Raw genomic sequence first — 144,179 nt, forward strand, 5'->3', positions numbered from 1 at the left:
ATAATGCATTTGGATAGACAAAAATGAGAGAAATAACACTTAAGGTTTATTAATATATTATAAGTTCTAATATATTAATAGTATTATTTAAATAGTATTGATCAAGAATTAATTTGGAATTAATTAAGTGATCAAAAGAAGACTAATTAAATATATGGGTTGATTGTGTAAATCACTCATACTTGTATAGTGGGCTAAAGCTCCATGGATTATCAAGTTGGGCTAAAACACATAGGATGCTCCATGGTGATTATATAACCCATGGGTAATGGAAATGAAAGGTCATGACAATTAGGGTTTACATGGTGTAACCCTAATTGTAACACACTATATAAGCTTCATGTTACACACCAAAATCGGCACCTAAGAGAACAAAGGAGGGCAAGTCGATTTCTAAAGTGTTCTACATATCTCTCAAGTTTATTCCAAGTGCATTTGGTGTTGTATGAGAAATTTGAGGCATCACACTTGGGGTGTTAGGGTCACAAGGTTTCAAGGAATCCAATTCACTTCAAGGTATGTAATTCTAGCAAACTTTTATGATTAAAGTTCCCCATTATGCTAGATAGGATTATGAACCTTGGAAATCAAATTTTGCATGTATTTTAGACAAACATAGATCGAAAGTTTCTAGGGTTGCGTGTACACCTTAGGAGTGTTAGAATGCTCAAAACCCTACAAGAGAGAGAGAGACCTCTTTTATTTTTTAATCATTAAAATAAATAAATATTAATTTTTTTCTTTTAAAAAAGGGGGATATATTTTTTCAGGTGCAAAAATGGTCCCTTATAAGTGAAAAGACAAATATACCCTCATGTGGGAGGCCCATGAGGGGTTAACAACAATAACTTAACGGAAGTTAAGTCGGGGGACTAATTCTACGTACAAACTAAGCCAGAAGGACCATGGATCCAAAAAGTCGAGGTTTGGACTGAAACCCCAAAAAAATGCATACCATAGGGACCATTTTTGCAATTTTGTCATAAAATAATTTAAATCAATGCTAATTTTTTATCATTATCTTTATTTTATTTTAAAAACATACACAACTCTAGGTTAAATCCAATCACTATATATCAACATAGACCATTTATCTTATTTATGTTGAATAATATTCATTAGAAACTTTTAAAACTTTCCAACTTATCATACCTAATTGTTTAGTTAATTGAAATATTATGCATATATAAGAACATTATTTATATGTTTTTGTCATCCATACTTTCTTTCTTTTTTTTCTCTTTTCGTTATTGTTATCAAGAGTTCATGAAAATGAAAATGAATTTTTATACAAAAATACATGTTCAGTAGAGAAGATATAAGGAGAATAAGAAGACATACATTGTGACAACCCGAAATTTCCATTTGTACGAACATTATCTATTCAATAGAAGCTAGTCCAGTTTCAGTGATTTTCAGACTTTTCTCAATACATCATTAGTAAGTTACCATCGGGGTAACACAGGAACATATACAACTATACTAGAAACATGAACATATACAACTATACTAGAAGGAGAACATATACAACTATACTAGAAACATGAACATATACAACTATACTAGAAACATGAACATACACAACTATACTAGAAGGAGAACATATACAACTATACTAGAACGAGAAACATTACATTACATGAACACGTTAACAATTGTGATCCACTGTGTCGGAGCATGCCTTAAATGTCATGGCCCGAGTTGTAGCCAGAATTCTCTTGGAGGGAGAGCGTGAGTTTGTGTATAGATCTATACTGGATTGACTATCCTACACCTTGCTGCTAGCTACAATCGGACCTGCAGGTCTGCGGGTGCCAAACGTCATTCCGTTATTACGACCATTCATTATGTCGTTGTTACCAGTCGATAGCATGGTGCAATTTATCACATTATACCTTAATATAAATCCGGTTTAAGGTAGTTATTACAGCAGTAGTTCCTATTATACAAAACTACAGTACTACAATGATTTACCCATTACATATTTTAGTGATAACCTCACTTAAGCATTAATGTACAAACTATATTTTATTAAATGATAGTTACACTTGGGAAATTACACACTCTTACAAAAAACGAGCATACAAAACAGTTAAGCCTTGGTAGAAGGTTACTTTAATAGAAAATATAGTTTTTTTTCTGAGAAATTCAAACTTTTACAAACACTTTCAAACACTTACTTACATTTTTACAAACTTATACATTGAGACAGGTTCAAACGTTTTTGACAACAAACATTGACACTAAAATACTTATGAACTCACCAGCTTAATGCTGATAAACTCTTTCAAAATAACTTGTATTCTCAGGTCATCAGTAGACAGGTACCGAGGCCAGCTTTTGAGAAGATGGAGCATATTCAAGACTCATCTTAATATTTTGATTTACATTATTTTGGTGTCTATAACTGTACAGAACACGCTTGTATTAAAATTATATATTTAATGCAATGGATGATGTTGTTTGCTTATTTACATTTACTGTGTTGTGATACTATACATGACGTCCTCCGCCCCAGAACGTTTCCGCCGTTCTTGGTTTTGGGGTGTGACAGATTGGTATCAGAGCATTGTTTATAGTGAATCAAGTATATCAACCCATAAAAGATATACTAAACTATAAACCCAATAGGGATTAAAGCACTCTGACCAAGAGTCTATACTTTAAATATTAAAATATTTAATTAAGTATACTAGTCTACATTCATACTAAAATCAGTGTCACAACGACAAGAACAAAAGTATTACGATTGTTAGATATCATAAGTGAGCTCGGGGATGTATGGTCAGTCCTGGGAATGGCATAGCCTGATCAACTATGCTGGTCCCAGGAGTGATTAGCATATGCCCTAGAACGGTTGTGATGTGTTAAAAAGTCTAAAAACTTACCAACAATACCACAAGAAGATCAGTAGAACTTAAACTTAAAATACTATAGGTGTATTTTGTACTACTAGTTACATGTATACTATATCCTTATACCTCTCTTCTCGCGTAGATCTAAATGGTTGGATTCCATCATGGCGACCCGTACTTTCCAAATGAAGGCAATGTCGGGTGGATCGAAGAAGAGCCCGAAGATGACCATCCAATCCCTTTGGATGATCACCTCGCAGAAGGCTTTTCTGATGGATCTGACTCTGAGCCTGAAGTCAACAACCTACCGCTAGTAGGTCAAGCCCCGAACAACAATCCCCGACCAGCTTTTCCAGGTCCTACTCCCTTGTGGGCAACCAACTTGAATCGCTGGAGTGATGAACAGGGTCAACCCTTACCATACTTTGAGGACCGAACCTTTTATAACGTCAGCGATGGTGGCTCTACTGACCGAGCTCTGCCTGTCATTATCCGCAGAATAGCTCGAAATGTCGAGCAAGGTCGAGCAGCCATCGACCGGGTCATGGAGATTGATGCCAACTCGGGTGTCAACACAGTCCGCATCCGCCGTCTTGAAGAAGACATGGAACGGACCCGGAGAACCAACGAAACCCTACAGCAACAGCTGACTGCCTCCCGAGCTGAGGTCATAGAACTTCGAGCCCGTCAGAGAGCTCAGGATCGACACCTTCAAGAGGTGTTTCGTCAAGTGTCAGACCTCAGGGCTCGCCCTAGGAATTCCCATCGCCGTTAGATGATGTCTAGTACATCTCTGTCTTTTGATTAAGGAATAGCCTTGAACATCTATGCTCTAAGTGGCACTTGTCCGTAAAATATTCCTAACTTTCAGTACTCTAATTAGGAATCTAAGAACTGTCAAACTTTTTGTATGGTATGATGTAAGACCTACTGTTAGGTCGATTTTCCCTGAACTTATTACATCAGTAATACCAGTATGATTGACATCTATCTATCTGTGGGAAAAATCTGTACACTTGTGTTTTCCTACTAATATTCCTTGTTGTGATTTCAAAAACTCATTCAACTGTTGGGCTAAGGTTGGTTAGTCCATGTGACACTCTCACGTTTCTTACAAATTGATTCTTACCAATTTTTCTTATCTTTATAAACTTATAGCTGAAAGATGCCTCCTCGCAAATCTCCCAGGAATAACCCTACACCTCCACCACCTCCACCGCCTCCGGTCATCGATACTGCAACCCTGAATGTTGTCGTAGCTGCAGCAGTGGCAACTGCCATGGCTCAGTATCACTCATCCGATGCCAGCAGAGGTGGAACCCCTGTTGAATCTATTCTGGTCGAAATCCCTGTGCGCTCGAGAGAGTGCTCCTACAAGGATTTCACAAATTGTAAGTCGAAGCCTTTCTATGGCACCGGCGGAGTCATTGCCCTCTCGCAATGGTTTGAGAAGACTGAATCAATCTTCGAAATCTGTTCATGCCCTGCTGCGTGCAAAGTTAAATATGCCGCATGAACCTTTGAGGGAAAAGCCCTAACGTGGTGGAACGACCACGTTAAAGCCCTAAGACTCGTCATGGCTAACAACATGGGCTGGGAAACGATGAAGGACCTCATGACTGAGGAATACTGCCCGAGGGGCGAAGTCTAGAAGTTGGAACAGGAACTCTGGAACCTGACCATGAAGGGCACCAATGTGATCGCTTACACTGCCCGTTTTAGCGAACTGGTGGCCCTCTGCCCCAATATGGCTCCCACAGAAGGGAAAAAGATCGAACGGTACATATGGGGGCTAGTTCCTCCGTATCAGGGGAATGTCCTAGCATCAAACCCCGCTACCTTCGACAGTGCCAAGCGATTAGCACAGCGACTCATTGACCATGGAGTCAAAACCTCTGCAACCGCAACCACCCTAGCCATCTCGGAACCCTCCAAACCCGCTGACACTAAGCGGAAGTTCTGGGATGACAAAAAGAAGCAACGAGCTGCCAAGAAACAGCAAATCGTGGCAGTGCATGCTGCGGTAACCCCTACTGCTGTTACTGCTCCGGGGAAGCAGTATGCTGGAAGTTTGCCGAAGTGAAACAAATGCAACTTCCACCACAACGGCTCCTGCCGTGAAATGCAGTGTTCTAACTGCAACAGGAAAGGACACACCGTCCGTTTCTGTAAATTCCTGGCACAACCGATCTCCCAAGTCCCTGGCTCAGGCGCGAGCCCAACTTGTTATGGATGTGGCGAAACAGGCCACTTTAAAAGGGACTTCCCCAAAGCGAGAAATGGTGGAGGAGCAGGGAGGGTACTAGCTATAGGCCACGGGGAAGCAATTGTTGACCCGACCGTGGTGACTGGTACGTTCCTCCTTGATAACTCCTATGTATGCATTCTGTTCGATAGTGGAGCGGAGCGAAGCTTCGTAAACCATAAATTTGCTCGCATGCTTAAGCAACCACCGCACGCACTCAAAGAACTATTCATAGTAGAAATGGCCAATGGGAAAACTGAAAGTACTAATAGCATATACTTAGGTTGTACCCTAACTCTAGATAACCATTCATTCCCAATCGACCTTATGTCAGTCTCAATAAAAAGCTTCGACGTTATTATCGGCATGGATTGGTTAAGTCTTCATCACGCTGACATCATGTGCTACGAGAAAGCAGTCTGACTAAGCCTCCCGTCTAACGAAACTCTTATAGTCTACGAAGACAAACCTGGTGCGAGTCTTCGCATAATATCAAGTATTCAAGCACAGAAATATCTGCGCAAAGAATACCACGCATTCCTTGCTCACGTCGTCGACACGAACCTAGAAACGAAAGAACTAAAGAACATCCCAGTAGTGAGCGACTTCCCCGACATTTTCCCAGAAGAACTACCTGGGTTACCTCCGCAACGACAGGTCGAGTTCAGAATCGACTTAGTCCTAGGAGCTACCCCAGTAGCCAAGTCGCCCTACCGTTTAGCACCAGCTGAGATGCAGGAACTCTCTGGTCAACTTAACGAACTGCTCAACAAGGGCTTTATAAGACCAAGTTTCTCACCTTGGGGAGCACCGGTCTTGTTCGTTAAGAAGAAAGACGGATCATTTCGTATGTGTATCGACTACAGAGAACTCAACAAACTGACGGTCAAAAATCGTTACCCTCTACCTCGCATAGATGATCTATTCGACCAACTGCAAGGGGCGAACTATTTTTCTAAGATTGATCTGAGATCCGGATATCACCATTTACGAGTGCTAGAAGAGGATGTGCCAAAGACAGCCTTCTGAACTCGTTACGGACACTATGAATTCGTGGTGATGCCATTCGGATTGACCAATGCGCCCGCAGTCTTCATGGATCTAATGAATAGAGTATGCCGACCTTACTTGGATCAGTTCGTCATCGTTTTCATTGACGACATCCTGATCTACTCTCGAAGTAAGAAAGGGCATGGCGATCATCTGCGACAAGTTCTAGGGACTTTACGAAAGGAGAAACTTTATGCGAAGTTCTCGAAATGTGAATTTTGGATCCGAAGAGTCGAATTCTTAGGACACGTGGTAAGCGAAGAGGGAATCCACGTGGACCCATCCAAAATTAAAGCCATTGAGAACTGGTCAGCACCCAAGACGCCTACAGAAATTCGTCAATTTCTAGGTCTCGCTGGCTACTACCGCAGGTTCATTCAGAACTTCTCCCGAATAGCGAAACCTCTTACGACCCTGACCCAGAAAGGCGTGGCCTTTGACTGGGAAGAGAAACAAGAGAGAGCGTTCCAAACGCTCAAGAGAGCCTTGTGCACCGCGCCAATACTATCCCTTCTCGAAGGAATAGAAGACTTCGTAGTCTATTGCGATGCATCCAATCAAGGGCTCGGGTGTGTTCTGATGCAGCGAGGTAAGGTCATCGCCTACGCCTCGAGACAGTTGAAAACACACGAGGTTAACTACACAACACACGATCTCGAATTAGGAGCAGTGGTGTTTGCTCTGAAGATCTGGAGACATTACTTGTATGGAACGAAGAGCACTATCTTTACCGACCACAAGAGTTTACAACATATTTTCGATCAGAAGGAGCTCAACATGAGACAACGACGGTGGGTTGAGCTACTCAGTGATTACGAATGCGATATTCGTTATCATCCGGGTAAAGCCAACGTAGTAGCAGACGCCCTAAGTCGGAAGGAATATTCTGGTCGCAAAGTCAAGTCATTATCAATCACCATCCATTCACACTTGTCTAAGCAAATTCAGACAGCTCAACTTGAGGCCATGAAACCTGAAAATGTGACGAGTGAATCCCTTAGGGGAATGGACAAGAATTTAGAAGCCAAGGGTGACAGAGCATTATATGTAACGACCCAAAATTTTTTTTTTCTTTTTTTTTTTTTGATATTACTTTAGGAAAACATTAATAAATAAAACATTGTCTAAATAAAAAGAAACATTGTTTGTTCACACCATAACACATTGCAACCATGTTCTCAAAAGCCAAACCGTACATCCCATCAAAATATCAGAGTACAATCCCAGTAAATCTCATAAATGCGGAAACCGAAGAGTGTGTGTATGACGTGCCGCTACCGCGTCGGCTCCTTCCCCTTCGATGCAGAGGTACCTGAAAACAAAACTGACAACGTAAGCACAAAGCTTAGTGAGTTCCCCCAACGTACCGCATACCATACAAACACATAACATATATACTGCCAGGCTATTCTGGGGTGCCTGACTACCCGGTACGGCCATTCTGGGGTGCCGACCTACCCATACGGCCATTCTGGGGTGCCGTCTTACCCGTGTCAAGCCATTCTGGGGTGCTGACCTACCCATACGGCCATTCTGGGGTGCCGTCTTACCCGTGTCAAGCCATTCTGGGGTGCTGACTACCCATCGGTCCTAACAACCGATCCTCGGGGACTATTTCACCCCTACTACTACGATCACATATAACATAACAAGCCAGCATGCATACATATCGTCACATACTGTCAGACGTATCTGGGGTGTCTGACTACCCTTCGGCCCGAACAACCAGGCTCTACTACTATCACATACAGCATATCATGCTAGCATATAACATGTCAGGTACTAGCGAACTTAGATGATATCACAAAGACAATCATCTATCATACAACTCCTACTGGTGGGTCGGCATTGTGGCCTTAGACCCACCACTACTGGAAGGTAACTCACCTCGAAGTAGTTGCTGAACTGATCGGGGACTAACTGACTGCTGCTGCTCCGGGAGTCCTCCGGCTGCAATTTCCACGACATACTCAATCAAACACTGCTAACTGTCCTTTAGGTAAAATGACCATTTTACCCCTGGATTAACTCTAAGCCAAAGCTGGAGTCAACTTTCAGTTGACCCGACTCGCCGAGTGGATCTCCACTCGCCGAGTCCCTAGCAAACCAATGTCCTGGGTCCCTGGTTCTACTCGTCGAGTCGGGCTATGACTCGACGAGTTCACCTTCTAACTGCCATTCAACACCTTCATCCTACTCGCCGAGTTGTATGAACAACTCGTCGAGTTCATCTTCATCCGATGAACACTTTATGCTAAGACTCGCCGAGTTGTATGAACAACTCGCCGAGTCTGTTCTTGAGCTATGAAGATTGCCTTGGACTCGCCGAGTCAGGGCATTGACTCGCCGAGTCCTAACATGGGTGAGTTCAGCTCCCAACTCACCGAGTCACCCCCTGTGACTCAAGGCTCAACTCGACACATGAAGAAGGGACCAATTCGGTGACTCGCGACCAGACTCGCCGAGTCACCTATGCGACTCGCCGAGTCGTCGCCATGCACTCCTTAAATATACCGATTTGCTCGGTTCTAGACCATGCCATTCGTAGATCTGGACTTCTAGGACACGAATCACACGTAAAGTTTCCAACTTTACGTGTGGATATTCACCAATATGGATTATAAGGCTCAAAATGTCTCAAAATGGTAGATCTAGGGCTAACAAGCCTCATGAGGCCAAAAAGCTAACAGATCTGAGCTCCTGGAGCTCAATCTTACATAGATCCAAAGGCCAAACGCCTTATTACAACATATAATGATCATGCAAACTTGGGGAATTGACCAAGAAGGACCCAAATGAAGTTTTAAGCATAGAATCAAGGGGAAAACGGGTTATACCTCAAAGGAAAAGTTGAAATGACACAGGGATGGCTGATCTCCTTCTCCTCTTCTTGATCTACTCCTCTTACTCTTCAAAACCTTCAAGAACACACCAAGAATACCTCAAACTCTCAAGGAAACAAGGGAAAACGATGTAGGGGGAGTTCTGGGGGTGAATGGGGACGAGTTGGGGCGGAATGAGAGTTTAAATAGGGTGCAAACCCTTGAAACTTAGGGTTTCATCTCGCAGCGGTGACTCGCCGAGTCCAGGATATGGACTCGTCGAGTCGCCTACTTAAAACGCGTCCTGAGTCTCGTCCCTACTCGGCGAGTCGGACCCTATGACTCGCCGAGTCTAAGGCTAAATTAGGGCAATGCTCAAATAAAATTCACATACCGGAAACCAGGTGCTACAAATCTCCCCCACTTATTTTAGACTTCGTCCTCGAAGTCTGCCGCCTGATCCTGAAACAGCTCGGGGTAGTGCTCCATCATCTCGTCTACCGGCTCCCAAGTCCACTCTGAACCCTTGCGGTGCTGCCATTGCACCTTCACTAGCTCCACCCTCTTGTTCCTTAAATCCTTCGACTTCCTGTCGAGGATTGCGACTGGGCGCTCGATGTAGTTCAGGCTGTCATCAACCTGAATATCCTCCAAAGGTACTACTGCAGAATCGTCCACTAGGCACTTCCGCAACTGCGAAACATGGAAAGTGCTGTGGATCTGGCTAAGCTCGGCTGGCAGATCCAGCCTATATGCTACCTTGCCCACCCGGGCTAAGACCCTGAACGGTCCGATGAATCGCGGGCCCAACTTGCCCCGCTTCCTGAATCGGATGACGCCTTTCCACGGTGACACCTTCAGAAGGACCATATCCCCGACCTGGAACTCTAAATCGGATCGACGCTTGTCGGCATAACTTTTCTGTCGACTCTGAGCAGTCTGAAGCCTGCTCCGGACCTGCTGTATCCTCTCAGTCGTCTTGAGCACCACTTCGGTGCTTCCCATAACTCTTTGGCCAACCTCACCCCAGCATATCGGGGTCCTACACCTCCGTCCGTACAACATCTCGAAGGGAGGGCGGTCGATACTCGCGTGATAGCTGTTGTTGTAGGAGAACTCAGCCAAAGGAAGATAGGTATCCCAGCTACCACCGAAATCCAGAACACACGCCCGCAACATGTCCTCCAAAGTCTGGATGGTCCGCTCACTTTGTCCATCTGTCTGCGGGTGAAAGGCGGTGCTGAAATGCAGACGAGTGCCCAACTCGTCATGGAATCTCTTCCAAAACCTGGAAGTAAAACGCACATCCCTGTCCGAGATCACCGATACTGGCACCCCATGCCGTGCCACAATCTCCCTGATATAGATGTCGGCCAATTTCTCGGCCGATATGCTCTCCGGAATCGGAATAAAGTGAGCACTCTTGGTCAATCTATCCACGATGACCCAAATCGAATCCACTCCACGCGCGGTCCTGGGAAGCTTCGTGATAAAATCCATCGTGATATCTTCCCACTTCCACAGTGGAATGTCCAACGGCTGCATCTTGCCATGCGGCCTCTGATGTTCGGCCTTGACCTTCCTGCAGGTCAAGCACCGCTCGACGTACCATGCCACATCCCGCTTCATGCAGGGCCACCAATAGTCTAGACGAAGATCCCTATACATCTTCGTCGCCCCGGGATGAATAGAGAATCGGGACTTGTGCGCCTCCTCCATCAAAATCTGGCGCACGCCCCCATGATACGGCACCCACACCCTACGGTGTAGTGTCAATAACCCTCGGCTATCATAATCGAAGGAGGAAACCCGACCTACTACGCGCTCGTTCTTCCGATGCTCCTCCTTGATAGCCTCCTGTTGAGCTTCCCGAATCTGCTCCAACAGGGGAGTCACCACAGTCATCCTCATACAGGCGTCCCTGATCGGCGCCGCCTTGCGGCTAAGCGCATCGGCCACCACATTGGCCTTTCCCGGGTGGTAAAGGATCTCGCAATCATAATCCTTCACCACATCCAACCACCGACGCTGCCTCATGTTCAGATTCGGCTGGTCCATGAGGTACCTCAAGCTCTTGTGGTCCGTGTAGATGGTACACCGAACCCCATAGAGGTAATGTCGCCAAATCTTGAGGGCAAATACCACCGCCCCCAACTCCAAATCGTGCGTCGGGTAGTTCGCCTCGTGAGGCTTGAGCTGCCTCGAAGCGTAAGCAATGACATGCCCCCTTTGCATCAGCACCGCGCCCAACCCAGAAATGGACGCATCGCAATAAACCACGAAATCCTCTACGCCCTCCGGCAGGGCTAAGATCGGCGCCTCACACAATCTCTGTCTCAGCGTCTCAAATGCAGCCTGCTGCTCGGGTCCCCACCGAAAGACCACGGCTTTCTTCGTCAGCCGCGTCAGGGGCACGGCTATCTTGGAGAAATCCTGGATAAATCTCCGATAGTAGCCTGCCAATCCTAGGAAGCTCCGAATCTCAGATGGGGACTTCGGAACCTCCCATCTCATCACGGCCTCAACCTTGGCTGGATCGACCAGAATCCCGTTCTGGTTGACGAGGTGCCCCAGAAATTGCACCTCGCGCAACCAAAACTCACACTTGGAGAACTTGGCATACAAGCTCTCCCTCCTCAGGGTCTCTAACACCTCTCTCAAATGCTCCTCATGTTCCTCCCGGGTCTTGGAGTAAACCAAGATATCATCGATAAAGACTATCACAGACCGGTCCAGCATCGGTCTGCATACACGGTTCATGAGGTCCATGAACGCGGCAGGAGCATTGGTGAGCCCAAACGGCATCACCACAAACTCGAAATGGCCATAGCGCGTCCGAAATGCGGTCTTCTGCATATCCTCCTCCCTGACCCTCATCTGATGATAACCCGAACGCAAATCAATCTTGGAGAACCAAGATGCACCCTGAAGCTGGTCAAAGAGGTCATCAATCCTCGGGAGCGGGTAACGGTTCTTCACCGTTACCTTGTTCAGCTCCCGATAATCTATACACATCCGATGCGACCCATCCTTCTTCTTCACAAACAGAATCGGGGCTCCCCAGGGCGAACTGCTCGGCCGAATAAATCCCTTGTCCAACAGCTCCTGCAGCTGCGTAGACAACTCCTGCATCTCGGGAGGAGCCAACCGATACGGTGCTTTGGCTATCGGAGCCGCACCGGGAACGAGGTCAATCCTGAACTCCACCTGTCGCTCCGGAGGTATCCCAGGTAGTTCCTCCGGAAAAACATCAGCAAAATCTCGAACCACCGGGACCTCGCTCACGGTTGCCTTACCCGCCTCCCGGGTGTCCATCACGTACGCGACATAACCCGCGCATCCCTGCTGAAGGTAGCGCCTAGCCCTCGCTGCTGAACATACAGTGGGTCCACACTGCGGCCGCTCTCCATGAATCACCAACTCTCCCCCGCTTGGGGTCTTGACTCGCACTAGCTGCTGTGCGCAATCTATCACTGCCCCATTAGGGCTCAACCAATCCATACCAATAATCACCTTGTTCCCGCGCAATGGAATGGGAACCAAGTCTACCAGGTAACACTCCTCAAACAGTCGCAGGACACAATCTCGAAACACCATCGATGCCCGCACCGATCGATCATCGGCAATCTCTACCTCTAACGGGCAATCTAACTCGCCTGAAGTCTCATGAAATCTCTTGCTGAGAGCAAGAGAAACGAACGATCGGGACGCACCCGAGTCGAACAATACCTGAACCGGGATGCCGTTCACATGGAACGATCCTAATACACATGTATACACACGGAGCACATATCAATATCATAACAACGTAAAATAAAAGATAGAAGGAAGGAATCATACCCGTCACCACATCGGGCGCGGCGCGTGCCTCCTCGGCAGTCAACTGAAATGCCCGACTCCTCACCACTGGAGCCTCTGCCTTGCCCTGACGGCCATCCGTGATCCGCAGGGTCGCTGGAGCTGGCGCCTTCACTGGCGCTGAAGCTGTCAACATGGGGCAATTGGCCTTCTTGTGGCCCCTCTGGTTGCAGTGGAAACACAGCAACTCCGATGTCTGAATAACAGTCGCAGGAGCAGTGCAATCCCTGCTGATATGCCCAAACTTGCCGCACTTGTAGCAGCCTGACGATCCCATCCTGCACGCCCCCTCGTGCGGCCTGCCGCACCTCCCGCAGCGGCTCGGTCCCGACTGGCCTTTCGGCCTCCCATCTGATCCCTTGGGCTTCTTCCCCGAAGCCCCCGATGACTGACCATTCTCAAGTTTCCGTTTCCGGATGTGCTCCAAATCTATCTCCCTCTCCCTAGCCCTGGCAATCATGGAATCCAGGGTAGGGCAAGCCGAAAAACTAACATGCTCCCGAATGTCAGCTCGTAGCATATCATGGTAACGAGTCCTCCTCATATCCTCGTCACCTGCATACTGGGGCACCAACAAAGCCCTCTCTCGAAACTTGGCGGTGATCTCCGCCACGGTCTCTGTCGTCTGCCTCATGTCTAAGAACTCCCTGGCCAGCTGCTGAAGCTCGACCGCTGGCGCAAACTCTGCCCTGAACCTAGCCACAAAGTCCGACCAGGTCATTGCCTCGATAGCCGAGGCTCCCATCGAGTCACCCACTGACTCCCACCAATCTCGGGCCCGGTCCCGTAAACATCCTGCTGCGTACCTCACCTTCGACCCCTCGGGGCAGAAGCTGATCAACTGGGCAGACTCGATATCCGCAATCCACCGCCTGGCGACAATGGGGTCCTTCACCCCATGGAAATCCGGCGCACCACTGCTCCTGAAGTCCTTGAAGGACAGTGTGCGAGATCCTGACTGGCTAGAGGCCAAGTCGCTCCTGAATGCCCGTAGGCGATCTTCCATCATCTCCACGATCCCTTCCTTGATCGACCCGAAGATGATGGGGGTCGACTCAAGGATGCCCCTAGTGATCTCCGACGTGATGAACTCACGTAGCCTCTCCTCAATCGGCTCGGTGCCAGATCCCGAACCTGACCCCTCTCCTGACCCGCCATCTGTCGGTCTCGGTCGAAGTACCACCATTCTGTAAAACATCGATAATAATCATTAGTGGTACTGCTACTTTCTGAGGGATCTCAACTACTTACAGGTTCCTTGGTCTCGTCTTGGCCTTCCTCGGCTCGGGTACGGATCCTCTGCTTTCAGTAGTACGGGCCCATACTACCTTCCACATCTATCCGTACCTTCTCCGAGAAATTCCTCGACTCCACCAACTCCCCTCTACTACTGCTACTCTCCGATATTCTCACCCTAGACTTGCCCTAGGGAGAACTCAAGTTCAACACAACTGGTCCTCAGCTGCTGTAGGTCTCCTCATAATGCCAGTTAGCCACCACCTAAACACCACCACCTGTGATGAGGATTAGATCATCCTTCAAGTAAAAGGCCCGTCCCTACAACGGTTGGACTCAAACAAGAGCTGCGCAATAGGGCCAGTTCCAACACTTTGGGATTATTCAACCCCGATTACATGTGGTGTGACGTGTTTACCTAGTGGCTCACTCCCATTACTCAGAATCCCACCGAGCACGAAGCAAGTAGCATTCGGATAAGGAAAACAGACTCAAGCCAAAACTGTTCTTAAAACAAGAAACGACACTTAACATAGGATGCTAAGCTCATACTATCAGGCATAACCTAAACAGGCTACCCTACTGCTGTCTACTCGATTCTAGCATGCAATATTCAATAAGCTGCAACAAATAAACAGGCACATAAGGCATCACTCCTAGATCCTTAGCCTATTCTAGCATGCAATATTCATAAAGCTGATAAACATAACATAAACTTGTATGGGTACTATGGGGAATACTTACTTGAGCTCGGCCGGTTGCGCACGTCACACACTTTACTCTTTCTCGTGACTCTTTTCCGGGTTTTAAAGAATAATTTCTTTTGGAAAAATCTTTCAATCCCTCGGTTTGAGTCCAACACTCCCGAAGGCGTGTCCGAATCCCTCAAACCAGGGCTCTGATACCAACTTGTAACGACCCAAAAAAATTTTTTTCTTTTTTTTTTTTGATATTACTTTAGGAAAACATTAATAAATAAAACATTGTCTAAATAAAAAGAAACATTGTTTGTTCACACCATAACACATTGCAACCATGTTCTCAAAAGCCAAACCGTACATCCCATCAAAATATCAGAGTACAATCCCAGTAAATCTCATAAATGCGGAAACCGAAGAGTGTGTGTATGACGTGCCGCTACCGCGTCGGCTCCTTCCCCTTCGATGCAGAGGTACCTAAAAACAAAACTGACAACGTAAGCACAAAGCTTAGTGAGTTCCCCCAACGTACCGCATACCATACAAACACATAACATATATACTGCCAGGCTATTCTGGGGTGCCTGACTACCCGGTACGGCCATTCTGGGGTGCCGACCTACCCATACGGCCATTCTGGGGTGCCGTCTTACCCGTGTCAAGCCATTCTGGGGTGCTGACCTACCCATACGGCCATTCTGGGGTGCCGTCTTACCCGTGTCAAGCCATTCTGGGGTGCTGACTACCCATCGGTCCTAACAACCGATCCTCGGGGACTATTTCACCCCTACTACTACGATCACATATAACATAACAAGCCAGCATGCATACATATCGTCACATACTGTCAGACGTATCTGGGGTGTCTGACTACCCTTCGGCCCGAACAACCAGGCTCTACTACTATCACATACAGCATATCATGCTAGCATATAACATGTCAGGTACTAGCGAACTTAGATGATATCACAAAGACAATCATCTATCATACAACTCCTACTGGTGGGTCGGCATTGTGGCCTTAGACCCACCGCTACTGGAAGGTAACTCACCTCGAAGTAGCTGCTGAACTGATCGGGGACTAACTGACTGCTGCTGCTCCGGGAGTCCTCCGGCTGCAATTTCCACGACATACTCAATCAAACACTGCTAACTGTCCTTTAGGTAAAATGACCATTTTACCCCTGGATTAACTCTAAGCCAAAGCTGGAGTCAACTTTCAGTTGATCCGACTCGCCGAGTGGATCTCCACTCGCCGAGTCCCTAGCAAACCAATGTCCTGGGTCCCTGGTTCTACTCGTCGAGTCGGGCTATGACTCGACGAGTTCACCTTCTAACTGCCATTCAACACCTTCATCCTACTCGCCGAGTTGTATGAACAACTCGTCGAGTTCATCTTCATCCGATGAACACTTTATGCTAAGACTCGCCGAGTTGTATGAACAACTCGCCGAGTCTGTTCTTGAGCTATGAAGATTGCCTTGGACTCGCCGAGTCAGGGCATTGACTCGCCGAGTCCTAACATGGGTGAGTTCAGCTCCCAACTCACCGAGTCACCCCCTGTGACTCAAGGCTCAACTCGACACATGAAGAAGGGACCAATTCGGTGACTCGCGACCAGACTCGCCGAGTCACCTATGCGACTCGCCGAGTCGTCGCCATGCACTCCTTAAATATACCGATTTGCTCGGTTCCAGACCATGCCATTCGTAGATCTGGACTTCTAGGACACGAATCACACGTAAAGTTTCCAACTTTACGTGTGGATATTCACCAATATGGATTATAAGGCTCAAAATGTCTCAAAATGGTAGATCTAGGGCTAACAAGCCTCATGAGGCCAAAAAGCTAACAGATCTGAGCTCCTGGAGCTCAATCTTACATAGATCCAAAGGCCAAACACCTTATTACAACATATAATGATCATGCAAACTTGGGGAATTGACCAAGAAGGACCCAAATGAAGTTTTAAGCATAGAATCAAGGGGAAAACGGGTTATACCTCAAAGGAAAAGTTGAAATGACACAGGGATGGCTGATCTCCTTCTCCTCTTCTTGATCTACTCCTCTTACTCTTCAAAACCTTCAAGAACACACCAAGAATACCTCAAACTCTCAAGGAAACAAGGGAAAACGATGTAGGGGGAGTTCTGGGGGTGAATGGGGACGAGTTGGGGCGGAATGAGAGTTTAAATAGGGTGCAAACCCTTGAAACTTAGGGTTTCATCTCGCAGCGGTGACTCGCCGAGTCCAGGATATGGACTCGTCGAGTCGCCTACTTAAAACGCGTCCTGAGTCTCGTCCCTACTCGGCGAGTCGGACCCTATGACTCGCCGAGTCTAAGGCTAAATTAGGGCAATGCTCAAATAAAATTCACATACCGGAAACCAGGTGCTACATTATATTTCATGAACCGGATCTGGACACCGAAACACGGTGGTTTCCGAGACTTGGTCATGACCGAGGCGCACAACACTCGGTATTCCGTCCACCCAGGTTCAGATAAGATGTATATGGATCTTAAAAAGCTATATTGGTGGCCTAATATGAAATCAGAGATTGTTACCTTCGTTAGTAAATGCCTTACTTGCGCAAAGGTTAAGGTCGAGTACCAGAAGCCCTCTGGCTTACTGCAACAACCAGAGATTCCAGAATGGAAGTGGGAGCGGATCACTATGGATTTCATAACCAAGTTACCCAAGACAACGGGTGGACTTGATACCATATGGGTCATCGTCGATAGATTGACCAAGTCTGCACACTTCCTGCCTATCAAAGAAACCGACAAGATGGAGAAACTTACGAGAACATACATTAGGGAAATCGTATGACTGCATGGTGTACCTATGTCCATTATCTCCGATAAAGATAGTAGGTTTACCTCAAGATTCTGGCAGTCACTACAACATTCCCTAGGAACAAGGCTGGACATGAGCACAGCCTACCATCCACAGACCGACGGACAGAGTGAGAGGACCATCCAAACACTGGAAGATATGTTGCGAGCCTGTGTGATTGATTTTGGGAAAGCATGGGATACTCATTTACCCCTTGTCAAATTTTCCTATAATAACAGTTATCACACGAGCATCAAGGCTGCTCCATTCGAAACTCTCTACGGCCGAAAGTGCAGATCCCCTCTGTGCTGGGCTGAGGTGGGTGATACCTAATTAGCAAGGGGGCAAGCTTCCGACAGTACTCTCACCGATCCGAAAATCATTCGGGAAACGACACAGAAAATCGTTCAGATTCGTGAACGATTGAAAGCCTCTAGAGACCGACAGAAGAGCTACGCTGATAAACGAAGAAAACCTTTGGAATTTCAGGTGGGAGACCGAGTCCTTCTCAAAGTCTCACCCTGGAAAGGCTTGATACGCTTCGGCAAGCGTGGGAAGCTTAATCCGAGGTACATAGGGCCTTTCGGGATTCTTGCAAGAGTCGGCCCCGTAGCTTACAAACTCGACCTACCCGACACACTTCGTAACGTACATTCTACATTCCACGTATCTAACTTGAAAAAGTGTCTGTCTGACGAGACTCTTGTAATCCCACTCGACGAGATCGAGATCAACGAGAGCCTCAACTTCGTAGAAGAACCAATAGAGATCATGGACCGTGAGGTCAAGCAGACGAAGCAAATCCGTATCCCTATCGTGAAGGTTCGCTGGAACGCCAAACGAGGACCGGAATTCACTTGGGAACGCGAGGATCAGATGAAGCTGAAATACCCTCATCTCTTTGCTTAATTGTTGTAACTTCATATTTGCTTAAATTCTAATTTCGGGACGAAATTCCTTCTAGCGGGGGGATGATGTGACAACCCGAAATTTCCATTTGTACGAACATTATCTATTCAATAGAAGCTAGTCCAGTTTCAGTGATTTTCAGACTTTTTCGAATAAGTTTGTGTACATTAGGGTTTACGTTTAAGGAGATATCAGGAGAGTGGATGCTCCTGGGTTTGTGAAATTTGTACATTCCAAGTTTCATAATGCTATAGTCCAATATCCGGAATAAAAATATTTTCTGCCAAAATATTTCAGGACTATAAATAGATTTCTGAATTAAATTAATTCATTATTCACAATTCCAAATAGAGAAAAGCCATTTTCTTTCTCACGGATCTTCGGGTTTTCATCCCAGATTGTGAGTCTACTTTCCTAGATGTGTTTTATTACTTGTTTTATGCTTTATAACATAGATTACATGTCTAAAATAGAAGATCTGGGAGCTTACGGCCCAAGAACGTTCTTGGGGTGTAAACTCCAAAACAAGGCCTAAAAGCTACCTAGTCCCAATTCCATGTTAGGCAACTCGTTAAGGACTTAATGTATAAACATTAGAGGCTAGAAATCAATCAAGAACCACTAGCTATAGGAGTTTACGGCCAAGGATATCTCTTGGGCCGTAAACCCCTTTTTCAAGGGCTATAAGTGCCCTAAATCACCCCTAAGGCTTAAGACATTTACCCTCTAATGCTTGTAGCTATTTTGGACACCAAAACACTTCAAAATCATATAGTTTTAGGAGTTTACGGCCAAGGCTATGCTCTTGGGCCGTAAACCCCTTTTTCAAGGGCTAAGAGTGCCCTAAACACCCCTAAGGCTTTAAGACAATTACCCTTTGATACTTGTAACTTGAATGGGGAGTAAATGACATCAAAATCATCCCTTAAAGGGAGTTTACGGCCAAGGAACATCACTTGGGCCGTAAACTCCAAGTGAAGGCACAAATTTGTGCCTAATGTCCCCTTTAGCCTTAAACAAAAACATAGAAGCTATCCTACATGTGCAAGTGACTTAAATGAATTAAAACCAACACCCCATAGGAGTTTACGGCCGTAAACTCTAGGGGATATGGTCCTTAGGCCGTAAACTCCTCTATGGAGCATTCTAGGGCCTTAAACTACTTCAAGAATTATTCCACAAGTGCTAGGCTTATTCTAGGATTAATATAGCACCTTAAAACACCCAAAACCACCAAGTGGGGAGTTCACGGCCGTAAACTCAAGGGTTTACGACCGTAAACTCCAAAGGTGGGGTTTGTTGGGTGGTGAACTCTTATACAAGGCCTTTGGAAGCTTCAAACCCTTTTGCCTTGTCCCGTAGCAACTTAGATGCAACCATTAGGACCTTTAACACTTATGCAAAGTGTTTTACATGTTCCTAAGTGTTCTAACTTATTTTATTAAGTTATTATTTGGCTAATTAGTTATATATATGCTTATTATATGATAACTACGCTCGTGCGTGTAAACAAGTCTCCGTTTGCCACCTAGCACGGTATCCGATACTACAGTCCAATCTACTCACCACAAGTGAGTTCATACCCCTTTAATCAACCTTTGAAATGCTTTTAAATGTTTTAAATACTTTATGGGGGGATACAAGTTAAATACTTACAGTTATTGCATCAATCACATGTGATTGCATTAATCACATGTGATTAATAACTAGAAAAGCAATGATTTATTCACTGTTCAAACTGTTTATCAAATTGTTTCACTTCAAAATGTTTTACAAACTCTTTTACTTATCAAATGCTTTTATTAAACTTTAGTTTATTCCATATAAAATTGCATGCCCATATATGTATAGATATATAAGTAATGTTTAAAGGGCTTAGGAAGGCCATCCGCCCTATTTCCTTTTCGCGCCTGAGATGTGGTCTGGTGGGATTTCAGGTGACCATCCGAAGGTCGTTTCAATATTAGTTATATATCATATATACATGTATAGACATAAAAGTACTTCTATATTCACACTTCTCAGTACATCATTAGTAAGTTACCATCGGGGTAACACAGGAACATATACAACTATACTAGAAACATGAACATATACAACTATACTAGAAGGAGAACATATACAACTATACTAGAAACATGAACATATACAACTATACTAGAAACATGAACATACACAACTATACTAGAAGGAGAACATATACAACTATACTAGAATGAGAAACATTACATTACATGAACACGTTAACAATTGTGATCCACTGTGTCGGAGCATGCCTTAAATGTCATGGCCTGAGTTGTAGCCAGAATTCTCTTAGAGAGAGAGCGTGAGTTTGTGTATAGATCTATACTGGATTGACTATCCTACACCTTGCTGCTAGCTACAGCCGGACCTGCAAGTCTGCGGGTGCCAAACGTCATTCCGTTATTACGACCATTAATTATGTCGTTGTTACCAGTCGATAGCATGGTGCAATTTATCACATTATACCTTAATATAAATCCAGCTTAAGGTAGTTATTACAGCAGTAGTTCCTATTATACAAAACTACAGTACTACAATGATTTACCCATTACATATTTTAGTGATAACCTCACTTAAGCATTAATGTACAAACTATATTTTATTAAATGATAGTTACACTTGGGAAATTACACACTCTTACAACAAACGAGCATACAAAACAGTTAAGCCTTGGTAGAAGGTTACTTTAATAGAAAATATAGTTTTTTTTTCTGAGAAATTCAAACTTTTACAAACACTTTCAAACACTTACTTACATTTTTACAAACTTATACATTGAGACAGGTTCAAACGTTTTTGACAACAAACATTGACACTAAAATACTTATGAACTCACCAGCTTAATGCTGATAAACTCTTTCAAAATAACTTGTATTCTCATGTCATCAGTAGACAGGTACCGAGGCCAGCTTTTGAGAAGATGGAGCGTATTCAAGACTCATCTTAATATTTTGATTTACATTATTTTGGTGTCTATAACTGTACAGAACACGCTTGTATTAAAATTATATATTTAATACAATGGATGATGTTGTTTGCTTATTTACATTTACTGTGTTGTGATACTATACATGACGTCCTCCGCCCCAGAACGTTTCCGTCGTTCTTGGTTTTGGGGTGTGACATACATGTCGGGTAAAGAATATATAGGAAGAATAAAAGAAGGAAATTCGGTGTATGTGTACTTTATTACATATACATTGAGCCATAATCCCAAAAATGTAGGTGAAGAAAAAGTCTATAGTAGTCATACAATCTCTAAAAAGAGAGTTAAATGATAAATATATCGAGTATTAAAGGTTGGCCAAATTAATCTGAATTTCGAAAACCTACATGCTATTTGGGTTCTTTTCTTTGTTTCAATTTATTTCCATTTTTTCCTTTATTTTGATTTCAACAAAAAATTATAGTTGTAAATTTAGAGTTTATCAATCAAACATTCAATATTTGATTTTTTTATTAATAAATTAATTGACTCACAACAACTGAAAAATATGTGTTTGGAGAACGATGAGATTTGTAAACGACTCAAAAATCAAGGGTAAAAATTTCATTTTTAATATGACTAAAACATTGATACCATTTAATTCAAACATCTCAAAGCATAGTCAAGTAAATCCTTTATCAGAGTTTATCTCAAAATCATTCATTGCGGAAATCATAGGTGTGTGCACTACGATCAATCCGAGCCCGTCCTTTCCGAAACGATGATACCTGAAACCATTAACAAACCTGTAAGCACGAAGCTTAGTGAGTTTCCCAGAGCATACCACACACACAAACCACATATCACATATATAGAATGCATACATAAACCTGTAAGGATGCTATGGGCTCCCCCCATGGTCTTACACATTCATGTCGTGGGCTACCCCACATGGTCTTTACCTAGGAATGTCATGGGCTACACCACATGGTCTTTACCTATGAATGTCATAGGCTACCCACATGGTCTTACATCAAATTTCATGGGCTACCCCACATGGTCTTTACCTAGGAATGTCATGGGCTACCCCACATGGTCTTACATCCAATGCCATGGGCTACCCTACATGGTCTTACATCCAATGCCAAGGGCTCCCTCTGGGGTCGTCCATGCAATAACAAACAATCGCGTAGCATATCAAATCACAGAAAGGACTAACACATAAAACATAATCACATAATGGGCCGGCCTTGGTGCCTTAGACCCATTGGTATGGTGAGAAGACTCGCCTCGCACTGCTAAAGTCCTGCGGATGAACTTCCAGTTGCTGGTTGATAGATTCTTGAACTGCCAACATCAAACAGTACCCAATTAATAATTGGGTTCCAATGCGTAACCACAAATCCATACTTGGGGTAAAAGACTGCTTTACCCTAACTCAGCTTTATTCAGTCCAAGGCCCAAAAGTCAAACCATAGACCAAAGCCCAACATATGGCCCAATTTTCCAAATTGTGCCTAACCTTTACATGGTCTCATTCAAAGGCCCAACCATTTAGTCCAGTCCAAACATTTGGCATTTCTGGTGGCCAAATATCTCATAATCATCTAGGCCCAAACTATGGCCCATCTTGATGGGTTTAAGCCATAAGAACTTTCCTATGTGCGCATGATGCTTGGATCTAGGCTTTCTAATAAACATGCTTTGAATCCAAGACTTCTAATGACTTATAAGGTTAAATAAAAACATTGAAACAGATCTAGAACCATACCTTTGAGTTCCTTGTTGATCTTGAGGTCTTGGAGCTTCTAGAGTCACAAATGTCACTCCTCTAATGGCTTACAAACACCAATAGCAAAGAAGATGATTTAGGAGAAAGGAGAGGGGAGGAAATCGGCCAGGGTTCTCTTGCTTTAGGAGAGGTGCCGATTTCCTTATGCCATGGGGTCTATTTATACTTGTAGACTCCTTAAGGGTTACAACCTAAACCCTAATTGGATAATCTTCTCTTAAGGCTATCCAAATCCTTTCCATAGATAAACCTTGGACGAATTAGCTATCCTTTTAGCTTCTAGAATTCGTCCCTTGTATATCTACAAGGATTTACAGTCTAAAGCTTAACTATCAAACAATTGACAGTTTATACCCCTTTATTTAATTAATCTCTTTAAGTCACCAAATTAATTCTAATTAATTCTATGACTTATATTAATCAAATAACAATATATTATTCATTATATTATTCTCATAATATATTAATAATATTTACTCTCTCGTAATAAATCATCCTATCAAGTTGCTATGGTGAAGGCAACCCAAAAGGACCATGCACAACCGGGTCAAATACTTGCCTAATATAGTTGCAGCCTTAGACACTATTCCAACAGTCTCCCACTTGGATAAGTCTAGTAACTATATGCACAAGTACAATTCGGTTTGCAATCGTAGCTCTCAAAGACGCTGTCAAACTCTGATCTAATCAATCTTGTCCTTCAGATAAGGGAACGTACAGTCCTCTGTTAGATATCATGCTGACAATCCTATGGAATGGTTAGTCAAGCATTTAGGTTTCTCGATCTCTGATTCATTTGACATAGAACTTAATCGAACACATCAATTCAGTTCTGACCGGGCCCGACACATAAGTCAAATCAAATCATCGAGCGGCCGAGATATCGCTTTTACCTTCTTAGATAAAATTTACAGATAAACTTCGACTTATATGCATTTACTTACTCATTAACCAACTATACACAACAATACGTTTTATAACACCGAGTTACTGATGCGTTTCGCATTATCAATGTACAATAAACTAACAAATAACAAACCATATATCTAGGTTTTAAGACTATATGATATTATCGTCTTGCGATCACCTTTTATATCATATTCCATAAGGTGATTCCAGCAAGCGTGGGTTTGTTCCAATGCTCAAAACTAGTTCATAAGCACTCAAGAACGTTGCAGCAACCCTTTGCTATGTCTAACACCATTTAGACATTCTACACACCAATTCATGACAATCTTCATTCATATCTACTTCCAACATATGAACCACTGTGGTCAATTTGAACAATTCGATTATTCCTAATAAACTCAATTATTCTGGAAGTCAAAACATGCAAAGTGAAACAATAGTTAAACAATTAACATAAGACAGTAACATTACTCATAAATAAAACTCCTTTATTTAATCATCAAATGTTAATTACATTTACCTATTTCATGTTTCTAATACTATCTAATCTATGCTAATATCATCCTTCAGCCCAATACTCCTAGCATGCTGCAAGTGCTTAACCCTACTCAGTCCCTTCGTAAGCGGATCTGCTGGGTTATCTTCTGATGATATCCTCTTCACTACGAGTTGTCCTTCTTCTACTCGATGTGTGATGAAGTGATATTTTCTGTCGATATGTCTTGATCTACCATGATCCCTCGGTTCCTTGGTCAAGGCAACCGCTCCTTTGTTATCACAAAAAATCTCCATGGGCTCCTTTATGGCAGGTACAACTCCAAGATCACCGATGAAGTTCTTTAGCCATATTGCCTCCTTCGACGCTTCGCTCGCTGCAATGTACTCTGATTCGCACGTTGAATCAACTACGGTCTCCTGTTTGGAACTCTTCCATGTCATTGCTCCTCCATTTAGGGTAAAGACCCAACCTGACTGCGAACGGTAGTTGTCCCTGTCGGTTTGAAAACTGGCGTCACTATACCCTCGCACCTTCAAGTCATCACTCCCTCCGAGGACTAAGAACCATTCCTTCGTCCTCCGAAGGTACTTAAGGATGTTCTTCACCGCAATCCAATGTGCTTTGCCAGGATTCCCTTGATATCTGCTAACCATGCTCAAAGCGAAGGCTATATCAGGGCGAGTACAAGTCATAGCATACATGATTGAGCCAACTGCAGAAGCGTATGGTACTCGGCTCATTTCTGCTATCTCAGCTTCGGTACTCGGACTTTGAGTCTTACTCAACTTGGCATTACTTTGTATCGGTAGTTCTCCCTTCTTTGAGTTTTCCATACTAAAACGTTTTAGTACCTTCTCTAAGTAAGTATTCTGACTAAGTCCAATTAGTCTCTTACTTCTTTCTCTTACTATCCTTATTCCCAAAATGTAAGAAGCCTCTCCGAGGTCCTTCATAGCGAAGCACTTCCCGAGCCAGGACTTAACCTCCTGCAGAGTCGGGATGTCGTTTCCTATGAGTAATATGTCATCGACATATAGAACAAGGAAGCTTACTATACTCCCATTGGCTTTGACATATACACAAGATTCGTCTTCGCTTCGTACAAAACCAAACTCTTTGACTTTCTCATCGAAGCAAAGATTCCATCTGCGAGACGCTTGCTTAAGTCCATAAATGGACTTCTCAAGCTTACACACTCTATTCGGATGCTTCGGACCCACAAACCCCTCTGGCTGAGCCATGTAAACATCATCAGCCAACTTTCCGTTAAGGAAAGCGGTCTTGACATCCATTTGCCAAATCTCATAATCATGAAATGCGGCAACAGCTAGCATCACTCTAATAGATTTAATCTTCGCAACTGGTGAGAAGGTCTCATCATAGTCAACTCCGGGAGTTTGAGTAAAGCCCTTCGCAACCAATCGCGATTTATATGTGTGCACGTTTCCATCCACGTCGGTCTTCTTTTTGAAGATCCATTTGCACCCAACGGTCTTACGTCCGGGCACATAGTCAACCAAATTCCAAACTTGGTTGTCATACATGGATTGGATCTCGCTATCCATTGCCTCTTTCCATTTTGCAGACTCCAGGCCTGCCATGGCTTCCTTATAGCTATTAGGTTGATCAAGATTTACTAGTGTACCATCACTAATATACGTGTCCCCTTCGGTAGTAATATGAAAACCATAAAACTGGGGATGAACTCTAACTCTATCGGAACGTCTAAGAGGTAAGGATTCGTCAATCGGTTCAACCGGAGTTTCCTCCTCGGGTTGAGTGCCAGCGGTAGAGGTTCCTTCATCTATCGATTCTTGAATCTCTTCAAGTTCGATTTGCGTCCCACTGTCTCCTTGGCTTATGAGTTCTCTCTCTCGAAAAACTCCTATCCTCGCAACAAAGACAACATTGTCCTTCGGTCTATAGAAGAGATATCCAAAGGATGTCTGCGGGTAGCCGATGAAAATACATCGCTCACTTCGAGGTTCGAGCTTGTCGTGAGTATCTCGTCTTACGAAAGCCTCGCAACCCCAAACCTTGATATGTGCCAACGAGGGAGCTTTCCCTGTCCACATCTCGTGAGGTGTTTTGGCAACCTTCTTAGTAGGGACTCGGTTAAGGATATGGGCGGCAGTCTCTAAGGCATACCCCCAAAAAGAGATAGGTAGTGAAGCACGACTCATCATAGAGCGAACCATATCCAATAAGGTTCGATTACGCCTTTCTGCCACACCATTCAACTGCGGTGTCCTAGGAGGCGTCAATTGTGAAACTATTCCACACTCCTTGAGATAATCGTGGAATTCAAGACTTAGGTACTCTCCTCCTCGATCGGATCGAAGCATCTTGATTTTCCTGCCCAATTGATTCTCCACTTCATTCTTGAACTCTTTGAACTTTTCAAAGGTTTCTGACTTTTGCTTGATTAAATAGATATACCCATATCTACTATAATCATCGGTAAAAGTCACGTAGAAGCGGTTCCCATCCTTTGTGGTTGATCTAAATGGTCCACATACATCGGTATGTATTAAGTCCAACAGACCCTCACCCCTTGCACATGTACTCGTGAAGGGTGACTTAGTCATCTTTCCAAGTAAACAAGACTCGCATGTGTCATCTTCCCTAAGGTCGAATGACTCCAACACTCCATCCTTTTGGAGTTGGGCTATGCGTTTCTTGTTGACATGTCCAAGACGACAATGCCACAAGGATGCTTTATCCAAACTAGTGGAAGAATCTATATTCAAAACATCATTTCCTAAGTTATCAACAATCATAACGGTTTCATATATTCCATTACATGGTATAGCTTCAAAGTAAAAGACACCATTTAGATAAGCTAAAATAGAACCATTCTCATTATTAAAAGAAAATCTAAATCCTTGTCTATATAAACCATGAAATAAAATGATGTTTCTAGCCATTTCTGGCGAATAGCAACAATTGTTCAAATCTAAAACCAAACTATTCCTAAGCACTAAAGAATACACTCCAATCTTGGTCACAGGCGACGATCTTCTGTTCCCCATGATTAGATTGTTCCTTCCTTGCTCCACATCCCTACTTCTTCTTAGTCCCTGCACATTTGAACAAATGTGATAACCACAACCGGTATCAAGAACCCAAGAAATAGCATGATTAGAATTGTTAGATTTAATTGTGTATATACCTGCGAAAGATGGCTTGATCTTTCCTTCTTTGATTGCTTGCAGGTACTCTGGGCAGCTTCTCTTCCAATGTCCTATCTTGTGGCAATGGTGGCACTCTACCTCCTTCGGGTTAGGACAGGGCTTAGCGGGATCAACTTTGGTGCCACTAGAAGAGGCACCATCTCGGGCTTTGACCTTGCGATAGGTCTTCGATGAAGCCTTCCTCTTCTTTCCCTTTCCTTGACCAATAGCCAAGACAGGAGCAGCAGGCGGATTGGGAGTAGGTGCAACAGACTTATCTTTAAAGTTGCTCTCAGCGACCTTCAAGAGACCTTGGAGTTTGCTTAGGGTGACCTCTTCTTTGTTCATGTGGTAGGTCATCCTAAATTGGTTGTACATTGGAGGCAAAGAGTGAAGCACCATGTCGATCGCCAAGTCTTCACCGAAGTCAACGTTTAACTTGCGAAGGCGGTCGACATACCTTTGCATCTTTTGCAGGTGCACAGTAAGAGATTCTCCATGACCCATCTTTGCGGAAATCATGTTGGTGAAAATCTCATAATGCTCTTGTCTCGCGTTTTGGTGGTATCTCTCCAATAAGTCTTGGTGCATCTCGTACGAGTACATGTCCTCGTAGGACTTTTGGAATTCGGAGTTCATGGTGGCAATCATGATGCAATGTACCTTCGTTGCATCTCACTCATGAGTCTCAAAAGCGGTGATTTCGGCCGGAGTAGCGATTTCGGGGTTGATTTTCTCGAGTTTCTCATCGAGGACATACTCCTTATCCTCATAGCGAGCAATGGTGCGAATGTATCTTATCCATTCGCTAAAGTTCGTTCCATCGAAGGTGACCTTTTGGCAAAGGCTCATCTGTTGGATAAGGTGTCTAAGTCCATAACTATTTCGGGCTTGTACTTGACCCGACCCGGCATGGTCCATTTGGGTTGCATGGCACCATGCAATTGGATAGACTAAATGAGAGAAATAACACTTGGAGACTATTAATATATTATAAGTTCTAATATATTAATAATATTATTTGATTAGTTGATCAAAGAATTAATTTGGAATTAATTAAGTGATCAAAGGATAACTAATTAAATATATGGGTTGATTATGTAAATCATCCATATCTTGTATAGTGGGCTAAGAGGCTCCATGGATTATCAAGTTGGGTTCTACCCATAGGATGCTCCATGGATGCTCCATGGGAGTTACAAACCCATGGGTCATGGAAATGAAGAGTCATGACACATTAGGGTTTACATGGTGTAACCCTAGATGTGTCAACACTATATAAGAAGCATATTCTCCACCAAAAATCGGCACTACTAAGGAACTAGAGGGCTTGGCCGATTTTGAGAAGTGTGTGTTATCTCAAGAGTCTTTCCAAGAGCATTTGGTGTTGTGTGAAGCATTTGAGGCATCACACTTGGGGTGCTAGGCTCACAAGGTTTCAAGGAACACAAGCAACAACAAGGTAAGTTATTCTATCTATGATTCAAGTTAAAATTGTTCCCCATGTATGCTAGATAGGAATATAACCTTGGAATTCAACTTTGCATGATAATTAGACAAACATAGATCCAAGGTTATTAGGGTTGCATGTACACTTAGGAAGTGTTAGAATGCTCAAAACCCATCAGTGGTATCAGAGCCAGGTTTGTTTGTTTGTTATTTGTGCTTAAAAGTTGAAGAAAGTCGAAAATCTTGCTGTCTGACTGATGGACTCGGCGAGTCCATGGGGAGGACTCGACGAGTTCATGTGTATCTTCAACCTACTCGGCGAGTAGGTTTATGCACTCGGCGAGTAGGGTCGACAGAGTGCAGAATTTCGACTTGAGTTGCTGGAAATGGATTAGAATCATTACCCTAAAATGTTTTGGTACTTGAAAACTTATTTTAGAAGGTGTAATGTGTTTTCTAATTCATTTACAACAACTAGTTATCAAAATTACAAAGATTAAATGTGATTTTGATTCTTGAAAGTGTTCATATTCATATTCTTGTTCTTATGATGTTTAGATGATCATAGGAATTATTTGTAACCTATGTGGTAGATTAATTCATGATCATAATGTGTTTTAATGGAGTCCATAACTTGTCCTCAAGTTATGGAAAACCAAAAGTCTCTTGGATTAAAAACCATTAAAAGAACACAAGAGTTAGGAAAAAATGAAAAGTCCTCATTTTATTACTCTATTAAACTCATAAGTTACAAGAAATGAAAAGTTTTGAAAGTTTACAAAACTTGCCCTCAAGTTTTGGAACAAGTAAAGTTAAGTTAAAACTTTAGTTCCAACCCCTAGAATTTTAAAAGTTAAAATTCAACCCTTATACTTATATTATTATGATTTAATAATTATATATATGTATAAGAACAAAGTCGTCTTACCGCTAGTACGCCTCATTCACGAAGCCGGTCTATAAGGTGGGTATAAGGTTGTTGCCTATAAAATGGTGACTTAATGGGTGTCCACTCTCACCCACCGCTTGCTTGATCGGTGGAGGGTCGTTAGCCGAACGGGTAAGACAAGGACTTATTAATTCTCATTCAAAGTATGATGAATATTATAAAGTAACTAAATGTTTTATTAAATTCCCAATCTTAGTTACTTTAGGAAAAATGTGAATAAGGTGCTATTCCATGAAATTACACTTTACACTTTGATTAAGTCGTTGGTGGAGCGTGTGTGGTTAACCGGCACACTAACTTGGACTTAACAAGGTAGGTAAAGGGTGACTTAAGGTTTATTATAGTATCGATGGAGCGTGTGTGGTTAACCGGCACATCGATTGAGTGATAAACTTTAAGGGTACCAAGTGATTTGCATGGTTACTTCACACCTCGTTTTGTGATCCTCGGTATCCCAGTCACAAAACTTGGAGGGCACACTCGAGATTGAAACATGCCTTTGAAAAGTTCATTGAATCTCAAAGAATCTAGGAATTTCTAAGAACCATTCAAAACCTAATACTAAAATATTGCGGTTTTCGTGGTGGAAATTGGTGAATCGTCATTCACCTACCTTTCAAATATGATATAGCTTAGATTACGGCATACCTCTTCTAAGTTATATTATATTGTGATTGGATCCTAGCCTTAATATTACATTTGGGTGTTTTATTAAGGACTCTCTTATATCTAAACTAATCTTGTCCTCTTTCCTTCAGATGTCTTTCAACAATGCTTCTGGCTCTAATCCTAATGGCTCCTTTACCCTTATGAACTTGTGTGGGAAAGTCACCTTTGATGGATCCAACTTCAATGAGTGGATCAGAAACATCAGGATGATAACCCGCTACGAGGACAAAGAATATGTCCTTGACAAGGAGCTTAAGGAGATTAATGAGTCCACTGCAACTCCTCAGGAGATCGCTGAATTTCGGGCACATGAAAGGGATGCTACGAAAGTGGCTTGCATCATGACAGCCACGATGACAGCGGAACTCCAAAAGTCTTATGAAGATTTCTACCCTTATGACATGCACCAAGATTTGATGGAAAGATACCATCAAAGTGCAAGACAAGAGAGGTATGAAATCATCTGCTCCATGATAACAACCATGATGAAGGACGGGGAATCCGTCACGAGCCACATGCAGAAAATGCAAAGGTATGTGGATCGTTTGCTGAAGCTTAATGTGAACTTCCCGGAGGATCTTGCAATAGATATTATTTTGCATTCCTTACCATCGTGCTATGATCAATTCCGCATGACATATCACATGAACAAGGAAGAAGTCACCCTCAGCAAACTTCAGGGACTTCTCAAGACCGCAGAATCAGGTCTTAAGGGGAAGTCGGTTGCTATCACTCCTACTCAAAACTCTACTCCGGTTTTGGCAATCGGGAAGAATCGAGGGAGTAAGAGAAAGAGCTCTTCTAAGGGTACCAAGGCTCGGACCCTTGATGGCTCTTCTTCAAGTCGAACCAAGAAAGGTTTCGTTACTCCTTCTTCTGACCCAAAAGAGGCTGAATGCTTCTATTGCCATGAAAAAGCTCATTGGAAGCGGAACTGCCCAAAATACCAGCAAGATGTGAAGGATGGGAAAGTTAAACCCAACCATGCAGGTATTTACACTATCATTTCTAATAACTCACCCCATTCTAATTCTTGGGTCCTTGATACCGGGTGTGGTATTCACATTTGTTGTGACTTGCAGGGACTAAGAAGAAGTGAGGATGTGGAGCAAGGAAGGATAAACTTGATCATGGGGAATAGGAAAGCTATACCTGTTACCAAGATTGGAGTTTATACTTTATCGCTAAGTAGTGGGTTTAGTTTAGATTTGAATAAGTGTTGTTATTCGCCAGGAATGGCAAGAAATATTATTTCCTTTCATGCTTTGTACAAACAAGGGTTTACCTTTTCATTTAATAATGAAGTTGGTTCTATAGATGTTTTCTATAATAATGTCTTTTATTTTAAAGCATTACCTTGTGATGGTGTGTATGAAGCTGTATCTGTTGTAGATAACTTGGGAAATAATGTTTTGTGTATTGATTCTACTAATAATTACTTGGATAAAGCATCTTTATGGCATTGTCGTCTTGGACATATAAGCAAGAAACGCATAGGCCAACTCCAAAAGGATGGAGTCTTGGAGTCGTTTGACCTAAAGTCAGATGATAGTTGCGAATCATGCTTACTTGGAAAAATGACAAAGTCACCCTTCACAGGTTCGTGTGAGAGGGGTGAAGGTTTGTTGGACCTTATACACACGGATGTGTGTGGACCATTCAAACATGCCACAAGGGATGCTAATCGTTATTATTTGACTTTTACTGATGATTATAGTAGATATGGATATGTCTACTTGATCAAGCATAAGTCAGAGACTTTCGAGAGGTTTAAGGAATTTAAACAGGAAGTCGAGAATCAATTGGGCAGGAATATTAAGATGCTTCGATCCGACGTGGTGGTGAGTATCTTAGTTCAGAGTTCCTCGACTATCTAAGGGAATGTGGGATAGTCTCACAATTGACACCTCCCAGGACACCACAGTTGAATGGTGTGGCTGAGAGGCGTAATCGAACCTTGTTGGATATGGTTCGTTCCATGATGAGTCGAGCTACGCTACCAATCTCATTCTGGGGGTATGCCTTAGAGACTGCCGCCCATATTCTTAATCTAGTCCCTACAAAGAAAGTTGCCAAAACTCCTCACGAGATGTGGACTGGTAAAGTACCTAAACTAGACCACATCAAGATTTGGGGTTGCGAGGCTTTCGTGAGACGCGAGACTCATGATAAGCTCGAACCTCGAAGCGAGAGGTGTATTTTCATCGGTTACCCACAGCGATCCTTTGGTTACCTCTTCTACAGACCTAGTGACAATGTGGTCTTTGTAGCAAGAAGAGGAGTCTTTCGAGAAAGAGAGTTTATAAGCCAAAGAGACAGTGGGAGGCAAATTGATCTTGAAGAAATTCAAGAATCAAGCGGTGAAGGAACTTCAAACTCTAGCCCTCAACTTGAGGAGGAAACTCCTGTTGAGCCAATTGACAAATCTGTACCTCTGAGACGTTCCACGAGAGTTAGGAGTGCACCTGAGCATTACTATGGATTCCATATTACTGCAGAAGGTGAGACACTTATTAGTGATGAAACACTAGTAAGTCAAGATGACCCTAACAGCTACGAGGAAGCCATGGCAGGCCCCGAGTCTGCTAAATGGAAAGAGGCTATGGATAGCGAGATACAATCCATGTATGACAATCAAGTTTGGAACTTGGTTGAGAATGTACCAGGTCGTAAGACAGTAGGGTGCAAATGGGTCTTCAAGAAGAAGACCGACATGGATGGTAAAGTACACACTTATAAGGCTAGACTGGTTGCAAAGGGCTTCTCTCAAATTCCTGGAGTGGACTATGATGAGACCTTTTCTCCGGTAGCCAAGATTAAGTCTATTCGGGTTCTGTTAGCCATAGCTGCATTTCATGATTATGAAATATGGCAGATGGATGTCAAAACCGCTTTCCTTAATGGGAAGTTGGCTGAAGATGTTTACATGAGTCAGCCAGAGGGTTTTGTCAGCAACGAGTACCCTAATAGAGTGTGTAAGCTTGAGAAATCCATTTATGGATTGAAGCAAGCTCCTCGCAGATGGAATCTTTGCTTTGATGAAAAGGTCAAGGAATTTGGCTTTTCTAGGAGTGAAGATGAATCTTGTGTGTATGTCAAGGCTAGTGGGAGTATAGTTAGCTTTTTGGTATTGTATGTGGATGACATACTACTCATAGGAAACGACATTCCAACCCTGCAGGAAGTAAAGTCCTGGCTTGGGAAGTGTTTCGCTATGAAGGACCTTGGTGAAGCTGCCTATATTCTAGGGATAAGAATCTTGAGAGATCGGAGTAAAAGACTAATTGGACTTAGTCAGAGTACCTACTTGGATAAGGTGCTGAAGCGATTCAGCATGCAGGATTCCAAGAAAGGAGAGTTACCCATCCAGAGTAACACCAGATTGAGTAAGACACAAAGCCCTTGCACTGAGGCTGAGATAGCAGAAATGAGTCGAACACCTTATGCTTCGGCTGTAGGATCGATCATGTATGCTATGACGTGTACTCGACCCGATGTAGCTTTTGCCTTGAGCATGGTTAGCAGGTATCAGGCGAACCCTGGCAAGGCACACTGGACTGCGGTAAAGAATATCCTCAAGTACCTACGGAGGACTAAGGACTGGGTCCTTACCCTCGGTGGGAGTGATGACTTGAGAGTTGTAGGGTATAGTGATGCTAGCTTCCAGACTGATAGGGATAATTTCCGCTCTCAGTCGGGCTGGGTCTTTACCCTAAACGGAGGAGCAATTTCTTGGAAGAGTTCCAAGCAAGAGACAGTGGCAGATTCTACTTGTGAATCAGAGTATATTGCAGCTAGCGAAGCAGCAAAGGAAGCGATATGGCTGAAGAACTTCATTGGAGACCTTGGAGTTGTACCAGCTATTAAAGAGCCAATGGAAATTTTCTGTGATAGTGAAAGTGCTGTTGCCTTAGCTAAGGAACCAAGGGATCACGGAAGATCCAGACACATCGACAGAAAATACCATTTCATCAGACATCGGATCGAAGAAGGACTCCTCGTGGCAAAGAGGGTATCATCGGATGAGAACCCAGCAGATCCCCTCACGAAGGGACTGAGTAGGGTTAAGCATCTTCAGCATGCTCGAAGCATAGGGCTGAAGGATGATATAAGTTTTAGTAGTTAGATAACCCAGAAATTTGTAAAGTGTAATTGACATTTGATGATGAATAAAAGGAGTTTTATTTATGAGTAAAGTGTTGCTATCTCTTGTCGATCGTTTACTATATTTCTTTTGCATGTTTTGACTTCCAGAATAATTTTTGTTTGGTATAACATATTATTCAAACCTCCACAGTCGGTCATATGTCGGAAGTAGGTATGAATCAAGACTGTCATGATGGGTTGTAGAGGTCTAAGGTGTTGGACAAGGCTACAACAATCATGAGTGCTCATAAGTTCTGAGCATTGGACTCAACCCACGCTCACTGGAATCACTTCATGGAATTCTATCTCGAGTGATCGTGAGACAGTAATATCATATAAGTCTTCAAACCTAGAGATATGATTTGTTACTTACGAGTTGGTTATGCATTGACTGTACGAAACCGCATTGGTAACTCGATGTTATAAAACGTACTTTTGTGTGTAATTCAATAAGTGGTAGAACAAACATATGAGTCGAAGTTTATCTGTTCCTTCTTGGATTAGAAGCTGATATCTGGGCCCCTCGATGATTTTGTTTTGACCCATGTACCGGGCCCGGTCAGAACTAAGTTGATGTGTTCAATTAAGTTCTATGTCAAACAAATCGGAAATCGAGAAACAAATGCTGGACAAGAAGTAAGACAATGTTCCATGTATTTGTCCGGCTGATATCTAGAACGGAGGATTATATGATCACTTATCTTAAATGGCGTACCATCATCTTCTCAGTTTCGAGAGACCTTGAAAGAGCTACGATTGCCGATCGGTTCCTGAAGTACTAGAGATATAGTTATTAGACTTATCCAAGTGGGAGACTGTTGGATAAGGTGTCTAAGTCCATAACTATTTCGGGCTTGTACTTGACCCGACCCGGCATGGTCCATTTGGGTTGCATGGCACCATGCAATTGGATAGACTAAATGAGAGAAATAACACTTGGAGACTATTAATATATTATAAGTTCTAATATATTAATAATATTATTTGATTAGCTGATCAAAGAATTAATTTGGAATTAATTAAGTGATCAAAGGATAACTAATTAAATATATGGGTTGATTATGTAAATCATCCATATCTTGTATAGTGGGCTAAGAGGCTCCATGGATTATCAAGTTGGGTTCTACCCATAGGATGCTCCATGGATGCTCCATGGGAGTTACAAACCCATGGGTCATGGAAATGAAGAGTCATGACACATTAGGGTTTACATGGTGTAACCCTAGATGTGTCAACACTATATAAGAAGCATATTCTCCACCAAAAATCGGCACTACTAAGGAACTAGAGGGCTTGGCCGATTTTGAGAAGTGTGTGTTATCTCAAGAGTCTTTCCAAGAGCATTTGGTGTTGTGTGAAGCATTTGAGGCATCACACTTGGGGTGCTAGGCTCACAAGGTTTCAAGGAACACAAGCAACAACAAGGTAAGTTATTCTATCTATGATTCAAGTTAAAATTGTTCCCCATGTATGCTAGATAGGAATATAACCTTGGAATTCAACTTTGCATGATAATTAGACAAACATAGATCCAAGGTTATTAGGGTTGCATGTACACTTAGGAAGTGTTAGAATGCTCAAAACCCATCATCATCAACGTGAAAGAACTAGCAGCAGCGTTGTTTGCGTTCGACATCTACAAAGGAAAAGGACAAAGATAGATTAGAATAAGAATCCCTAATTATCACCCAATAAGAAAAAATTAGGGCTAGGATCCAACAATAACATTTACATACTAGAAAAGGGATGCCGTAATCTAACATGCAAATAAATTGAAGGTAAGTGAATGACGATTCACTAATTCTCCATCACATAAACTTAAACTATTAGTCCTAAGTGTATTGAGAATTCCTAGGTTCGGATGAGATTCATTGAAACTATTCAATGGCATGTTTAAATCTCGATATGCCCCTCTTGTTTGTGACTGGGATACCGAGGATCACAAAGCGGGTGTGAATTACCATGCAAATTCACATGGTGCCTTCATTGTAACGATCACCTATTCGATGTGCCGGTAAACCACACACGCTCCATCGAACTATGATAAACAATGAATCACCCTTTGCCACCTTTGCTTAGAACCAATTAGTGTGCCGGTAAACCACACATGCTCCACTAACTTCTTAGCAAGGGTGCAAAGTGTAATTTCATGGGATTGCATCAATTCACTTTTCCTAAAGTAACTAAGATTGGGAAATTTTTAAAAAAATATGTAGTTACTTTATATTTCCTATTATACTTTTAATGAGAGGATGAGGTTGCCCTATCCTACCTGTTCGGCTAACGACCCTCCACCGATCAAGCAAGCGGTGGGTGTGAGTGTACACCCATTAAGCGCCATTTTATAGGCCGCAACCTTATACCCACCTTATAGATCGACTTCATGAATGAGGCCTACTAAAGGTAAGACTAGCATTTAGTTATACATATATATATATATATTATTCTAGTAATATCATATTAGTATAGGGTTGTATTTTAAAACTTTTAAAATCTAGGGTTTGAAATTTAAGTTGTCTAAATTAAAAAACTTTTAATCACAAATATAAATTTCAAAACTTGTGGGTAAGTTTTAAACATTTTAAAACATGGAGGATCAAATAACAAATAATTCCAATTAACAATTAATATCCTAATTATCTATATTTGATTTTATTCAAGATTTCTTTGAAAGATAATTACCAAAATAATTAAAATAATTAATTAATTATCACATAAGGAAATTAAATATTTTATTTGTTGATAAGTACCTTTAACTAGATCAAGATAATAGTCATATATATCAAAAAATCGGATTTAGATTGATCTATTGTGATTAAGGTAAGTTTCCATAAGATAATTATGAAAAAATCCCGAATCTGGCCATTCCTGATGCCTGGACTCGCCGAGTGCACAAAGGGACTCACCGAGTCAGGCCTACTCGCCGAGTCCACTTTGAAACTCGCCGAGTCCATGACTCAGAAACCAAAAAATCGAATTTTGCAAGTTTGTTTCAGTTAATCAAGCAACAATTTAAAGAAAACCAAACCAGGCTCTGATACCACTGATGGGTTTAAGCCATAAGAACTTTCCTATGTGCGCATGCAAAACCCTAATGCTTGGATCTAGGCTTTCTAATAAACATGCTTTGAATCCAAGACTTCTAATGACTAATAAGGTTAAATAACAACATTGAAACAGATCTAGAACCATACCTTTGAGTTCCTTGTTGATCTTGAGGTCTTGGAGCTTCTAGAGTCACAAATGTCACTCCTCTAATGGCTTACAAACACCAATAGCAAAGAAGATGATTTAGGAGAGAGGAGAGGGGAGGAAATCGGCCAGGGTTCTGTTGCTTTAGGAGAGGTGCCGATTTCCTTATGCCATGGGGTCTATTTATACTTGTAGACTCCTTAAGGGTTACAACCTAAACCCTAATTGGATAATCTTCTCTTAAGGCTATCCAAATCCTTTCCATAGATAAACCTTGGACGAATTAGCTATCCTTTTAGCTTCTAGAATTCGTCCCTTGTATATCTACAAGGATTTACAGTCTAAAGCTTAACTATCAAACAATTGACAGTTTATACCCCTTTATTTAATTAATCTCTTTAAGTCACCAAATTAATTCTAATTAATTCTATGACTTATATTAATCAAATAACAATATATTATTCATTATATTATTCTCATAATATATTAATAATATTTACTCTCTCGTAATAAATCATCCTATCAAGTTGCTATGGTGAAGGCAACCCAAAAGGACCATGCACAACCGGGTCAAATACTTGCCTAATATAGTTGCAGCCTTAGACACTATTCCAACAGTCTCCCACTTGGATAAGTCTAGTAACTATATGCACAAGTACAATTCGGTTTGCAATCGTAGCTCTCAAAGACGTTGTCTAACTCTGATCTAATCAATCTTGTCCTTCAGATAAGGGAACGTACAGTCCTCTGTTAGATATCATGGTGACAATCCTATGGAATGGTTAGTCAAGAATTTAGGTTTCTCGATCTCTGATTCATTTGACATAGAACTTAATCGAACACATCAATTCAGTTCAGACCGGGCCCGGCACATAAGTCAAATCAAATCATCGAGCGGCCGAGATATCGCTTTTACCTTCTTAGATAAAAGTTACAGATAAACTTCGACTTATATTCATTTTCTTACTCATTAACCAACTATACACAACAATACGTTTTATAACACCGAGTTACTTACTCATTAACGGAACATTTAGAGGAGTACGATACGTCTGAAGTACACCTACGATTGGCAGGATGATGGAACGATTGGTGTAATTCTTGAAGTTGTCCCATCGTCTGGAATTTCCATCACCAACCGAGTTGAAGTAGAATTGGTGATTGAAGATATGCATGGAAAAAGTCCTAGTAGAGTTTAGGAAAAATTTTATGATTAATTGGACACATTCGCATGTGTTAAATTGTTTTGCGATTTTAGGACTTGGGGACTGCAAGACAATACTTGGGACGAGTATGAGTATGTGTGAATAGTAGTAGAGATCTATACTATACTGGAATCACAGGACTCACACTTGGATCAGGGAAAGTCACAAGGTTACCAAGAAGCTAGTAATTGATTCCGTTTTATTCAAGTATGTCATTACCATTGTTTCGGTAATAACTACGTAGGTGATTGTTATTCCGACCCTAGTGGTCATATCAAACTGAGTCCGACTATGATGAGTTTGTTATGTGGTTCGGAGAACCAAGTTCGATGTAGCATCTGACTTAAGCCAGAAGATTAAAATCAAAGCGATTAATAAAGAAGTTAGTAGCTAGAAATTCTACATTGGAATATGAAGGAAGGTATATTCCATTCTGGAATTTGACTCTAAGAGACTTGAGTCTAATCGTTGCATCATACAATGAGAGGTCATTAAAACATGACCCATCGATTTGTTACAATAAATGAAGGAAAGTACTTATTTTAAGAAGAAGAATGAGTCCTCAATAAGGATTTATTTTGTAACTTGAAGGTTACGATTGAAAGTCCAACATAGTACGATGAGCAGGTGCAAGATTGAGCATCGCATGCGGTCAAGAAGTTCAAAAGTTAGATACTCATTTGAAGAAACATAGAAGTATGATTATTACCTAGGATGAAAAGATTACATATGGAATCATTATACCAGACCTATTTCGTTGATGATTCCGGGACGTAATCATCCTAAGGGGGGAGATAATTGTAACGCCCGTAGATCCGAGCTAATCAATTTAAAGACGATAAATGTCAAAAATGACTTTTTGATATAAGGGTGTTTATAATAAATAATCTTAACCAAGTTGTAGTATATGTTACAAGGTTCCCGTACATATAAAGAACGTTGAAATCCAAGTTATAACGAAGAAGTTATGACATGTCGAAGTTTCGCGACATAACCGGTACAACACTATGTGACGTAACTAGTGAATTTACGATAGATCGATATTTATCCATAGTGATCAAAATGAAAGTCGTAGAATACGTTCAACCGATAGCGTACATAAAAAGAACGTCTAAATTTGACTTCGTATGAGGAAGTTATGATTTTTCTAAGTTTCGACTTAGCAGTATGTAGCTCAAAGTTCGAATATTAGATCGAGTGATCTCTAGCCAAAACGATCTAAACGAGATTCAAAGATCACGTCGATAGTAGTCCAATGGTAAAAAGACATACGAAAACGGACGTCAAATGAAGGAGTTATGAATTTCTAACGGAGTTTTCCTGTCCCGGCCTACTAAAAATAATATAATAAAAATCAACTCAATATTAGTCGACGGAGTCTAAACGAGAGTTGTAGAGCATAATCTCACCTACGCGCGGATATAAAGAACATCGAAAACGGAACTCGTATGTGAAAGATATGAAATTTTGAAGTTCGGGGCACGAACTTCAACCTGTGTCAGAACTCACGACGTGAACATAGAGTTCACGACGTGAACTCAGTGATTGACACCTTCAGAACTTGATAGACTGATGTCGCGACTACGCACCTGATGACGACCAAGTTCACGACGTGAACAAGCCTGGTTCACGATGTGAATAGCGAAATTCAGCCCTATAAATAGAAATCGAAGACAGCCGATTTTGGTTGCTAATTTCTCAACCTTTCTCCTACTTTTCTAATCGTTAAGCCTACTTTTAGCCCCCCGAAGTCCCGATATCATCCCCGACACCCGAAGCAAGTCCCAAAGCCTCAAAGATCCCGAGAAAAAGAGTTTTCGAGCCGAAACTCTGCCCACGTGAAGCTCGGTTTTTTAAAGATATTCCACTTTCATCGAAGAATACTACTTAAAGAGTCGTAGTGCAGTCCGATAATCGTCTTATCAAGTGAGTGCATAGTCCCTTTCATGAACACGATTTTTAATACAAGTATTGTTTGAATGTATTAAATATATGATTTGTGTGAGTGTGTAGTTACTTTCATCTTACACATAGATATGAAATATTTGTTATAAAATACGTGTTATGTGTATATATATTGTTTGTTTATTTGAGATGGATGTTGAATGAATGTTTTATATAGGTTTTAAATGATTAACGGTATATGTATTTTACATCTACAAATATGTTGGGTAAAATGTGGGTAGATGAAATAGTTGGTGTATGATTGAAAAATGAGATGAAAGATGAGATGAAAGGTGATATAGATCATTAGATGAGGGTGATAAGTGAAAAGTGAGAAAATCCTTTACCCAAACGATGGTCCCGTCATTCAGCAGAGTATGGATGACAACCACGGACTAGTCCAGTGGAACACTAGTTGGCTCGCAACTTGTAAGACATGCTCGAAGGTGCACCCGAATCCTTCAAACCAAGGATCTGATACCAACTTGTAGGTGTTGTGACGATATGTTTACCGGTGTACTCTAAAAAGTCTGGTAGCTATGGACTTAGTACCTTATATAAGTACGATGGTAGCTATGGATTTAGTACCGTGTAGATGAACATTGGTAGCTATGGACATAGTACCTTGGTAGCTATGGATTTAGTGCTTGTTGTATGAACCTCAGGTAGCAATGAACTTTGTGCCAATTCCTTAGGTCAATCCTTAGGAATGAATGAGTGAAGGATAATTGATTCTTAAGGTAAATTCTTAAGAATTAACCGAAATAATGGGGATGCGTAATTTGATTGATTGTTTTATGATTGATTGACTGATGATTATAAATAATAATGATATTATTGTGAGTTGAAAACCCTATGTGATCACCAGACTCCCAAGCTTAACCCACTCAGTTTTATTTGTATTACAGGTAGTGGCGCAAGAGCATAAGTTGGACGACTTATCAAGATATTTTGATTATAGGCTAGTAGTTGTAAATAACTGTTGTAAGGTCTGTATTGTACGGTTTATGCTTTTGGTCTGTATCGGAACATGACATCCCGAGGTTTTGTTATTTAATGAAAATACATTTTCTTTAAGAAATGTTTTGATAAATTCTTATCATATTTTGTTTTTGGAACAAATTCCGCAACTCTTTTAATCAAAGGTTTACTTTGATTCTGTAAAACAAAGCATAAACAAACCGGTCTTTTCTGACCGTGAAATTTGGGGACGTCACAGTTGGTATCAGAGCATTAATTTAAACGAATTTCTAGACTTAAACTTAGAATGCTTACCATATTTTAGACATGAGCACTAGTTTATTTTAAGAAAGATGCCTAAAATGATTATATATGATAAATATTATATGTTTACCATATAGTATGCAAACCTTTCAATTCCCTAGTTTGGAAACTACTAGCCACTTGTCTCCCAGCGCCTTTGTCGGCAGATTGTAGCGCCACTGTCGGTGTCTGGAAGCTTATTTCCTATGAACCTGCTATGAAACAAGTAAGCATTGGTTATTTCAATTATTTAGGCCTGTCAATTCGGTCAGTCGTTTCGTGTATATGCGTAACACGACACGACACGAATTGTTTTTCCATAACCCGAAAACGAAACGACACAACGTCGTGTTTTTTTTCCTAACACGAACACAAATCTATTAAAAAAACCGACAAACACGACTTACCCGACAACACGACAAAAGTAGCATAAAATTTTCTTTTGTTTAATTAATTCATGCTTAAAAAACGACAAACACGACAACATGATAAAATAACAAAAAAAATACCAATATCCTCAAATTAATACATGCTTGAAACGACAAAGAACGACAAAAAAAACATAAAATGGTACTAAACGTCCTCAACTTATATATCCTTGTTATCCATTTGCATGACATCATCTGTAAGTTTTTCTAAAGATAACTCTTCATCACCTACAAAATAAAAAACATAACATAAAGTTAATAAAAAAAGTTAATTAATACACCAAATTCAAATTTTCAGAATGTAAAAAAACAAATACTTTTAGCTCCAAACAACCAATCTAGGACACTTTCTTATGTGACCTCGCAAGCTTGTTGTTCCATTTTTTGTTTCACAGATATATTTTGTTGAGCATCTCTTACATTTTGCCATTTCCCTCCCATCATTACCAATTGGAAGTCTTTCAAAAAACCTCCATACCTTCGACCATCATTCTCTTTCTGATTTGACATGAACTTCTTCACCTTCTATTTTAACATCTATATCAACCACATCAATGTCATCTTCTTCGAGGTCAGCATCCTTCAAAAAAAGATTTAGGTATGTAATGAATTGAAAAACTAGTAAACTTGCTGAAATGCAAAGTTGAAATGGTAGTAAAAAAACCTGTGCAACCACAACTACAGCAGGTTCTGTTGTTGAATCAAGCTCTGCCTTCTTCATAACTAGGATGCTAGAAGATTCAAAAAAAATTAGAAAGTTAATCAGAAATAAATAAATGTATTACTATAAAGTCAGAAATAAGAAAGAAATATGAACACATAGCAGTGAGCTTTGAAATTTTTTACAATGAAGAGACAAAAACAAGAAACAGAGATATAAAAACAAGAAACAATGGGTGATCCAGAAAGTAAAAAAAAAAAAAACAAATACTGCATCTTGTAACAGAAAAATAAAAACAAGAAACAAAATCATACACGATACATAGTTACATACACTGTTACTGTATCTAATTAGTGATACACCATATATTATACAGTCAAAAAGAAAAAAACGGAAACATATATGCAAGAAACAAGGGGTGATTCATAAAGTAAAAAAAAATATTGCATCTTGTAACGGAAACATATATGCAAGAAACAAGGGGTGATTCATAAAGTAAAAAAAATATTGCATCTTGTAACAGAAAAATAAAAACAAGAAACAAAATCATACATGATACATAGTTACATACACTGTTACTGTATCTAATCAGTGATACTCCATACATTATACAGTCAGAAAGAAAGAAACGTAAAGAGATATGCAAGAAAAGTTTGCTCGACTAAAAATCTGATTAATCCAATATATCAGAGCATGTCAGGCAAGAAAAGAAAAGGAACGCATAGCAAGGAATTTTGAAAATCATATATTCTACATTCAACAATTAGAAAGAAACATAAAGAGATATGCAAGGAATTTCGAAAATCATAAATGGAGAAAACAGATGGAATTTTGTAACATTATTAGACAAACAATTTGTTTTTCCCCATTCAAGATTTCCATCTGATATCGAGAAAACAGAAGGAATCAACGGTGATGGCAGTCAAAATCAAGCAGCTAATCATAAACTCTAGCTATATGATCGATTAGCTAAAATCATACAGAATATAACATTACCTTGATGATTGATGAATAACAGAAGAGATCGTCAAGTGAGTTGTGATGAAGAAATCGTTGTGTTCTGAAGAGCCAAGTCGATGAATCACAGAAAAAATCGTCAAGTGAGCTGTAATGAAGAAATTGTTATTGTTGAAATCGATTTTAATTGATAATTTAGAGGATTAATTTGCTTTCATTTGCAATTAATCAAATATATAATCGTTGATGGAGATTGGAGAGCCGATAGAATCTACTCTAATAAATGAAAATGACTTTGCCACATGTCATTTTCTCATAAGATTAGTCACATGTCATTTTGTCATAATTTAAGATATATTTATTTTCCACTTGTCATTACTTTAATTTTTATTTTCAATATATCATTAATTTACTTTCCATAAATTAAACCTACCATAATGACTATCAAATTTTAAATTTTAAATTTTAAATTTCAAATTCAATTCCAAATAAATTTATAGTTTAAACCTTGATGTTTAATATTTTATTATAATTAACCCGTTTAGTACACACTAAACACATAATTTTAATTAATTTATTCTTTGCATGTTTTTTTCTCATAATTTTCACTTATTTCAATTTCAAATTCAAATAAAATTTCTATTTAATCGTTCGTACTTAACATTTTGTTTTAATCAACCCGTATATTATACGGGTCTCACAACTAGTGTGAATCGGAAGAGGCGAAGACTCGAAGATTGAAGAGGCGTACGTGAATCGTCGGTTTAATTGATTTGTTAGTGTCGACTATCGAGGCTCGAGGGGAACTTTCTGGGAAATTGATAGTCATTAAAAGTTAAAACAAATAGACGCTTCACTTCTAAACATTTAAACAAATATATACTTTAAAATAAAATTATAAATACATTTTCAAAATTATTATTTAATAAAAGTGTAAGTCGGTTCTAATCGTGTCAAACTCGTTTTATTGTCGTGTTATATGTGGGTTTTTAATCGTGTGTGAGTCGGGTTGCTTTCGTTTCAATTTCGTGCTAATTTTTTAACTCGAACACGACACGACACGACGTCGTGTTTTCTTTTTAACACGAATACGACACGAACACGAATTCGAAATTCGATTTCGTCCCAATTTCGTTTCGTGTCGTATATTCTTGTCGTGTCGTGGCATGTTTTGACAGGCCTACAATTATTTGTCATTGAAAACTTGGAAATAGCAATTAGGCTTATTTTATTAGGCTTATTTCCTTCTCAGGTTTCAATAATGAAACAAGTAAATAATAAGCAAGTTTAGGGTAGGTCTGTCAAATCGGACCGTCGTGTCGTGTTTTTGTCTGACACGACACGACACGATAATGTTTTTTGTAACACGAACACGACACGACACGATGTCGTGTTTTTTTTTTCACTAACACGAAAACGAATCAATTAAAAAACGACAACACGACACGACACGACAAAGATAATATTACATAATTGTTATTTTATTTAATCCATATTTAATCATATATAACATGATAAACACGACAAACACATGCTCAATCTTGTCAATTTCGTGTGAATTTGTAAACACGAACACGACACGACTTCGTGTTTTTTATACTTGACACGAACAAGACACGAAAACGAATTCGAATTTTGATTTCGTCCGGATTTCGTTTCGTGTCGTGTCATAAATTGACACCCCTAGTTTAGGGTTATTACAGATTTCTATTTTATTTTGGGTAAGTTTCATCTTATCTAATTTTGTCTAAAAACGCATGATAATTTTGTTTAAAAAATGTTTATCGAAGTTTTTAACTTTATTGATAACCACTGAACCACGAGTCATTTTATTGATAATTTTGTCCATTGTTTGTTAACAAAAGCATAGAATATCACTTAAAATCCACAAAATGAACAAAGAAATCATAACTTCAATTTGTATAATCATTTGGTTTTTGTCAAAATAAACAAAGAAATCATAACATGAAATTAGTAAAACAAAATATGTTCAATATGAACATCACAAGAATCCCCAAATAGTCAACACACAAAACCACCCCCTCCCCCTCCTCCCCCAAAACCATGGGCAACAAAGGAAGTTGCTAAAATTATTTCCTAAAAGCACACACATGGACTGGTCATACAGCCCATCTTCATACTAGTTCCATTGCATATGGTACAAGTCACTGTAGCAAAATTGATCTCCTATACATGAATCTTCGCTGACTCATTTTTTGCTGCATACCCAAACTTGGACGTGTTGTACTTCCTATAAACACCAGTCAATCTCCCAACTCCTGCCTTTTGATGATACCCCACAATCATTCTTGAACATTCCCTAAATACAAGTCAAACCAAATCCAATATTAGAAAGTCAAACTCATTACATAAATCTTTACAAAGTTTCAATATTCAATCAATCGCTTACAGAAGTTGATCTTCAGTGTAGTTCGTATGCCATTGGCATGTCTTGGACCACTGATTCACCCCATAAAGACTGCATTGAGCTGTGTAGATCGAAGCTGCAGCCATGAACGATGGTGGGAATTTAAGCATCTCGTATTCCACAAGACAAAGCTCAATCAAGAAAAACGACAATTGCTCAAGTTTTGAATCCGATTGAGCTGCCTTCAAGAATCTTTTCATGAACACATACGCTGTTGGCACCGACATGTTGAATTCTAACGTGTTCAACATTAACTTTTCCTGTCGCCAAAAGGGGAAGAAAACCATTAGTTTTAATGACACAACAATCAATAAATAAGATCAAGATGGATGAAAAAATGTTGACTTTTTAGTACCGTTTCAAGAATTTGACTTCTTGAGTAAGCTTTATCCGATATGAAAACCAAATCGTCAATAACAGGGACTGAAACTTCTTCGTATTTACAAGCCAAAAGCATGGCGACCAAACCAACTAATTGCAAATTCTTTCTAATAACAGATTGTTTAGCTAAAAATCGGTCAATGAGGTTGACTGTCAAGAACAATGTCTCATGTTGAAGGTCAAACTTGTGGTGTACCTGTTTGATTTTTGTTGAATTCAGTTAGAGAAATAGAAAATCGTTGATGGGTATCGGGGAGTTAATCGACTAATCAAGTTCAAAATTCAAAATTTTGAAAATTTAAAAGTTACCTCAACGAGCCAATCAATTAGTATAGCTCTCATCTTCTCGTTTATGTCAAATTGTTGTGTCATATAGTCTGGTGACACCAAGCTACAATTCTGCAAACAACATGAATTAGTTAGTTACATTTGATTTTGTTTCAAAGATCAATTCAAAGAGAGTGATGATTTCCATTTTTAGTATCAGAAAGTCGAGTAATGAGTAATGAGCATGGTTTTTATACCTCCATCCTTCTATAATGAGCATAAAGATCTTCAACATATTCGACAACAGCAAGCTCATTTTCATTATCACAAATGTCAATATCGACTACTGATTCCTCGAAAATATCCTCCATTTCAACCTCCTCCTACCATATTTCGCAAAAGTCAAACTAATGCCCTCAAAAGAATTTTGAGTTAAACACAATGATAGAATTAAAACAAATACCATATGATGATCTCTTTGATACGACGTTGTTTCTGATGTTTCCAAGAACATTGGCACAGGTTGATCTTCCCATACACCAAAGTCGTCATTTGAGGGATTTGACTTAATCTCCTGGTAAATTGATTGAATTAAGAGTCAAAATCTTTAACTAAGTAGTGAAACGTCAACATGGTTTGTAGAATTTAGAATGAGATGAATTGTACCTCAGGGAAACACTGTTTCTTGTTGGCAATATTTGCAGCAAGTTTCCTTATTTTAGAAAAAAAAATCAGATCAAATTGTTAGTCCATAATGTAAAAAGATCATAAACATTATTCCGAATTAAAATCCAATTTTGACTTAAAGAGTCAATTTGAATGATTTATCAAACCAAGTTTCTTAGATAATCTTTTTAGTAAATATAATCTAGCTTTTAATAAAATTCTCATTACTGGAAAACGTTTTTAGGCCAGAAACTAAAAAGATCGAAGTAAACTTTTAATTTGAAGTTAATAGGATTGAATGCGAAACTCAACTTGAATGTCTTACACTATCAATGAATAAATAAATAAATAAATATAAAATATAATAAACATACTGCGATGAAGCTCTCTTGTTAGCAACACAAGGATGAGGTTGAGCTCCTCCTCGACATCCGCCGCCGGCGACGCCGGCACCACCCAAATTCTGATTAATCACACCCAATACTCTCCGGTTATGTACAACTTCCGTACCGAACTTTCCGCCACCCATAACGTCTTTTTTACCTATATACCCCCAAGAAACATAATGGAAATAAAAATCAAACAAGAACCCAGATATTGTAAACAAGCTCGGATTTAAATACTCAGATTCGTATTCAAATCTGCAGATTTCAAGATTCAAACATTGAAGTAATGAAGGTGCCGCAAAATATGGATCTAACTTAAGTCAATGGCGCTAAAAGATACCTTGCTTATTTGCGGGTTTCATCAAAGCTGGATTGTTCTCAACAGAATTAATCTCCATTGATGAAGAATCAAAAACCCAACTTTGAAAATCTCTGTGATGAAATATCTTGAATATCAAGAAACCCACAAATCAAAATCTACGAATGCAAGCAAACCAATCGCATTTAGTTCAGAAAACGGCAATGAAATCTACAGAAGATGATAAGAAGATGAAATCAGAAGAAGTGAATAGAAGTGTGTATGAAGGTGGCCATTATATTTGAAATCAACGGCTAGAAAATCTGTCCGTTGGATTTAAGATAATCAATCTCATTACAATATTCGGCTTGCGTAATAGGAATTGTATGAATTTACTTTTTCCAGAGTAAAACTTGCTAAGTTCAAGTTTATTATGCTTTATAGTCATGTGTATATTTCATCAAAATCTGTATTCTGATCTTAAATAGTTATTTTTTAATCTGGAAAAAAGGGTGGCGCTTTTTAAGGGTCTTTGTACAGCAACGGTCACCTTTGAGGTTTTTGACACGTGTCATGTACGCGTTTCTACGAATATTGCTCATAAAGAATGCGTAATAAATGATTGAGATCATAAAAATAGTAATATGTATTATTTCCTATTTCCCTTATTTCCAAATAACAGAAATAATTTTTGTGAAATTAAATAGTCTTCTACTTTTTATTTCTATAAATATTTTTATCTATTAAAATTATGATATGTGTCATCTTTCCACCATTCAATTTGATTTTATTTGATATATTTCTAATATACTCTTAATAAGATAATTAAAAAAAATATGAAATGACGACACTTATCATAATTTTAATGGGTAGAAATGTTTGTAGGCATAAAAAATAGGACCGTAGGAAATTAAATATTTCTATTATTTGTTATTAGTTATCTTTAACAAAATTGTAATAATCACTTCTTGTTATAAAATTATAAATTAATTATTTACTATTTTATATAGTAACTTACAAAGCATTGATTTTATCTAAAAAGTTAAAAATATATGATAAAAACTGAAACATAAAAATAGGTTTCTTTATATTCAAAACTAAATTATGAAATCTGATAAAGAAGGAAATCATTATACATTGACAAAAGATGGTAACTATATTAAAGGAGAAAATATATTTTAATAAAATTACTTTGAGTACACGTTAATTAATTAAGTAAGCAATAATAAACTCTAAATATTCATATAATATTGTTTACATGATATGTAAATTTTTTTTTTGTCAATTAGTAGTTAGTATTTATAGTTTTTTTAAAAGTGATTATAATTTAGTTTAATTTGTTTCTATTTAACACCGATTTTATTTTTGAAAACATAAACCTAACTAGTAGAGTAATATAATAATTGATAGAGTTTGCACTTTTTGGATGAGGAGAGAATTAGAAAGGGCCAAAGAGGCGCTCTTGCCCACTTTCAAGGGTAAATTTGTCTTCTACAATCCGGCTCCTCCTTGGAGTTTGGCCGCATGTTAGCTCTCTTTCAACGATATATAAACAAAGGATTAAAAATTATAATTTTCGTTTTATACATATAATTTGTCAAAAATAGTTAATGTAATGGCTATATTTCTATGAATAAAAAATAAATTGTGAAATGATAAGTTCCAATATACTTCTAATTATTGTTGATAAGTAAATAAGTAAATTTGGAAATTCAAATTTTCACGAAAATGCTAGATTTTAAGAATAATTAAAAATGGAAACTATTTGTATGATTAACATGTTTAAGAAAACACTTACATCATGATCAACGACTATCCAGTATCCACATTAAATCTTTAATCTCTGAGGGATTATGCAATCGATCTTGGCGTTTTATTTGGAGCAACAAAGTATTTTACATAAAAGGAAATGTTCAAGAATCTTCAACGACCACTTGTTTGGATCAACGCTATTAAACTTTTTTTTTATTAAGATAATCTATTTTGAAAAATCAATAAAAAATTTAATATTTCATTATTAATATATTTTTTTTTCTTATCCAAACTATCAAATTTACGTTCAGTCTTTTTCGTCTTAAAATATTATATACTTAAAAGATCTACCTAGTTGTAGGGTGACAATTGTATTGTGTTCGGCTAGCAGATTGATAGATCAAAACTTAATCTAGACTTAACTCATATAAATATTTGTGATATCTTACTCAATTCTAACCCGAAAAGAAGTTATATATTAGTCTTTATTCTTTGCTTTATTTGATAAACACACCTTTTATTTTTTTTAATCTAATAAATTAAATGGGTTATGGATCAACCCATGAAATTATTTACAAACCTGAATACAAACTGCATAATACACGGGTTGTAGATTGACATATCAAAAAAAACTCAACCCAAAATATTCATTCCCGACCTAGTAGTTATAACATCAAAATGGTATTGGATGGTATTGTGAAAATGAAGTAGTGATAATAAATAAATGAATGAACTTATATTGTTTTTTATTGTAATATTTAACAATTCTTTAAATAAATAGAAAGCATATAACATGGTTTTTTATATGAAATAATTTGACTGACAAATGAGGGCATGTGGTCAGTTCCTATCTCTTGCCTTAATTTATTAGGTTGTCAGAAAACCACCTAATTTCTAGTGGGGTTGCTTTTATGTTATTTTACAACTCACACACTATGCATCACCAAGTTGTACTGTACAACCAAGGATCATATGATAAAACTTGTGGACATTGACATCCTTAGAAGTTGTTAGTTTGTTACAGAGGGTTCAATACTTGAATCTTGGTCGTTTAAAGTTAGAAACGAGTATGTAATTTAATTTCTTCAAGATGACTACTTGTTTAAGAATTTCATCTTCTCAACATTTGTGATTAAAATTATGATATTTGATCGTTACTTGAATAATTTATTAATTTATTTGGCTATCCTGAAGACATAAAATAATAAAAAGTTCCCTTGTTGACCAAGTCAACAACCTTTAATCAGTTTATATCAATAAAATAAGAGACCTGATATATATAACTTCAGCAGAATCTTGAAACATCCACAGTAAATTTGTCGATTAGCAATTAGCCAATAACCAAAGAGAAAACATTAATTTAACATGACTACTCCTAAAAATTGGAATTTTACAAGATTTCTCAAGAAAAACGACTTGTAACGAAAGCCTAGAACTATTTTCACTCCTTTGTAACTTCTGTTATTTTATCATCATCTAAGATATGATATCGGACTGACTAATTGAAGTAAAACAATTTATATAGTCAAAATCAAACACTGTAATTTTTTATGAATTAAAAACAGTACACCTACCTCATCATCAACATACTACACTAGGCACTATTATTGGTTTCATTTAGTGAACATGTCATTAATAGCCTAAAAATGAAATATGACAAAGGAGTTCGTATGATATTATAGTTGTTGATTGAATCAGACTCAACCTCTTATCAGACCCAGAAAGAGACATATCAGAGAAAACATGATCAATCAGAGGCTTCTAATTGTGGTACAGACAATCTGAATCTGACTGAGTCTGACCGGGCCTCTTATCAGGCCCAGTAAGAGGCATCTCAAACAGCCCCAAAATGTTATCTGAGTTTAGTTGCAAACAAGATATGGAAGAAGCAAAGGTGAAGGTGTTCCAGATTAAGATTCACTTGAAAAGAGACGACAGAATGGACAATGATCCTTTCCTTTTGTTGTTAAGGCTTTGTTCTTGAGTTATTGACTTTAACTCATCTACTTTTAGGGTTTCTGTTTGAGCTTCTAATTCTAAATCAGATGGAAACTTTTCATTCCCTACTGATATGCTTTCAAGTTTCTGGATTCTGGATTCAAATGTGTTCATCTCTTCTGCCTTCTCCACTGCAATAACCTGTTCATCTTTATTAATCTTTTTCACCTCTGTAACTACTATGTTTTGCTTCTTTCTAGTGCTCCATTTCTGCTTCATATGGGCATCATTGAGTAACCATAATCTTGAATCAGATTCTTCTATAAACTGTTTGTTTTCATCTTCTTCATCATCAACCCTACACCCCAAAGTATTCAAGATGATCTTTCCTAGGGCAAATCTAGTTTCTGAAACATCACCCTTTCCAAGTAACCCATACTCCATCTCAAAACAACTTCTTCCTTTATTGTAATTCTCCACATTATGTGCAACAACATTAAAAAGTTGTGCAGCACCATGTCCTGAGTTCTTGGATATGAATACCTGCAAAAAAAAAAATAGCAACAAACATCTACCTAATTAAATCAATGTCATTCAAAATTTCAAATACAAACCAATAAGATTGACTTACTAGACGAGGGAGTTTTGACTTTGTTTTCTGCATCCTATCTGTATCTTTCACCAAACCATTAATCGAATCCAAGACATTCAATGCTAATTGGCTCACTTTTTCAGAAAGTTCATCTTCATCAGATATCAAGTCAGATGATTCTGATTCTGAAATTTCGGGTTTAAAACTAACTGGTGATGGACTACATTGCCTTACAAACTCAACACCAGCTGTCCATTCTTGATGATATAAAACAGAAGCCAAAGTCAAGACTACTAAAGAATCTTGTGGTTTTTTTACAAGTGCTTCATGAAACGCCAAAACTCCAATCCTGTGTCAAAAACTCAAATCAATAACATTTACACAGCTTCAAATGTACAATGATTGTAACTAACTGATATAAGTAGTAGCTTCAATTCAAATACATTAACTAACTTACCATAATCGATAGGTACATGGATGATCACAGCTAAAAAGCTTATCCATATGCGAAAACATCTTCTGAAAAAACAAATTACATTTGACAAATTATTACCCAAAGTAGAAAGAAAGTCATAACTCATAATAAGTTAATAACAATACACATGTAGATGGAAATGTTTTAAATACCATTAACATCATGCTACATTGCTCAGATCCAGAAGTCTGTCTAGAAATATATGCAGCCTACAAATTCAGTCCAACATTTTGAAAAACTTTATATTCTTTCATGAATCATAACAAGAATGCAAATATTACAATGTTGTTGAATTATTACCTGAAATGGGAACAAAATCTCAAGAATGTGATATTTGTGAAGCAAACGGATTGAAGATTCTGCAGCTCCATACGATAGCATATAATCAATCTCCATCATGATCCTGGTCTGAATAAACAAGCTTATATCACAACATAAAATAATTGTAATAACATATTTAAAAAAAAAAAAAAAAAATACCTGGCTTAAATCCAATAAGGATGAAACATGTTTATGAATTGCTGACTCAATATCCTTTGAAAATGATAACCCAAGACGAGCTGCAATTCTCAATCCCCTAAGTATTCTTGCTGAATATAATAATACAAATCCATGATTAGTTCATCAAGATTAAAACAGAAACTAAAATTTGCAACTATAAAATTTCTTGATAAATGGAAATATATGATTAGAAGAGTGATGAAATGAACTTACCACAGTCCTCTGTGAATGACAAATTAGCAGGTACTAATGTTCTTAGCTGAAATCACATCACAAATAAGTGAATAACAACAAACTTGAATTGGTCAAATTCAATGAAAACAATGTGAGCAAATACAAATGATTGTGTTGTGTTGTGTTGTGTCTTACTTTTAGCTCCAATAAATCTTTCATTCCATTGGAGTAATCATAGATCTTGTGCATAAGAGGGTCAAAGAACAAGCTGCTTCAACAAAATCAAAGAAAAATTAAACATAAATGAACCAAAATCATACGCAAGAGTTGCAAAGAATACCTGTTAACAGTGAAGTCACGATGCATGGAGTTTTTCCAAAGTTTAAGGTCTGATTTGTCACAGTTTCTAGGCATGTGAGATACAAGAAATTTTTCTTTATCTTCAGAATGTTTTGCCAAAGTCTTGAAACTGGATACCTGGTATTATAAAACATACAAAATACATAATTTGATAACATTAAACAGAAAGCTAATTTGAATATAAAAAGGCACCTCAATAATTGAACCCTTTATATGCACCATACATATAGGAAATCTGCGCCCCACAATATGACATCGATGAAACTGCTTCTTAATCTGCAAAAATAGCAATGTACTTAACTATTAAATCAACATACAACATACAACATACATACATGATACAACTACTATGGATCATGATTACATAGACATGTAAATGGCATATGAATGGAGTAGTTTCAATGAAGGAAACCTGATTAAGATCAGCTGTAGTGATAACATCAAAATCTTTTGGTGTTCTATTTAGAAGTAAATCTCTCACACAACCACCAACCAAGTAGGCTTCAAATCCTGTAAACAAATACAACTTTTTTTAGCTTGAAGCATATGAAGTAAAGAGAATCATTGGTGTGATAATTATCATAGAACACAGAAAGAATGATAGAACATTAGATCTGGTTATGTCCAAAACCATAATAACTAATAAGTATTGCTTTTTGGGGGGAAATGCATTCTCATAAGTCATAACCCCCTACTGAATTACAAAAATATCCTACACCCATATTACCTATAAATGAAAGGTGGAAAAATGCTCTATATAAAGTAAATGTAACATGAACAGAAGTAACCTTGGGTTTGGAGAATCTTTAGAAGAGTATAGGGAGCCGAGGGGACCATTGTTCGGCTTATCCCTAATGATCTGGAATCCATCTTTTTCCATTTAGAAATATTGATTTCGCCTGACAAATATCATCAAGTACTTCAACTCTATTTCACGAATTGCAAATGGGAATGAACCCAGGAAGACAATTACAAGCTTGGATAATCCGTTTTAATTTTAGGTTAGAAACATGATATGCTCCCTCAGTTCGCAGAAGGAGCTACACTTTGATTTGGATGTCCTTCCCGATAAACATTTTGTTAAATTCATAAAGAGTCATACGAACAGGCGAACAGCACAATGCTGATGTTAACAATTAAGATTGCAGAAAACTCAACATAAACGTTGCTAGGAACATATAGGTTGGACATGCAAAAAATCAAAGTGTAGCTCTATTATACAAAACTTAAGCATCTGATCATACCAAATGCAATACAAACAAATTGCTTCAAAAAATTCAAGTGATGAGGTATCCATTTGACAATTTCTTTGTCGCATATACAGAGACCTAACATACCTGGTTCAAAATCCGAGCCCTTGTCGCTACGAGGTCGAGGTTTATTTCCAACTTCGGCGTATTTATGGTAAAGACACTGCAGTTAAAAAGTTGCAAATACGTTGCTCACCAATTGTTCGATGAAATGCTTAAAAAAATACAAAAGGTTAATGTTACAGATAGGGAGAGAAACCTGTGATGGAAGAAGGATTTTGAAGCGAGAAAGAAGGGTATGGCGTTTAACGGATATCCCCGCCATGGAAACGTCAAGAAGGGGGCAGTTGCCACGGCGGCGTTATTGGTCGGGAGGTCATTGAAGGGCGGGCGAAAGGGAGGTCTGCGAGTCAAATCCTAGTATTTATACTTTCGTACTTTTCCCATTTGAAGATCGTATGACACAATCGGGAAAAAATAGTTCAACCAAAAGGCATCAATGCTCGAATATAAAGCTAAGCAGTTTGATTAAAAATCAATTAAAGATTGTACCTGTTGAATATGCAAGTGACATTTTTTTTTCATATCGACACTTTCAAGTCATTTATTTATAAATGGTTTTTCTTTAAGTTTATATAAGTTCTGATATGTCAACTAGATAAAATGTAAATCCAAAAACATTCTAAATAAATAGAAGGTTACGAAGGTTTATATTAATTATTTTTGAAATCGTTAAAATTTAGACCAAAAAGAATATTAAAGAGCAAAACGGATGAAAACTAACCAAACTAACCGGGGTTGGTTCTAGAAACTCAAAATTGGTTCTAGAAACTAACCAAATTGTTTTTACAATTTGGTTCTAGAAACCGGGGTTGGTTCTAGAAACTCAAAGTAATATAAACTAAAATTAATGTTCTTACATAAAAATAAAAAAATAAAAAAAATAAATTGTTTTCAACAAATAAACACCAAAAACACATAGAAATCTGCAACAACATAATAACTCATTGAAATCAAAATAACATTGTAAAAACAAAAAACAAATAGAAGTCTCAAAACTGTTCAAAATCAAAAGTGAAAACAATACCTAATGTCCTAATCTAAAATCTGTAACAAAGTAACAATAAACAATCAACATGGAATTGATTATTGATTCTCAAAGGCCAAATCACAACAAGTCAACAAACATGAGCATTTGGATTTTGGCAGTCCTAAATCTAATCCGAGAAATTGAGACTTGAGAAAACAGGAGCGTGTATATATATATATATATATATATATATATATATATATATATATATATATTAAGAAATGGCGTAAATTTCAACTTACTAGGGGTCTTGGTAGTATAGGAGCATACCTGATTATTGAGTTGATTATTGAATATTGATTCCCAAATCACAACTGAACTACCGGACTACAACCTACAGGAACAGGAGAACCGTTGAACCGGAAGAGAAGAAAGAATGACCTAACATACCTCATTTGATTGGTTTCTGATGACACTGTGACAACTTATTTCCGATGAATGGCGATTGTCGATTGGCAATTTGGCGAGATGGTGAGTGGTGAGACCAGGCTGCACGCGTCAAGACTCCAGCGATGAGCGGCCAACGAGGCAACGAGCGACGATGGGGATTGGGGGCGGAAGATACGATCAATTCCACTTTGTGCTTCACTCTTTTGGGTTGGATTTTGGAAATTGGACTATGGGAGGGGGCACAGCCCATATTTGAAACTAGGAGGCCTATACTAAATTTTCTAAAGTCATATTTGCTATTTGTGATCCAAATATCAGGAGGGGGCCACAGCCCCTCCTGACCCTACATATACTCCGCCAGGCAAATATTATAAAAAGATTAAAAAAAAGTATTGTCATGCTTAAAACCAACATGCATCAGTGAGTGTCTTATTTAATAAAATTGTTCAAAACATGAAAGTGTCTAAAAACACCAAAAGCTCATATTTCTCTTTTGGCAATTCATAAAGATGGTCTTAGCCAGTATATTTCATTATTGTCTTGATTCCATTATTTATGGTTGATGAGATATCTCCAGTTTGTCGAAAACATAATTGGACTCCATTGAGGAGCATATAATATGTTGTAGAGAGCTCTCGAATTTCAAATATTGATACGATATAGTTAAAGAGGTTTTTTAAGCATTTAGTCGCATTGAGGTTTCCGCTAAGAAATAAGTAAACTTATTGATTAACCCATCGAAAAGAAGGTCAACACTTTTAACATTTTGGTTTTAGATGCGTAAATGGGAAACACGTATGTAAGGATCTAACAAATGTTTCTCTTTTAGTGGGCTTAAATAGTGTTGTTTCATTATGAGTCGAATTGCTTTAAAAGTTGCATCATACAAAATTACAAAACACGAAATAAAAATATGTATGAAAAACAACTCATGTTTATACCATTTGTGTTTGATATATTTGTTTTTTTTTTTTTTTTTTGCACTAGAGCTACGGAGCTCCTCAATAGATTCCAATAAGTCATGTATACTAAAGTTATGAGCACAAAATATATAGATGTAGATCGTAGTGTTTAAAAGATTTATTTTAGCTATCAGTAAAACTAATTATTAACGCCACATCTTTTTGTCCGTTTTCTTTTCACCAAAACGTATGAACTATTATTAGTTATAGGACTCTAGTATGAACTTTTACGTTTATGTGTAAAATAAACTTCCACAAATACGAAAAATACATTTTTACTTTTTTTTTAAATCGCCTACTTCTTATAAAACGTCATCTTCTAAGTTTCCGTATTGGATATTTTTATAAAACGTCATCTTCTAAGTTTCTATTTTCTTTGGGCTTCTAATGGGACATTGAAAAACGTTATTGTTCTCCTACTAGTTATAGATGACACGCATCAAAATACATACACATCAGGTTCGAAGTTTTTTCCAAAGCACTCATCGCCCATCTACAAGAGGTTGGGAACATTATAGAAGAAGAGGACGACAAGTACAAAACTACAAAAGGCATTCTTAAATATGCAAAAATTGAAAGACGTGTCTGTGCGTGCATCAATCCATAAGAGAATTGTGTCTTTTGTGTAACTAACTTTATGCAGATCTCTCTAATATTTTGCTTATCTTTTGCTATAATCATGTCACTATCAAAAAAAGAAGATTTCAAAGCTACCATAAAAGCTTTGAACAGTTGGTAAATCATGAGCAATATTGGCCAAAATTGGAAATTATGATTTTTATCCAAAATTCTTGTACATGTAAATATACTCTTCTATATTGTTGTCTAAAAAGTTGAACACTCTAACAAATTGTGTCTCAAAACTTGAAGGAAAATAACTCTCGGAAATTTCCATTATAAAATATTTAGCTTATAGACATCAATCAACAAGTGGAAAGATTTGAGCAAACTTGAATAATCCATTTACTTCATCTTGAATCTGTGTCAGCCTGACAAGACAATGTATTTATTTTTCATGTTGAATTGTTTTCTCAATTTTTTCAAGAAATGGTAAATTTGTTCAATGTATTTATTTATTTACCTTTCTTTTAGGACATCCGGTTTTGTTGTGGCCTACTTCCTTACAATAAGAACAAACCCTTTGCTTCTTTTTTTCTCCCTTCACCTTCATCATGACTTTCTTATGTTGACTAGTTTTGTTGACTTTTTCATCAAGGTCAAGGTGTTGCACATGTATTTCGGGTGTAACACTAGAAGATGCTACAAAACTACATGATTCTAATTCCTTATTTTTGTTTACTAAACTAGATGCTGCAGATTCTAACTGTATACTTTTTTCTTGAAAACTCTCAATCTTTTCCTTCTTTCTTTCCACTTGTTCATCCACAAAACTCTCAAGAAACCGATTTAGTTTTCTCATTTCAGGAATTGAATCTCTTGCTTCTTTAACTGCCATGTTGAAATTAGTTTGAACAGACCTTAAAAGTGAACTAATTCCAGTTTCATCATTCTCTACTCTTCTTTCCACTAACATTGTTGTTCCATTTTGGTTTGACTGGTTTACTTTGACTTTTCTATTTCTCTCTTCATGATTTTGAGATTCTAACTTATCATTATCAATTGAACTTTCCACCATGCAAATAAGTTCCTGTTCTCCCATGGATGACTTATCAGTTCCAATTTCTTTCTTATTTGTCATTAAATCCTGCAATTTATTACCAAATAAAAAAGACGTATGTCAAAGTCAAAGTCAAACCAACTTTTTTTCTTGATGTGAATTTTTATATATTTTTTTAAAAAGTTACATAATAGTAATACAATACCTTGTTCTTTGGATCAGAAGAAATGTCAACTACTTCCTTATGCTTTGAAAATACCCCTTTGGATTTATCTTGCATAATACTACTAAGTTTTGTAATCATTTTTGGACTTTTGGTGACAATTTCTTGTTGTAAATTAAAATTAAATGATAGTGGTGGTTGTTTTATATCATGTTTTTTGTTCACAAAACGTTCATTTTCCAGACTAGAAGAGTTGACCTCAGTTTGACCAATTCCACACCCCAATGTATTCAAAATGATCTTCCCAAGAGCAAACCTGGTCTCTAGGGAATACCCTTTTTTAAGAAGATCAAAGTTTATCTCAAAAGAAGTTCTTCCCTCATTGTAGGCTTCCACTTTATGGGAAAGAACATGAAAAAGTTGTTGAGCACTATAACCCATGTTCTTGGATATAAATACCTAAAACAAAAGAAAAAATAATCAGAAAAATAAATAATCAACAAAAACATGAAACAAATTAGATTAACAATAGTCACATACAAAACCAGAGCATGGAGAAGGAGAAGGAGAACCAGGGAAATTTTCCATTGCATGGTTTAGGCAATTTGTTTCCATCAAAACATCAACAGAATCTACAACCATAATTGCTAATTGGTTTACTTTTTTGGCAATTTCATCATCAGAAATGAACTCATCATATGTGTCTAAAGATTCTGGATCAAAGTTGACCGGTGGTTGACCATATTTCCTTGCAAACTTAAGACCATCTTTCCAACTTTGGTGATAGAGAACAGATGCAAAAGTCAAGATAACAAAAGGGTGTTGGGGGTTGTTTACTAGTGCCAGGTGGAACGCTAAAATTCCAATCCTGTTTCAAAAATATTAAAAAAAAATGTTTATTTAAACAAAACTGTTTTTGATTTTTCATATGTACAGATTAAGAAACCACTCACCATAAGGGACTTCCAGAAGGCCGATCACAAGAAACCAACTTATCCAAATGAGACAACAGTTTCTGTAAAAATATAAATATATATATATATATATATATATATATATATATATATATATATATATATATATATATATATATATATATATATAAAGATGAAAGATTTATATTTTGTTGTTGCCAAAAAATAAAAAGATAGTGACTTGGCATACCATTAACATCATGGAACTTTGGTCAAACCTAGTTGCTTGTTGAGAAATGTATGCTGCCTGAAATTTTCAATAGCAAAAACCAGTAGTTTCCTTTTAGTTGTTATTATAAATAATAATAAATAATAATGCAGAAGCACTGATTCAACACTAACCTGAAATGGTAGTAAAATCTCAAGAAGATGGTATTTATGAAGCAAGGAGAATGAAGATTCAGCAGCTCCAAATGATAGCATATAATTTATCTCCATCATTGTCCTGGACTGAATAAAGAAACATTAGACTAAAAAGGTAAATATAAAACAATTATTATACCAAATCAACACTCATGAAGTTCAAAATAGCACCTGTCCTAATCTTGTAATTGATGATGTTTGTTTAAAAATTGCACTTTTGATTTCCTTTGACAATGATAATCCCAAACGAGCAGCAATTCTTACACCTCGAAGTATTCTTGCTGAATGTAAGAACACAAGTAAGTTCTACTATAAGTTTAATAAAATATAAAGATTTATCATAGTTTCATATTTGACAAAATGTATGGTTTAAAGGGAAATACACTAACCAGAGTCCTCTGTGAATGACAGTTGGGCAGGTACTAATGTCCGTAGCTGAAATCAAATCACAAATAAATCTTACCAATTCAAACAAGAGAAATAAACCATTTGAATCATATATTATAAATGCAAGATGATTATATTATATCTAACCTTTAGTTCCAATAGATCCTTCATTCCATCATTGTAATCATAGATTGTGTGAATAAAAGGGTCAAAGAACAAGCTGCTTCCACAATTTCATGATCAAAATTCAATTCATAGGAAACATGGAGTGATTAATTGAAACATCAAAGCAGCAGAGAATACCTGTTAATGGTAAAGTCTCGATGCATTGAGTTCTTCCAACGAAGAAGATCCAGTTTATCACAGCCTCTAGGCATTTGGGAGATGAGAAACTTTTCTTTTCCTTCTGTCTCCTTGGCCAAAGTATCAAAACTAGAAACCTAGTAAAGAGCATATGATTACATAATGTGAATTGTGAGAAAAAAAAAACGGAAACGAACATGAAAAGATCAGTTAACAGGAATCCACCAACTTGCCTCAACAATGGAGCCTTTTATATACACCCTACATACAGGAAACCGTTTCCCCACAACTTCACAATTATGAAACTGCTTACTAATCTGAAATTATAGTATATACATACTTAGTGATTCGTGATAATAACATTAAAAGCTTGGAACCATGTAAAAATCACAATTCATGGTAGTTTAAAGAAAGAAAAACCTGTTCCAGATGAGCAGTAGTGATGACATCGAAATCTTTTGGTGTCCTGTTTAGAAGCAAATCTCTCACACATCCTCCAACTAAGTAGGCTTCAAACCCTGTAAAAATAGAGTAAATCTTTCATATACTACTAACGACAAGAAAGTAAGGCATATATAATGCATAAAATAAATGTGACCTCTGGTACGAAGAATCTGCAGGACAGCAAAAGGGGATGGGGGTATTGTTCGATTTATCCCCAAGGACCTTGAATCCAACTTTTTCCATTTTGAAACGTTGATTTCACCTGCAGCATTATCCACTCATGAGCTATGAATCAGCAACGATATGTGATTAAAAACCTAAGTATAAGATAGAAATCCCGAATTCTACTAAATGAAGTTTCAGACTTATTCGTGGCACACCTGGTTTGAAGATCAAATAATCATCTTCGCTAAGTAGTCGAGGTTTAGAATCATCAAGTTCGACGAATTTATGGAACAACCCCTGCAGCAAAAAATATATTAAAACTGCGGATAATGTGTTCAACGAAATATCCAGATGAATATGTTCGATAAACGAGGCGTAGATAACGAAGCGTACCTGTAACGAGAAAAGTGGTTTAATAGGCAACAGAAACACATTACGTCTAACGGTTATAGCCGCCATTAGAATGTAGAAAACATGGCAGTGACGATGGTTTAGCTCGCGGCTGGAGATGACACTGGAGTAGATAAAATCGCGTTCTTCTGTCGATACCAAGCAGCTGTGTTGTGCCAAAATGCGTCGTATGTAAAATCAAATACCTGCGATTCCTTTTGACGCCTATGATTACTATGAGCTTTATGGAGCAAATATGAGATGAACAATAACCCTAATATTTTCTGAAAAACCACACTTAAACCCTTCCTCTTTTGTCACATTTTGGACATGTAAAACAAATCACGTTAATAAAGTGATTAGAAATGCTCCTGAGTGGAACAAATTAAGGGTTGTCCAGTTAATGATCAAAATGATTGTTGTTAAACCAAATAACCATCTTTTAAAAGTATAAAATTCATATTGCGTTGTATGAATTTTACACACTTAAAGTAAATTCGTGAAATGTTATTCAACATGAAATTATATGATTATTTTACATATTTTAATATACACCCTTGTTCCCGATGTCGTTTCACTAGGGAAGTGGAGAGGGAATCGGAGAGAAAGAATAAGTCATCGTGTTCCTAAGTTTTTTTTTTCTTTGAAATGTTTTGAAAATAAAAGAAAGGAAATTATAGGATAATCTTCCTTCTAATCTTCCTTTCAAATTAGGGAAATTTTGAGAGAAGAAAATCATTGATAAAGATAACAACATACAGTTTACCAATCTACCTATATAAGATCATGTATCATAACTATGCACACACACAATAAAAAAAATAATAAAAAAATCTTTCTTCGGCCTATGTTTCGACGTCCATGCTGATGCAGGCTTCCATCATCCATCATGTTTCATTTTCTTCTCCCCTGCATTCTTTTTATTGGTAGTATGAATCATCTTAATATGGAATCGTGTTTACAATATCTTTTTAGAACCTTCTTTTTCTTTATGATTCATTATGTTTTGTTTCTTCTTCATTATTGTTGTTACAGTTGACTTGATTCATTAGGTTAACTGTGATTATATTTGTAGAACATCATTATATGAAAGTTGTAACTCTCAGTTTCGGATTTGCTTCTTTGTTCGGGGCTGCGGCCCAACCATCAGTCGTCATGAGGCTTAGGGCCTTGGAGAAGAAGGAATTTGGCTCTTTTCGGATGTGGGTATTAAGGGTTTAAGTGATCCAAGTGCTGGATGGTGTCTTTGGAGGCCCATGGTATAATCGTAATTTGATAACTCGGTCTTTTATGGAATTTAGGTTTTGTGAGGGAGGTTTTAAGGCTTGGGTGTGTTATTAGAAGCGTAGGGCTTCTCGCCACCTTTTCGTAGATATAAGGTTCGTTGGAAATGGACCTAAGATGAGGAAGTTATGGCATTTTGAAGATTTTGGCAGAAATAACCCTTAATGGAAAAGGTTTGCGTTTCAGTCACATACGTGCATGCTTAAGGCACGTACCTGGGTGAGTACTCCCAACGTAAGCTGTGGGTAAGCCGAACGTAATGGTCATAGTGCCAAACCCTAATTTTTACGGTTTGGGCACTATTTAAACATCTTTATTAGCTCAAGGCTTTTTCATTTCTCAACCTCCTTTGTCTTTGATTCCTATTTTCGAACCCTACTCCTCTTTGTTGGTGCATTCATGAGCTTGGAGGTGATTTTGAAGGTCCGTAGTGTTATTTCAAGAAACTGGATCTTGGTGATCAAGTTTGGTGTAGCCTTGGGATTGTAGATCCATAATCTTCACACTTTTGGGAAGCTTCAGGAGGTAAAAAGTTCTCATCTTGACTTCTTATTGTGCTAGTTTAAGTTTAGGGCAAGATTAAGGGTTTTTATGGTGTATTAAGTTCTCCTTGTGAGTTTGAGCCACTCCAGGAGCTTGGAGTGATAGATCTTGCCTCTTTTGGTGTTTCTAGTTCATAAAAATGCTTGCTTGATGTTTAAGAATGGTCCATGCATGTTCTAGTTGGATTAAGTTGGGTCTTAATGGATTAAGTTGGTTGAAGGTCTTATGAGGTTTTGATGCGAGTACTTAAAGGATTAAGACGTGTTTTGAGTTTTGGAAAAGTCATGGTTACCCCCCTCGTAACTGATGGTACGCCCAACATACCTTCTTTTGGTCGAGATCCGGAATTCATCGAGTACACCCAACGTAGCTGAGCTATGCCCCGCGTTCGTCGTCCATATGGATTGTGGGTTTGTTGTGTTTTGGGCTTCGCATCCTTGGACCACTTTGTTGCTTTGGGCCTTTTGGGCCAACTGGGATTTGTTGTTGGCTAAGGAATTATTAGCCTTTAGGATAAGGCCCATATGGGGTTGGGCCCAATTTGGAAAATTAGGCCATTAGTGGGCCTTTATGGATCTTGTAGTTTTGGGCCTTTTGGTTTTGGGGTTGAGCCTCAGTTTTGGTTCATGTTGTGTTAGGGGTAATGTAATGATTTTTTTACAGAAAAATTTTAATTTTTAATTAATCAAAACCATTTATCAGAACCATAAATCCCCAAAACCTCTGTTTTCGATTCCACATTCATTACATCATTATTTTACTTTTAAAACATTAGAGTGTCCCAAACACACCAGTAAAAGAGAGATAGAGTGCACGTCACGCCATCACGCCTTGCCCTTGCCCTTAAGCTCATAAGTACCTGAAACAAATCAACAACCTGTAAGTGAAATGCTTAGTGAGTTCCCCCAGATCATACCATACACAATCCACATACACATATCCTGTTAGCTATTAAAGCTATACACAAACCACAAAACCATGCAATTATGAACTAGCAAGAATGTCATGGGCTACCCCACATGGTCTTTACCTAGAACTGCCATGGGCTACCCCACATGGTCTTACATCCAATACCATGAGCTACCCCACATGGTCTTCACCTAGGACTGCCATGGGCTACCCCACATGGTCTTACATCCAATGCCACGGTGTCACGCCCGTAGATCCGAGCTAGTCAAATTAGAGATAATAGGGGTCGAAAACAACTTTTTGATAAAAAATTATTTAGAAAAAATAATCTTAACTAAGTTGTAGAATATGTATCAATGGTTCTGTACATATAAAGAACGCCGAAATCCGAGTTATAACGAAGAAGTTATGGTCCGTCGAAGTTTTACAGCAAAACCGGCACGACACCAGGAGACGTAAGTAGTGAATTTACGATAGAGGACTTTTTAGCCTTAGTTGTCTAAACAAAAGTTGTAGTATGCGTTAAACCGAGAACATACAAAAAAGAACGTCCAAATCTGACTTCCTATGAGGAAGTTATGAATTTTCTAAGATTTGGCAAAAACAATGCACGGCCTGAAACTCGAATTTTAGCTCAAGCGGTTTTTGGCTTACGCGGCCTAAATGAGAGTTGAATATCTCATTAATAGGAACTCAACGGTAAAAATAAAGACGAAAACGGAGTCCGTATGAAGGAATTACGAATTCTTCGCGGTCATTTAACAGTCTAAACTCCTCCTACTGTTAAATTTAAGATCGATCGAGAATTAGCCGACGGAGTCTAAATTAAAGTTTTAGATCTTGTTTTTACCTACGCGTGGAAAAAAAGAACGTCGAAAACAGAGCTCGTATGCAAAAGTTACGAGGTTTAGAAGTCGGCAAGATGCTGCTGCAAAAGGGGTGACGTGGCTGAATAAGGGCCAAGGCTTTCTCCCCAAGGCAAGCCACCAGAGGGTGACACCTGGCACGGACTCGACGAGTAGGAGGACCTACTCGATGAGTAGATCTGTTTTCTAGCCTATAAATAAAGGTGCCGAGCTCCCTCATTCTTCACACCTTCCCAACTTCACTTTCTCTCTCTAACCCCCCAAAAAGCCTGGGGAGTGTCCTTAGCACCCGAAGGAAGCCCCGAGGCTCCCGAAGTCCCGAGAAAAATGGTCTTTCGGCTCGGAAACGCTGCTCCAGCGAAGCGCGGTTTTGCGAAAAACCGGCTGTAAGTGAGCTATACCTACGTTATTTTTAATATAGCTTCTAATTAATTATAGTAACATTATTAGGACCTTAAAATAATTATTTGGGCTATTATTACGAGTTATATAGTGTTGTTTAACACTTATATAATAATAATAGCTAGAATATTAAATTAGTCTCGGTAAATACTGAACTAAACCCTAGTGGTAATGATACTAGGTTTTGTCGAGGGAAATTGTTTTAAGAGTAACGAAGTGTTGTCCAAGTACCGAGTCACCACCGTATCAGGTGAGTGCATAGTCCCTTTCATGAACATGATTTTAATACAAGTACTGATTGAAGTATTAATTATATGTTTATGTGCGAGTTAATTGATGTTGCCTGAAATACGTGTTAAAGAACATACCTGATTATATATGATGATTTAGGATAAAGAGTAGACCTAAATTAATTATGATGAATATTGGGTAGTATTTTCTTACGAGTACAAGTGAGTTATACTCAGAGAATAGAACTTTAGTATATGTCATTTATCCGGGAGCATGGATTAGACACAGTCATTGTCCCTAGTCCGAGAGTATGGATTGGACATAGTCAACTGTCATTAATTCGAGGGTATGGATTAAGACATAGCCAGATGTCCTTAGTCCGGGAGTATGGATTAAGACATAGTCATTCGTCCCTAGTCCGAGAGTATGGATTAGGCATAATCATTCGTCATTAATCTAAGAGTATGTATTAGTCATACGTCCCTAGTCCGAGAGTATGGATTATGCATAACCATTCGTCATTAATCTGAGAGTATGGATTAGTTAAAGCCGTTCATTTCTGATCCGGGAGTATGGATTAGGTAAAACAGTTAATCTTAGGTTTGAGAGTATGGATAGTCTCGTTGTGAGGATCGACGGGATGGGATAAGAGTTGCTTATACATATATGGTGAAATTGTATATTTTGTGAGTTCTAAATTATATATATGATATAACATTGTGGGATTGAAATCCCTATGTACTCACCAGGTAAAAGGGCTTGTAGCCCAGCGGTATCAGGTGGTGCCCTCCCTCTTTAAGGTCGAGGGTTCAAGTCTCGTCGTGGACATAGGTGGAATAGGTGTTGTTAGCTTAGGAGTAGGTTAGATTTGCCGGTTCAAAAAAAAAAAAAAAACTCACCAGGTTTCCCAACCTGACCCACTCAGTTTATTTATATCACAGGTGTTGATATGAAGTCACATTACACTGAGAGATTAAGGAGATATAAATCACTAGTGATAGTGAATGTAAGTTTTGTTTATGCTTATGTTTCTGTATTGACGATGACATCCCAAATGTTTTAAAATGAATAAAAATACTTTTATTCGGACATGCTTTGATAATGTATTTCTCATGTTTTACTGGGAACAAATTCCGCAAACATTTGTATTAAAAGAGGTTCTCTGATTTGTATAAAGCATAAACAAAATCGGTTTTTTCTGGCCGAGAAAATGGGGATGTCACAGTTGGTATCAGAGCATTATTTTAAGCGAACTAGGAATATGAATTTATTTCTAGGCTTAAACTTAGAATGCTAAGCAATGATTGTGAGGAGTGTCTTAGGTAATACACATGAATTGAAACAAGCACTAGCTTATTTAGGGAAAATGCCTAACATGCTTTTATGTGCTAAATGAGTTATGATGCTAAATGTATGATTGGATCTATGGTCTGTTGCCGATGGATCTGAAAAATTTATGTGTTCAGATTTCTAAACGTTTAATTACGGTATTGGAACTGTCATGTAACTTTTCAGAGTGATAAGGAGATTTACACGTCGATTGTAAATAAATTTTTTCTTATCTAAATTCTTGTCGCTACACACCGAACATTTAAATTGGTGAATAGATCGAAATGACAAGAACCCGCAGTGGAGCTGGGAATGTGAATGGAAACAGGAATCAAACAACAGTGATTGAGAAAATACTTGTTGTAGTAGCCGCTCCTGAGCCAATCACAATGGTCGGAGTTCAAGCGTTGATCCAGATGATGTTGGATCGTCAAATGGAGGAAACAAGATGTTTACTTCAACAACATCGAGAGGAACTAACGATGCCTATTGAGCAGCCCGAACTGAATGATGGGCAGTCAGAGGAAGGGAACTACAATCGGACCATTGGTCAAGCTGATGCACCGGTGATTAGAAGGAATAATCAAGATGACGGAGTCGAGAGGAATGGATGCAAGTACAAAGATTTTCTTACTTGCAAGCCATCAAATTTCACTGGAAAGGAAGATCCGATCGGATTTATGGATTGGATCTCGGAGATGGAGCTGGCCTTCATGACGTGTGGTTGCAGAGGCAAATTACAGACCACGTTTGCAGTACGACAGTTCCAAGGAGGTGCTGTTCGTTAGTGGAACACCCTGATGAAGACTTTAAGCCCCAATGAGCCCCTACAACTGACATGGGCAGAGTTTTTGGTGTAATTCAAACGTAAGTACTGTTCAGCCCAAAACCTGCTCGAGCTGGAGAACCAATTCCTAACCTTGAAGAAAGGAAGCATGACCATCGATTAATACACCAACAACTTCATGGACAAGATGGAGTTTGCTTTTGCGCCTTGTCCCAGACGAGCTGAAAAAAATTGTCAAGTACACAAAGGGACTTCCATGGGAGTATGCGGTGCCAGTACGCCATGCACTTACTCTGGAGGCAGCTATCTGGGCTGCCAAGTCTGTTAAAGATATGATCAAGGAAAGAGCCGCCAGCAAGATGGAGGCTGGCGAGAAGAGAAAGTTTGAAGGATCCTCAAGGTCCAACGAGAAGAGAAAATTCTCGAATTCTGGTTCGAAGAAGTTCGAAGAAGGAATGCAATGGTGTGACAAGTGCTATAAGAAGCACATTAGGAAATGCTCTAAAGAGATGACCTACTTTAAATGCGGGAAAATTGGTCATTACGCCAGCGAATGCACAACCAAGAGAGAAGTCTGCTTTAAGTGTGGTGAAGAGGGACACTTCAAGCAAGACTGCCCAATGAGAGAAAAAGCAGCAAAACCAAATGTGCCGCCAAAACCGAAGGCAAGAGCATTCCAGATGATCCTAGACGAAGTAACAGACGATGAAAGAAATTAGGAGTGAGGATGGATATATGAAGATCAAGTTATGAAGAAACCATGTAGATAGTCTGTTATGGTGTAGCCTATTAGAGGCATAGTCTAGGGTGAACTTGAACACCTATGTAATAGTTTCAAGAAATAATATAAAAACATTCGTTTTGTTATCTGATGTGTTGAATGATTGTGTGATTTGCTTGCATGGTGACTTGGATAAACTGCGAGACAATACTTGGGATGAGTATGAGTAGGTGTGAAAGGTAGTAGAGGCCTATACTACCGGAAGCACAGGACTCACGCTTGGATCAGGGAAAATCACAAGGTTACCAAGAAGCTAGTAATTGATTTCGTTTCATTCAAATATTTAATTACCATCGTTTCGGTAATGACTAAGAAGATGATTGTTATTCCGATCCTAATGGTCATATCGAATTGAGTCCGACTACGATGAGTATGTTACGTGGTTCAGAGAATCAAGTTTGATGTAACATCCGACTTAAGCCGAAAGATTGAAATAAAAGATAATCAAAGCGATCGGTGGAGGTATCGTGATAGTTGCTTGTAGCTAGAAATGCTACCTTTTAAGATGAGATTAGAACATGAAGGAAAGTATATTCTGTTCTGGAAGACTCTAAGAGACCTGAGTCTAAGCATTGCAACATACGATGATAGGTCATTAGAATATGAGACGTCATTCCATTGTAGTAATAAAAGAATTTATCTTATGTTCGAATCTAATGAGGATCGAGATTGTGATTTGAAGGTCTTAATTTGGAGTCTAACGTGAGATAGGGAGTAAGTGCAAGATTGAGCACCGCTTGCAGTTAAGGAGTCCAAGATTTAGATACTCATTCAAAGAAACGAGGAAGTTTTGATTATTACCTAGGATGAAGAGATAACGTATGGAGTCATTATACTGTCCTGTTTCGTTGATGATTCTGGGACGTAATTGTGACAACCCGACAACCCGAAATTTTCTATCCTGTTCAGTCTAACACTTCTCTAAAATTCAAACTCATTCCTGCTATCATTTAGCCCAATTTGGAGTCTGTTTGAGTGTTTTGAGCCTTGTACACTTAAGGGATAAGTGTTGGGGTTTATCTGTTGGATCTATAGTACAAAGAACGAGCCTGAAACACCTTTACCTGGAGTTCACGACCACCACATGGGAGTTTACGGCCGTAAACTCCATGTGGGCCGTAAACTCCACCCCATATGATGATATGTTGGCCATTAGTTCATTCTTTCATTTCCCTTTGCTGATTTCCTCCCAAATCCTCTCAAGTATCATCCCGATCTTCGTCCCCGATCTTCAAAACTCGTAATTTTATTGTCCTAATGAGTTGATATCTTACATGATCTAGTGATCTTACATGATTTCATCCGTGAAATCATTCCATTTTGTAGATCTTCAAGTTTCACCAAGAACACCAAGAACACACACTAGTGTTCTTGGCCAAAACCGACCATTCAAGCTCCTAGATCGTAAGTAATCTTGTTCTAACTTGTTGTACACTAGGGTTAACATGTTTAGAGCTTAGAATCATCAAGAATCAATGGTTGAATGAGAGTTTACGGCCAAGGATCTCCCAAGGCCATAAACGCCCTATAAGGGTGCAATGATGCCCTTTCCTCCTTCCAATTGACTAGAACTTAGCATAGAACCAACCACCACTGAGCTAGGGACTTCAAGCAACGAAATTGTACTTCCTACCATGAGTTTACGACCGTAAACTCATGGGGAAGTGGTCCCCAAGCCACAAGTTAGGGTCATTCTTGGACCTTAAACTCACCTAGCCTCTTGTTTAAGCCTTGGAACACTTAACCACTTAAGACACCTTGCCTTTAAGCCTCAAATGGAGACCCATTAGAGAGTTTATGGCTAGGAATAAAGTCCCATGGGCCGTAAAATCCATTAAGTATGGTCCATTGACCATAAACTCAAATACGATGCCTTGCAATCCTTTGTTGCAACCCAATGGCCTCCTAGCACTTGACTAAAGTGTTTTCCTCACAGTTGGATGTTTATACTCATCTAATTAGTGTTATAATCACTAATTGTATATATACATATGTCTTTATATGTTATTAGGATCATTGTGTGTGTTTAAGTCTTCACTTGACACCAAGCACTTGTCCGACACTTCCATACGATCCACTCACTACAGGTGAGTTCATACCCCTTAAATAACCCTTTTAAATGTTTATAAATGTTTTTACGGTGGGGAGGATACAAGTTGAATCATGCTAGTTAGTACATCAATCACATGTGATTAATAACTAGCATACAAATGGATTTACTACACTTTTAGCTGTTTTACCAAACATATTACTTCAAATGACTTTCTAAAACGTTTTTAAATGTTAAAGCTCTTTATCAATCTGTCTTACATACTGTATGTTTCCTTTCAAACTCTGTTACAATTGTGTTTCAAACAAAGGTTTAGTTATACTTAAAAGTGTTATTAACAAACAAACTGCTTTCAAATCATTTTATAAACTGACATCAAGTCATCATTTATTAGTTTTTAAACTTTTCAAAGGTTTTATAAAACTTCTTTTATACTTTTATATTGTCAAATGCATGCCTATATATGTATAGTTATATAAGCAATGTTTAAAGGACTTAGGACGACTAGCTCGCTTTATTTCCTTTTCCTCGTTGGGATGTGGCCTTAGGGCATCGGTTATTTGTCCGAATGTTGTCTAAATATTAGTTATATATCATGTATACATATATAGACATAAAAGTTCCATTAGTCAGTTCAGTACCTTTGGGTAGCAAAGACATACTTCGGTTATACATGTACATTACTAGTAGCTATAATAGGTATAGTTAGGAGATACTACTTACTATTCCAAGTACAAGGAATAACACAAGAGTTAGTTCATTCATGAATCTATACTAATACAATACTTACTATATGAAGAGATACAATTACAAGAATACTAATACATTACATACTATATTAAGAGATACAATACACGATAACAGAACATACATAATATGGTGTTATAGCATGGAATAGGTACATGATCTAACTATACCAATGAATCACTAACGCATTGTTCTAAACAAAAGGTGATAGTTATATTGGGTATACATGATCATAAAATCATAATGTGGATGTTCACGACTTGCAATCATTGTAGGGGTCGCGTTTGGTTCCCAGAATCTTTTGACAGGGAGAGCGTTTAGTATGGGATCTAGCCATCACATTATACCTTAATACTCATTTTAAGGCAATCAGTACAATAGTAGTCACTTATTACAAATACTACAGTACTTACACTTTACATACGACAAATACAAAAGGATACAATTCCAGTTATTATATTATTTTCCTTATTACCTTTACTTTGTGTCACATTCACGTAATCGATGAGGTAGATTAGATTTGAATAATAATAGTTGTACAAGGAAAAACCTTCACTTATGTAGAGGTTCATACTTTAAAAATAGTCAGGTCTTGGTAAACGGCTACTTTCAAAACAGTCGGGTCTTGGTAAAAGGCTACTTTCAAAATAGTCGGGTCTTGGTAGATGGCTTCTTTCAAAACAGACGGGTCTTGGTAGAAGACTACTTTTTATACTAGTAGGAAATATGAGATTTTCTAGGGGTTTTAAACGTTTGCAATTACTTACAAACATTTTCATACTTATACAAACTTTCCCTCAAATAATTACAAGTCTTTTCTTTACAGTTTTACAAATCAAGGACACATAAATACTTATGAATTCACCAGCTTTATTGCTGATACCCGCTTTCAAAATAAATTGTATTCTCAGGTCACAAATAGATAGGTATGACGACCAAGTTTTGTGAAGACGGAGCGGTCAAGACTCGTCTTTTATTTTGAATATTCATTATGTTGTTTTATACTTTGAAAGAACATGCTTGTATTTAAAATTATACTATTAATGCAATGGATGATGTTGTTGCTTGTTTACTACTTTGCATTGTTGTGATACTTTACATAACGTCCTCCGCCGCAGAACATTTCCGCCGTTCTCGGTTTTGGGGTGTGACAGTAATCATCCTAAAGGGGAAATAATTGTAACGCCCGTAGATCCGAGCTAGTCAATTTAGAGATAATAAGGGTTGAAAACGACTTTTCGACAAAAGATTATTTAGAATAAATAATCTTAACTAAGTTGTAGAATATGTATCAATGGTTCTGTACATATAAAGAACGCCGAAATCCGAGTTATAACGAAGAAGTTATGGCTCGTCGAAGTTTTACAGCAAAACCGGCACGACACCAGGAGACGTAAGTAGTGAATTTACGATAGAGGACTTTTTAGCCTTAGTGATCTAAACAAAAGTTGTAGTATACGTTAAACCGAGAACATACAAAAAAAGAATGCCCAAATCTGACTTCGTATGAGGAAGTTATGAATTTTCTAAGATTTGGCAAAACAATGCACGACCTGAAACTCAAATTTTAGTTCGAGCGGTTTTTGGCTTACGCGGCCTAAATGAGAGTTGAATATCTCATTAATAGGAACTCAACGGTAAAAATAAATACGAAAACGGAGTCCGTATGAAGGAATTACGAATTCTTCGCGGTCATTTAACAGTCTAGACTCCTCCTACTGTTAAATATAAGATCGGCCAAGAATTAGCTGACGGAGTCTAAATGAAAGTTGTAGATCTTGTTTTTACATACGCGTGGAAAAAAAGAACGTCAAAAACGGAGCTCGTATGCGAAAGTTATGGGGTTTAGAAGTCGACAGGATGCTGCTGCAAAAGGGGTGACATGGCTGAATAAGGGCCAAGGCTTTCTCCCCAAGGCAAGCCACCAGAGGGTGACACATGGCATGGACTCGACGAGTAGGAGGACCTACTCAACGAGTAGATCTGTTTTCTAGCCTATAAATAGAGGCGTCGGGCTCCCTCATTCTTCACACCTTCCCAACTTCACTTTCTCTCTCTAAACTCTCTCTACACCCCCCCCCCCCCCCCCAAAACCCCCCAAAAAGCCTGGGGAACGTCCCCAACACCCGAAGGAAGCCCCGAGGCTCCCGAAGTCCCAAGAAAAAGGGTCTTTCGGCTCGGAAACGCTGCTCCAGTGAAGCCCAGTTTTGCAAAAAATCCGCTGTAAGTGAGCTATGCCTATGCTATTTTTAATATAGCTTCTAATTAATTATAGTAACATTATTAGGACCTTAAAATAATTATTTGGGCTATTATTATGAGTTATATAGTGTTCTTTAATGCTTATATAATAATAATAATAGCTAGAATATTAAATTAGTCTCGGTAAATACTGAACTAAACCCTAGTGGTAATGATACTAGGTTTTGTCGAGGGAAATTGTTTTAAGAGTAACGAAGTGTTGTCTAAGTACCGAGTCACCACCGTATCAGGTGAGTGCATAGTCCCTTTCATGAACATGATTTTAATACAAGTACTGATTGAAGTATTAATTATATGTTTATGTGCGAGTTAATTGATGTTGCCTGAAATACGTGTTAAAGAACATACCTGATTATATATGATGATTTAGGATAAAGAGTAGACCTAAATTAATTATGAGGAATATTGGGTAGTATATTATTACGAGTACAAGTGAGTTATACTCAGAGAATAGAACTTTAGTATATGTCATTTATCCGGGAGCATGGATTAGACACAGTCATTGTCCCTAGTCCGAGAGTATGGATTGGACATAGTCAACTGTCATTAATTCGAGGGTATGGATTCCTTAGTCCGGGAGTATGGATTAAGACATAGTCATTCTTCCCTAGTTCGAGAGTATGGATTAGGCATAATCATTCGTCATTAATCCGAGAGTATGGATTAGTCATTCGTCCCTAGTCCGAGAGTATGGATTATGCATAACCATTCGTCATTAATCTGAGAGTATGGATTAGTTAAAGCCGTTCATTTATGATCCGGGAGTATGGATTAGGTAAAACAGTTAATCTTAGGTTTGAGAGTATGGATAGTCTCGTTGTGAGGATCGACGTGGTGGGATAAGAGTTGCTTATATATATATATATATATATATATATATATATATATATATATATATATATATATATATATATGGTGAAATTATATATTTTGTGAGTTCTAAATTATATATATGATATAACATTGTGGGATTGAAATCCCTATGTACTCACCAGGTTTCCCAACCTGACCCACTCAGTTTATTTATATCACAAGTGTTGATATGAAGTCACATTACACCGAGAGATTAAGGAGATATAAATCACTAGTGATAATGAATGTAAGTTCTGTTTATGCTTATGTTTCTATATTGACGATGGCATCCCAAATTGTAACAACGTAAATTTTCAAAAAACAAAATTTTCATTTTCAAAACAATCATTTTTCACAAAATAACATCAAGATATTGTTTCAAATGTATTTATCACAAAGACATCTCCCCAGAATCCAAAACATAAACTCCTCAAGTGTGTACGGATCATGTCGACGCCTTCCCGCGCTCATCACTGGTACCTGGAGCACATCACACAACAACTGTAAGCATAAATGCTTAGTGAGTTCCCCAAATATACCGCATACAACACATACGCCACTCAAGGCTATAATACGACCCTCCGGTCGATATGTCTCAGCGGGACCCTCCAGTCCCGTAGCTCGTTGGACCCTCTGCTCCGGTCATAGCTCGTTGGGCCCTCCGGCCCGGTCTGTATCGTTGGACCCTTCGGTCCGATCTATAACAACATACAACATACACATAACACATAGCACATAATCTCATACATAACACATAAGACCCTCTGGTCTACACAATATACCACTCTAGGTAAGTATAGTGAGAAGACTCACCTCGATGTCTGGGTAAATATCTGTCTCGGAATAAATGTGATCTAGCCTCCGCCTAATCACACAAAGTAATACACTCATAAATACAACTGCACTCAACCCTAAAAGTCAACAAGGTCAACGGTCAACTTTGACCGGACTCAGCGAGTGCACTAGGGCGACTCGGCGAGTCTATACGTGTCCACTGACTCTCTTGGATCCTCTCTTGACGCGCCGAGTACCTCCCTGACTCGACGAGTTCCACCTGGCATGAATCGTGGGGCCACCACGACTCAACTCTCCGAGTCTCAAGAACAACTCGACGAGTTCCGGCTTGACTCAGTTCCCCCGACTCACCCTGACTCACTGATTGGTTCCCTCAACTCGACAAGACCACTCACTGAGTGGTTACGGGCAAACTTCATACTACTCGCCGAGTTTGTTCTTCAGACTCGGCAAGTTCATGCCATGCATAAACTCAATCCCACTTCTGAGGTCAGATCTGTTGCATACAATCATAGATCTGGCCTCCCCAAGCATGATAATCACGTAAAGTCCAAACCTTGATGCTCAAACAACATCTATTTGCTCCTATATGATGTTTTAGCCCCATATCTCATAACCCTTGGTCAAAACTCCCATGAATCCTCATAAAGCTTAAGGAATAAAGCTTCTCTAGACCTCTATGGATCCCATTTCAAGCCTCATCACAAATAGGGATGAAATGGACATCAAATCTAACCAATAAAGGGGTCAAGAAACCCTAAACCCCCATGTTCATCATAACAACAGAAAGGGAGCCAAAATATTACCTCCAAAGTGATGCTCTAAGCTCCAAATTCGATGGATGTCCACCTCCTTTGCCTCCTCTTAGCTAGAACCTCCTTTGCCTTGCCAAAAAATGCTTCAAAGGTTAACAATGGCCTCCTCTCTCTCCCAAAACGCTCAAGATCTCTTTAGGGTTTCTCTTTGGGGTTGGTGGCCGCAAATGACGGCCATAAGCCCCTTTAAATAGGTTTCAAACCCTGGAAATTAGGGTTTCATTAAACACCGTGGACTCGCTGAGTCCAGACGCGAACCCGCGTGCAAAACCGCGATCCTACTCGGCGAGTTTAGACTCCAACTCGCCAAGTCTCCTCACATCACCCAAAAATAAAAGAATAAAAATAATACCTTGGAATTCGGGTGTTACACAAATGTTTTAAAATGAATAAAAATACTTTTATTCGGACATGCTTTGATAACGTATTTCTCATGTTTTACTGGGAACAAATTCCGCAAACATTTTTATTAAAATAGGTACTCTGATTTTATAAAGCATAAACAAAATCAGTCTTTTCTGGTCGAGAAAATGGGGATGTCACACACGGGCTCCCCCCTGGGGTCTTCCATGCAAAACACAGAATCACATATCGTATCAAGTCACATAATGAACAACTCACATAATATAGTCACATAATGACTAAAACATATAACATAGTCACATAATGGGCCGACCTTGGTGCCTTAGACCCATGGGTATGGTGAGAAGACTCACCTCCATCCGATGAATACAAATACTGCCCTCCTAATAGTCCACAACCTCCCGAGATGAATAATAACAATAATAATATAATCAATGACAAGACCTTAAATAACCCAAGGAAAGGCCCAACCTTCAAACTCTACTCCTAAGGCCTAATTACCTTTTTCTTGCAAATGGGCCCCAAAGTCCAAGTCCAATATCCTTAATGGGCCCCTTGGCCCAATAAGGCCCAACCGAAAAGTCCATAGCCCAAACAGATGAAAATGCCTCTAACTCACATAATCCAATCAAGCCCAACAACCAAAAGAGGCCTAAAGGCCCAAGGGTTCAAAACAGCTTAGGGCCCAACTGAGCTGCGTACGCCCAACGTACCACCCTGGTACGCGCAGCGTAATGAAGGTTTAGGGTCTACGTACTACGTACAACCATTTTAAGCACTTTTTCCATTAAGTGCTTAATGCTCGAATCCTTCACGACCAAAAGCTAGATCTAAGTCTAAAAAGATGTCCTAAGGCATAAAGTTGGCAACTTTATGCCCTTGCATGTCTCATACACACCCAACTACTCCATTAAGACCTTTCCAAGGTCTTTTACCCATGCATGAGGTCAAATCTCTCATCAAGCTTCCATTTTTATACATCTAAATGACTAGGGGGCCTCGGATCTATCTTTCATATCAAATGGGGAGGCTTAGCTCAACAAAAGAGGTCCAAAGTTCATCAAAACGGACAAACCAACAAAAACCCTAGCTAGATCTAAAGATTAGGAAGGAAAGATGCAAGCTTTTTACCTCCAGAAGCTTTGCAAGATGATTTTGGTGCAGGATCTTGAAGCACCCACTTGATCCAATCTTGCTTGACCACCCCTTCTTTTGAAATACACACTAAAAGGCCACAAATGCACTCTTTAAGGCTCAAGAATGATCTCACAAGGTTTCCAGGAGTATATGAACGTTCTAAAGTTATGGAGGCTCTCTAGGGTTTATTCTAAAGGACTTAAAGTTGTTTAAATAAACCTCAAGTCCAGAATTTAGGGTTTTGTGTCCCTGGCACCCAACGTACCCTAATTTCTCCGCGACCATTTCCATGTAGTACGCTAAGCGTACACTTAAGTACGTCCAGCGTACTTAAGGGACCAATTATGCAAAAATTAACATTCCTTAGGGTTTCAAGACATACTAGAATTTTGGATGTTACAACTCTCCCCCACTTGAACTAGACTTCGTCCTCGAAGTCTGCAACTGAAAATAGTTCGGGGTAATGCTCCCGCATCTCCTCTTCTGGCTCCCAATTCCATTCAGATTCCCTTTGGTGCTGCCATTGCACCTTTACTAACTTTACTTCCTTGTTCCGAAGTCCCTTCGTCTTTCTGTCTAGAATGGCAACCGGCCTCTCGACATAATTCAGGCCCCCATCCACTTGAATATCATCCAAGGATGTAACCGCGGACTCGTCAGCAACACACTTTCGAAGCTGAGACACGTGGGATGTGTTGTGAATCTGACTAAGCTCCTCCGGAAGCTCTAAACAATAGGCTACCTTGCCCACTCGGGCAATGATCCTAAACAGGCCTATAAATCGAGGTCCCAACTTGCCTCTCTTACGAAAACTGATAATCCAATTCCAGGGTGACACCTTCAGCAAAACAAAATCCCCCACCTGAAACTCAAGATTCGATCGCTGTCGATCAACATAACTCTTCTGACGGCTATGTGCGACCCGCAAACGGTCACGCACCTGCTGGATCAACCCGGTGGTCTTTAGTACCACCTTCGTGCTTCCTATCACCCGATGTCCAACCTCGTCCCAACACACTGGGGTCCTGTACCTCTGACCACATAACATCTTGAATGGAGCTTGATCGATACTAGCATGATAACTTTTATTGTACGAGAACTCTGCCAGTGGGAGGTATGTATCCCAACTTCCTCCAAAATCCAGCATGAATGCACGCAACATGTCCTCCAATGTCTGGATCGTCCTCTCACTTTGACCGTCAGTATGAGGGTGATATGCTGTACTGAAATGTAGCTGAGTACCCAGTTCCTCGTGGAACTTTTCCAAAATATGGATGTAAACTAAAAATCCCTATCCGAAACCACTGACACCTGCACCCCGTGCCTTGCCACCACCTCTTGAACATAGATGTCCGCCAAGTTTTCTGCAGATATACTCTCGGAGATCGGAATGAAGTTGACACTCTTCGTCAATATATCCACGATAACCCATATGACATCTACTCCCCTCGCCGTCCTCGGTAGCTTCGTAATGAAGTCCATAGTGATCTCTTCCTACTTCCACATGAGAATGGGTAACAGTTGAACCTTGCCATGAGGTCGCTGGTACTCGTCCTTGACCTTCCTGCAGGTCAAGAACTGCTCCATAAACCAAACGATCTCCCGCTTCATGCAGGGCCACCAATAACTCAGATTTAAGTCCATATACATTTTTGTTGCATCTGGATGTATAGTAAACTTGGACTTACGCGCCTCCTCTAACAGCCTCTGCCTCACTCCCCCTGATATTGGCACCCATAATCGGCTACACTGCGTCAACAAGCCGCAACTATCCTTAACAAACAAAGGATACTGCCCCCGAATTTTCTCCATTTTCCAATTATCTTTCTTCACCCCCTCGACCTGGGCCCCTCGAATCATGTCCAACAAAGGTGAACTCACAATCATCCTTATACAAATATCCCTGATCGGGGACCCCGTCGCCTTGCGACTCAATGCATCGGCCACCACGTTGGCCTTTCCTGGATGGTATATGATTTCACAATCATAATCCTTCAGCACATCCAACCATCTCCTCTGCCACATATAATCCTTCAGCACATCCAACCATCTCCTCTGCCACGTATTGAGGTTCTGTTGATCCATCAAATACTTTAGACTCTTATGATCAGTATAAATAACGAACCGCACCTCATACAAATAATGCCTCCGAATCTTGAGGGCAAACACTACCTCCCCCAACTCCAGATCATGTGTAGGGTAATTTGCCTCGTGAGGCTTGAACTACCTCGAGGCATAAGCAATCACATGCCTCACACCTAATCCTGAAATCGATGCATCACAGTATACCACTAAATCATCCAACCCCTCGGGCAGTACTAGGACCGGAGCCTCGCATAATCTCCGCCTCAGGGTCTCAAAAGCCCGCCTCGCATAATCTTCGCCTCAGGGTCTCAAAAGCCCTTTACTGATCCTCATCCCACCGGAAAGTCACATTCTTCTTGGTCAAACAGGTCAAATGGCACAACAATATTGGAGAAATCCTGTATAAACCTCCGATAGTAACCCGCTAAACCCAAGAAGCTACGAATCTCCGAGGCATTTCTCGGTACCTTCCATCGCATCACAGCCTCCACCTTAGCTGGGTCAACCGAAATACCCTCTTGATTGATGACATGCCCCAAAAACTGCACTTCTCGCAGCCAAAAATCACATTTGGAGAACTTTGCATAAAGCTTCTCCGCCCTTCGCTCTGATTGGTTTGAGTGGTTTCAACTGTTTTTTTTATTTTTTTGGTTGGGATGGTGGTGAATGTTGTGTTTCAGCTACAAAATCTGGTGAATTCGGCAGTGAAAAACGTAGTTGTGAAGGTTGCGTTTGTGAAAGTTATAGTTGGAATGGTTGTTGGTATACAAAAGTGGTTTGTAATTGTTGTGGAAAGGGCGAGAAAGGTTAATATGGTTGTTGAAAAAGTTGAGTTTGTTGGATAAAGAAACCACCTTGAAGCAAATTCATAAAACCACATTGGGCTTGTGGTTTTGATAGTTTGGTGGGGTAGTGGCGGGGCCAAGGTTAAAGTTATGGGGTAGCACAAAAAAAGTTCCGCGTAATGTAAAATAAGAAAAAAAAAACTGCAAAGTAAATGAAGGCTCAAAGTCGCTGGACGGAGATAAGTCATTGGTCGCCGACAATAGTGAATGACGGAAGCAACAACTACATCGAGCAGGGGAATGGATGGAGCAAGGGTGTTGTCGAGTAGTTGTTGCTTCTGTTTCTATTTCATGTTTCCTTTTTTTCCTATCAAATGGATACAAGAATTTTGACATTAGACTATCTATTATTTCTAAAAGATTGAGCTTAAACATTTTGGGCTATTTGGGCTATTTTAAAAGAGTTCGACTATTATATTTGGACTTTAAATATTTTGAATTTATAATATAAGACATCCTATATTTTTTTTTTTGGATAACACTGCAGTATAAAATAAAATTTCACAAAAAAATTATCTTTCTAAACGAAATTTATGGGGTAGCACGGGCTACTTCAGACATCCATGTGGATTGACTAATCGTGAGGTATTTTAATTGGGATTCATGGTTTTTGGATTTTAAAATAATACAAATGTGTGTATGTAAATAGAGTAAGTGAATAATGTTGCGAAAAATATGTTTGTATATAGTGATATTTATAGGCAAAATTTTATTAAAAAAATTGTAAAATAAAAAACTAACCGTTGAACGGCTAGACAACCATGTCAAACACCCAAAAACTCCTATTATTGTCGTCTCTCATCCTCCCGACTACAATTTTTCACGACAACGAGCAACAACGAGATACCTGAGTGGTGTTCGTTTTTGTGGGTCATGCCAACATGGACAACGAAGCCCTCCGTTGATGGTACTTCGGAGGACCTAAGTATATTGTACTATTTTGACATTTTTTTCAATTATATTCAAATAAAATAACTTATTAAGCAACTATTTTTACCTAATGATCGCACCTTTTGCATAATGTTAATGCAATTTTAATTGAAAAAAAAAGGGATAATGTCATAAAAAGCCTTAATTTTGTAAAAAAAATGTCGGTTTTACCCTCCGACGGGTTTTTGTGTCATTAATGCCGCATACTTGTCTCACTTTTTGCGTTTATGCCAAATACCCGGTTGCAAGAGGGTTTACCGGTTACCCCTCTACTTACCCCTCAACTTTTCCCCCCGTTTCTTAACCCCATTTACCAAACGACTAAGCTGGGTTTTTGAAGAACATCACGAAAAAAAATCAGATTTGTACACCAAATGACAACGTCGAAATCAAATTCAAGCTGGAGTGGCACATCAAGAAGGAAAAATCGGGAGATAATACGATGTAGCTGTGGTGATATTTGCCCTATTTATGTTTCATGCACTCCAGAAAACCCAGGACGAAAGTTTCGTGGCTGCCCTAATTACCAGGTAATTGTTGTGATGTTTGCCCTAATTATGCTCTCTCTACTATCGTCCCTTCTTTATGTAATTTTATTCTTCTTTTTGTAGGATGAAGATGGTGGTTGTGGTCATTTCAAATGGGTTGATGAAGAAGAAGACGAATTTAGGGCTTTTAAGAAGCAATTGAACCTTCAACATAAAGATATCGAATCTGTGATGTTGCTCAAACTGATTGTAGGGCTGCTAGTGAGTATTTTGGTATGTCTTGTTGCGGTGGTTATTAAGATGTAAGTTAGATGAAATGATAACAAGTTTGTAGTGTAGTTTATTACATTGGTAGATGTACTAAATCTGTAAAAGTTTGAATGGTGCAATAGTATTAAAGTTTGTATGGCTATGATCTATTTTATGAATGCTTTTGTGAAAATGGTAACTACACATTCAGCAGAACACAAATTCAAAGTAAGATGCATAAAATGGTAATCAAATGTGCTAATAATGGTAAACATGTTCACCATAACACAAATGGGAAGTAAGATGCGTAAATGGTTATCAAATGTGCCAATAATGGTAAACATGTTCACCATAACACAAATGGGAAGTAAGATGCATAAATGGTTATCAAATGTGCCAATAATGGTAAACATGTTCACCATAACACAAATGGGAAGTAAGATGCTTAAATGGTTATCAAATGTGCCAATAATGGTAAACATGTTCACCATAACACAAATGGGAAGTAAGATGCTTAAATGGTTATCAAATGTGCCAATAATTGTAAACATGTTCACCATAACACAAATGGGAAGTAAGATGCATAAATGGTTTTCAAATGTGCCAATAATGGTACACATGTTCACCATAACACGAATTGGAAGTAAGATGCATAAATGGTTTTCAAATGTGCCAATAATGGTACACATGTTCACCATAACACAAATGGGAAAGTAAGATGCATAAAATGGTAATAAAAAATGACAACAATGGGTAACACATTCATCATAACACAAATAAAAAGGGGTGTATTAATTGCATAAGGTTTTTTACATCTCACTAATACGTAGCAGCCATCCAATTGTATCCAAAAACCTAAATAAATTATCAAAAAAGGCAACCAATTTTATAACATAAAACAAGTGGATGTATGTTGCATTTAGTGGGTGGAATGACAATAATATTTAGCAAAAAGGGCTCCATCTGCTCGTGTTTACCCTCCCCACTACACCCCCAAAACACTTAACCAACTACTCCAACCTAACTGGATTGCTAGCAGATGAACCACCTCCATTTTTGTCAAGCACCGTCTTCTTCAACTTCTGCAAAATGATCCTTTCAGAGGGTTTTCTCAACCTTGTCAATCTAGGGACATCATCGGGACCTTCATCATCACCTCCTTCTTCTTGTTCACCTTCATCATCACCCAAGTGACCATCATCGCCTCCTTCTTCTTGTTCACCACCACCATCAACAATACCATCAACATCATCAATAATAGCCTCATCATCATTATCAGAAGGATGATCCAATACATCTTCCATATCCTGATATTGATAATTACATAAATAAATTAAATTGGAGAAAAATAATGAAAAACACTTACAAAAAAGTAATTTCTTACCAACTCAACGGGTAGCATGTCATCTAGTTCCAGTTCTACCCCTTCCATACCTTCAATTTCTTCCATGCTATATCTTGCTTCCAACATCGATGCAATCTGTTCAGCATCCAATTTTACCTTATCTACAAGGACACCATCAACTTTTCCATCATTAAACTCAACATTATCCCCATAATCTGATTGAGTAGCATCATAGGTTTCTGATTGTTGTTGAAAACTACCCTCCCTTAATATTTCGTCCAGCCCCTGCTCAACCTCATCAAGTACTTTGTGTAGATCTAAACCAACCCTTGGAAGCAATACATCTTCTTTTCCAACATCAACCACTTCAACTTCTTCAACAATATGACAATCTTCAATAATAACATCATTAACATCCCCAGTCTGAATATCATCACCATGACCCCCAGTCTCAATACCACCACCTTCCCCAATCTGAATATCATCACCATGATCCCTAGTCTCAATACTATCACCATGATCCTCATTATGAATTCCATCACCTTCCCCAATCTGAATACCATCAACAACAACTTCTTTTTGAGTTGCAGAAACATCTTCTTTATGAGGTGAAGTAGCCTCTTTTTTGGACCTTGATGCTTTTAAAACCTTGGAACTTGATGCTTCTTTCTTTGACTTATTTTTCTTCTTTGGAGGCTGACTGGATTTAGAAGCTCTTAATGATTCATCAAATCCGGTTGCTTCTTTTTTGGACCTTGATGCTTTTAAAACCTTGGAACTTGATGCTTTTTCTTTAACTTGTTTTTCTGCATTAGAGGCTGACTGGATTGAGAAGCTCTTAATGACTCATCATATTCAGTTAACAATGGATGTTTCCTTGGTCTGCCTCTTTTCTTTGGATTGAGAAGCTCTTAATGACACACGCATAACCCCTATCAAAGTAAGCTCTACACCATGTTTTTGGTTGTCTTGACATCAAGTACTCATATGCAGATGGGCTCAACTTCTTGATGGTTTCCATGTGCCTCATAAAGTCACTTTCTACACAACTCATTGATGCAACCCAAAATAATTTCTTGAACTCCAACCCTGTGTATGCTTTCTTGAAATTGGCATAAACATGTCTGGCACATTGCCTGTGCTCAACATTTGGGAGTATATCTTTTACAGCTTCAACCAATCCCTACAAGACAAGAACATTCAAGTCAATATGCATCCCTTTTAAATTGTATTAACATTTATATAAAATGGAGTATTGAAAACAAACCTTATGTTGTTCAGATATCACCACCAATCCTCTGCCATCATGAAGGTCTACACTATCTCTAAGAAGCTCAATAAACCAAGTCCAGTTAGGCTTGTTTTCAACATCAACAACAGCCCATGCTATAGGATATACCTGGTTATTAGCATCTTTACCAATGGCAGTCAACAACTCACCCTTCACCTGTCCTTTCAGGAAGCATCCATCCAAACCAATTACTCTTCTACACCCTAATTTCCATCCATCACCTAAAGCTTTGAAACCAATGTAAAATCTGTGGAAGTAATTCTTCCCATCTGGATTGACAGCGACACTAACTTTGCATGTTGAACCTGGGTTGGACCTTAATAATTCATCAGCATAACCCCATACCCTAGCATAATGTTCAGTTAGTTTTCCTTCAATCAACTCAGTGGCCCATTTTTTTGCCCTACGGACTTGCCCAATGGATACTACACATCTCAACCTTTGTTTGATATCGGCAATCATGTCCCTAAGTTTCATCTTAGGCGTGTTTGCAATTTCAGTAATGTAATGCCTACCTATCCATTCAGGGGAAACAAGACTTCCAAATTTGAACTTCTACTGCAACGATGCTCTCCAACCAAATTTTTAACTTGAAATGATTTTTCATTGTACATCCATCCAGCATACAATCTGAAAGGACAATCATTCATCTCTGTCCTCTTCCCACATCTTGCAACTAGTCTAGTTTTATCACATTTTTCAAAGTATATCTGATATCCATTTGACACCCCATAATTTTGAATACAAAACTTAAGTTGTGCAGGAGACTCAAACATATCACCTACCTTAGGTTCCATCTTATCCCATGGTGTGTTTGGATCATGAATTCTGTACTTATTCTTCACCGCCTCTTGTTCACCTTCTTCATCACTTTGCCATTCATTAGCATGATAAACTTGTGCTCTGATTTCATCAGCCATGCTTGAATTCCTTAAGTTTTCATCACTAAGTAGAACATTGAGAAAGACGTCCCTACATTTATCAAGCGCAGTCACGAACTCATGCTCTGGTTCGTGATCCATATAAATACCATGGAGCTCATAATCCATCTCATTTAGTCCAGAGAAGGGCTCGTATATACTAGCAAATAGTTCTTTGAAAACGTCATCCGATGAAGCCATTACAGTTACCTGCAAAATCAAAAAGATTTTACAAACAAAATCGAAGAATATTAACTAGATAATTGCTTTAATCATGGATTTGAGAAACTTACTGGTTCAACAACTCAACGAGACTATCACCCAACTATCTTCCTGCTAGAACAACGATACCAACAATGTAGACCCAATCCTCTTCAAATACCCAAATTTCATGATGATTCCCTTCCAAAAGCCCAAGATTTTTCTCAGTAGACTACGATTGACTGCAATTGAGTTGACGCTTCGGAGAGAGGGTGTGGAGCTCTATGTCTAACATTTACCAAACGGGGTTAATTTCTTCATTGGTTAAGAAACGGGGGGAAAAGTTGAGGGGTAAGTAGAGGGGTCACCGGTAAACCCTCTTGCAACCGGGTATTTGGCATAAACGCAAAAGGTGAGACAAGTATGCGGCATTAATGACACAAAAACCCGTCGGAGGGTAAAACCGACTTTTTTTTTTACAAAATTAAGGCTTTTTATGACATTATCCCAAAAAAAACTTATAAATCGTCACTATCGCTTGAAAATAAAACCCTCTCCAATGTACTATTTTTCATCAATGTTTTAACCATCCATAGCAGCAACTTCAATTAAAAATTAAAAGAAATAAATAATAAAACCAATTTTATTATAGCAAAATCCGCAATAGGAAAGCCAGACCAAAAAAAAAAGGTTACAATAGACTGATAGAGTAAAGAAAAAGGATAAATTGTTATAGGTGGTTGCCAAATTTACCACATTTATAAAAATCTTAATTTTGGTCAAGAATTGACCGGTTTGTTGAATTCGAAGGGTGAAAAGTGTCGACTTGCCTTTGGTGTACATCTGAGTTGAACTCGTGACTCGGGATCATACGTAAAACGAAAATCTAGTGCCACTGAAAGTTTCCATTTTTCACAAATGCGAATCGTGATAACATACGATTCATAGAGTTTATGCCCTCCGAATCTCCACCCCTTTCTTCAATCACAATTTTTTTTGATAAATACGGTTTGATTGATTCATAGAGGGGGTGGTGGTGTTTAGATCCGTTAGGTATCCGAAAAATCACGAAATATAGATCTTGATTGACCAATCAATCACTCCGATTCGAATTTCGAATTTCGAGTTGGTGGCTGGTTGTGATCTCGTGTATCCAGGAGAATAAGGTTAGATTATCTCAAATGTTCTTCACTATCTATATCATTATGCAAAATTGTCTACCGGCAACACTCTGTAAGGAACAACAAATCCCAATTGTCAGCATTATTAACTTATTACTGTAGCTGCAGGCTTGATTTTCAACCTGGTGTGTTTTATATTCTGCTAGGGTGTTACTGTGAATCAATTTTCTATGGAATGAATCAATTAGTCACTGATATTAGCCGTTGCACGTGGTATTTGATGTAGTATTAAGGACATTGTTGATTTGTTATTGTAGGAGGGTTCAAACTTGTTTGTGAGTTAAGGTAGGGTTTTGGAGTCTGGAATAGGATTGAAGCTAATTTACTTCAAATTACAACCAATTACAAACCATGGAATCGAGCCTCCAATACCACGATATACATAATTTCAATACCATTATATGTTCGGAAATCCCGATTCTTTGGTTTAGTATTGGAATTCGAGTTAATTTCAGTATATGTTCCTACACTGGTTGTCAATTTCCATGATCCAAATGTTTGCAATCTCATATTGGGTGTTCTTATTTGATTGAAGCACATGTATGCTCTTTACAGCCTTATGCTGTTTCTTTACAAAGGAAGAATTTGTTTTATGCAGGAATCATGTCATTCTAGTTTTAATCTATATCAAGCTGGTAGAGTAGATACAGGCATCACCATCTTCAAAACACATCACAATATTTTAGAAATTACAAGATAATGTCAGAAGGGGGAGATGATGTTGACAAGAGGGCGGAAAATCATGTTGGAGATGCTATACAACCTTATGCAAAATCAAACGACATGAGTCCTCAAGATATTGGAAATTCAAAAGAGGATAGCATTTTATCCAATGGTAACCCCATTTCTGATGACACTCAAGATCATCTAATGCAAACGATGGCAGAACTCAAATTTCAGAATGAATACTTTAAGTCTCATTTCCATGATTTGAAGAATCTATACACAGATTCAACTGGTTCTATCCAACAAACAAAGACAATTAATCAAGATGAGACACATGAAGATTCAAAAGAGTTGCATGACAAAATAGAATCCTTGAACAAAGAACTAATAGAAGAAAGACAAACACGAGCTGCTGCAGAGGCAGCTTTGGAACATCTTCGTATAGAATACTCAGAGGCAGATGCCAAGTGCCAAGAGCTTGCTGCTAAACTAGCTGAAGGTTGTATAAATTATCTGTTTACCCTTTGCTATTGTTACCTTTTTTTTAATCTTAGCATAAATTCATACTACTTTTTATGCATACAGTTGAAAAGAATCTGGAGCAACAGGTAAAAGAGCGTGATGAGAAGAATTCTGAACTTGATTCCAAGTTGAATAGGCTTCACAAGCGAGCAAAACAAAGAATTCAAGAGGTTCAGAAGGTAATTTTGTTTGTGGGCCCCTTTAACAGTGTCCAAGATATTAATTCCTGTTTGTGTATTGATTCTGATTGGTTTGTGGAGACGATCTTTTCCAGGAGAAAGATGACATTGAGGCCAAATATAAAGAAGTCAATGAAAAGTCAGAGCAAGCTTCATTACAGCTGTCAGGATTACAGCAGGAGCTTGATCGCACACGTCAGCATGCTAATGAGGCACTCAAAGCAATTGATGTAGAAAGACAACAACTTCGAAGTGCAAACAATAGGTACATTAAAAGGGTATTTCTGGAATTTCAGATAGAAAGCTTCCATGTGTTCTTTTGTGTCAATCTTTCTTTTGACTGTTGACTATTTGACATAAACTAGACTTCGGGATAATATTGAAGAGCTGAGACGTTCTTTGGAGCCCAAAGAGAATACCATTGAGACATTGCAACAGTCACTTGTAGAAAAAGAACAGGTATTGAAAAGTCAAACTAGTTTCAGCTTTATACAGGAAAGTGATGTATTTTGTATGAACAGATGTTAGAGAACATGAAAGGGCTATTACAAGGAGCAGAAGAAAAGAGACAAGCTTCAATGGCTGAACTTTCTTCAAAACATCAAAAGCAAATAGCAAATCTGGAAGCTCAACTTGCTGACTCATCAGCAGATAGAACAAAAGCAACCGAAACAATCTCTTCTCTACAGGTAAACAAGTTATATATATATATATATATATTATATCTTTAAGTTGTTAAACATTTGATCATTTTCCTTTTTTAGAAACTTGTTGCAGAAAAAGAGTCAAAACTGGCAGAGATGGATGCAGCATCAAGTGGTGAAGCTGCAAGGCTTAAAGCTGCCATGGAGACTATTAAAGGAGAAATTACTCACTTGAAAAACGAACATGTATGAACTATGAACTATATAACTCAATGAGATTCCTTTTCCTTTTTTTTATGTTTTTTTTGTTCAATTGGTTTTCCTAATTTTTAGGAGAAAGAGAAAGAAAAATGGGAAGCCACCTCTCAGGCACTCAGCAGGAAACTTGAGATTGCTGAGGCTAACTGTATACGTGCTGAAATTGAAGCCGCCAAAATGAAAAGTACATATATACCCTTTCTTTGACTTGTTATTTTCAGTTCTTGCCCTTTAAATGGAAGTAACAATGGTAACCCACAGGTCAGATGGCTCTAGAACTATCTGTGCTGAGTCAGCAGTCAAACACCAAAGAGTCTGAGTTAATAACTGCTAAAGAGGAGGTATTTAACTATTTATTCTCCTGTGTCATCTATTATTTAATGAAATTGTGTATGATAAATTTTTAATTATTATTCAGATAAAACGTCTAGAAAGTGAATTTGCTTCGTATAAAGCTCGTGCACATGCACTTCTTCAGAAAAAGGATGCTGAGCTGGCATCTGCTAAAGATAATGAACAGCTTAAAGCCCTTGAAGAAGCACTAAAGGTGTATATATTTTTCTCTTCTATGTGATGATGTGGCACACAGATCTACTCACATTTTGTTTATACAGGAGGCTGAAAATGAAATAGTGATAGTATCTGCTGAAAGGGACAAAACCCTCCATGATCTTGAAAATGCTCTAACTCATCATGACAAAGAACTCAGTGCCAGGTGGCACTATTTTTCCTGTTTGGTTCAGAAAGTTATTTTTTAAACATTATCTTATGTCTAATTTTATTTATTTATTTATTTATTTTAGAGATGAAGCTCTTGGCCTTGTTGAGCAACAGGTGAAGAACATGGAAATGAAGCTCTCTTCTGCAATTTCTATCCATCGATCCGAGAAAGAAATCTGGGAGAAGAATCTTCAAAATGTGGAAGAAACATGGCAATGTAATTAAACAATTTTTAGTTTACTTTAAAAAACTTTTTGTTAATTCTTTTTAACGACAAAATAAATTACTCTACAGTGAGATTCCAGGCGCTAAAGGCTGAAATTGAACAACAAAAGTCAACACCTGATGAAACTTTACAAAAAGAAGTACAAGATGTCCAAACACGATATAAAAAATTAAAGGTGATATTCATATTTCATATTCATTACAATTATATATGGAGATTAATATCAAGGAGTATACTTTTGTTTAAATTGTTTATTTATTTATTTTTATAGGAAGAACATGATTCATTTCGTGAGCTTGCTGATAAGATGATTGAAGAAAAGGACATGGAGATTTCAAGACTTGTAGACAACAATAAGAATCTTGTTCGTTCATTATCATCAAAGCCATCGGTATTTATTTTTCCCTCAAAATAAGAATCTATCATGATGTTCATTTTGTTATCTTTCTCATTTCCTTAAATACCCTTGTTATTGTTATTGCTATTTTCAGGGAAACAACAATGAGAATGGCCATAATACGGGTATGATTAATGTTTGATACCCTTGTCTGTCTTTCTATCTAGTTAGAAATCTAATATTGATTGTTCATTTCTACATGGAATTCAATTTTATAGGTTTCACAGGACAGGATTCTCCAAACACCTCAGTTGCAGAACAACAGATATTGGTATGCACTTTTTTTTTTTTTTTTTTAAACCCTAGACATTTGTTCTGTTTTTATATTCTGTAGGAATATATTGATAAAATTAGTTAGTAAGTAGTAACTAACAAAAGAAATTGGAATTCAGATATTGGCTAGGCAACAAGCTCAAAGGGAGGAAGAGCTAGCCCAATCTCAGAGACACATTCTTGCACTTCAAGTAAGTTTTTTTGACTTAATAATAAAAAAATAATGACTTAAAAAACTCATTTAAGTTTGTTATGTACTTTTGTTGATCTTCCAGGAGGAACTTGAAGAGCTTGAACGCGAAAATCGTCTTCACAGTCAACAGGTATTTTAACTTTAGATTTTTTTTTTAATTAAAAAAAAATTATATTATAATAACAATTAACAACTTAACCCACAGGAAGCTATGTTAAAGGAAGAGCTTCGGAACATGGAAAGATCACAAAAGAGGGAAGGAGTGGATATGACATATCTTAAAAATGTCATAGTAAAGCTTCTTGAAACAGGTATATTCTATTTCTACTACATAACTAAAAAAAATAATGAGCTCTTGCTCTTTCTCTTTCTCTTGATTTATGTATATATATTTTTTTGGTGTGAATTATAGGTGAAGTGGGGGCTCTACTACCTGTTATTGCAATGCTCCTTCAATTCAGCCCTGATGAGGTGAGAAAATCATTTTTAACTCGGCTGTTTTAGTAATTTTTTTGTTAAGGTTTTATGTTATATTATCCATTTGACCAAAATTGTTAAAAGGGAAAATATGAAGCTGTTTTTATGAGATTTAAATGAAATGAAATGAAATGCAGTTTCAAAAGTGTCAAAACGCGTATCGGCCTTCTACTGATGTTCCACCAAGTCCAGTTGCAAGTGAATCCCCTGGATCTGGGCTCTCCCTCTTCTCACGCTTCTCCTTTTCATAACAAGTCAAACAGCATCATATATGCTATATTCTTGTATTCTTTTTGTAACACTCTTTACTTTTTTTTTTTTTTTTTTTAACATATATTATATTATATTATACTATCAGAGAGAGGAAAATTATATACAACACACATCTAAAGATTAACTGGAAGTGTGATGGATAGAGCGTCCTTGAGTTTTTGTATCATCAATTTATCATTCATACGAGCCACAATTTGGTGTATATGCATTTATTTAGCCTTTATTTTCTACCATTTTCTTTCTGTTTTGCTATTGATATTTGCACAGTTTGGTTGTGTGTGTTTTCGCCTAAAACCAAGAATGAGAGAGAAATCATATTCAAACATAAACATTATTTCTTCAATTAGATTTCGTTCATTTTCTTAAACTGTTGAATGTCTCATCTGATTCCTCAAAATATGATATAATGAAATGTAGCAACTTTATTGTTCCATTTTACAATAACAAACAAAACAGTACAAATAGGCCCTAATCCTTCAAACAGGGGGGAAGGAGGATTAGTGATTACACCAATTTGGTAGAGCATAATTAGAATATAACATAACCCTAGTCCCTCCTAGGGTTTTATCACGAGTTTACAGGTATACAAAAGTACTTCCTCCACCACCATTACCAATTTCTGCATTTTTAAGTTAAGTTTATAGGATTATAATAATTTATATGGAGTATTCATATTCACCAATGGATCTTCCCTCACATCCTATGGCTACATGTTCAAAGAAGTCTTTGCTTGCATCTGCCATAACCAAACAACATCACAAACTAAATATCAACAATGTCTTTCATCAAACCTTACAAAATTTAATTTATGTAAAATATTCATTAACAACATACCATGCTTCATTGTTAAAGATGGAACTTGCTCTTCTACATAACCAATCACTTTAGCCGGTATTCCTGCAGCCATGCTTTATATAATAATAACAATAATATATTATTATTAGCATTAGCATAATAGTAATATAAATAAACAAGAAAAATAAATCATGCAATTTCATCATGATTATGTGTCACCTATGTTGAGGAACATCCTTAAGAACAAGGGAACCCGAAGCTATCATTGCTCCATCACCTATCTTTATATTCCCAAGTACAATCACACTTGCTCCAATCAACACTCCTTCACCAACTTTTGGGTGCCTATCCCCTGTTTCCTTCCCACTTCCTCCCAATGTTACACCCTGTTAATCATCAATTTTTTTTAAAATAAAAAAATAAAAAGAATCAAGAATTGTTCATTCCATTCTTTTCCTGATTCAATATGATAAACCAAATCACCTGCATTAGAGAAACTCTATCACCAATAACAGCAGTTTCACCAATAACTAATCCAGTCCCATGATCCAACAGTATCCCCTCTCCAATTTTCGCAGCTTTGTCAAGAAAATAAATAAATTAAGTATTTTTTTTTTAAGTCTCACTAAACTACTATTTTGAAAGAATACCTGGATGTATGTCAACTGCAAACACCTAGAATACAAAAAAAAAAAAAAAAAAAAAAAAAAAAAGGTAACATTTAGTAAATAAGAAGCAGAAAGTTTAATGAATAACTTAAAACAAGAGATGAAAAATGATACCTCACTAACTCGACTTTGAAGAGCAAGAGCCAACAACTTGCGCCCTTGATTCCACAATGCATGTGCTACTCGATGTGTTTGTAACGAATGAAAACCCTAAAAGAATCACAATTTAATTCAACACTTCACATCACATCAATAAAGACGTTGAATTTCTAATTGAAATACCTTTAAGTATAAAAGAGCAGAACAATATGACAAACATGAAGGATCTCTATCTTTAAAAGCCTGTCAAACGAAGGAAAATAAAATCAGAAACAAAAAAAAGACATTGAAATTGAAGACATGCAAACAAAGTAGAAAACAATCATCACCTGTAAATCAAGGCGAATTGCTCTATGGATGCCTCGATTTTGAACCATTACATCACAAAATATATCCATCAATTGAGTTTCTAATAATGTGTTATTTTGGAGTCTGTTAGCAATAATAAATGCCAATGCACGCTCTAAACAATCATGTGATAGTATGCTCGCATATAAGAAGCTGCTTAATATTGGCTCATTTTCAGCCTGAAATTTTTTCATCAAACATCCAATTAATATATACATAGAATTATTACTTCAATTGGATTATAATAAACAACTTCCACCAATCATAGTGGCATTGAGTAGAACTCATCAAGACTAAAGTAACATCATTATAACTTGTTTAATATAGAAAAAAGATACCATCTTTCTTGAAAAAGAAGATATTTCTCCATCCACCCAAATAAAAAAGTCCACATCAAAGTTCGAAAAAGAGTCAAATTTCAAAATTTTGACATTTTTACGAACTGGATAAAGAAAACAAATCTTGTTAACTTGTGTTTAATCATTGGCAAGAGGTTTCAGAAAAAAAAATGTTTTTGAGTTCATTATTGTATGAGTTTCTTTTTCAAAGCCAAAGAGAGTATCAAATTATGAGACTAACTCAAGAAGTTGACTTTCATATATTTCCTTTTTGAGCAATTTTTCATTCACTAATTATAAGTAGACTGTAGAAAGTAAGGATTGTCCAATAACATTAGAGAGAAGTACCAATTATTTTTCCAAAAGATAAATTATTGCATGTTGACTTTGATAAATTTCATCTTTCCTCACTAAACTTTCATCATCCGCTATCAAATAAACTATAAATTGATTAAATTCTATAGTTTATCCGATAACAGAGAAATTAGAAACTCATAATCCATATAGTAATTCAAAGGAATTTCGAGTTAAATCATTGAATTGCCATGAAAAGTTATGAAGAGTTGCAAATACCTCACACTTGGCCTCTACTCTAACAGCATCCCAGATAGAATCACCCACAACCGAGCCCGAATTGACAGACGGATCGGATCTTGGAGATAATTTACCCCGTGCATAAACCGGAAAGATTCTCTCGACCTTACGCCGCATCACCATGACGGAGGTGGAGGTGGAGGTGGGCGAGTTAGGGTTAGAATTCGTGGTCTCCGGTCGAACCATCTGTTTTTCTTCATCAAGTTCTTCGAGAACCGTACGTATGGAATGCATTTCCGATACAGAACCCAAACAAGCCGCCATTGATGGGAAGAAAGGGAAGCTGTAGGGAAGTTCTAGGGTTTGATCTTGATTGAAATAGGTGTAGAGTGGTGGAGATGATTCGTTGGTGTTCCTGCGGTTGATAGCAGCGGCTCCAGTACACATCAATCATATCATCATTGAAAAGGGGACATGTTGCATATAAAAACATCGTCATCACCTTCTCATATCGTATGGCTTTTAGCGGTTTTTTGACGACCCATCAACCTTTAAAAATGGAGCTTTTTATCGATAACTAAATATAATAATAAAAAAAAAAGTAAAATTGCAGAAATGATCATAAGCGGTAATATTTTATGTTTTTAATCCAATTTTTTTTTTTTTTGGTGGTTTATCAATGTTTAATTTTAGATATATTGTGTGTTTTGATCCTTAGATTGACATTTTTGTATGGTATTAATCCACATCTAACCTGAAATGATGAATATATCCTTTAAGTAATTATTTTTTTAGTTTATTTTGTTATTCTTTTATTTAATAAATCAAAAAGAAAATCCACCCCCTCTTTCTCTCTAGAATCCACCCATCTTCCCAACACTACTGTCGGAGTACCCTTTTCCAATGGATCACCACCAGAGTCTTAAATTCAAACGTGGTCGTCTCTATCCTAGTCCATGCACTAGCACCACCAAAATTTGTCTTCATGATGTACTCAACATTAACTGGATCATATGTATAAACCTAGTAGCATAAAAGACTAATCAATCGATAAGTTTTGTGTTTTTTAGCAAGGCCAGTCATGTAATCATGCAGTCTGTTAAAGTTAAGAATCTGATCGAACATGGTTCCAACGATTGGATGATGCTTCTACATCTTCCTCTGATTTTGTTGATTGTAGACATAGATGCAAAGAAAAAGAAGAAGAAGAAGAAGAAGAAGAGATATGGTTAAGATTAGTGATATGGAAACTGGGTTTGAGAGAAATCACATTGAAATTGCTACTCCAGAGGTTAGATTATTGGTATGAAATATGAATGTGTTCTTTGATAGTTTGAAGTAAAACAAAGCTCTGAAACTGACGAGATCTAGGTTTTTTAGATTTTAGAAGGAAATGTTTCATTGAGTTAATGAAGTAGATATGGAGGTAAGGGTAGGGAGACGGAGGTTGTTAGTGGCGGATAGTGGTGGTGAACGCTGACGATTGGAAAACGATGATGACATGCGACCTGTATCGACTTCTCCGTCATCACCACTGTCCCTTCCTTCCATCAGAGCTATGGTGCAAAATGAAGTTGTTGCTGCTCCTTCCCCGACGTATGAACAAATCGGTTATGTCTAGTGGTACAAGCGGGTGGTGGTGGCAATTGGGGTGTTCTTGAGTGCGTGTTTTCTAGAGAGAGAGAGAGAGAGAGAAAGAAAAAAATAAATAAATAAATAAAGAAAGAAAAAAAAGAAAGAGATAGAAAGAGAGAGAGAGAGAGAGAGAGAGAGAGAGAGAGAGAGAGAAAGAGAGAGAGAGAGAGAGAGAGAGAGAGAGAAAAAAAGAGAGAGAGAGATAGAGAGAGAGAAGGGTGGAGGAAATGAGAGGTACCACTAGTGATGGAAAGATCTAATTTTGGACCATTTATGCACCACCAAAACTTTTTGAACCAAAACCATAGAATTTTGTCAACCATAGGGACCTTTTTGCAAATTTGTCTAAAAAATGCAGTACTTATATAATTTAACAAGTTGAAATAATAATTGAAAGACAAATTTGAAAAAAATGCTCCATGTGCTTGTCAAAATGATGTGATTTTGGTCTAAAAAAGTTTGATGGTACATCAATGGTCCAATTTTAGATACTGTGTGGTTTTGGTCCCTATGTGTCACATCCCAAAAATTACGACTAAAAATTTCTTTTAAAACCTTACTAAAGCTAGATTTATAAAAACGTATCATAAGTTAAACATAACTTTCGAGTATTAAATTCAAAACATAATATCATTATCAGAGTCAAACTTTCCCAGGCTAACTGACTATGGTGTGTGCTCTGCAATCTTCCCGAGCTCCTCTTTGAAAACCGAGTACCTGAAACCAAAACTGAAAACCGTAAGCACGAAGCTTAGTGAGCTCCCCCAATCTACCGCATACCATACAAAAACACATAACATATATACTGCCAGGCTATTCTGGGGTGCCTGACTACCCGGTACGGCCATTCTGGGGTGCCGACCTACCCACACGGCCATTCTGGGGTGCCGTCTTACCCGTGTCAAGCCATTCTGGGGTGCTGACCTACCCATCGGTCCTAACAACCGATCCTCGGGGACTATTTCACCCCCTACTGCTACTATCACATATACATATCATAACATATTATCAGACATATCTGGGGTGTCCGATCTACCCTTCGGTCCTAACGACCGAACTTGGGGACTATTCCCCTCCTACTACCACTATCACATATAACATATCATGCCAGCATATAAACATATCATCACATACTGTCAGACATATCTGGGGTGTCTGACCTACCCTTCGGTCCTAACAACCGAACTCTACTACTATCACATATACATATCATGCCAGCATATAACATATCAGGTAGTAGCAAACCTAGATGATATCACAAAGACAATCATCTAACATACAACTCCTACTGGTGGGCCGGCATTGTGGCCGTAGACCCACCGCTACTGGAAGGTAACTCACCTGAAACTGCTGAACTGATGCTGCTAATCCTCTTGACTGCTACTTGACTTCTGACTCCGAACTGCTGCTCCACTAACTCTTCGAGCTTCAAGAGCCAATATAACACTTAGTCCAACTGACCTCCAAAAGTCACTAGGTCAACTCTGGTCAAGGTCAAAGTCCTGGTCAATGTCAACCTTCCAGGTCAACCCTACTTGCCGAGTCTACCTACTGACTCGCCTAGTTCATAAGCTCAGGGTCTTTCTTATTCGCGACCCGACTCGCCGAGTCAGTCCATGACTCGCCGAGTCCACTAGCTCCAAGTCCTGTCCTGTCCAACTCGCTGAGTCACCACCCGACTCACTGATTCGAGTCTCAACTCGAAGGGTTTGAGGTTTCACGATCTGATTCGCCGAGTCCACTAGTAGACTCGCCGAGTCCAAGGCAATCTTCAACCAACTCGTCGAGTTGTTCATACCACTCGCCGAGTCCATGGCTAACTTCAACCGACTCGACGAGCTGTTCATCCTACTCGTCGAGTTCCTCCTCATCTTCAAGCTACTCGCCGAGTCCACTCGAAGGACTCGCCGAGTCCATTAAGATCCACTTACATGCAGAGGACTTCCGAGTCATGCATGAGCTCCAAACTATAGATCTACCCTCCCCAAGCCTATTTCCCACGTAAAGTTGCAACCTTTACGTGTAGAGAGTGAGATCTAGGCAAAATACACCCATAGCTAAGGTTTAGGACCAAGAGACTCCAATTTCCACCCAATGGCTGATACTTTATGGGATTACATACCAAAATAAACATGGATCTGAGGTAGCAACCTCAGATCTGGACCTCAAGCTCAAGATTGGTCTTAAACATGGCTTAAAAGCCCCAAAACTCATAACCAAGGAAAAATATGGAGGAGAGAAACGAATTGATACCTTCCAATGCTCTGAAATGCTTCCCAAACTTCAGATCCAAAGCCACTCCCTGATGCTTCAAGAATTCCCACTCCTTCTTCTTCCTTAAACCCACTCAAAATGGCTAGAAGCTTGAATGAACACAATGGGGGCTTAAGGTGCGGCGTTCTGGGTGCAAGAGGCTGTAAAGGAGCCCTAGGAAGAAGATTAAGATGCTTATATAGGCTCCAAGCCCCGGATTTAGGGTTTTCCTCGCACAGACCAGACTCGCCGAGTCCACTTGGCCGACTCGTCGAGTTGGTCACTTTCTTGTCGACCCGGATCCCGCTCCGACTCGCCGAGTCCTTCCTTTGACTCGTCGAGTCCCTCTTAAATTTAGGGTTTCCTTCACTTTCTTGGCTTTCAAAATCCTGGGTGTTACACTATGGTTGTCATTTTTTTTTTTTTGTGGTTTTGGTCCATACCCTACCTGAAATGACAAATATGCCATTCTAATTATTTTTTGAACTTATTTTAATTATGATCTTTTTATTTTAATTTTAATAATACCAAAAAATAAAACCTACTCACCCCACCCCCTCCCAAATCATATCCTGTCCCACCTCCTACTTCTACATCATCTATATCTTTCTCTTTCGAGACTAAGAAAACACACTGTAACGACCCAAAAATCACGACTAAAAATTTCATTTTTAAAACGTTACTTAAACCACAATTGTCAATCCATAACATAAATCTTAACATAAAATCAGAGTGTTAATTCAAAACATGTTCTTATTATCAGAGTAAAACATCCCAGGCTGACTAACTATGGTGTGTGGCATGCGATCATCCCGAGCTCTTCCCTCCGCTACCGGAAGTACCTGAAACCAAAACTGAAAACTGTAAGCACGAAGCTTAGTGAGTTCCCCAACCTACCACATACCATACACATAATTGCATACTGCTGATTACTGGGCCTCGCCAACTACAACAGGCCCTGTCTGGCTTCGAGCTCTGCTTGGTGTACATATCTGTTTCTCTTAGGCCCCGCCTGTCTATGGGCCCCACCCGCTAAACATATACAACATAGAACATATCGCATAGCACATAAACTATAACTACTCTACTGCATTCCTGTACTAAGGCCTCGCCTGTCTTGGGCCCCGCCCCTGTCCAGCTACTGATGAGTCATGGAACCCCGTCCATGCTCCTGTTGATAGTGAGATATAGGCCCAACCCACACTCTCTTCTTTCCTAACTCGGGCCTCGCCCCTGCTCAGTTACTAATGAGATGTGGAACCCGTCCATACTCTGCTAATGGTGAGATACGGGACATCGCCCACACTCACCTCCCTACCAGGCACATACAAGTGTCATACAGACAACATGTATACTCTATCACACAAACCATTCCTTGGGCACCCGCCCGACATTGGACCTTGGTCCTAATTATCATACTAGCAAACAGTGCCTAGGGCTAACCCCCGGGTCTTCCTACTCATAACTACATGGGTCGGCATTGTAGCCGTAGACCCATTCACACAATGAGGAGACTCACCTCAAACTGCTGAAACTGCTGATAACCCTCTGACTGCTATCCAACAACTCTCCGAACCGCTGCTCCTTTAGCTGCCCGAGCTACCAATACCAAATAATAGAAACACTTAGCCTAACTGTCCTCAAGAAGTCAACTATGGTCAAAGTCCTCCTCAAGGTCAAAGTCCTGGTTAAAGTCAACCTTCCAGTTGACACGACTCGTCGAGTTATCCTGCCAACTCGCCGAGTCCATGCTCCTCAAATCCCAAAACAACACCGACTCCACTCGTCAAGTCTAGCGAGAACTCGACGAGTCCTCCTTCATCTAACACTTCGGGACTATCTTCAACCGACTCGCCGAGTTCATCCTTGAACTCTTCGAGTTCATTATCATCGCATGAATATCTAGGCCATGACTCGCCGAGTTATATGAACGACTCGTCGAGTTCATCTTCATAACTAAGAAGATTTCCTTGGACTCGCTGAGTTCCTCTTCGAACTCGTCGAGTACAATGATCTTCATGTCCATTACGGACCCAGTCTGGTTGAATCCTGTACTAACTCTACCCACTGATCTGAATCATAAACATGAGGGTTTGGGTTTGCGACCTGACTCGCCGAGTCCATGAACTGACTCGCTGAGTCCACCTTGTGACATCTCTATTCTGTCGATTACAGTCCATTCCAACACCTTCAACTCATAGATTTGGACTTCTAATGCTAGCTTTGCACGTAAAGTTGCTAACTTTACGTGCATGCAAAGTGTTATGAGGCTAGAACACTTAATCCAAGCTTTAAAGAAGGCCTAGATCTTGAAATGAAGCCATGGCTGGGTAAAGTTGCCCCCTTAAAGCTTCTCAAGCTCAGAAGTGCTTAGATCTTAAGTCCTTTTCGTCCTCAATGGCTCAAAGTTTGGATTGACCATGGAAATGGTCCAAATGTGACCAGATCTATGCTAGAAAGGGGATCTAAATAATTAACAACCAAGGTATAAGCTTTTTACCTCTAAATGGTCTGAAAAGTCACCCCAACTTTGGATCTATAGCTTCTTCTTGCACCACCAAGGTTCTTCTTCCTTCTTCAAGCTTCAATTCACTCTCAAGGCAAGAACTAGCTCAACAATGGAGTTGGGTGGCTAGGGTTTTGAGGTCTGGACAATAGGGGCCGCAAATGAGCCCTAGGAAAGTGAATAAGATGTTTAAATAGGGTACCAAGTCCCGAAATTAGGGTTTCCTAACCCAGACCTGACCCGCCGAGTCCACTTTCTGACTCGTCGAGTCGGTCACTTAACCTTGTACACGGATCCCGCTCCGACTCGTCGAGTTCTTCCCTAGACTTGACGAGTTGACCCCCTTTGACTTAGGGTTTCCTTTCCTTTCTTGGTCTTTCTGATTTTGGGTGTTATACACACATACACTCAAAACTTTAATACACAATCAAATCATCCCATACCCACTGATTTTGTTCATTCTTCTCCTTTACTTGATGCAAATGTCTTTTAAAGACAAGGAACATTGTAGGACAAGATCAAAAACCGATCCCCTATTCTTCCATTTTATTTTCTTGAGTTGCAGGTTTCCAAGAGAAAGAGCAACAAGTTGGAGATGGTGATCTATCACCCTTCTTCTACTTCTCTTATAAATCAAGCCCAAAAGGTCTAGTATGCTTAAGAGTCATATTAGAATGATATTGCTAATTAACATATGACACTAATGGGTCACACTAACAACAACTTGATATAATTGATTATTTATTAGGAATTGGTTTTAATAAATATTCAATAAACTCTTATAATTAAATTCGAAATTATTTATTTCATGGAAATAATAATTTTCATTAGCAAGTAACATAATATATATCATATGGTATGATTTAGAAGTCATGTAGATTATTTTGGACTAGAAAGACTTTTGTCTTTTAGCCAAAAGCCAAACCTTATAACTTAGAAAAGAGCTTGTGAGTTTTTATAAAATTTTGACTTCTTTTTATATCTTAAAAACATGACATGCTTCTATGAAGCATGTTATGGGCTTTTGATTATTTAAAAGAAAAGAAACCATGCTTTAAAAGCATGAGGAGACAAGAAGGCTTTTGGAGACATTATTGTCTTAAAGTGTTAAGGACTTATGGTCCATAAAATCACTTTATGCATATAAAAGATAAGGCTTGCACTCATTCTTTATACTTGATACAAATGGTTGAAACTTGTTCTTCTTCTCTCCTTCTCTCTAGTTTTGCTTTGAAGACTCGGAGATTACTTGCTTTCACATGCCCTCTTTAAGTTCATATTGGTTATGAACTTAAAGCTTAAGGGTTTAAGAGTTTATGGACTAGCATCTACATCAAGTTGAGTCATTGTTGGTGTTTCAAAAGTTCCACATTCTTCTTCAACTTCCAAGCCTCTCAAGAGGATCCAAAGAACAACAAAGGTTGTTATTTCTTCATCCTTTCTATGGTTGGTATTTTATATTTCTATAACTTGCAAGAAGATGCTTAGTGGGTATAAAATGTTATGTTTTGTTCAAAATTTTAAGTCTTCCGTTGCCATATTTTTCTAGTTTACGAAACTATTTTTGAACTAAAACCCAACAAGCCCTTCTTCCACAAATCCCCACCTCGTATCCCCCAGCTATCGCCATGATACCGATCTGTCACCATCGCCCCTAGTTGTTCATCACCACTCTGACCATGCTTGTTCATCAGGCCTGATTCTGGTGACAAAGATGAATGAAGGATTTTGGTAAACTAAGAACACAACACATACACACACACACTGTCTTCTTGATTCAACTCTAATTTTAGCTTCGATTTTGGTGACCCAATCGAGTTGTGGGATGGTTTTAGCTTAAATTTGATTTAATTCAATCTTCTTCTTCTTTGATTTCAGAAATCGATTTGATTCAGTGCATCCGGATCCTCACTCTGTCGTCGGATCCCTTCTCATAGAAAATGTCGTCGCCACCACTGTATTTGGATTTAAATAACAGAGAGTTGTAGGATTCTAATCAATGAATGTTTTTTTTATGGATTTGGAGAATACAGGGTTGGAGGATTTTGAGAGCATGTGATTTGGATTCGAAGACTTGCATGTTTTCTTTGTGCTTGGTTTTGATTTAGCCCATTTTTTTGTCTAATTGATGGTGCTTGTGGTCGATGGACGTGTGGTGGTTGGTGACATGGTGGTTAATCACAACCGTAGTGGTATATGGCAGTGGTGGGTGTAGGATGAATGATGATATTTTGGAGTAAATTATCTTTTTTTTAAACATAATAAATAATAAATGAATTAAAAGAAAAAAGAAAAATAAAATCCGGATGGGTATAATAGTCTTTTCAAGCTGATAAGGACCAAAATCACTAAAAAGATCCAAAATTGGACCATTGATGCACCATCAAAACCTTTTAAACCAAAATCACATAATTTTGATAAGTACAAATGTCATTATTGCAATTTTGTCTAATTGAAATAACGAGAAATATACTGGTGAGCATATGGACTGGTGAACAGGACATATCGGGAACCATACCTGGACTGGTACCGATATATATGAATCAGGCTGGTTATCGATTCTCAATATAGTCTATTACTGGTTCCGAAGAAAACCCAATATGCATTTTTGCACCCGAAGAAAACCCAAACTGCATTTCTGCAGCATACAAACGAACCAAAGTTACCAGTGCAAGCATCACAACAAAGAAGACCTAATATGCAAATCTGCATTGCACTAAACTAATATACCTAATCCTCCGTATTCTCTCTTTCCCTCCCTCAAACTCACAATGCTTAAGCAATAAGCATTGAAAGTTTACCAAACAACAGCAACACCGAAACAAAAGCAAAACCCAACGGAAAAAAATAAAATAAAGACACGAAGCAAAGCTAGAACACAAGCAAAAACAACCAAACCACCACAAACCCAAATCAAATACTTTTGTAACCTAAACTTGAAATGGAAGCTGCAACATGAAATCGAACAAATGACTCAAAACGAAACAAAAACGCTAGAAAAAAAAAACAAAACACAAAATGAAGTGACTGGCAAGAGCAAAACAAAAACAAAAAAACAAAAAAAAAACTTTTTTTTTAAAATAAATAAATAATACAAACAAAGCATAACATCTATATTTTTTGTAACACTAAACTTAAATAGAAAATCATTAAAACCTTTAACAAACCATGTTTGTAACAGATAGGTGATAGGTAAAATGAAATTATAATTGCTCTTAACATGAAGTGACAATTTTGCAAAAATAAATTTTTTTTTAAAGGAAGAATAAAACAACCTAAATTAGACCAATCATTCAAAATAATAAAACTTAGGCAACAAAAGAAAGCTGTAATAAAACTTTCGACTAGGTTTCATAATTGAAAGAAAATAAAACTTTCCACTAGGTTTCATAATTGAAAGAAAATTGTAATAAAAGCAAACTAATGCCAACAACGAATACTAACTTTGAACAATAATTAAAACGGACAAACGATGAACAAAACAACAATGAACACTAGTGATGAATCATACGAACGATGAACAACGAAACAATATACTAAAAATGAGACACGATTTCACCTGTAGCGTAACAATTTTTTTTTTTTATCATATCCAAATTCTATATCATACGTATAAAATAAAAGTAATAATCGAGACCCTCAAAACTGACAAAATTGTCGTGGACGTATGAATGAGTAGTTTAGGCATATGTTAGATTTGTCGTTTAAAAAAAATTACCACATTTTTATGATTTATGCTAATTGTTTTTGTTAAAAAAAAACATATAAAGGTATTATAATTAATCTGTTTATGGGAGCATAAATATAGAACTCATGTTTTTTTATTTAAATATATAATAAAAAATATAAAAAGTATAGTTGTGTTTATTTATTTATTTTGCCTTTACGAATCCTCGAAAGGCACACCTTAATAAACTTGAACACGCACAAAGATGATATAACATTAAGATTCAAGTTTTTCATTCCTTATCGTTATCATGATAAATTCGAAGTGCTTTTCGGCCGCACACTCACAAATATTCTCTAGTGGACCCAATTTCAACGATTTTAAGTCAGTTAGTTTGTTTTATGTTATATATTTAATGGATTAAATGGATAAAAACTAAATATTTTGTAAAATATAAAATGAGTTAAACATACGGGAAAGTTACTCAAAATGTATTGTTGATTCACAAAAAATCATAAAATGTTTAAGAGTAAATTACAAAATTCTTCATGTGGTTTGGTTAATTTAGCTGTCGAAAAGTTATTAGGCAGCATTAATATGGCTTCCAAATCTTTACACTGTCTATGTGGTTTCTAAATTTTGCGGTCTTTCTTGTTAGAGTGGAGAGAGTCATTTCTCTCAACCTATTCAACCAACTGATCGTCATATTAGATTTTTTTTTCACATCTTTTCTTAACCAAAAACACATGGAAACCCATCTTTTCCAACTCACTCAACTCATTCAAATTTTAATTTTAAAATAAATATAGATTAATTAAAATCATTTAAAACTAATTAACAAAAACATTAAAAACATACAAAACTAATTTACAAACCAAGTAAAAACATACAAACATAGTTTGGTATAAGTTTTAAAGCATGATATACAACCAACTAATGCATTGAGAGAGAGAGAGAGGTGTGAATTTATGAACCCACTAAAATGCATTCCAACCTTCTATCCATTCATCCCACTTGTGAAAGAATGGTATCTTGAAGATACCATTGGTATCTTCCAAAATTTTCAATGACTCCTTTCTTTTATGAAAAAACTTCAAATAAAAAAATCTCATTTTGGTTATATTTGGCCAAGTGTTTTAGATGTCATCATCATATCATCGACGGACCCATAAATATTGTTTTTCCCGTTAGAACAAAAGGAACAAATAAAGTTCGACTTATATGCTTGCACTATTCACTCATCAAATCACGCAGAACAATATGTTTTATAATATCAAGTTACTGATGCGTTTACGTATTATCAATGCACAACTGACTTGTAAACAACAACTCATATATCTCCGTTTCAAGAATATAAGATACTATCTCTCAAAATTACTCGTGATAAAATTCATGAAGTAATTCTTTGAATGTGGGTTAATCCAATACTTAAATCCTCATTTCAAAAGTACTCATGAATCTGCAGCAAACAATTGATATGTCTAACCCCTTAGACAATCTACAGTCTGATTCATGACAGTCTTAATTCAATATTTACTTCCAAAAGTATGATCGGCAGTGGATGTTTGAATAATCCAATTATTCGGGAAGTAAAACATGCAAAGTGAAACACAATAATAACCTAATTAACTATGGTCTCAAAACTATTGAATATAAATAAAACGCTTATTATTTAATCACAATATTAAATAGACTTTATTAATTGTATAATGTTTCGAGTAATCAACTTAACAATTGAATTAAACATTAGTCATGTCATTTTATAAACATGCATACCATGTCTCACTGTGGTCCTTCCTTTGTGAATATATCGATTGTACACTATTCCAATGATGCTCATTTCACAATTCCAAATTCTCGTCACTACTAAAAGTGTTAGAATTTCAACTTTACATGCAATGTCCTTCTGTGATGTCGAAACTTCAAAGTCACAGAGACTTAGCCAACGATATTACAGAATGTTCCATTAAAACAATTCCATGGTAGCGAAGTCGCAAATTCAAGATACAGTCCTTGAACACCTTCCCTGCATTAGATTAGTGAAGTAATCAACACATAATTACCAAATGTTTCAAGGAAATCACACATAATCATGCATATACACATAGATCTACACAAATCAACTTGTATTCTCCCAAAAAAACAAGTAAAAACCAAAAACAAGGGGGGTATGAACTCACCTTAGGGTTTTGATTTCGGTTTTGATGAAGATAAGAAGAAGATGGTGTGGTTTTCGGCCCTAGTAAGCTTCTTGAATGATTTTGGACTCTATGAAATATAGATCACGAAATGAGGCTTTATAAGGGAGTGTTCTTAGCTTAAGGATGAAAATCAAAGACTTAAGTATGACAACAACTTACCAAATATGATGATCTAGATGAAAACCTCTTTGAAGATACACATAAGATCTCGAAATTTGAAGGAGGATGTAGGGGTTTGTTGAGAGCTTTCCTTAAGAGATTTTGTAAGTGAAAATGAGTGTGTGGTGGTGATTTTTAGCTCTATGGCCGAGATTATGAAGGAGAGGGGGAGATAAGGGTGGTGCATGGAAACATGGGATGAATTGCATGGATATCCCATGTATAATGGTGAGGTGGCAAGTACAAAGTCAACCCTTCCTCCAAATTTGAGAGTTCTAAGTTCAAGATAGTTAAATTGGAAGCTTATTGGTCCATTAGGCCCAATAAGGAAATTCTAGTCCATAATGGACTTAAACCGGAATTTCAAGGGTTTCCAATCCTTATTTGAACATATGAGATGTATTTGGAATGAGAATGGAGTATAAAATTCACTTAGAGTACAAGTTATTACACTAGGTGAATGATTGCATGAGAGTAGAATTTCCTAGCAAAAATGCTAGTTGTGACAGTACAAATCCAAGAATATCTCATAGTACGGAAAACAAAGAGCGTGTGTATGATGCGCCGCTACCGCGCCAGCTCCTTCCCATTTGATGAAGAGGTACCTGAAACCAAAATTGAAAACTGTAAGCACAAAGCTTAGTGAGTTCCCCCATCGTACCACATACCATACAATCACATCACATACATACTGTCAGGCATTTCTGGGGTGTCCGACCTACCCATGCAGCCATTCTGGGGTGCCGTCGTACCCGTGTCAAGCCATTTTGGGGTGCTGACCTACCCATGTCGAGCTATTCTGGGGTGCCGACTACCCTTCGGTCCTAACAACCGAACCTCGAGGACTATTTCACCCCTACTACTACTATCACATATATCATAGCATAATCTATTGTCAGACATATCTGGGGTGTCCGACCTACCCTTCGGTCCTAACAACCGAATCTCGGGGACTTTTCCCCCTCCTACTACCTCTATCTCATATAACATATCATGCTAGCAGCTAAACATATCATAACATACTGTTAGGCATATTTGGGGTGCCTAACCTACCCTTCGGTCCTAACAACCAAACTCTATCACTATCACATATCATATTACGCTAGCATATAACATATCAGGTAGTAGCAACACAGATGAATATCACAATGAAAAACATCTAACATACGATCCCTACTGGTGGGCCGGCATTGTGGCCGTAGACCCACCGCTACTGGAAGGTAACTCACCTCGTAGTAGCTGCTGAACTGTGCGGAATCCTCTGACTGCTGCCGCTGCTGCTCTGGAAATCCTCCGACTACAATCCCCACAAACACTTAGTCAGAAACTGACATCTACTCTTAGGGTAAAATGACCATTTTAACCCTGACCAGGTCAAAGTCAAAGTCAACTTCTAGTTGATCTGACTCGCCGAGTCCCTATCCTTCCGTTAGACCTCATACCCGTCTCTACTCGTCGAGTTAGGCGATGACTCGACGAGTTTTCCTTCTAAATGAACATCGACTAAATCCTCATCCGACTTGCCGAGTTGTATGAACAAATCGTCGAGTTCATCATCAACTGATACACAGGTCCTGTCCTTGAATCGCCGAGTTGTATGAACAACTCGTCGAGTTCATCTTCATCCTTAAGAAGATTGCCTTGGACTCGCCAAGTCTGTTCATGCACTCGCCGAGTCCCATGAATTTCCAGAACAATGGCTTAGTCCAGAACGTTGGGTCACTCCCTGGGACCCACTTAAAACCTTTCTACACTCAACTGGGTCCTTATGACACTCAATTGATATGTGACAAAACCTTGGACTCGCCGATGTAACACTCTAAAAATTTCAACCGATTTAAACTTTTCAAAAATAACATAGTTTCATAAAGTTATTACAAAAAGGTTTTCAATACAATTATTATCAGAGTCTCCCCAGAACCACATCATAAAACATAATCATGAGGAGCGGTACAATCACGCCTTTGCCTTGCCACGGTCTCCTGAAGAACCTGAAAAATATTAAACCACAACTATAAGCCCGAAAGCTTAGTGAGATACCCCCAAAATACCAACCACATATACCATACACGCACAACATGCCATATCATAACATAACACCGAACAACCATGCACTTCGGATCTACTGTGTGACTGGTCCGCCATACCAGGCCTTCAGTCCACTTGGTCCACCCTCCGAGTCTAGCCATATACATCGAGTCTACAATGTGATTGGTCCGCCTGCACCGGGCCTTCAATCCACCTGGTCCACTCTCTGAGTCTACAGTATGACTGGTCCGCCCGCACTGGGCCTTCAGTCGGCCTGGTCCACTCTCCGAGCCTCGGCACGTCTGGTCCGCCCTCTTGGGGCCTACAGCCTGTCCGGACCACTCGTTGGGCCTTCGGGATAACCGGTACGCCCTGGGTATGTTGGTCTACAGCAAAAAGCAGGACCCGCCTCAACCCAACCCCAGTCCAACAACCATGTGCACATGAACATTCAATCATATAACAATTCACATCCAATCAAACCAATCTAGCAGATCACATAACATAACATCATCCTAACCAGGATACCGACCTAACCGGTCACTAGCATAGCATCATCCTATATACTAGGATACCGACCTTAACCCGATCTCTAACATATACCATCCTAACCAGATTCAAACATAGCAAAGCAATAACATAACAACGATACCCAGATTACAATCCGATAAAAGGGTCGGCCTTGGTGCCGTAAACCCTGTCGATATAGTGAGGATAACTCACATGCAACTGATGATTGAAGAGATAAGACCAAGCTGCTCCGACCACTGACACGATCTCCACCACTATCCAACACCAAAACACTGAACTCAAAACAAAAGCCAACAATTACCAAAATGCCCCTGGAAGTCAACTGGTCAACCCTTGGTCAAAGTCAACCTTCTGACTGACTCTACTCGCCGAGTCAACTCGATGACTCGTCGAGTCCCCATGTTCAGAACTTCCCAATCCGCGACTCAACTTGCCGAGTCGCCCTAAGACTCGCCGAGTCCAACAAACTCTGAGTCCTTTCTCACTCAACTCACCGAGTCATCCCTTGACTCACCGATTCACAGTTTAACCGGGAAAAGGTTAGGACCTCACGACCACACTCGCCGAGTCCAAGAACAGACTCGCTGAGTCCAAGGCTATCTTCAACCAACTCGCCGAGTTGTTCTTCCAACTCGTCGAGTTTCTGCCCATCTTCAAGCAACTCGCCGAGTACACCCTTGTGACTCGCCGAGTACCCCTAGATCTTAATCCATACAAAAGCTTTCCAGGCCATGCAGATGATGCAAACCATAGATCTACCCTTCTACAACCCATCCATCACGTAAGTGGCAAACTTTACATGAATCCAAAGATATCTAAGCATATAACACTCTAGGGTTAGGGTTTGGGATAAGATGACTTCACCAACCACTCAAGAACAGGGACTTTAATGCACTCTAGACCTTCTCCATTCCAGATCTGAGGTAGCAACCTCAGATCTAACCTCTAAACCCAAAATATCACAAGCTATTCTTTCCAAATACTCCAATATGATGAATCTAGATGAATAACAGCCCAAGCAATGAAATAATACCTCAAAAGAAAGCTCCAACAGAAGAGAAATCTGAATCCTTGCAAAGCCCCTTGCTCCAAGCCTCCTAACTCTCCAAGATCTCTTCCAAAATCTCTTCTCCAAGGTTCAAATGCTCTCAAATCACTTACAAACGCGCATTACGGTTTTCTAGACTTCAAGAGAGGGTAAAGAGGCTGGGGAGAGGGTATAATGTCTTTTATATAGGGCTCATCCTCCGAAATTAGGGTTTTCTCCACACAGCACCAACTCGCCGAGTCCAGCCGCCGACTCGCCGAGTTGGCCACTTAACACGCGTCTAGAATCGTGACCCTACTCGCCGAGTCCACCCATGGACTCACCGAGTTGCCCATTCACATTTTCACTTTGAACCCTGATTTGTACTCCTGAACTCGGGATGTTACAGCCGAGTCCAAGAACGGACTCGTCGAGTTGGTCACAACCACTCACTGAATCTTCGATTTCTGACGTACAACCTTTGATCAAAAGATAGATCTATGCTTCTACAATCGATCTAACACGTAAAGTTACAACCTTTACGTGCTTGCATGGGACTTTGAGCTTAAAAGGTCCTTAAACAAGCCCTCTCAAAGCATGGGGCCTTCTTTGAGTGCAAGAGCCACTCCTTTCTGCCTTGTAACCCCTCTAAGGGCCTAGATCCGAAACATCAACTCCAAACCATGCTTGCAATCATGGTTGGTGACCAAAATGGCTTAGAAAAGCCCTAAAACTTCACAAAATGGGATCTAGCAAATGGAAGAGCAAGGTACAGGCTTTTTACCTTCAATGAGCTGAAAATGGTGCACAAACTCGGATCCCTTTAGCATCCTCTTGTTCCTTCAAGCTTTTCCTTCCCTCATTGGATCACAAAAGCACCAAAGTCACTCCAAATGCCTTAGATTGCTTCAATAACGGCTAGGGTTTGCTATGGGGGTCTTTTGGGAGCAAATGGGACTAAGGAGGCCGAGTTAAGGTGTTTAAATAGGGTGTAAACCCTCGGATTAGGTTTTTTGTCCAAACAGGGTCTACTCGCCGAGTCCGGGACCCGACTCGTCGAGTCCATCGCTTAAGTCCCGTGTCCCTTCTCGCTTCTACTCGGCGAGTTGGACCTTCAACTCGCCGAGTACAAGGCCAAGATGCAAAGTATATACCAAAAGAATACGTACCAAGAACCAGGTGCTACAATGTGATTTCATTTTTTAGAACATGCGCACCCACATACTTTCCATCTTGATGTTTACAAGCCAATAGGGGTTGAGTGACTTCGTACTTTTCAACTTGAAGAAGACATGGATTAGGGAAAGTCACTGGAGGAGGTGGAGGAAAAGTTGGAGAAGCATGATTTCTAGTTCCATCATTGCTTGAAGAAGGGAACATTCTTTCACCTTGATCAACATGCGGAAGATCATCTTCAGAAGGAAAAACATTTCCAGAAGAACGAGGAGACCATTGTTGTCTTGAATCGACATTTATAAAGGGAGAAAAGAGAATTCAAGTTAGTTGATTTTAATCCTTAATTATTAACCCAAAATTTCAAATCAAGGCTACGATCCATATTTTCTATTCAAATTATGAAGAGGGATGCTGTAATCGAATTCAAATTTATTTTAGGTAGGTAAAACATTTGCCAATTTCAATCTTATGAAACTCCTAGATCTTTTGAGATTCATTGAACTATTCAATAACATATTTAATCTTAATTATGCTCTAACTTTGTGACTGGGATGTCGAGGACCACAAACGAGATGTGAATAACCATGCAAATTAGCTTGGTACTCTCGATGTCATTTATCATCTGAATTAACATGCGGTATAACCACACACGCTCCATTAATTCAATGAGAAATTACGAGACACCCATTGCCAACAATATTAGTCTCATATTAGTATGTCGGTTAACCACACACGCTCCACTAGCAACCAATAAGGTGCAATGTGCAATTTCATGGGTTAGCATCAAATTCACATATTTCCTAAAGTAACTATGAATGAGATTTTAGAAAATGGTTTAGTTACTTTATCATTAAACTTTTAATGATGATTAATTGTCCTATCGAACCCGTTCGACTAACGACCCTCCACCATACGAGAGAGCGGTAGGTAAGAATGGATACCCGACGGTCATTTTACAGGTCGCTTCCTTAAACTCCCCTTATAGTATGGGTTCGTGAATGAGGCTAGCGATTCGAATGACTTTTCTTATATGTATAATATATATTAAACTATTAATTATATATAATATAAGGTGAATTTTAAACATTTTAAAATTTCAAGGGTTTAATCTTTTAATAATTTAAATTTTTAATAATTAAATTTAAAGCATATATGGATTTATTAATTATTTTTAATTAATCATTTAATTAAATTATTAACAAAATCCATAAGAATGTAATTTTGGGTTTACATTTTAAATTTCAAAAATTAAACCTTTTAATTAAAATTTCAAACAACCCTAAAATTAACTTTAATTAATAATCAAATTAATTATTTAGTAACCAATTATGGATATATTAATTATCCTTTAATTAAATTATTATTCATATGCATAAGGATAATTATAATAAAATATAATCAACATTATCCGATTCATAATTATCTCATAACAGTTAGGTCATATTTAATTATCTAACATTACCAAAAATCGGATTATGACATATTTAATAAAAGATAAGTACCAAATATTAACCAAATAAATCAAGTTAGGCAAGAAAATTCGAAATTAGGATCTGACACGCAAACACGCCGAGTTGGAGGACCATTATGCCATGTTGCAGTCCAACACGTCGAGTTCGAAGAACAACTCGACGAGTTCAATGAATAGAATGACGATTCTGTTTTCTCCTCCTTTTTTAAGTTCATATCGATGGGCCGGTTTTAAGTATTACATCAATCCTATGGTGCACATGAAAACCCTAAAGCTTTGGATTTAGGTTTCTTTAATTATACATGCAAATCATCCAAAGCTTGTAAACCCTAATTCTAGCATACAAAAAATCGAAAATCATAATTATACCAAGGTTAGGAAATTACCTTTGAATTGTAGCTTGCAGATCTTGAGCTTTGAGAACCTAGCACCTCAAATGTGATGTCTCTGATGAATTACAAACACCAAAGCAAGTTGGATGATCTTGGAGAGAGAGGAAGGAGGCTCAATGATCTCTAGGGTTCAAGTGGTAGCCGATTTGTGAAGACTAGGGTCACTTATATAGGTGAGCTGCTAGAATTAGATTGCTTAGGCCCTAAGCAGTCTTCAAGATCCTTCTAGAAGCAAGGCTTGGACGAATTCAATGTGGGCTTCCCCCTTGATTTCGTCCATCCCTTTCTAAAGGACCCACAACCCAAAATCCAATTATCTTATAATTGCAATTCCAGTCCCCTAGGTTCAATTAATATCTTTTGACCACAAAATTAATTCTTGACCAATATTAATATACCAATGTGATTTCTTTTTTAATATATTATTCATATAATATATTAATAAACCATAATAACCACTTTCTTCATTAATCATCCAATCAAGTTGCTATGGTGAAGGCAACCCAAAAGGACAATGCTACAACCGGGTTAAGTACATACCAAATATAGTTTTAAGCATAACATAAAATCCTATGTGTACATGCAACCCTAATTGAAGATTTACGTTTTCTCTAATTGAACATACAATAACGAAAAACAAAGTATAAACACTATATCCCTAGTGTATAATCAAAATTCACATAATAAAGGGTTATGAAATATACCTTTAAGATTGTTATTGTAAACAATCTTGAATCCTTGCTTGAAAGACCTTTGGTAGCAAGCGCCACAAGTGTCGCACCTCTAATGGTTCACAAACAAACTCAAGCAACCAAGGAATACCATATATAGAGAGAGTAATAGATCAAAATTTTGACCAAGGCACTTAGAATGAAGGGTTATGTCGAAATTTAACCCTAAATAGGGTTTATATTGGTGTTAGGAAGGTATTGGATAAGACATGTGTATCCAAGATAACCCTAATCCCTTAACTTGCTTCCTAAGGCATCCAATGTACCCTTAGAGCCCAAAGAAATCCTAGGAGTATCTAAAATTCGTTCCCCCTACTATAGGGAGGTTCTAGAATTGCCCAATGCTCAACTATTGAACATTGTCACCTTTAGTCCCTACAGTTTTAATTAATTCCTTTAATCCTAAAATTAATTTCTGATTAAATATTAATTAAATAATATGATTTCTAATTAATATATTATTTACACAATACATTAATAAATCATTTATTTTTATTTCTAATTAACTTATTAACCAAGTAATAAATTAATAAATCATTATTCTCTCTCCAAAAGTTATCCAATTCAATTGTCAGATTTGAAGGCAACCCAAAAGAACTGTGCTACTATCAATTCAAGTTTATACCAATTATAATTATGGGTTTAGACACCTAATCCAACATTTGGTAGGTGGTGGAATTTGGCATAACTTAAATCAAAATAAGGCAATGTATTTTCATTTTAATGTTTAGTTTCTGTAAGTTGGATCCTTTTTTTTTCTAGAAAGGGCAATGTCCTTTATTTTTATCATTTTAAGCATCAAAATACAAATGTACATTTATTTTTTACCGTGTTTGTAATAGGGCGAATTGCAGAGAATGACAACATATTTAACTGTGGCTACCAATTAAGGCAATGTACTCTACTTGTACATAAAAACAACACCTTCCAACCCCCGCAACGCAGGGGGACGCTTCTAGTTTTAATTAATTTCAATTCCAAAAGATCGACTTTCAATATTTTCGATGCCCATGGTATTTTTGATTTTTTTTTGAAGTGCAACAATTAAGCAATAACATTAATAAGAAAAAACCAAAGTGAGGAGCTCAGACAATTACCAAATCGAGTTCATAACATGAGACATACACCAATCAGACCAAACAATTTTTCTACAATTTGATCTACTATTGATCCAATTAAAAGTGGAGATAGTGATCCGCAATAAGCATGATTACTCGCCGCTCATTCTTAAAAATAATGGAAATTTCTAGCTTTCCAAATGATCCATAAGGTTGTATAGATAAGAGATAACCTCAACTTCTTCATCATAACTCCATCAGTACTTGTATTCACCATATCAAACAAAACCGAACAAGATGTAGGCTTTGATGGAAGTATAGACGACCATTCTAGCAACTAGGTCCACAATTTCACAACAACTCCACAGGAGAAGAGAATGTGCTCCATGTCCTCTTCAAACAACCTACAAAAATGGGCATAAACTCGAATTCAAAGTAACACCCTTTTTTAATAAATTGTCATAAGTTGGAATTTTATTTTTGACAAGCCTCCACACAAAGCAATTTCTCTTAAGAGGGGTCCAGTTAATCCCATTAAACTTCTCATTTTTGCTCACACCTGAATCAACAATGAGAATTCTGACAATTTTCACTGAAAACGACTTTCCAGCATCCCAACCCACTGCCATCTGTCAAGCCAAGTAGTAAACTGAAAATTGTTCAGCATGCTAAGTAAAACAGAAAATTGGTCAGATTCTCTTCCATTTTGTAGCTGTCTAGACCAACTCCAGGACCAGCTAGAACTCGCACCTGCCACCCCTCCAACTCTATCAAACACCAAACAATCTTTGTTAGAATCAACCACATATCATCTACTCTAATAAATGAAAATGACTTTGCCACATGTCATTCTCTCATAAAATTAGCCACATGTCATTTTGTCATAATTTAAAATATATTTATTTTCCACTTGTCATTACTTTGATTTTCATTTTCAATATATCATTGATTTACTTTCTATAAATTAAACCTACCATAATGATTATCAAATTTTAAATTTCAAATTTAATTCCAAATAAATTTACAGTTTAAACCTTTATGTTTAATATTTTGTTATAATTAACCCGTTTAGTACACACTAAACTCATAATTTTAATTAATTTATTATTTGCATATTTTTTCCTCATAATTTTCACTTATTTCAATTTCAAATTCAAATAAAATTTCTATTTAATCGTTCGTACTTAACATTTTGTTTTAATCAACCCGTATATTATACGGGTCTCACAACTAGTAAGTTAGGAAAAAGATCCTTTAAAGCTACATCTCCATAGCACACATCTTTCCAAAAAAATGTTTTATCCCCATACCCACCTTTCTTTTAAAAAGATTATTAAGAACCATGCCTTTTAACACTTACATCCATATCAATTTGCTAGATATCAAACCACATACCTTTTAGGGCTTTCTTTAGCAAGGGCTTTCCATCAATAAACTTTAAAAATTTTTATATATAAAAAAATATATAACTAAAGAAAATCAAACCTCTAACAAGGAGGTAGAGATGATGAGATTTGGTGATCACTTGATTCTTGAGTTAAGCATTTTAATAAGAGTTGTCATATGTCCGTATCTCATTGGGTTCAGTTTTAGTTAACACACTCCAAAAAGGGTGACATTAATATTCTAAATCTAAAATAATAATAATAACAAATTTCTATATGAAATAAATAAGTGGATTTAATTTAATTTTATTTTCAATAACCAAATTATTTATTTAATTATCAATTTACAGCATACATGTTACTTTGGAAAATATATAATATATTTTTTTTGTCAATGATATATTCCTTTTGTCACATATTTATTTGTTAAGAGAACATTTTAATTAACATAATATTCGTCAAAAGCCGTAGAACGGAAAAAACAGCTTTTATGGGTTCTCCTCTCGGAAAAGCCCGTTAATGGCAGAGCGTTGAGAAGAAGCTAAAATTTACCATTACGAGTTAAGAACACAGTAAAACAATTTTTGCACAGATCTCCAGAAACCCATATATACCTCTTAAAATGGCTCAAAGAACAGTTACAATTCTAAAGAAACTCTTCTCCGATACCCCTCCTCATCTCCGATCATGCCTACGCTCCATAACCTACATGCCGCGACCCGGACGCGGCGGCTCGATACCCGTTAACCCTATTACCGGAGAGGGTATTCCAAGACTCGTTACTCTAATCCCAGGCGATGGGATCGGCCCTTTGGTGACCGGCGCCGTTGAACAGGTCTTCGAGGCAATGCGTGCGCCGGTTACCTTCGAGAAATTTGAAGTTCATGGCGACATGAACACGATACCCGATGATGTTATGGCTTCGATCAAGAAGAATCGAGTTTGTTTGAAGGGCGGATTGATTACGCCGGTGGGCGGAGGGGTTAATTCGTTGAATCTTCTGTTGAGGAGAGAACTAGATTTGTATGTCTCGCTTGTGAGCTGTTTTAATTTACCTGGGTTGCCTTCGAGGCATGAAAACGTCGATATCGTGGTGATCAGGGAGAACACGGAGGGGGAGTATTCGGGTTTGGAGCATGAAGTTGTTCCTGGTGTCGTTGAAAGTCTTAAGGTACATTTGGGTTTCTTAATTTCATTATCATCGCATGCTTGTTGTTCGATGAAATGCCTATGTGAAATCGGCCACTCTTGAACTGCAGTATATATTAGTTTCTTTCCATTGTGTCTGATTATGGTATCATTTTAGGTGATAACAAAGTTCTGCTCTGAACGCATAGCACAGTATGCTTTTGAGTATGCTCACCTCAACAACAGAAAGACTGTAACAGCTGTTCATAAAGCAAACATCATGAAGCTTGCAGATGGTCTTTTCTTGGAATCTTGTAGGGAGATTGCTAAAAGATATCCCAACATCAAATACAACGAAATCATTGTTGATAATTGCTGCATGCAACTTGTTTCAAAGCCTGAGCAATTCGATGTCATGGTATGTTTAATCTTATCTTCTTAATCTATCATACACCATCATTTCCATTTTTTTACACATTCTTCCTCACTGAATCTTTCAGGTGACTCCTAACCTTTATGGCAACCTAGTTGCAAACACTGCTGCTGGAATTGCTGGTGGGACAGGTGTCATGCCAGGGGGTAAGTATTCTTGTTGCTATTTCTTGATTTTCTTGAAATTAGACCTAATTAATAACAACCATTATGATTGGAATTGTTGCAGGAAATGTTGGAACTGAGTATGCAATCTTTGAGCAAGGTGCATCAGCTGGGAATGTTGGGAAACCAAAAATTGTTGAGAAGAAGAGAGCAAACCCTGTGGCTTTATTCCTCTCATCAGCCATGATGCTCAGACACCTTCAGCTTCCTGATTATGCAGATCGCCTTGAAAATGCAGTGAAACGTGTCATTTTTGAGGGGAAATATCGCACAAAAGATCTTGGAGGAAGTAGCACAACACAAGAAGTTGCTGATGCAGTCATATCAGCACTCGAATGACTCGAATATTGAGAGAGTAATTTTCCATTTTTGCCACTTTGATTTTGTTATCATTCTTTACACATCGGTTTTAGACTTTTAGTTTGAATAAGTCGATCCATGAAGTGTGATCTGTAAAGAGAAATGATCGGTTTTTGTCTTTGGTAATTGGTATTGATGATGGTTGTACAAATCTTCACTTAGGTTGCTTTTTAAGCTTTCCATGACTATTTTCAATGATTAGGATAAAGAGGGCATTTACATCTTTTGCACAAACATCAAAATGCTACCTTGCTATAAATGGGAAGAAATCGTTCTTATTAGTAAAACTTAAATTACATTGTTAAAATCGAAAATTCTAATAGAGTATGTTACTATTTCTCCCAATTAACTTTTTTGAAAAACAAGTGGTCATATACATTAATCTTCTAAAATTACAAAGCAATATTAAAAAAAGAGTGTTGCTCATGTTGGTGAAGAGGATGCAATAGCAGGATATTGAGTAAGGTTGAGGCGAATAATGAAGTTCTTTGCAAGATTCCCGAGATACAAATGTTCACCGATCTTAATTCCTGTTGTAACGAATGTCAGTTTAGGGTCATAGTATCGCTCAACTGGCTTCCCATCCAAATTTACGGCTATTACCCCTGAGTTTTTCTCTACAGAAGGCCTTTTCAAGTACTTTTCTAAAAATGCTAAAACTTTTCGTATGTATGGATATTTACGTGCGAGGCCCCATTCGTATGTATGCTCCTGCAAAAAAAATAAATTGTATAAATCAGCTAGACACAGTCCAAGCCCAATCAACTGACAGTCTGACATCATATATCTAACATGGTATCAGAGCAATCAACTTACAGTGGGAATCGCAATCCAGTAGTGGCCTTGGCCATCGTAACGAATGTTGTCGGGCATACCAGGCAATCTATCAATAAAAACATCGATTGAACCTTGTTTTTCCCCTTCTAAATAGTACCTCATGCATCTCATCCTTCGATTCACAATACCAATATGTCAAAATTGTAATGAAATGGGGAAAAGGGAAGTGAGATGTCGACATTACATTGGGGTTTCGCAAAAGATGACAAAATCTTGATTTGGGGAAATTTCAACGCCATTAGCATAGTAGAGATCTCGAGCAATGACTTTGGTTTGCTTTGTGGATGGATCATAGCTCATGAATCTTCCGTAAGGCCGATTTTCGAATATGTCTAATGCGAAATCATGCAACTCGTATTTCCAAGAGGCGTCAGTGAAGTATAATAAACCGTTTTTTGCAACGACTACATCATCTGTGGTTCCAAATTTTACACCCTCGGCCTCGTTTGTCAAGGCTTCTATTTCACCATCTTGGGTTATTTTAAGTAGTCCCTATAAAAGTAAAAAGTAATGGACAAAAAACTAAAGTCATGTTTCACACGTTGAAGGGAACTCTTAAAATGAGGCTAGGTCGGGGTTATTGGAAAAAACTTATAATATTGAGGGATTATATATTATTGATAATCAAAATTTTTTGGTCGAAAGTTTTCGGGTTTTCTAGAAAAATCAATTAATTATTTTAAAGTTGCAAGTGTTGGAATTTTGTGCTATAAATACATGAGTTATGACTTCATTATCATTTAATGGCTGTTTTATCTTCTTCACAATATCACAGAAATGTTCAAAGCTATGTTTATGAGAAGAGTTCATGCCTTCATGGGATCGTCTCTTGAAACTCTTAAAACTGGAGGAGATCTTGGGAGGAATTTGCCTAGATTCATCAACAGTATAGTGGAGACTAATATTCTTTAAAGATAGTGATATAATCACGTCCTTGTTTTGTCTTTGTAGATTTCGTCCACTGTTTTCATATACTAGTTTTAAGAGCACCTTGTGCACTTTTACTTCAGATTATCAAAGATTAAACCTTTTTTTTTTTGTTTTTTAAATTACATACCAATAAAAGAATTAAAGAATTAACGATAGAACAATGTTGTTTTGAACCTATATGCTAATATGCAAAGTAGTGAGTTTTGCTTATTAGTCTGCCTAAGATCAAACATGAAAATTTCGTTAAATTCCGACCTCGAAATCAAATTTAGCAAAATGCAGAAAAATGACGAAAACAAAGTTTTTTTTTTTTTTTTTTTTTTTTTTTTTTTTTTTTTTTTTTTTTTTTAAAAAAACTAGTTTCAAACCGATCCTAACCAGTTTACTATAGTTTTGTATATTTTTGCTGGAAAACCGATTTGGTCCGATTGGATTTGTACTCATTCTGATTTTGACTTTTGTTTACTAAAACCGATCCAATTTTGAAACCGGTTAACATCCAGTTTTGTGTGTCTTGAGAACCTGTGACATTATTATATAAATACCTAATTAGAAATGAGAAATGAATAGTATACTTTGTGTCCTTTTGATTTACGACACAAGAGTTTAGAATATTGCAACCTTTGGTCCCTGCCTTGATAGTTTTGTTGTTTGGCAACTTAAATCATCCCAAGTTTCTATAGTTGTTTCCTATTTTTTGTGGTTTGCCAAGTTAAATATTCCTAATTTTCTATTTTACTTTGTAAAATAATATTTTCATTCATGTACTTTTTAAAATGTCATTTTTGTCTTCTCTATTTTTTAATATTTCGTGTTTATCACTTGTAATATATATAATATGATTTTTCTTAATAACTTTCGTTCATTAATTTAAAAAAAATATTATATTTTACATGCTTATTTTTATAATTGTGTATAAATTTAAACTAGTCAACATTTCAATGTAAATTTAGAAATTTCAATCGTTATATTTATAAAAAAAAAAAAAAAAGCTTATTTGCTTTTTATTTTTATTTTTTTTTATTAATGTGGACATAATTTTGAGTTTTATACGTTTTGACGTAATATATTTTTTAATATTTTCATCCTTATAGGTAGACTATCCCGCAAAACCCGCAAAAGGAAGGCTATAACTTTCTTGTTGTAACTAAAACGCTTTGCACTGGCCCGATACTGAATTGGGCAATCCGGTCCGGTCAATTACAACTAAAAAAAGCCGTCCTAAAAAAAAAAACCAGATAGGCGCTATCTATACGTGCCTAGATATTTAATAGCCATAGTCCTTCCTTTTGGACAATTGTGCCTATTTTCAGAAAAGGTTAAAAGCAAGTACCAGACAAATTCTAGGGGCAATTTGCGTCATATATGGACTATTTTGTAATGAAAACATCTTATATATTTATGACTTTTTATTTATTTAATTTTCTTTTAGTTTAGATAAATTAAATATTTTTCTTTTTATCTATCATTTTATACACGTTAAATAGTGATAAATATATTAAATATTTTTAATTTTATTAAATATAACACATATTAGCATTTAACATTGATAAGAGGATGAATAACAAGAAATTATAGAAGAATATTTAATTTTCTTTTAATTTAAATTGCCGTGTCTTGTTTATAGTTTATACATTATTTCAAAGGTAAAAATAATGCTTGACAATTATTAAACTTATGTGAGTTGAGATTGAGGGAAGTGGGAGCAATAAAAGTATAAAAGAGGCTATAAGCAAAAAAAAAAGATATTTGGAATAGTAGAAAGAGTTCGTAAGAAATAAAATCAACAAAAATAAATAAACTTTCAAGAAATTATAATATGCAAATCCAACACAACTTTTTTGGTTATTAAAATATCCTTTAAATCATAAATAAAACACATACTTTCTTATCAAAATAAATATGTATTTATCTTTTTTTTAGAAACCACAAAATATATTAAAAAAACACAATGCTTAGCAATTGACTAGGCAATGGCAAAGAAGAACAACCATTTTTAGTTAAATATGTATTTATGTAAGTCAAGATTTAAACGTGTCATTTTCATGTCAGTTTTGTTTCCATAAAAGCATTGAATTAAATGAAAGCAGCCTCTTAGATCTAGAAGTTCATTTTTTATTTTTTTTTAGACATTTATTTACTTAATTAATACGTATATACAAATATATGTATTTGGCAACCAGTTGACTTACGTTTCACGTTATATCACGTCCAGGCGCTGTCTAGAGAATGAATAAAGTATCGTGTTATCTAAAAAGCCAATCTTTAAATTTCGTTAATTAGAAAAATAAAAGGAAAAGCAAATAAATTTAAATTTATCAAAAAAATAAGAATTAATTCAATTTACTGATTTTTTTTTTCAATCACATGCCAGTGATGCCACCTTACCAGATTTTATCTTGTCGAGGTTTTGTTTGTGTATTATTACTATTATTATATACTCCAAAGAGTAGAGACAAACCTTAAAAGCATCAGCGACGTAAACTTCGCCGGAGTAACCAAGAGCGAGTCCAAGAGGCCGGCCACCAGTGTTAACCCAATCCTCCACCACCGAGTCATTCACCGTCACTCGCTTGATCCAGCCATCAACACAGCCGGTGTAAATAACCCCTAACTTCGGGTCATACAGGATGTCTTCAGGAGCCAATAACTGACCCTCCCCTATCTTTTCGGAACCATGGAGGACTCGAGGATTGGTTCGTGGTATTGCAGAAATCGGTTTCTTAGCTAACTCGTCGGAGGAGTAGGGAGCCGCATCGAAGGCATCAAATCGGACTAGAAGTAAAGCTATCACGAAGGTGGCCACGGCGGAGAGGAATAAACCCAGACGCCAAGACCTGGTGTTTTGGATTCTTGTGGCGGAGAGATTTGGTGGCGCGTTGGGGGACGATGAGCGAGTTGACTCGGCCATATGGTATGTGAATCCGTGAATGTAGCTGTGATGAGCCTTTGTGTAGTGTAGCGGAGAGATCTTACGTGCACAACAAAATATATAGTGGTTGGATTATTAAATGCAATTTAGTTAAATTTAGATATACTTTTTATTGCTAACTAAAATACTTCAAATTTTGTGTTATTTTAGTGTTAAAATATATGGGTGAAACGGTTCTTTATATGTCTAAAAGATCTCGAATAAATTGAGAAAAGAAAATAGGGTAAATAATGAAAAAAAGTTATTATATTATCGGATTTTGACATCAACTTATTTTTTTTAATTATATCATTATATTTATAATTTTGTTACAATATTAATCAAATGATTGGTTCTCGATATTCTTTCGGTAAACATTTTATTTTAAATTGTAATAAAGTCATTAAGTTTACCAAAATTTTGATTTTGACATCGAGTTTCAAATTGCAAGTAAGTGAAAAAGACATAATCACTCTTTCAGAAGATGTTATTGTGGTTTAGAAGCTTGATTTGCACAACAAATAAATAAAGACCTCTACAATATCGATTTAGTGGTTCAAACTTACTGTGTATCACCTGGATCGACCTTGTAGGGCTCTTCATTTAATTGTTGTTCAAATCGAACTTCTAAACCACAATATCATCTCCTGGAATGGTGAATATGTCATTTTCGCTGACTTTTAGGTGACTTTAAACCACTGGATCGACCTAAAAATATATGTGAAATTGGGTTCCATGCAAACTCTATATTTGAAACTCAATCCTACCACATAAGATATTATGTGACTAGATTGATGGTAACTGGTCAATTAGTTTAAAAATGAGTTTGTAAGGATCTTTATTTATAGGGGTCTTCATTTATTTTTTCTAGTGTTAATAAACTATAGGTTTAACACTGGGTTTTTGAAAACAAACTATTCAAAATGCTTTACAATTGACAACATACCCAATTTATTGTGTAGAAAGGTAATGGTATTATTGTTTTTGACTTTTGACTTGTTATAAAGTCATAAAATTTCAAACAATTTTTTTATAAAAAAAAGATTTAAACATCAAAAACCATCATTTGAGTAAATAACATAATAACCATTTATTTCAAAATCAAAAAACATAATGTTAAATCAGAGTCAAATCATGAAAACGAATGGAAGTCTCAAAACAGTATCATGCAAGTGTATAACTACACCGCGCCCTTCCTTTTCTTGCATGAACAACCTGAAAAATATTTAACTTTAAAATTTAAGCACACCTTCGTGATAACTGCTTATGACTACTTTTGTAACATCTGTCCATGACTACTTTGTGATATATATATATATATATATATATATATATATATATATATATCCACGATCACTTTCATGACACGGGCTCATGACCACTTTCATGATATCAATTAATGACCACTTTCGTGATACCTCACCCCTCGGCCTATAGGCTCATGGCTTACAACCGTCCTGTCGTCATCACATACAAAGCATATAACATATTATCTAGCTACCAATCAATCATACAAGACTCCACTTATCTAACTAATCTTACAATCATACCATAACAATACACATGCATCTTACGCACAAAGGACCTATAATGTCATACGTAATATAGTGAAAAAACTCACTTGAATTTGGAAGCATAACTCCACAACAATTTATGCAAATGAAATGTCTAATACGACCCACCAATACCAAACAAAGGCCAAACCAAAATCAAATATGTAAGTCCATCAAAGTTGGATCAAAGGTCAAACTACTCAAAAAGTCAATTGTCAACAGCCAGACACGCCATGACCCATCTCCTGGCCGCATTGCAACCACTAGGCGACAAAATAGTCATGATCGGATTTCATGAGATGCGTCGCAACCTATACATAGTCGCGTTGTGTCTACTGGCTTAACAACCTTCTTTGTTAAGCTCTTCATCTCTTAATAATAAAAAAAATTCAAACTTCCAATAAACCTTTAAATAAAGTTCTTAATGGATAAAATTTCAAACTTTATCCACATCCAAGCCTCTAACAAAGCAAACACTAACAACCTTTGGACTTGGAGTTTTCTAGACTCCATAGAAAACATGATAAAATGGGACAATGAAGCACAAAACACATAAATCTAGAAGCTAAATTCATAAAGGTAGGAACTTTAATACTTACAAAGCACAAGAAGATGATAATGAAGCTTATACTCTCCGGATCCAACTTTAGATGCACCAAGTCTTCTTGCTTCTTCTTCAAGCTTCACCAAAATGCACCAAGAACACCAAAAAGGGATGAAAGGGGCTATAGTTTTGATTTTCAAGGTTTTTCAACGTGTGCCCAATGTGTTGCGACTTTCAAAACACGCGTCATGGTCTAGACTTAAAATCAATATTTCTTAAACTTTTAAATCGCTAATTTGGAAATAAAACCTACTAAAAACAGATGTTACACTTGCTATTCCAAATCGCACCTAATTTAGCAAGCCATTTGTAATTTTACGTTTTTGGTCTAACTTTTAAATATTGTTTCATACTTGGTCTGAATTTATTATTGTGTTATGAATTTTTTCCAATTTTTTTCTCAAATACGTCTCAAAATTAGTTATTTTTTTCAAAATTTATTTTTACACAACTTTTTATAATATATATTTTTATAAAATTTTGCAACTTTTAATAGAAAAAAGTTTATATAGTTTTTTTTATACATTTTACAACTTTTGTACACATTTGTTTTAAACTTTCAACACTTCAAGTTTTTAAGCCTTTCTACAAACGTTTTTTTCGCCTTTTTTTAGACTTTTTAACCAAGGTTTTTTCATGATTTTTGAACTTTCTATATATGTTTTTTTTCTTCAAATCTTAAAAAAATATTTTATAACTTTTCAAACTTTTTAAACGCTTCTTATTTTTTTTTTTTATAATGTTTCTCTAAACTTTTTTTTTTTTTTTAATAAAAAACGTTTATGAAAAGTTTCACAATTTTTTTTCCAATGTTGTAAAAACATTTAAAAACAGTCGTAGAAAAAGTCTAAAAAATTATAAAACAAAGTTTTGAAAAGTTTGTGAAAAGGTATAAAAAAAAGTTTGAAAAATATAAAAACAATTTGCATAAAAAGTAGTAAACTTTACATCCCTCACCACCGCCGCCGCCACCACCACCGCCACCACACACCCCTTGTCACCACCACCCATAAACTTTACATCCCTACCGCCAAAATCCTATTTAACTTACTTTCTATCACAACTATAACGTCCGCAGATTCGAGCTAGTCAATTTAAAAACAATAAGAGTCAAAAATGACTTTTTGATAGAAGATTATTTAGAACAAATAGTCTTAACTAAATTATAGTATATGTCACAAGGGTTCCGTACATATAAAAAACGTTGAAATCCAATTTATAACGAAGAAGTTATGACCCGTCGAAGTTTTACGGCTAAACCGGTATGACACCGCATAACGTAAAAAATGAATTTATGATAAATTACTTTTTAGCATTAGGGATCAAAACGAAATTCGCAGTAGACGTTAAACCAAAATCGTGTATATAGAAAACGTCAAAATTTGACTTCATATGAGGAAGTTATGATTTTTCTAAGATTTAGCGTGCACTGCCCAAAATTCGAATTTTAGATCGATCGATTTTTAGCCGACAAAACCTAAATGAAAATTGAAGATCTCATTAACAAGAACTCAACGATATAAAGACAGACGAAAACGGACGTCGGATGACAAAATTATGAATTTTTAACGGACTTTACCTATCTAAGCCTATTAAAATATTAATTTAAAAATAAAGTCAAAATTAGCCGACAAAGTCTAAACAAAAGTTGTAGATTACGTCGCCACCTACGCATGGATATAAAGAACGTAAAAAATAGAGCTCGTATGCGAAAATTACGGAATTTAGAAGTTTGTTAAATTTTGGGTGGGTGCAAGGCTGACACGTGGTGCCATTCGAGCCCTCGCTTTCTCCCCACGATCTCGCATGTGATGTTGAAAGTTGTCCCTCGTACGTGCAGCGTAGCGCTTCGTACGCACAACGTACTTCGAAGTTAGGCCCAACATAACCGAAGCCTCCAGCCTATAAATAGATGCGGGGAGCACCCCATTTCTTCACACCAAAACCCTTCCTTCTCTCTCAATACATAGTAGTTGAAAAATATTGTTTAACACTTATAAAACAATATCGCTCGTAACTCTAGACTAATAATTAGTCGCAATAATATTAGACTAAAATCTAGTAATAATGATACCAAGTTTCGTCGAAGGGAAAGAAAATTGTTAGAAGAGAAACGTTGCCCGAGTTTGGAGTCATCACTTTAACAAGTGAGTGTATAGTTACTTTCATCTTACACATAGATATGAAGTATTTAATATAAATACATGATATACGTGCTTATTATCTATGTTGCTGATAATATGCTAGATGAACGATTTATACATGTTTACGTGATTTAAACTGTATCTGTATTTTTATACTTATAAATATGTATTGGGTAGCGACGAGTGATGGGAGATAGGTAATGATATAAAGGTGATGATAGATAAGTGATGATAAGTAGGTGATGTAAGATGAGAGGAGATTCCATAACTTGACATGCGATGTAGCGATGTTGTGATGTAGTCATCTACTAGAGTATAGATGGCGACCACTAACTAATCCAATCAAGTCATGTGGAAACACCAGTAGGCTCATAACCTGTAGGTGATGAATTACGAGTTCGGGCGATGTTGTAACTACGTATTCATGCGATGATACTCTAACCATTACTGGACACGTGTTGGGGGAGTAATCCCCAAATCAGTACTGTCTATGCAATGTAGGCGATGATCCTTAGGAACAAACATATAAGGAAATGCGATGTAAGGAGATGATAGGTAAATATGATGTAGGAGATGACCCTTAGGATAAATCTTTAGGGAAGATTAAATGAAGAAAATAGGGATGGGTAATCAAGTTAATTGTTTCACATGAAATATGCGAAGAAACAAATTAACTATATTATTGTGGGTTGAAAACCCTATGTACTCATCAGGTTTCCCAACCTGACCCACTATGTTTATTTATATCACAGATGTCGATTTGAAGATACATTACACTGATGGATTAAAGGAGATGTAAATCATTAGTGTAAATGAATGTAAGGTCTGTTTATGCTTATGTTTCTGTATTGACAATGACATCCCAAAGTGTTAATATAAACAAAATGCATTTCTTCAGAAATGATTTGATAATATATTTAACATGTTTTCTGGGAACAGATTCTGCAATATTATTCTTTAAAATGGATACTCTAATTTTTAAATAAGCATAAATAAAAAAATTTCAAATGACCGTGAATTTGGGGATGTCATAACAACCCATTATTCATCGCTACTAAACAACCGATTTTGAAGCATAATTGTAACGCTCTGTTCTGAATTGACTTCTAGTCTGAGGCTGTGGGACGAAGGTTGGTCATCATAAGGAGTATGGCTCTAGATAAGGTAAGATCTAGGCCCATTTGGGTGCGGGTGATGTATTAGAAGTGATTTGGGTGTTCGGTTTGTGTTTTGGAGCTTAGGGGTATTTCCGTAAAGTGTTAGTTCGGGCTTTTGTGGAAAATGGATTTTTTTCGAAAGGTCTAAAGGAATATATGAATTTATAGATGTGTAGAGCTTCTCGTCACCTTTCCGTGGATATAAGGATCGTCAGAATCGGGCTTGCAACGAAGAAGTTATGGCCTTCAAAAGTTTCGTGGTTTTCAGGCTTAGCGGAGTACGCGGGGTGTACTAGTAAAGAGGGTAGTACACTGGGCGTACCTTGGAGTACGCTGAGCGTACCGACCAGGATGGTCGTGAAGGTTCCCAGGAGTACACTGGGCGTACCATATGTACGCTGGACGTACTCTAGTCAGATCAGAACCTTATTTTAGGGTATTGGACCCTATTTAAACTCCTTATCTCATAACCTAACCCTAATATCTTTAGCCTCCATCCCTCTAAACCCTAGAAATCGACCCTTAGCCTCCATTTGAGTGATTCTTGAGCTTTTTGGTGATTTAGTGTGTTTTTTTGTGCTTATTGTGGAAAAGGAGTTCCTTGAGGAAGCATTGCTTGGCTTGAAGCTTGTGGATCCAAGCCCTAATCATATTGATCTAACTCCAGAAAGTATAAAGTTTGGATCTTGGTGGCTCTCTCATGTGGATCTAGTTGGGTTATGACTTGTTATGTTTGGACCTTGAAGAAAAAGGAACCTGGTGATCAAGCTATGGTTGGAGTCAAGCTTCTAGATCCAGAACCTTCATCAACTTTGCAAGCTTTTGGAAGTATAAAGCTTTGAACTTGACAATTGAATGCTTAGATCTATTATGTTTAGTTTTTGGATCTTTTGTTCCCAAGAATAGAGCTTTATGGTTTCAAATCCATTTTTAGGCATGGGGTTGCCACCCTCGATGCTATTCGAGTCCCTAAGGCAGAAAGTTGCCATCTTGATGGTCTTAATGGGTCCATGCTTGAGTTAGGGTCACTTTTATGAAGTATAATGCCATTTTTGGAGTTTGGGTTTGTTTGGGGCACGCAAAGTCTCCAAGTCAGTGAGTTTATGGGTTTAGATGTTAAGTATAGCTCAGATATGTGATTTGGACTTGTTGGATAAAGTATTAAGCACTTAATGGATGTTGTGCATGAGTTGTTTGTACGTTGGACGTACTCTGTAGTATGCTGCACGTACAGTCCATTTGCTCAGTACGCTAAGCGTACAGAAGAGGTACGCTGGGCGTACGCTCTCAGGAGGACTTGGGCCTTAGTGAACTTCAGACCTTTGGGCCCTAATGGTTTTTGGCCTAGACTTGCGGTTTGTTGGATCTGAATGTATCTTGGGCTAATATTTGTATAGTTGTGCCTATTAGGCCTTGTGGCGCAATATAGAAATGGACTTCACATTTGTGGGCCTTAATTTGGGCCAAATCTTCGACTAGGTTGTTGTGGGCCTTCGTAGGCCATTTGGGGTCCATATTATTTACTAAGGAGAATATTGGGATTTAGTATAAGGTCCATTGGAAAGGTCTGGGCCCAATTTGGAAAGTTGAGTCATTGATGGTTTTATGGACATTATAATGTTGGGCTTTTGTTTTGGGTTTGGGCCCTTAGTTTTGGATCATATTGGGCTAAGGGTAAAATGGTCATTTTACCCCATGCATGGATTAAGGATTATGGAATGGGACCCAATTGCTAATTGGGTATATTGATTGGTAGTGACAGCTCGGGTAGTTGGTGGGGTAGCAACTAAGGATTTCTTCAGGAAGCTTCTATTGGATTAGTGTCTAAGTCCATAACTATTTTGGTATGCACTTGACCCGATGGTGCATGGTCCTTTTGGGTTGCCTTCACCAAAGCAACTTGATAGGATGAATTATGGAGAGAAAGGATTAATTATGATTTATTAATATATTATGAGAATAATATATTAAAGGAGAAATCATATTGTTTAATTAATATTAGTCAAGAATTAATAAGAATTAAGTTTGTGGTTAAAAGACATTAATTAAACTTAAGGGACTAGAACTGTCAATTGTGTGATAGTTGAATATTGAGCTAATGGACTCCATATTAAAGGGGTGGACGAATTCTATGGGGAAACCCATTAGAAATCGTCCTAGGCCTTTAAGGAAGGAGTCCATGGGTTGCTTAGGGCCTAAGCATCCAAATTAGGGTTTCCTTGTTAGATAACCCTAATAGCCTCACTATTTAAAGGACCCTTGAGACTCAAAAACGTGGTGAACTTGTTGATTAGGGTTTCCACACGTTTTGGGCAGCCTCCACTCTCCTTATTCTTCATCCTCTTGCTCTTGGTGTGTGTAAGCCATTAAAGGAGTGACACTTGTGACTCTAAGCTTTCTAAAGTCATTACAAGGAGGATTTGAGATTGTTATTACTACATAACAATCAAGGTAAGATCTAAAAACCCTTTCACATGTTAATATGATTAATTGTATGCTAGAACTAGGGTTTAAAGTCTTGGATGAATTGCATGTACAATAGAGAAACCTAGATCCAAGCATTAGGGTTTGCATGAGCACATAGGATGTTCTTATGGCTAAAACCCATCAGTGGTATCAGAGCCTTGGTTGGTTTCTATTGTATTGATGCCTTGGTTATTTGTTCAAGCTTCAAAAAATCGTTTTTTAGCTCCCTGCCTGATGAACTCGGCGAGTTCCAATGTGGAATCGGCGAGTTGCTCCTACTCGGCGAGTCCATAGAGGAACTCGACGAGTTCGAGCGTGTCACACCACCAAAACCGGTGAACGGTGGAAACGTTCTGGGGTGGATGACGTCATGTACAGTATCACAACAATGTAAAGTAGTAAACAAGCAACAACATCATCCATTGCATTAATAGTATAATTTCATACAAGTGTGTTCTATCAAGTTATATAGACACCAAAAATTATATACATCAAAATAAAAGAGGAGTCTTGAACAAGCTCCTTCTTCTCAAAATCCGGCACCTGTACCTGTCTACTGGTGACCTAAGAATACAAGTTATTTTGAATGCGAGTATCAGCTTTAAAGCTGGTGAGATCATAAGTATATTAGTGTCTGAGTTTGTATGAAATCATTTGTGAGATGTTTTGTAATGTACAAGTTCTGTTAAGTTTTGTATTGTTTGTATTTGATTGAACTCTCCTAGAAAACCCTATGTTTTCTACTAAAAGCAGCCTTCTACCAAGGCATCTAGTATCTGTGGGGGTGTCTCATTTAAGAGTGTGTATTTTCCCAACTCCGACTATAATTAACCAAAAATATAGTTTTTACATCACCGTGCATCGTGCGCATGATCACGAAGTGAATAAAATGGGGAAATATTATCGTACTGTAGTATTGTATTAAGTAACTACTATTGTACTAAGTACCTTAAGAAATTGTAATTTTTAAGGTAACATGTGATCGGTCTGTATCTTGCTACTGACTCAATAGTAAAACGACAATGTAAGATGCCGTAAAAATGACGTTTGGCACCCGTAGACTTGCAAGTCCCACTGTAGCGAGCAGCAAGGTGTAGGATAGTCAATCCAGTATAGATCTATACACAAACTCATACGCTCCCCAATGAAGGAGATTCTGATACAAAAACAGTCATGGCAGGTACTGCCATGCCCTGTTTATTGGCTCACATAATTGTGTTAATGTATATGTGCGCTAGCTGTAGTGTGCGTTCTTTCTCTGTCTAGCCTGTATGTTTGTTTCTCGTCATAGTGCCTATTGTTTGTTTCTCCTCACTCTGTTTCATGTTTGATTCTCATCATAGTATGTATTGACTCATGTATGAACTGACTCATTGTATGTTTCATTGTTCTAGTAATAGTATCTTCCTAAACCACCCCCATGGTAGCTTACTAGTAAAGTATGAACATGTGTGTATGCCCTTGCTACCCAAGGTCATGGAATTGGATGAAAGAAATAACCTTTTATATCTATATACATATACATAATATATAACTAGGATTCAAACGACCTTCGGACAACTAACCTTGATACCCTAAGACCACATCAAACAAGAACATGAAGCAGGGTAGACTAGCAGTCCTAAGTCCTTTCAATCCTACTTATATAACTATATTTATACAGATACACAAAATATAAGTTTAAAAGAGTTTAAGTAAAAGTATTTGACCATTGAAGGAGTTTGTAAGACTATTTGAGGTAAAACAGTTTGATAAATAGTTTGGAAAGTAAGAAAACCATTTGCTTGGTAGTCATTAATCACATGTGATTGATATAATAACTATAATTGTTCAACTTGTATTCCCCCCATATAAAAGCATTTAAAAACATTTAAGAGGTAAATTTAGGGGTATGAACTCACCTGTAGTGAGTGGTTCTGATGACGATGTTGGATCTGTTGCTAAGTATCAAGTGGTGACTTGAGTACACACGCGAATCCTATTTAGCACATATTGATACATATATGAATATAATTAGTGTTATGCACAACTAACTATTGAATTGGGACCACTTTAGGGACTAGTAAACACTTATATTGAAGTGTTACAACCATAAATGATTGTACGAAGGGTTAAAAGGCTATACAAAAGAGTGTACGGCCAAAATACACACTATATGTGTGTGTGCGGCCATGTGTGCATCCAGGTGTGCTTCCAGCACGTGTGTGCGGCCAGGTGTGCTGCCAGAAGCGTGTGCTGCTAGAAAACATGATGTTCTTGGTGTTCTTGGTGAAAGATGTTACCTTTCCGGATGATACTTGAGAGGATTTTCGAGTCCTAGCTTTGTAGAAGTGTAAGAAATTATCAAAATGACCAAGGATAGTATATATAGGAGGGTGTGTGCGGTTGGAGGTGTGTGTAGTTGGCCTGTGTGCGGCTGGATGGCCGCACACACCAGTTTTGGTGTGTTTGGCTCGTTTTTCCAATGCTACAACCAAACTAACCCATCCTCCGACACGTATCTCAATTATACTAAGTTTTAAGCACTCTTTTAGACCCAAAACTTCATTATAAAATAGCAAAACGAAGCTAACTTTGATATAAAAGAAGAATGTAAGCTAGAAATTTCGGGTTGTCACATCATCCCCTCCTTAGAAGGAATTTCGTCTCGAAATTAGAATTTAAGCAAATAAGTAATTACACGCAATTAAGTAAAAAGATGTGGGTATTTCAGTTTCATCTGATCCTCTCGTTCCCAAGTGAATTCGGGTCCTCGCTTGGCGTTCCAACGAACCTTCACTATTGGGATACGACGTTGTTTCGTTTGCTTGACCTCTCGGTCCATGATCTCTACTGGTTCTTCCACGAAATTGAGGCTCTCGTTGATCTCGATCTCGTCGAGTGGGATTACAAGAGTTTTGTCGGACAGACACTTTTTCAAGTTCGATACGTGGAAGGTAGAATGTACGTTACTAAGTTCGTTCGGTAGTTTGAGTTTGTAAGCTACTGGGCCGATTCTGGCAAGAATCTCGAACGGCCCAATGTACCTTAGATTTAGCTTTCCACGCTTTCCAAAGCGTATCAAGCCCTTCCAGGGTGAGACCTTCAATAGAACACGGTTGCCCACCTGGAATTCCAACGGTTTTCTACGTTTATCAACGTAGCTTTTCTGTCGGTCTTTGGAGGCTTTCAATCGTTCACGGATCTGAACGATCTTCTCCGTCGTTTCCTGTATGATCTCCAGACCTGTGAGAATGCTTTCAGGAACTCGTCCTTTAACTAACTGGGTATCACCCACCTCAGCCCAGCACAGAGGGGATCTGCACTTGCGACCATAGAGGGCCTCGAAGGGAGCAGCCTTTATGCTTGTGTGATAACTGTTGTTGTAGGAAAATTCGACAAGGAGTAAATGAGTATCCCATGCTTTCCCAAAGTCGATCACACAGGCTCGCAACATATCTTCCAAGGTTTGAATAGTCCTCTCACTTTGTCCGTCTGTCTGCGGATGGTAGGCTGTACTCATGTCCAGCCTAGTTCCTAGGGAATTCTGTAGCGACCGCCAGAACCTAGAAGTGAACCTACTATCTCTGTCCGAGATAATGGATATGGGAACACCGTACAGTCATAGTATCTCCCTAATGTAAGTTCTTGTAAGTTTCTCCATCTTGTCTGTTTCTTTGATCGACAGGAAGTGTGCAGACTTGGTCAATCTGTCGACGATGACCCATATGGTATCAAGTCCACCCGTTGTCTTGGGCAACTTGGTAATGAAATCCATAGTGACCTGCTCCCACTTCCATTCCGGGATCTCCGGCTGTTGTAGGAGGCCTGAGGGTTTCTGGTATTCGACCTTGACCTTGGCGCAAGTAAGGCATTTACTTATGAAGGTAGCAATCTCTGCTTTCATGTTAGGCCACCAGTATAACTTTTTAAGATCCATATACATCTTATCTGAACCTGGGTGGACGGAATAACGAGTGTTGTGCGCCTCATTCATGACCAAGTCTCTGAAACCACCTAGGTTCGAGGTCCAGATCCGGTCCATGAAATAATAAGCTCCGCCACCCTTAACCTCCAAGTTCTTATCCATTCCTCTTAGGGATTCACCCGCCACATTTTCATGCTTCAAAGCGTCACGCTGAGCTGCCTTAATTTGTGTGGACAAGTGTGAATGGATAGACATAGTCAATGATTTGGCGCAAGTAAGGCATTTACTTACGAAGGTAGCAATCTCTGCTTTCATGTTAGGCCACCAATATAACTTTTTAAGATCCAGATACATCTTATCTGAACCTGGGTGGACGGAATAACAAGTGTTGTGCGCCTCATTCAAGACCAAGTCTCTGAAACCACCTAGGTTCGGGGTCCAGATCCGGTCCATGAAATAATAAGCTCTGCCACCCTTAACCTCCAAGTTCTTATCCATCCCTCTTAGGGATTCACCCGCCACATTTTCAGGCTTCAAAGCGTCACGCTGAGCTGCCTTAATTTGTGTGGACAAGTGTGAATGGATACACATAGTCAATGATTTGACTCTACGACCAGAATATTCTTTCCGACTTTGGGCGTCAGCTACTACATTGGCCTTGCCAGGATGATAACAAATTTCGCATTCGTAGTTACTGAGTAGCTCAACCCACCGTCGTTTTCGAGAGTTTACCAAATAGGGAGAGTTTGATTCTTAATGTTATTTGTGGAAATGTCGAGAGTTTACCAAATAGGGAGAGTTTCTTGGAATCATGCAACTTGTTTGCACGATGAATGAGAAATTTCATATTTGGAAATTAGAGTAATTCGTTGACAAAGTGTCAAGTGAAGGACTAGGAGATCAAGTACACAAGGTTGTGTGTTGATCAAGTCCACCACAAGAATGACAAAGATATTCGTCATGATTTACTAAAGGTTTAGTGGATATGATTATACCTATAAGATTAAGTGTAATTCCGAGTTGATTTGAAAGAGTTTAAATCAATAGCAGAACGAATAAGAAGAATCAAGTAGGTAGAAAGATAAAAGTTTCTCTATTCTAAGAAGAAGGGAGAGTACATTTTATTATGTTTTATGATAGGTCTTAATGATTAAGAACCAATCTCAATTGATCCTCTAAGTGAGTGTTAGTATAATTGTATTTCTGAGAAGAGGAATCAAGAATTAAAGAAATGGTTAAATCAAGAAGTCAATCATACTTCATTCCAAAACAAGTCTTAGAGTTAAGATTGTGACATTGAGTGACAAGTCTTAAGAAGGTTTATAACATTCATCAAATGTAGAATTTGGAAAAAGGTTTTCTTATTTTTTGCACATTTGAAATTGGTAAGTTGTGATGTCTTGGATTAGACAAAGACCAACGAGGACCAATTTTGTGAAGTGTTTTGTCTTGATAAAAGCTACACTAACTCTTGAATATTTGTTTGTCAAGAAATGTTTATTGACAAGAGAATCTCATATGTCAAGGAGTCAGTGGGAGTCTTAATGGTCTTGAAAGGGTTCAAGAACAAATCAAAAATAAACCTTATCGATCATCACTAGCACACAACTTGAGGTCCACAACCTATCGTGTTGACACTATCTTGTTTATGTGTCGTTCCAATCGAGTTAACTATGCATATGAGTTCTCATTTGAACGCATAAAAGTCAAGGACCTTGATCAATGAAAAGTACATTGATAAGAAAGGGTGAGCTTCCTAACTACTTGGAAGACATGGTGGGCACTCGTGTTACCATAAAGCAAGAAATCAAGATTGAGAAACTTCGGCCCACATGAGTTTGGATTTGTCGCAAACTTTGGTTTTGAAAAATTCACATGGATAGGAATACATACACCATTCAAATCTAAGTGTCATAAGATTCCCTCCTTCATGAAAATGACTGTGAGGAAATGCTTTCACTAAGAGAGATTTTAAGAAGATAGAAATTGTGAAAATTGGATTCTTGAATTCGATTATAGTTACGGTATCCCTTTCCATGATTCGAATTGTGAGATTTGGCAATTAGTCTGAATTGTTTAGACACACATATGAGCTATCTAAGGCAAAGGTGTATAAGTTTGAGAAGCTTAGATAAAAGATTATCAAAGCATTAGGTATTAGAAATATGAACTTAAGAAATTCAATAGGTATTGTTTTTTTGGAAGTTAAGCTGGTTTCTGAATACATGTCAAAGCTAGTGGGAGCATAAGTGTTATGCTTATATGATAATAATTGTCAAAGCTAGTGGGAGCATAAGTGTTATGCTTATATGATAATAATCATCATGATAGTGGGAGCATAAATGTTGTGCTTGTATGATTATTAAGGCAAGTATTGCAAGTTAGCAATATTAATTATAGAAAACAAGAGTTATACTTTGCAAAGTCGTAAGGATTGAACAGTTGTTTCGCTATAATTAAGGGAGAGAATATTATGCTTCATTTCAAATCTAAAGGCTTAGGTTGTGGAATGTTAATAGATTTAGTCAAGGATACATAGTGCGTTCTCAAAATTTCGACTATGATTATGGCATCCTTCTTCATAGTTCGAATTGTGAGAATGTGACACATAAAATATTATGGCAAAAGATTGATAAAGTATCGTATCCTTATGTAAGACATTATGCATCGTATCCCATACGCTTCGCGTAAAGGATCGATTACAAATGCTATAATATTTGACCATTCTAAAATTTTACAAATGTCTAGCGCATTTAGAAGGAAAAAGGATAAGAATCGGTTTTGACTGAGATAATTAAACATCTATCAAAGGACGATCCAAAGTTCGCCGAGGATTGATCGCTTGTGAGTAGTTGGAAGTATAGTATTGGATGGACCATATCGACATTATTATGAATATATAAGATTCTATTAAGAATGAGTTGTCATATGGAAAATATGAAAATAATTCCATATTAGGAGTTGGATATTGAGAGTCTATGTCTAGATTAGAAAATTTTATGCAAAAGGATGTTCAAGGAATGTACTTTGAGTGAGAGACATCACGTCTATGGAATTGTATTGTAACAATCTCAGATAGAGGACTTTGTAATTTCATTGGCAATAGTCATTGTGACTTTTGTACTATGACATTATGAAAGGGTCATTGCATAAAATGTTAGAATATAGTATATTCTATAAGTGGTAAGAATTTGATATTCTTTCACTTGAGAAAAGGATTAGGAGTTGTGAAATGAGTATGATTGGAAATGTGTTCATTTGATCTATTTCACAAAGTAAGAACCGTAGGTAAACATTGTGTGCATGCTAAGAGCATGAGACAAGTGTAGTAATAATTCAAGTAAGAAGTTGATTACCCGAAACAACAAATAATGAGTAATCAATATGGTGATAGATAAAAGGTGTTTTATTTATACTCAAAAGTTTGGGGCCATATGGGATTAGTATTATTCTTGTGTTTCACTTTGCATGTTTTGACTTCCTGAATAATTTAATTGGTTCAGAACAGTCAAATTATTCGAACGGACCACACTCGTAAATATGTTGGAAGTAGGTATGAATGAAGACTGTCGTGAATTGGTGTGTGGATTGTCTAAAGTGTATTAGACATAAGCAATTGTTTGCTGCAACGTTCATGAGTGCTTATGAATATGATTTGAGCATTGCATTAAACTTGGATCACTTCATGAATTATATCACAAGTGATTGGTGAGACGATAACATCTTATATTCTTGAAACCGAGATGTGTGAGTTGTATCTTGCGAGTCGGTTGCAGATTGATAATATGTAAACACACCAGTAACTTGGTGTTATAAAACATATTGTTGTGTGTAATTCGGTAAATGAGTGCAAGCGAGAATTGAGTCAAAGTTTATCCGTTCCTTTTATCCAAAGTAGGATAAAAGCGATATCTTTGGGCCCCTCTATGATTTAGTGATGGCACCTAAGTGCTTGGCCAAGCAGGGACTAAATTGATGGTTCAATTGTAGTCTGTTGTCAATCGTCATAAATCGGAAGTCGGGAAATAGTATAGAGGGAATGATTAAGTTCATGTCTCATATCTATACGATATCTAGAATGGAGGAATATGTGATCCCTTATCTAAAGGATGCGCGTATCTGATAAGATCAGAGTTGACAGCGGCTTTGGAAAATTACGATTGCAGATCAGGATCTGAAGTCATATGCAGAATAGTTATTAGACTTATCCAAGTGGGAGACTGTTGGATTAGTGTCTAAGTCCATAACTATTTTGGTATGCACTTGACCCGATGGTGCATGGTCCTTTTGGGTTGCCTTCACCAAAGCAACTTGATAGGATGAATTACGGAGAGAAAGGATTAATTATGATTTATTAATATATTATGAGAATAATATATTAAAGGAGAAATCATATTGTTTAATTAATATTAGTCAAGAATTAATAAGAATTAAGTTTGTGGTTAAAAGACATTAATCAAACTTAAGGGACTAGAATTGTCAATTGTGTGATAGTTGAATATTGAGCTAATGGACTCCATATTAAAGGTGTGGACGAATTCTATGGGGAAACCCATTAGAAATCGTCCTAGGCCTTTAAGGAAGGAGTCCATGGGTTGCTTAGGGCCTAAGCATCCAAATTAGGGTTTCCTTGTTAGATAACCCTAATAGCCTCACTATTTAAAGGACCCTTGAGACTCAAAAACGTGGTGAACTTGTTGATTAGGGTTTCCACACGTTTTGGGCAGCCTCCACTCTCCTTATTCTTCATCCTCTTGCTCTTGGTGTTTGTAAGCCATTAGAGGAGTGACCCTTGTGACTCTAAGCTTTCTAAAGTCATTACAAGGAGGATTTGAGATTGTTATTACTACATAACAATCAAGTTAAGATCTAAAAACCCTTTCACATGTTAATATGATTAATTGTATGCTAGAACTAGGGTTTAAAGTCTTGGATGAATTGCATGTACAATAGAGAAACCTAGATCCAAGCATTAGGGTTTGCATGAGCACATAGGATGTTCTTATGGCTAAAACCCATTAGCTTCTGCATTCGAGGTGTGTCTTCTCACCATACCCATGGGTCTAAGGCACCAAGGCCGACCCATTATGTGATTATGGTATATGTGTTAGTCATTCTGTGATATGATATGCTATGTGATTTTGTGTTATTGCATGGAAGACCCCAAGGGGAGCCCGTGGCATTGGATGTAAGACCATGTGGGGTAGCCCATGGCACAATGGTGTAAGACCCTGGGCGGATCCCACAACATCCTTACAGGTTTATTTGTGTTATGTGTAGATATTTTTGTGATACATGATATGTTTATGTGATATGTGTTATGCTAGTTGTCTTTGTGATACTTGCATGGAAGACCCCGTGGGAGCCCGTGGCAATTAGATATAAGACCATGTGGGGTAGCCTATGGCATTCTCAGGTTAAGACCATGTGGGTAGCCCATGGTACAATGGTGTAAGACCTTGGGGGGAGCCCACAACATCCTTACAGGTTTTTGTATGCATGGCTTATGTGTTATATGTAGCTTTTATAGCTAGCAGGAAATGTGATACAGGTAGCTTTTATAGCAACAAGATATGTGATATGTGGTTTGTGTGTATGGTACGCTCTGGGAAACTCACTAAGCTTCGTGCTTACATGTTTTGTTTATGGTTTCAGGTATCATCGTTTTGGAAAGGAAGGGATCAGATTGATCATAGTGCACACACCTATGATTTCCGCAATGAATGATTTTGGGATGAACTCTGATAAATGTTTTACTTATTTATGATTTGAATTGTTTAGAATAAATGGTATCAATGTTTTAGCTATATTAAAAATGAAATTTTTACCCTTGATTTTTGGGTCGTTTCAAGTTGGTATCAAAGCCTTAGTTTGAGGGATTCGGGGATACCTTCGGGTGTGTATGGACTCAAACAGAGGGTCTGTAAAGCTTTCAAACATTTCAAAAGAAAATGTTTCAAGGAAAAGGTTTTGTAAGACAAGAAAGGGTGTGGTGCATGCCATCAACCGAGCTCAAGTAAGTTTCCCCAGAATACCCACATTTGTTATCTATTATGATTTGATTATGTGTAAATTTGCAAACAATTTTTCGTTTTTGAAACATAATTTCATTCATAAAAAAATCCATTGTATCACATATTATCTCATTAACAACCCTAGAATCTCAAGTACATAAATCTTCATCAGTGTGTACAGATCATGCCGGCGCCTTCCTGTGATCTTCGCTAGTACCTGAAACACATATCACATAACACGGTAAGCATAAATGCTTAGTGAGTTCCCCAAAATACCACATACAACACATATTAGCCACTCGAGGCTATACCCTTGTATGACCCTCTGGTCAGTATGTCTCAGTGGGAACCTCCAGTCCCATAACTCTATGGACCCTCTGGTCCTAACTCTGTGGACCCTCTGGTCCTAACTCTGTAAACTATGAATCATACATAACACAAATCACATATAAATCACATCATACAAAAAGCATACAAGATATTCTGTCACATAACTCTAATTACCACTCTAGGTAAAGTATAGTGAGAAGACTCACCTCGGGTAACTCGGATAATCTCACACACGAATATACTGATCTAGCCCCCGCCTAATCACATAAACAATATCCTTAAATAAATAATGGCTCTTAAAGGCTAGATT

At 37.9% G+C, this 144,179-nt stretch overlaps 8 protein-coding genes across 9 annotated transcripts; 2 read left to right on the top strand and 6 right to left on the bottom strand.

The window, feature by feature from the left end:
• Positions 1-46,589: 46,589 nt before the first annotated feature.
• Positions 46,590-49,425, bottom strand: LOC111902543 (G2/mitotic-specific cyclin-2). The gene is made up of 9 exons (XM_023898360.2): positions 49,165-49,425; positions 48,813-48,981; positions 48,439-48,484; positions 48,236-48,346; positions 48,030-48,155; positions 47,815-47,904; positions 47,480-47,701; positions 47,107-47,384; positions 46,590-47,016 (listed from the first exon to the last, which is right to left on the bottom strand). Exons 1-9 carry the CDS (start codon positions 49,220-49,222, stop codon positions 46,884-46,886), a joined length of 1,233 nt encoding a protein of 410 aa, XP_023754128.1. The 5' UTR covers positions 49,223-49,425; the 3' UTR covers positions 46,590-46,883.
• Positions 49,426-52,376: 2,951 nt separating this feature from the next.
• Positions 52,377-56,690, bottom strand: LOC111902544 (uncharacterized). Of its 2 annotated transcripts, XM_023898361.3 has the most exons (14): positions 56,424-56,690; positions 56,252-56,327; positions 55,703-55,813; positions 55,327-55,424; positions 55,107-55,190; positions 54,895-55,031; positions 54,750-54,822; positions 54,594-54,639; positions 54,360-54,469; positions 54,180-54,287; positions 54,032-54,088; positions 53,862-53,923; positions 53,444-53,753; positions 52,377-53,355 (listed from the first exon to the last, which is right to left on the bottom strand). In XM_023898361.3, exons 1-14 carry the CDS (start codon positions 56,487-56,489, stop codon positions 52,792-52,794), a joined length of 1,902 nt encoding a protein of 633 aa, XP_023754129.1. In that variant the 5' UTR covers positions 56,490-56,690; the 3' UTR covers positions 52,377-52,791. The 2 variants fall into 2 exon arrangements, with proteins under 2 accessions (XP_023754129.1, XP_042755177.1); XM_042899243.1 differs by lacking the exons at positions 56,252-56,327; positions 56,424-56,690 and having other exon boundaries at positions 55,139-55,190.
• Positions 56,691-59,358: 2,668 nt separating this feature from the next.
• LOC111902545 (uncharacterized) lies at positions 59,359-63,740 on the bottom strand. The gene is made up of 16 exons (XM_023898362.3): positions 63,417-63,740; positions 63,239-63,320; positions 63,013-63,120; positions 62,835-62,932; positions 62,648-62,731; positions 62,415-62,551; positions 62,259-62,331; positions 62,114-62,159; positions 61,896-62,005; positions 61,704-61,811; positions 61,552-61,608; positions 61,341-61,402; positions 60,928-61,255; positions 60,430-60,846; positions 59,688-60,311; positions 59,359-59,595 (listed from the first exon to the last, which is right to left on the bottom strand). Exons 1-16 carry the CDS (start codon positions 63,480-63,482, stop codon positions 59,575-59,577), a joined length of 2,421 nt encoding a protein of 806 aa, XP_023754130.1. The 5' UTR covers positions 63,483-63,740; the 3' UTR covers positions 59,359-59,574.
• Positions 63,741-87,132: 23,392 nt separating this feature from the next.
• LOC128132070 (uncharacterized) lies at positions 87,133-88,084 on the bottom strand. The gene is made up of 2 exons (XM_052768111.1): positions 88,013-88,084; positions 87,133-87,929 (listed from the first exon to the last, which is right to left on the bottom strand). Exon 2 carries the CDS (start codon positions 87,918-87,920, stop codon positions 87,315-87,317), a length of 606 nt encoding a protein of 201 aa, XP_052624071.1. The 5' UTR covers positions 87,921-87,929; positions 88,013-88,084; the 3' UTR covers positions 87,133-87,314.
• Positions 88,085-88,784: 700 nt separating this feature from the next.
• LOC111902546 (protein GRIP) lies at positions 88,785-94,131 on the top strand. The gene is made up of 21 exons (XM_023898363.3): positions 88,785-89,086; positions 89,700-90,266; positions 90,353-90,468; positions 90,564-90,733; positions 90,834-90,927; positions 90,990-91,157; positions 91,233-91,358; positions 91,446-91,554; positions 91,632-91,711; positions 91,789-91,917; positions 91,985-92,085; positions 92,174-92,307; positions 92,385-92,491; positions 92,588-92,707; positions 92,808-92,838; positions 92,932-92,984; positions 93,106-93,177; positions 93,262-93,309; positions 93,385-93,490; positions 93,592-93,650; positions 93,794-94,131. Exons 2-21 carry the CDS (start codon positions 89,801-89,803, stop codon positions 93,905-93,907), a joined length of 2,403 nt encoding a protein of 800 aa, XP_023754131.1. The 5' UTR covers positions 88,785-89,086; positions 89,700-89,800; the 3' UTR covers positions 93,908-94,131.
• LOC111902547 (serine acetyltransferase 2) lies at positions 93,961-97,240 on the bottom strand. Its single transcript, XM_023898364.3, has 9 exons — positions 96,751-97,240; positions 95,821-96,018; positions 95,675-95,734; positions 95,507-95,602; positions 95,375-95,399; positions 95,208-95,302; positions 94,944-95,110; positions 94,764-94,837; positions 93,961-94,665 (listed from the first exon to the last, which is right to left on the bottom strand). The coding sequence occupies exons 1-9, from the start codon at positions 97,156-97,158 to the stop codon at positions 94,586-94,588; spliced, it is 1,203 nt and encodes a 400-aa protein (XP_023754132.1). The 5' UTR covers positions 97,159-97,240; the 3' UTR covers positions 93,961-94,585.
• Positions 97,241-119,374: 22,134 nt separating this feature from the next.
• On the top strand, positions 119,375-121,196 carry LOC111902550 (isocitrate dehydrogenase [NAD] regulatory subunit 3, mitochondrial). The gene is made up of 4 exons (XM_023898366.3): positions 119,375-120,102; positions 120,238-120,477; positions 120,560-120,638; positions 120,721-121,196. The coding sequence occupies exons 1-4, from the start codon at positions 119,554-119,556 to the stop codon at positions 120,993-120,995; spliced, it is 1,143 nt and encodes a 380-aa protein (XP_023754134.1). The 5' UTR covers positions 119,375-119,553; the 3' UTR covers positions 120,996-121,196.
• Positions 121,197-121,271: 75 nt separating this feature from the next.
• On the bottom strand, positions 121,272-125,876 carry LOC111902548 (protein STRICTOSIDINE SYNTHASE-LIKE 5). The gene is made up of 4 exons (XM_023898365.3): positions 125,245-125,876; positions 122,038-122,345; positions 121,833-121,965; positions 121,272-121,727 (listed from the first exon to the last, which is right to left on the bottom strand). The coding sequence occupies exons 1-4, from the start codon at positions 125,692-125,694 to the stop codon at positions 121,440-121,442; spliced, it is 1,179 nt and encodes a 392-aa protein (XP_023754133.1). The 5' UTR covers positions 125,695-125,876; the 3' UTR covers positions 121,272-121,439.
• Positions 125,877-144,179: the final 18,303 nt, after the last annotated feature.

Source organism: Lactuca sativa, chromosome 2, assembly GCF_002870075.4.
Source record: "Lactuca sativa cultivar Salinas chromosome 2, Lsat_Salinas_v11, whole genome shotgun sequence".
In the NCBI taxonomy this organism is placed as follows: Eukaryota; Viridiplantae; Streptophyta; class Magnoliopsida; order Asterales; family Asteraceae; genus Lactuca; species Lactuca sativa.

What these genes read in the sequence shown, in the direction of transcription:
- LOC111902543 (XM_023898360.2), bottom strand. Translation starts at nt 49,222, where the DNA reads ATGGAGATTAATTCTGTTGAGAACAATCCAGCTTTGATGAAACCCGCA. An exon ending in ATCAAAGAGATCATCATATG is followed by an intron (nt 48,156 to 48,235) that starts GTATTTGTTTTA and finishes GAAATATGGTAG; the next exon opens with GAGGAGGTTGAAATGGAGGA. An exon ending in GAAGTCAAATTCTTGAAACG is followed by an intron (nt 47,385 to 47,479) that starts GTACTAAAAAGT and finishes TTTTGGCGACAG; the next exon opens with GAAAAGTTAATGTTGAACAC.
- LOC111902544 (XM_023898361.3), bottom strand. Translation starts at nt 56,489, where the DNA reads ATGGCGGGGATATCCGTTAAACGCCATACCCTTCTTTCTCGCTTCAAA. An exon ending in GGGCTCGGATTTTGAACCAG is followed by an intron (nt 55,814 to 56,251) that starts GTATGTTAGGTC and finishes GATATTTGTCAG; the next exon opens with GCGAAATCAATATTTCTAAA. An exon ending in TAAAGGGTTCAATTATTGAG is followed by an intron (nt 55,032 to 55,106) that starts GTGCCTTTTTAT and finishes TTATAATACCAG; the next exon opens with GTATCCAGTTTCAAGACTTT.
- LOC111902545 (XM_023898362.3), bottom strand. Translation starts at nt 63,482, where the DNA reads ATGGCGGCTATAACCGTTAGACGTAATGTGTTTCTGTTGCCTATTAAA. An exon ending in AAAGTTCCATGATGTTAATG is followed by an intron (nt 61,403 to 61,551) that starts GTATGCCAAGTC and finishes ATATTTTTACAG; the next exon opens with AAACTGTTGTCTCATTTGGA. An exon ending in CTTCTCCATGCTCTGGTTTT is followed by an intron (nt 60,847 to 60,927) that starts GTATGTGACTAT and finishes CTTTTGTTTTAG; the next exon opens with GTATTTATATCCAAGAACAT.
- LOC128132070 (XM_052768111.1), bottom strand. Translation starts at nt 87,920, where the DNA reads ATGGCTTCATCGGATGACGTTTTCAAAGAACTATTTGCTAGTATATAC.
- LOC111902546 (XM_023898363.3), top strand. Translation starts at nt 89,801, where the DNA reads ATGTCAGAAGGGGGAGATGATGTTGACAAGAGGGCGGAAAATCATGTT. An exon ending in TAATAACTGCTAAAGAGGAG is followed by an intron (nt 91,712 to 91,788) that starts GTATTTAACTAT and finishes ATTATTATTCAG; the next exon opens with ATAAAACGTCTAGAAAGTGA. An exon ending in GACAAAGAACTCAGTGCCAG is followed by an intron (nt 92,086 to 92,173) that starts GTGGCACTATTT and finishes TATTTATTTTAG; the next exon opens with AGATGAAGCTCTTGGCCTTG.
- LOC111902547 (XM_023898364.3), bottom strand. Translation starts at nt 97,158, where the DNA reads ATGTGTACTGGAGCCGCTGCTATCAACCGCAGGAACACCAACGAATCA. An exon ending in CTGCTCTTTTATACTTAAAG is followed by an intron (nt 95,603 to 95,674) that starts GTATTTCAATTA and finishes TGATTCTTTTAG; the next exon opens with GGTTTTCATTCGTTACAAAC. An exon ending in ATAGAGTTTCTCTAATGCAG is followed by an intron (nt 95,111 to 95,207) that starts GTGATTTGGTTT and finishes GATGATTAACAG; the next exon opens with GGTGTAACATTGGGAGGAAG.
- LOC111902550 (XM_023898366.3), top strand. Translation starts at nt 119,554, where the DNA reads ATGGCTCAAAGAACAGTTACAATTCTAAAGAAACTCTTCTCCGATACC. An exon ending in GTGTCGTTGAAAGTCTTAAG is followed by an intron (nt 120,103 to 120,237) that starts GTACATTTGGGT and finishes GTATCATTTTAG; the next exon opens with GTGATAACAAAGTTCTGCTC. An exon ending in GACAGGTGTCATGCCAGGGG is followed by an intron (nt 120,639 to 120,720) that starts GTAAGTATTCTT and finishes GAATTGTTGCAG; the next exon opens with GAAATGTTGGAACTGAGTAT.
- LOC111902548 (XM_023898365.3), bottom strand. Translation starts at nt 125,694, where the DNA reads ATGGCCGAGTCAACTCGCTCATCGTCCCCCAACGCGCCACCAAATCTC. An exon ending in ATCTTTTGCGAAACCCCAAT is followed by an intron (nt 121,966 to 122,037) that starts GTAATGTCGACA and finishes TGTGAATCGAAG; the next exon opens with GATGAGATGCATGAGGTACT. An exon ending in ACTGGATTGCGATTCCCACT is followed by an intron (nt 121,728 to 121,832) that starts GTAAGTTGATTG and finishes TTTTTTTTGCAG; the next exon opens with GAGCATACATACGAATGGGG.